Below are 114243 nucleotides of genomic sequence, written 5' to 3'. Positions count from 1 at the left end.
AAAGAAGAATATGTAAATTAGTAGCGATTAAATAAAATTGATTCAATAACGAGACGACCAACAACAAAAGCCACGAGAAAAAAAGAGGAAGAACTTTTCGATGATTGTTCCGACACGTCGGACATATATTGCCACTTTGAAGCGCGCAATGGTGCCCCCGATCGGAGAGCTTACATTATTATTATTATTATTATTATTATTATTAATAGTACCAGAGCACTGTAATTTAGTATTGGAGTTTCCTCCTCTATTACCATACGAGCAGCAAGCGAGCGACGGCAGTGCGGTGGAACGTGAAACGCGGTATGGCAATTTGTACGAGTGTGATTTGGTTGGCCTTCGTTCATCTTTTATTTTCCCGACGAACGCTCGCTTCGTGAGTGGACATTTTTTTCGCCACGTTTCTCCCTTTTTCTATTGCGGCGGCCGACTGTCGCCATATTGAATTTCAGAGGCAAAAAATTCACGATTTGAGTGCTCGGGGAAGTACGTAAACCGCACAACCGTTCATAAATTATGCGCTTAATCTGCTGTGATCGAAATATGCTCGCCTGCAAAAACCGAGGAATCCGATAACGTAAACTTTTCAGAAATTCACGAGGCGAGGCTAAAAAAGGGAGTTTTGCTAAGGCCGTCGGCATTCCGGAACCGGTTTGGAAAATATGTAGATATTAAATATAAACGCCAGTTTCACCAATTTGAGATCAAATCTGATTGAGATTAGTTATGTTAGGATGATTATTGATAATAGGTCATTACGGTTAGTAATTAAAACGCATGAATAACACTATCGGCTCAGGTTGAAAATTTTCAATGTTTCTTGCTAATTCTTACTTCGGTTTAAGTTGCATCACAGTATGCACTTGAACTCTGTTAATGCGTTTAAATTTTGCAAACGTTAAATATTTAACGTTTAATAATATTAAGTTTGTAATTAAAAACTAGCAAACGTTGAAAGTGAACAAGTAACCTTGTTTTATTTAGGTGAACAATTTGATCAGTAACTTCTCAGTTAAAGTTTCATACCAATGATAAACTATTTACAACATCACATAATCATCAGCTCAACTACGATGCTGAGAAACTTTAAACCTAAACCTTTAAACTTTAAACTTAAAGTTGAAACTTCGGAAAAAAATCTCTCGCTCAAAGGTACCGCGAGCCGAAAAATTTCCGAAAATTCCACAGTGCCGTCGGCAGTTGAGAGCGGCCTTCTACCAGGGGGACATACCAGCCGGGAGGTACAGCCAAATCCGGCTCGCACGGAGCGATAGCATCTTGCTCGGTACCATTTGTCGGATGGTAGACAAAGCGAAGCGATCGGAAGAGTGTGCGTGAGTGGGACGGGATGAAGACAGAAAGGGCAACCAACAGCAAGGGAGGTGTGGGCTATACCAGCAGGCGCTGCATTCGGTGTACCATTCAACGCACAATGAACGCAGCATTCGCCGCACGCGTATGGCAGCTCAAAAAGGTCAGTGTGCCATGATTCGATAACAGACAGATTGTCAACGTCAATTTCCCGGGAAGATTTCAAAGGATGCTCAGTTTTGCTACCATCGTGGGAGATGGTAATGGTAATCTCTGTTTTCTCTCTTTCTTTCGACAAATTGATGCAGAAAATAATCGGATGTGAGCGTAACTATGAACAACCGAACAGCTACAATAATAATAATAGAAATAATCTCGTTCCCGCAAGCGAATGCAAACAAAGCAATGAAGTTTCAAGAATACTTCTGTGAAGAGGTTAGACGATCTCAATACTATCGGAATAGAACGAATGGATGATTGAGAGAAAGATGCTACTACCCATTGGAAAGTATTAATAGATATGAACGGGAAAAGTATGGCAACCGGCGCAATGTGACTTCGCTTTGGCGCTAGTGTAGACGCGAAAAAGAAGTTTGGCAACAGGGTAAAAATCAGGTAAAGTCACAAGAGTGGCACAATGCTGGAAAAGATTTGTAAAAAAAAAAAAAAAAAAAAAACAATGAAACTTCGACGTAACGTAGAAAACTGAGTCACGTTATATTGAGGTATGACTGGTATTCGGTACATACATACCTAGTTATGTTTGTTTGGCATTTAGTTTATTTTATGGTTCATTGTGATGTTAACTTTTGTAAATGTAGATTTCTTTTCAGGAACGACATTTTGATTATACTTTTGGATAGTTTTGTACAATACAAATGCACAGTTTTGATCAATTTTTTGATTTGAGATTTAAACTATATTTCAAATAATGAACATGGTGAAACTATGTTCTATACCCAAGAGAAGTTTTTTTGACAGGAGTATGTATTTTGGCATACACTTTATATGAAGTTTTGTGGCTCAGAAACCTTTAGTTGTATAGACAAACATTTCAGCACCGAATTTATTTTCGTGGATCAAAATATCAATTAAAAAAAAAGTTTCGCGGAATATTCCCGCCATAGCTATAGTAACGCTGATGTGCGTTTTCCCTTTGAACTGAGTTAACAGTTATCTTGGCTCTGCGTACAACCCTTCTGTTATTTTTTTACGAAGGGAATTGCCGCTGCGCCTACCGCTAATGATGTTACCATCTCTACTGCAACTGCTAACGCTGCTGGTACTCGAAGATGTTAACTCTCCAAATAAGTATTTATTTTTCCTCAAAAGGACAATTTGTTGTTCAATTTTATATCGGATACAATGCTGATCGCATTTCCGTGTCGTAGTTGCTATCAAGAACTATTATAACTGTTTTCGGCAGAAACAGACTCTTTTATAGGCCGAATAGTACTTTTTCGGTTTTCTAGGTATATAATTCTGTCGGCCGTCCTTAGAAAAGCAAGCATTAAGCGACCAATCAGAGGTTGAATTATGCGTTTTAACAAACCTTAACAATTTTCAAACAATCTGATTACAATTATCTGCATTTGGGCGGATGCATAAAGGATTTTCCAATCGATTACTGAAGGAAATCCATCGGAAACTAACCGACTTATTAGCATTTGAAATTGGACGTATTTCTCACTTTTCTGTTTTAGGATTTTCATTTTACATCCCTATGTAATTGAACTTCCTGAGAGCCGTAATTCTACGCCAAAAAAATCAGCAAAAATATTCTCATTAATCAATTGATTGAATTTACGTTTGCATCTCTACAAAAAGATAAAATGAAATAGTGTAGGTGACGCATTATGTATTTAAGAGTCATTTGCTTTTAAAAATTCAGGATCTGTCATTTCATGCTCCTACACCGTGTTGCCAGTATCTAGATTTATCTAGATTATTCAGATTCCTCAACATGTATCCAGAGAGGCAGATTTAATGTCCAATTTTCCAGATTTTTCGTAAATAATTCCGATTTTTTAAAAATTAATGTTATAAAAAGGTCGTTACTTAAAATTCCGCACAAAACTTTGCAATTTTGTTTCTTTAATTATAGCATACCTCGAGAATTATTATCCAGAGAGAAATACTGGAATAAGTGCCGGGTGTTTTCTAGACATTTTATTTCCATTTTCCAGATTGGAAACTTATTATCAAACCTGTTTACACTTCAACTAATTTTAAAAAAGTTTAACAACTTCGGACTTCATTCCGATTCGGAACTCGACCTTCTATTTATTATACATAGACTTCGCAGCCAACTGTTGAATGTACAGGACAATTGTGGAGCTAGCGATACGATCCTACTGACACTAACAGTCTTCCCCGAGCCGAGACTCGAACCTATGACGACTGGCTTGTTAGGCCAACATTGTACCTCGAGACCAGCTGGATGGTCTATATATTTTCAAAAAAAAGTATGCAGAGTTGCTTGATTAAGGAAGTCTACGGCGTTCGGTTCTAGTCGAAACAGCCAACGAGAGGTTTTCCTGAATCACTTTGACCGATATTTTTGGAGATTTCTTCACATTCGTTGATCCGTCCAGCTATCGGTCTTCCGACGACGGCCTCTTCGGGATCTGTCAGCAAGCGAACCGTAAGTATTATGCTTCTGCAAAATTTTACAGACTGCTCCCCGGCTTATTCCAAACTTCTCTGGAATCTTCCGCTGCGAAATGATCGTGATCTACTAGATTTTGGACTTGCATGCTGATTTTTATCACACCCATTTTAATTTTGATGAAAACTCTTTGTGCAAACAACAAAAATCGACTTTTATGTGCCAATGTGAACAACACTTTGTTTATATCGCGTCAACTGGACCACTGAGTGATTGTAAATAATATCGCACAGCCCTAGCTGTCATAACATGTGAAAACGACGAGTTACTCAAAGGTTTCCAATGATTTCCATATAATTTTTTGGGAGTGGGCTTTTATTTTTGTCAACGCATTTTTGCACACATTCAAGAAGTCATGTAATGGAGTAAACAAAATCCAACAAAAATGACAAAACTCGTTAATAATCTGAAAAAGTGATAAATAACAAACAATCGTGTGGAATGACGGCCGCAGATTTTTATATAAAAGTCCAGAAATCGAGAAATGTTTCTACATACTCATGGTGGGCTTTTATTTATGCCTATCACTGTATGACCGTATACCGCTGCAATACGAATTAAAGCGTACTGCTGAAATGTACGAATTAAAGTGTTCCGCTGAAATCATAGACGGTACTGTACGGTACGGTACGGTGTTTCACCAGCGTGTTTTCTTTCAAGACATCAGTTTTTATTACGTTCTAACAGCAGGTAAAGAGATTGTTCAAGTAAAAGGGTTGTTTTCAACTTTTCGTATTATGCCATAGTTTCAATTTATGGATATTCGCTTCGGTGGATACAAAAATGTATTCAAGAAAAAGCATTGATTTTAAGTTACAGAATTATCTTCCACTTTCAAAGTTACCTAAATTTCACAGCTTCAGAAAAAGAATCGCCATTTTCTCCTCCAGGTACATTATATGAGATTGGTGCGCCTTTTGGCCTATCATTAGTAAACTTTTGAGAAAGGGTACATAAAAAGCTTTATTGTAGTAAGTTTTCAAAGCTGCATTGAGCGTCATTAGCACCTTGAGACTTTCTCGCCCATGAACGCCCTCTCATCAGTCAAAATTCTAGTTCCCACAAGATATAGGTACTTAGTTTCTCCTTTATTTGTTTTCAGTTCAAAAAAACGGTTCTAATTTTGGTCTGCCATTATCGGTTCAGGGTTAAGAAGAGCCAATTCATCACTCAGTGTGTCTGTTTTTACGACGATTGATAGATGTTTTACAATCAGTGCTATCTTTAGAGCTACGGGAAGACTTTCCGTTGGCCGGACTTAGACGTCGACAGTACTTAAGGAATGGGTTTCGAAACCCGATTTAAGCAAAACGTGCTTGAAAGCAGCAATTAGGCAGCTTACATATTATAAACGATCAGCTTTTCTTATTAAGGTTATCTGGAAATGAACAAAAACCATTAAAATGTATAAAATTTTTACTTTTTAAAACCTCACCCAAATCTTTGCAAGCAGCGACAGCAGGGAAATCAGAAGCTACACCTTTCAGCACTGAAATCAGCTTACCTTTAATTGCGCCATCATGAGAGCTGGGCAGTTGAATTTTATTAATTGTTGCATAGGTTTCATTCGACGGATATTCCAGGCAGGAGAGCGAATTACTCCCAGGCCGTTCAACAACTTTCATAAAAACATGGCCCTTGTCGTTGTCGTGAAAACGTATTTACAAACTGATTTGCTTAGTCACAACGAGATTTTCCTCGTCTTTTAAATCAGCCTCAACATAACAATAATTATTGAGATGTTTTAAAATCCCTATAATACAACTAGAAAATTCACATGAAAAACAATATATTAGAACGTTATTGGAATCAAAAATTTAAAGGCTCCACATATACATTTTATCAGGATATATACTTTTTCTCATGAACGAAATTATTGAACTTATTTCCTTTTAAATGAATTTTCAAGTGCCAACCATTGGTCATATGTGCAAAAGTAACCGCTAACCCTATGACCGATTCACCACCACAGGCTCACAGTCGGGCAAATCTCTCTTTCTTCTGCCCACCTTAATACCTTCTCAGCACGTCATCGCACGGTTCCACAATGTGTTTTCATTTTTGTTTACACACAATACCACTCACACCATCTAGCGTTCACTAGCCTACCACCAACACCGACCAAAGCTCTACACTGCTGATTGAGAATATTATTTAAAATCAAAATAAATAACACACATTAGAGTAGAACGGTAGAATAAACCAAAATGAAGATTCGACTAGCAAGCAAAATCAGTCGAACCGACGGATCTTCTCACACTAGCACTGAAACTTGATTCCCTGCTAGACGGTGGTACAGGATCTTCAAAGTTGTCCCCAGCCGCCACTAGACCGCCTAAGAGGGCATCTTGTGTTAGTGTGAATGACATAATTTTCTTCGTCGCGTTTAAGTTTGTGGTTCCAGTAAGTAGGTAGTAAATATTTGCCAATACTCTGTCAACCTAATCATGCATGCATGATTTTTTTCCTCTGGTCCTACAAACGGTCACCACTTCAAGTGCTAATGTAATCAGCTTTCTATCCGGTTTGTTATCGTCCATTGCATGGCTTAATTGTTGTTCTAGTAATACGGCGCATAAAATTTCCGTAATAACCGTTAGCGTAACGCCACCGTAGAGAGCAGTCTGTTTATTAAATTGCTACAGTTGCGAGCAGAGACAATTTTTATCTTTGCACGGTTGAAGTGAAGAAGCATTGGTCAGCTGTTTTTGTTAAAATACTGTTGAATTGCAATATAAGAATCTATTTTATGTAAGTACAATTGCTTGCTAAACCCCATAACTACAGCTTGGAATTTTAGTTATTAATTTAAAGTTTTCACATCACGTGAAAATCAATACAAATCGCCAAAGTTCACTCAAACCGTCCCTAAAGTGTGGGATTAAATTATCGATTTTTGCGTCTGGCAGCAGGCCCTCTCAGTTTGCCTGAAAATTAGGTTATGATCGATCAACGAGATAAACATCGTCCTCTGAACTCCAAGGACTTTTCCTGCCAACTGTGCTGTGGGCCATCCAGTCAGCCGGTGGAGGGAGGAAATTGCGTTTCCATGACCTTGAAGTGACGCTCGCTTGCAGACGCAAGAAGAGGCAGCAGCTCCCGTTTTGTACTATATGATCAAGCAAAAACAACCTTCCAGCTACTCGGGTCGGATGACTGCTGTCAGTGCCGAATTTGATGCCAGAGCTGCATGTTAGCATTGTTGCCAAAACCGAAAAGTCGCACAAGATTCGATTATTGTACGCAACAACTCAACCTTGATACTTGTCATCCACTTTTACTGCTAAGCCGTGAAAAAATGATGATAGCTAATGTATCACAAAATTGTTTTCCATTTTATCTATCCAGAGACACATGAATGATTGCAACCCATCTTGTGGTTAAACAGTTATTATAGTTTGGAATTGAATGTAACATCTATAGCAAAGAAAAGGCGTAGTTCTACGCCAGAAATTCATTTTTGATCAAATGTATGTATATCTGGCATCAATGCTTGCCAGACTACCTTGCAATTACTTGTGTAGTTGTTTTCTTTCGCTGAGGCTTGGTATTGGTGCCCCATCCGTTGATGGTATTAATGTTATGTGCGATTTTTGCTACTTCTTCAGTACTACACAGAAACGAATCGAGAGGAAGCGCATGCAGGAGGTGAAATTAAATTTCCATCGAGTACGGCTTCGACCTGTGTTTTCGTCATTTATGAACAACTGGTGAAGCCGTAACGACAGCAAACGTGCAGCAGCAGCAAAGAGCATGCGGAAAAATAATCAGAAATCAGAACATCGTGAACGTCATCATTTTCATTCATTCAGCCCAGGCTGGGATGGATGCCGGACGCAGACAGACAGAGTAGACCGGCCGGGAAAGTCTGGTAGTGTTTATGTGTGTGTGTGTTTGCATATGGGTACTACCTGACCGAAGATGTGTGAAGCGCAGGCCGACGATGTGCCTTGCATCGGTCAAATTACAAGTGAAGTTTCACTGCGAGTTTGTTGAACTTTTCTTCCCGTGTAATTCAGTCTACTTGCAAAAAACTTCTCTCCTGTGTGCTGCTTTTGCTTACAAGGCAAACCAAAGCAGAACATTAGCACTGTGTGCCATTTTAACAAGGGTTTGCTAGTATTGTTGAGTTTCTTTATTAAAATCGTACAATGTGAAAAACTCCTAATAATTATTAGTCATATACCACACACGTCTTATCACTAACAACGTGACAATTTATCCAAAAAAGAATATAAAACGCTGTATGAGAACAGATATGATTTAAAACTGAAACCAGAAATCATTCTGAATAAAAATTAGGAGAAGCAAAAAGGCCGACGGTATTTAGAATGGTTCAGAATATGAAAATTTTGCTAATGGAATATGAACACTTTCAAAATATGAAGAACATCAATAGCGCATTTCTGTCATTAATTAACAACAAATGGTTTCAGGTGCCTCTTGTTCCGTAAGAAAATTCTGACACAAACTAAACATGTTTTATACCACAGGAGTATTAATCTAACCTCGCACATTTTTCGCCGAAGGATTAGAACAAAAAGTGTTATTAATTAGTAAACTTGTTATTTTTGTAATAATTTACTTATGAATGTTTTATATTTAAATTGTTCAGCTAAAGTGCTTAACGAAAATACCCGCACCGATCATATTTTTGGCTCCGAGACTATATTTCTATATTTTAATTGAATTTACAAATTATCTCTAGTTTTCAACACATCATTCGAAAAATCAGTTGCGTTTATTTATTAGTCTATTTATAGTGGTCCCCGTTGTTCTGTGGTTAGCGATGTCGGCTAGCTCTCCCACACGGTTGTGATATCGGGTTCGATTCCCGATCGAGTCGAGGATCTTTTCGAGCTGGAAATTTTCTCGATTCAGCACTGGGGCACGGTGTATCGTTGTACTTATCCTACACATGCAAAATGTGCCAAAAACAATATCGATAACGAATTCTCTCAACTAATCTAGTTGATCTAGACCGCTATTAGCCCCAAGGCTAAGCGTGCGATATTGTTGTTGTTATTTATTATTATTTTCTTTTGTTACTTTACTTGTATAATGCAGTGGCGTAGCCAGAAATTATTTCAGTGAAAAAACTCAGAAACAAGCAATTAAAATTAGACTTTGATTGGTTTTACTTTACTCGGACATGTCTTAAACATTCAGGAAATGACAGAAAAGGTAACACCTTGCGTGTTACATCTGTCATTTGACGGATCAATCCCGGACGCGATGTGCCACCCCACGCGCAATTGTGCGACGGCATTTTTTTTTATTTTTGACAATCCAAGCATCATTCTGTGCAATCTCGTCTTGGTGCTACTCGTGCTTCCGTGAGTAGTTTTCGAACAGTTCAAATTTTAAAATGTGACAACCCCTGCTTTGGGCCCCCTCTCCCTGTTCCTAACTACGTTACGATCGTTTTCAAATAAATATATTAAAAATGAGTATGGATCTAATATAGTCATCCAAATTATCAGTAAACAACATCCAGTATCGATAAAAGTATCATATTATACATTATAGTGGTATTAAAATATTCAACATTTCAAAACTAAAAAAAAACACCCCGAATAATCGATAAGAATAGGATCTAAAGAATGTGAACTAATACGTGGAGGTAATATAGTAAAAGCACAGACGAACAGACATGCCACTCGATGACAATTTCATTGATCAGAAAAAATAACGATAATTTGAAATTTTGCTTGGTGGGCAATAATGCCGCTAGTGTTGCCATCAGTAATGCCGCTTGTGTTGATTTAAGCAAGCGTGCACACCCATTAGCAAAGACAAAAATTATTTTACGGAAACAAGTTAGTAGGCAATAAGCTCACATGGTGGCGCATGAGTGTAACGTTTCGAATAAGGACGAAGATTTTTCAGGATTTTTGTTGTTTTGCACATATGTTTGTCTGTGGTAAAAGTATTCCGAATTTAATTTCATCTATACGTTTATTTAGTGTTAGTTCTGAAAATTTATTCGCTTTTTAAATCACTGTTCTTTTTTTCAAATTGTGAAATAACTTTAAAATATTAAAATTGTAATTGGCGATGCAAGGCAAAAGAAACGAACTTCCTCTTGATAAAATAAATCATTCTTATAAAAAACCTGATCGGACGACCGTTATCAAGTCGCTCCAGAGAATTGTTATTGCTGATACTAGCAGAAGGAATTAAGCGCGATATAGAAGTACGAGTGACCATAAAAAGAAGCTTGAAAACACACACCCACAACAAGCACGGATAAAAAAGATATATACTCTCTTAATAGTGAAATTGTCGATAGGGTAATTTGGGGTAATTTTAACCCCCGCAGCTAAAACTCATCTGAACATATCACCCATTTTACCCCAAACAGGACGCTTTCTCAAAAACGAAATTTTTTCCACTATTTTCGATCAAACTTATACTTATCGTAATATTTCATCAAAATGTAGCCTCTTTCTAGACAAACACGGCTGCATAACTGAATAGACCGGAAACTTTGTAGAACTCCTTAAAAAACCTTAAATTCACGAGCAGCAACATCAACTTTTAATGTTTCCTTTGTTTACATTAGCACTGCGGTGCACCTATCACAGGAAACCATAAGGTTTTTTATGTTAATTGTTCATGTAGGGTGAAATAGTACATGGAACCCAAAAAAAGCATACTTTTTCTCTAGACAAAGCACCTGAACATTTCATCCCAGAGGTCCCAATCACCTCAAACTACCCTAATATAAAGTGTGAAATATAGCTAATATCAAAGCAGTATCACAATAATCACAATAGATCAACGGTTCTCAACCTTTTTTAGTTCGCGTACCCCTTGGTGGTATTTTTCAAATGATTTGTACTCCGGCTTTGTTTGTTATCGCACAGTGGGAGAGAGTATTAGTAAATCATGTTGTGGTAGTCTAGTTCAGGTTTCGAATTAAACTAAGATTTGTTTGATTGCTACAGTCATGTTTAACCCTTAAATGCGCAATGTTGTTTTAGAACAACACTACTAAAAACGTTTTAAAAAATACGTATTTTAGTATTTTTCAAAAATATAATTCATTAGAACGACACTCTAGACTCTAACGAAGAAAACTTAACAGCTGGAAGTACTGTGTTTGAATGTTTTGTTTTTATTTTTGCTGTCAAAATCTCGGAAACGAAAAAAAACATGGCGAGATTCCCGGCTGGTGGTGACTGTCTTTAAAAATAAATTTTAAAATAAGGTTAGTGGTTAGTGAAAATGTCTGAATTATCAGTAATTATACTAACAAAAGGTCAAGTTTAAAGTTACTGTTGAAAAAAGTAATTGTTTAGACTCTATTCTGCGAAAAAGTCACAGTGTTGTTTAAAAACAACATGGTAATATTTGCACATTAAAAAGTAAATCTTTCAATTTTTTTATGCATATTGGTTAGTTTTAAGGCAGTAAACCTGTTAAACATAGATTTTATGTTTTTAGATGATTTTTTAACGTCGTGCGCCTTTAAGGGTTAAGAGCAAGATTGAAAAAACCAAATGAGGTGTTATGAAGTAAAATTGCTTTGTTCGCCATTACTAATTTATTTTTCGCGTACCCCAGGTTGAGAAACGCTGCAGTAGATCAATGCTTCTGTCAGGTCTAAACAAAGAGCAGTAATCGATGACTTCAGATAAAAAACTATCTGACTGATATGGGCTGTATGAGTGGCGAAGGGGAATTGGTTTACCAAGCAGAAATCTATGCCATTTTGGAATGTACTTCGATCTGCTTAAAAAGAAAATAGGTATCGAAATACTTATACTAATATTTGAATACTTTAAAATCTGTTACTTTCACTTCCAAATCAGTTTGCGAATGAGTTAAAATGCTTCAGTAACAGCAACAAGGTAAGCCTTTACTTGGCTCCAGGACATTGTGGCATCGAAGAAAATAAAAAGGGGATGAATTAGCAAGAATTGATCAGCCATGAAACATATCGGTCCTGAACCATTTTGTTTCCTAAAGTGCATTTAAGATGGAGCTATTAAAATGGGGAAAAGGTCAGGTGCTGCTGAACTGGGATAACACAACAATAGTTTGTCATTCAAAACGATCAACCAAATAGGAAGGCTCGAAAATGACAATTGTTGCTTCTGGTGCATAGAGAGTGAAAGTGCTTATCATTTGTAGTGCGAATGCCCAGTAGTATTCACCTAACGGGCCAAATTTCTCAATAAGGGACCTTCGGAATCTTGGATAATATGGGCTAGTTCTCCGAACAACATTTTGAATTTGCATGATACCATTATTGAGACAATTTGAAGTCAACATTTCACCAGAAGCAAAAGATGAATTTTAACTCTCATTATTGTGCAGTGCTTCACAGCACTATCTATTATTTTCGGGCCTGTTCTTTTGGAAGGTAACATTCTCTAAGGGTGTCTAGCCCCTAAAAAAACCTCGAAAAGCTAGAATTATTAAGAACTCTTAATCTAGATTTTATCTGGAAAAATTTTGGTCCTTGTTCATTCGAACATTGAATATTTTTTTAAAATGATTATTCTTGAATTTTTTTTCTACAATTCTCAACACTGATAAACATATTTGTCTGGCAGTTCCCAGCTTTAGATTCGATAGTCATATATTACAATATTTGATTCGGTTATCCAAAATATGTATCATAAAGTTTTTCTTACGGTAAAATTTTTGGTATGAGTATAAAAATTCATTCAGGACATTACAATTAAATGGAAGAGCGAAAAACGAGTTTAATCAAGAAAAAACAATCCCTTAAAGGAAAAGTGAAAGTTAGTTGAAAACCTGGATACAGAATCCCAAATAATTTTACCAAGTATCGGAGCATAAAACATCAAGAATAATTGTATCGAAACGATGCCAACGTAGGGATTTGAAACCAAATAGAAGTGGAAAATTGGGTCTTTCAAAAAACTACAGTAATTGATTTAAAAAACTCTGTAGGAAAAAATCTGTTTGCCTCTTTAGTAGATGTTGTTATAAAATAGTACGGTATCGACAAATGAATTTTACCGCAAAAAACTGTCCAGAATCCCAACTACCATGCAATGGGGTGAATTGATAAGTGGGGTAAAGTTGATCACCTGCAAGTTTGTGGTAAAAAATACTGATCGAAAGACTCTGACAACACTAGATAGTGTTTACGTGTCCTAAAATACAACTTTTGCAATACTCACCTACTTATCGAAGCTAACTTTTGCATGCCCGGTGCAATTTACATATTTTACAAAAAATCCTTTGACTCAGTCAAAACTCGAAATGAAAAAAAAAATTAATTTACTTAAAGTAAACAAGGTTAAGGGCAAATTAAGTCAAGTTTGGAGAACTTTAAAAAAAAAGCTGAAAAAATATAATTTGCAACAATAATCATTCCATACAATTAATGTAATTATTGGAATTACAAAAAAAAATCAAAACAAGTTTTTGATTTTTTGCAACAAACCGGATCGAAATCGGTCCAAAGGCCCAGATACACACACGGTGTAATGACGCATTCTCCATACAAAAAAAAAGTGAAATATTGTGTTTTTTGTAAGACTATAATCCTTTGTAGAAAATGAGCTACAAAGGATTATAATCCTACCAAAAAAATAGATCTTTCAGGTTTTTTCATGCTTGCGAGGAACGTGCCTTGAAAAGAGGCGATAATATTCATATTTTCCAATTAACTAGCACCATGTACATTTTTCCCGAAATAGTATATATTTAAAACAAGTACTGGTATGTGCTCTAGAAAATCTTTATGGCTATTGATGAAATTTCTATCGTCTACTTCATGAAATAAATTCGAGAATTGGGTCCTAAAGCTATACCAGTTTTCATAAATCATTTGAAAAAGCCGCGTTTTCTGAGAAAAACGTGATTTTTTAAAAATGTTTATCGTTTTTCTTCGATTTTTTAATGAAAAGTAAAACACTGCTTGAAAGGTCTTAGATGACGTTTCGCCCCTGTACGGTATATAAGAGAACTGTCATTTAAGGCATTTCGAGCAGTTTTTCATTCTTGATTTGAAAATCGAAGGAAAACGATAAACATTATTTAAGAGTCAGGTTTTGCTCAGAAAATTGCACTCTTCAAGCTGATATACAAAAACCAGAAAACCGTTTAAAACTTTAGGACCCCATTCCATAAGGTACTATGAGATAAATCGGGGTGAAATTGATCATCCTTGAAATCCATACATTCCATTAAAATAGTGCTTTTTTCGATATGGTTATGATAAATGATGGTTTATGATTTGAAAAATATCAATTACAGCTAGTTTGGAACGTAACTAGCGATATTTCAAGTTAAAACTTATTCATTTTGGTTGACGAGCTGCAGTTTGTTACGTTTGCTCTTATATTATCATCGTAAGATCGATGTCAATTCGGTTTGTTGCAAAAGCCTCAGAACTAGCGCGAAAATTAAAATCTTTGTGGTTCCCTGCGAATTCATCAGTATTACTTTGATGGTATGGAAGGATCATCGTTAAAAATTATATTTTCTGAGCTTTTATCAAACTTCACTCCCTTCTCCAAATTTAACATAATTAACCCTCAGTTAAAATAACTTTAAGTAAATTCAATACTTTTTTTTATTTAGAAACTGGTTTGATCAGACTTGTACAATACTTGTACTTGTACTATGTACAATTGCACCGGGCATGAAAGGGTTAACTTTGACAGGTATGTGAATCTTTCCAAAGTTGCATTTTAGGACACGTTAACATTGCCTAGTGTTGTAAGATCAGTATCTTTTGATTAGTATTTTTAGCACGAATTTTCAGGTGATCAATTTCACCCCACTGATCAATTTCACCGAATTCCACGGTACTTGAAGCACTGCAAGGAACTAATCATTTGTGATTTCTCAGAGCATTATTCTTTTATTGTTTGAAGCAAGGCTCAGGGTTATCACTTGAATAATTCGAAAATCGTTCAGCTGATTGGATTATGTTACCAACATGGATTCAAAAAAGAAAATATTAGTTTCATTATGTACAATATTGGTGGTTCTTTCCCTTGATATAGTTATTCATTAGTTTATTTATAGATGATGAAACAACTACTCAAAAACGGAAACAAGTTATATGATTCCGACGTTTAATAGCATTTTTTTACTACTTCAAACAGTGAAGAAACTTGTGATGTTGCTGGTGGAACTCTCAAACAAATGGCAAGTCTTGCCCAAGAGAATAGAAACCCTATTCAAATTCGTTTTCAAGGCATAAAACGCTGTAGAATCTTTGGATACTTGATAAACATATGTGATTTTAGACTTTTCCATAAATTTCTAGAGTGTTTTATGCTTTAAAAATGTAAACAAAATAAATCATTTTTTAGAAAACCGTGAATTAGTGTAATAAAAGTACTGTAACATATGCTGATGCTCGCTGTACTCTAACATGAATGAAAACAAGTAAAATCTTTAACAAATTTGAGAAGTTGAACTAGGTTTCAAGAAAAATATTATTGTTGGTATTATTCAAATTTATTAATTAAAATTTATTAAAAATATTTTTTTAAAGTGTATATTTTTTCGGGAAGACAAAATTATTATCTACAACCTTCCGATCAAACAAACGTAAAATATTTCCTCATTACTTAAAAGCAATAACGCAAAATGCTCCCTTTGGCAACTAAGAAGAATAAAGTTCTTCTCCAGTCAAGTAACAACACCTACTGTCATATATTTTGCATATGTTACGAAAGTACACCTATCTAATAACGATCGTTACAACCACATGCGAATTTTGACGTGGGACTACGTCTTTGTTTACTATACAGGGATGCATTCTGTAAAATTGGAAATGAAACTGGCAAGTGTTGCGTCAGATTTCAAACGTTAATAACAGCATAACCACATGATGGATAACAATAACCAATATGTTGTTGGATAGATAATATGTAGAACAATTTTGTAGAACGCCAGTTATCACTCTAATTTCATTGCTAAGCGGTAAAAATTGATAAAAAGTTTCAATGACAAATTTACGCGAACAATGAACCAATTACATGCGAGCATTCCAGCACAGACGACGTGAATGGACACCATCCGTTTCCTGTGATATTCTCTATATCAATATCGAAATAAAAATTGACAGAGTCTCCCCTTCCCAATAGGTCAATTTATTTTCGTTTCCATAAGCTTAGACTTATACAATGTCTCGAAGGTAAAAGTTTTCCGAAAAGTTTGAAACAGTCTTCATTCTTAAACAGTTTCAAACCTGCTTTCAGAACCTAATAAAAACTGATGTCTTGAAAGAAAACTTCCCGGTAAAAGCAACAGTACCAGTGAAGTGAAGGACCGCAGGCAGCGATGCCAACCTTTTTTATAAAAAGCTGGAAGGATTCAAAATAAAAAACTGGAGAAAACTGGATATATAAATTTGAAGCTTTTACATAAACTTATTTGATATTCGGTTCAAAAATGCTGCACCGTATTATTGCATGTAACCAAAAAGGCTGAAGGAAAACTGTTTACACATGGAGATTATAGTCACTGGCGTACTTGAAATTGAGTAGATTTCGAATAAAATCTTACAACCGAGGCGCATGTATGCACAAAATACTGAAAAGACCATACATGTGATGGGAATGAGTTAAAAAAATGTGGAGATGAACAGAAAACTGGATAAAACTGGAACAATTTAAAAAAAACTGAAAATATTCAACCTTCAGCTGTTTCGCTGACGCTCTTCAAAAAAACTGGAGATATCCAGGAAAAACTGGAGGGTTGGCAACGCTGACCGCAGGTCTCTCGTCATCTATGATTGCAGCGGTACTCTATTCGTACATTTCAGCGGTACACTTCTATTCGTACTGCAGCGGTACTATTCGTACTGCAGTGGTACTATTCGTATTGCAGTGGTATACTTTTGTTCGTACATTTCTATTCATGTGCAATCGAGGAAAAACTGCAATGCTGCTACTGGTGGTTCGTCAACGTTCGTTTGCAACGGATATTTTTTATTTGTTTAATTTTATCTTCGATATTCACTAAATAATCGTGACCGGATAGTACCGAATATACACAGAATAGAAGAGTAAGATCCGGCAAATGCTTGTGAATTTTTTGGTTTATTTACTTAGATTTATTCAGAATCTCTTACATTTCAAATTTGTAAGATAATATATTATTATTCTAAGCTCTACCATAATAAAAGTATATTAGCTGTCTTCGTAATACAGCGAATGTAGTTGTAGCCAATGAGAAAAACTGTCAAGCAAAAAACAATAATGTAATCGTGGATTGCTACGATTTTTTGCTGGAACTTGTTAATAATTTTGTTTAAAATATCTTCTTAGGCTTGCCAATTAATGAACCATTGTAAGGGCTTCCATATAATTTTGAAAGTAAGATCCATATTATAAATTTGATATCATTAGAGTTAAATAAGACAAAACCATGCATTATGATAACGTAAGTATTATTGGATTTGGTTTTTGAGGATATAGAGTTAATTCTGACTTTGGCGCATTACGAGAAATTCTCGGTGCTTCTGCAACAAGCACGATATGCTTGTGTCTTGTCAAATACATGTTGTTTGCACAAAAAATACTACAGGCATAATATCGTCAGATATAAATGATATTCTTTCGAGTGTTGTTCAATATATTTCAAAAATTGATTTCCGAGAAGGCTGAAAATAAAAATACGTACAGTCGCTGAGCAAAAAACATTGATTCTGTCTTCAGACTCCGTATTTTTTGTAACAAAAAATCCCCTGATTATAGTGTTTAGTCCCACGTCACCATTTCATACAACCCTAGGGCTGTAAACCTTGTAGTATTTCGTTGTGCGCATACGGAGTAGAGAGCGAATATGACAAGAGCTGCCAAGCATCATTTTTTCCCCATTATACAGTATGCGAACGTTGAAGATTTCAAAGACTTCATTTGCGTCTTGAAATCACATCACAATCTGTAAACTGCATTAGAGAGACACACAAACATTTGCTTTCTTGCAAGCGGATGCAACAATGTTGGAAACATAAACTCATCCTTTCACGAAACTCATTCGGACCTGTTTGAAGACACAAAACTCGTGTCCATCTCGAATATACACTGGAAAACGTAACAGTGGTGTTTCTAATTAGACATTTCTGATCGTTTAATCAATACAAATGCAGCGACTGAAGTCTCTATAACACATGCATTGCGGTTCTTAGTTGTATATTCTCCTGCAAAAACACATACAAGATTTCAAAGACTTCATTTGCGTCTTGAAATCACATCACAAACTGTAAACTGCATTAGAGAGACACACAAACATTTGCTTTCTTGCAAGCGGATGCAACAATGTTAGCATAGCATAGCATAGCATAGCATATTTGATCGCCCGTGTGTTGCCCGCGATTGACCAGAATCAGCTGAAATTGCACAAAGAACCGTCAAAATGGTGCCTAGGAGTAGCGAGCCATTTCCAGTGTACAATTCCTGGTGATCATTCTTTTCACTGGTCAATAACGTAGCTGGCCACGCCCAATGCAGATCAATAGAGGAAGGGATATCGGGAGTGTTAGTTTAATACTTGTTGCTACTAGAGACCGAGGAATCCTCTGCATCATCCACAAGTATCAAAGGAAGGAATTAGTGTTAGTGGAAAGGAATTGATCTGGATCCATCGAGGTTGATGGTGCGATCTTTTCTACACGACTTCGCGCACGAAATGATTACTTCTCGGTCTCTGGGCAACCGGCCACTAGGAGACGATAAAAATCGAACCGCGCAACGATCGCTGTATCGGCATACAGGAGAATCGAAGTTTTTAGTTATCTTCGGCAACCTACCAGTCGTTAACAGTTTGTACCAAACCAAACTTCGCGTTTCATCCGGTGAACCTTTTAAATTTATCTAGAAACAAATGGATTTCGTAAAACGCAAAAATCGCACGCCGAACGCAAACTACTAGTACCAGTGGCAAATATCATACCGCGTTGTTTTGTGACATGATGGATAATGCGCTCGAATAACCGATAGAGCGAGTGAGGGAAAATGGTGATTGAACTTCGAAACTGCTGTATTAAGATAGTCACACTGAGGGCAGTTAAAATACCGCGCGCGAAACTGAACTGCCTTTTTCGAAAACAAACAAGAGCGTGCCGACCACTGGTATGACGAAAAAGCCAAAACACCCGCTTAATTGGAAAAAAACCCCTCCTCAAAAAAAAAAATAAATAAATAAATATATGAAAAGAGAAAATATAGTGCATATACACCCAATAAACCAAACCCAGAAGTTGATTTGCAAAATGCCGAATCGGTCGATCAAAACAGGAATAGATTTATCAAGCAAGCAAGGTTTCAACGTGAATGTTTGAAAGTTTACAACTATCGCTATAATTTGTACAAATTCCATGCCTCCAAAGCTCAAAAACCCAAAAAATGCATATATAACCAAGCTGAGTCCCGAGTCATTCACAAAAATCACCTAAAACTCAAGTCATTGGAACTCAAATCAAAAATATGCTCCAAAAATAATAAAAGAGATTTTAACCCGCTCATAGCTTTCGTGGATGTGGCAAAGGTAACTCTAAACGACAACTTTTCAATCCCGTTTCACTTTGAACTATTCATATACATAATTTCGAGTCGTACCAGTGCCGCATGAAACCTACAAAAAGGAAGGAATGCCAGAATATAGTCTTTGCCCCGCTACAGACCGAGAACACCTCTGCATCCCTACAAAGACCACGGAAGGGAGTCCTTGCTAGTGGGGTGAGCCCCCGATCAGGGCCTGAACAATGTAACAACATAGACATGACCATGTACACACAATGTGAGACCTATAAAAATGAATTATAAAACACAATAAGAAGCATTAGGGCGTGTAAAGAAGATCCCGGTTGGTTGCCTAGAAAAAATGCAAATATGCATATTTCAAAAATTACAAAATTTATTTACAAAAAACCAAACTAATCAAAATCCAAATACAAGAGACATGAACTCGTGTCATGTCCACTTACAAATTTCAATAGGTCAATTTAAAAAAATGCGAACATTTAGTAAACATTTGTCCAAAGGCTAGAGAAATCGTAAATTGGCAAAATGAAGGAAATAAATATATATTTCTCAATCCCACTCGCGACAAATAAATGTTTGACTACACAATTTAACTATTGACATATAAGCGAAGGGCATTACCACACTAACAGATTTTGGTTTATTTCCCATCAATTTTATAGAGAGCTTTATTGGCTAGTTTTTCTACCCGCCAGCGAACGGTGGCGGCGCTGCAATCGCGCCTAATTTTACTTTTCGTTAGGTGGTTTTTTGTGTCGGATCTATTTGATCACAAAACAACAAAAGACTTGCAAAATATAACGATACTTATCCTGCCCAGAGCGGTCTTGTGATTCACTTCTTCACTATCCTAGATGACAGGGCAACCTGAACTTTCCGATTTCACTAATTACACTATTTTATTTCGCGGGAAACAAGCTTTATCACTAGATCTTTTCATAGAGGTAGTACGCGCACTGTACTTAGTTGGCCTTGTTGCCAGCTCTCTCTCAAGCGGATGCAACAATGTTGGAAACATAAACTCATCCTTTCACGAAACTCATTCGGACCTGTTTGAAGACACAAAACTCGTGTCCATCTCGAATATACACTGGAAAACGTAACAGTGGTGTTTCTAATTAGACATTTCTGATCGTTTAATCAATACAAATGCAGCGACTGAAGTCTCTATAACACATGCATTGCGGTTCTTAGTTGTATATTCTCCTGCAAAAACACATACAAGCGGGTAGCCGTCATATATTTTGTTTGTTTTTGGTTATTACTTTTCGTGTCTAATGCGCGGTCATGAGACACAAAAAATAATAAAATGTTGCTCAAAACTAACAAAATCTTCCTCGTTTATGGTGATTGTACCTGCCCAAAATAGCATTTTTAAATAGCTTCTCAAAAATTAGTCGTGTTCCAAAAAATTAAACCATTAGCACAAAATGGCATCTTTTGCCCATAGAAACGACTAGGCAAAGTCTCAGCCTAATCAGAAATGGCAATTAACAAAAAATATTAGAACTGGCACATTTTTTTTTTGCTCAATAATGTTCAATAATGATCATCTATGTCAAGGGAACAATCGCGTCCAAATGAGTTCACCCGTCTCCGAGTAACGAACGTTTGTTTAGAGGTATCATTCAGCCCACACACGAGTTAACTTGAATGGTAAAAGATACAAATCGAAATCGAATCGATTATCCAATGTTTCGTTGATCCAATACTCGATTTTCTGTAGAAAACGGATCGATTATTCAAAAATCAAAACTTTTCTTATAATATAAAAATAATAAAATCTATCTAGAATCGCTCTTTTGTCACCTTCTAAAAACTCTTAAAACGAGTATTTTAATTTATACTATTTTTCTCGTTGCTGATGAATAAGCAACTCAACGGGAAACTAACGGATGAGAATCGGTAACAAGAGAAAAAATAAGATCGAGCCATAGGCACTAGAAGTACTTATGATTTCATTCCCTCTCCCATCTGTTCGTGCGTTTCTCGCACTGTAGTGCAGATAATAGCTTGCGACCTACCCTGATACAATAATTGGCATCCTTGAACGAATTTTATCCTAACCCATAAGTCATCCAAATAGTTGGACAAGGAAAGACGATTTTACGAGATTTGTTATGTTTGAACCACCACCTACCTTTTACATGCTGTTCAAATTGCTTTCTATCCTAGGAGGTTCGAGGCCATAAGAGCTATTTGTCAGCTCAAATTAGTTATACATTAAATAGATAAATGGATATAATTATATAGCACTGATATTTTTTTAAATTATTAAGTGTGATTATACTGTTTCTATGATTTTCCAAACGGAAACACACGTTTTTCAATAGAAATCTTTAGGATTGAAAAATATTTTTTATATAAATTCAATTAGTTCTAGAAGATGCGAATGATTTTTCTTTTCAATAGAATTTCACAGCGCACTGAAACAGACCGGTTAGGCAGAATCAAGTTGGTTTGCGGTCAGTTGTTGGCCCGTTTTCCTCGTCAATCGGTAGTAATTTCGAAAATTCACAAACATGTGCACTCCAACTGTATCGCAATAAAACCTCAATATCAAATTTGCAAACTCAGCTGACATGCCCGCGACACACGTTATGCCTACGGCACTCATTTGACCGTTTCCCAAGCTTGAACCCAACGCGGAAACAACACCAGTTGCGAAATTTAATACCGGCTTTTTTATTTTCCGCTCCATGCATAACCATGTGCGATAGTGAACAAATTCTCGAAAACTGCAACATTGATTCAGCGAGCTGTGGATAGTGGTCAGAGAAGCCAGCTTTAAATTTAATTACAATGTATTCAAGCTGCAACTTGATGTAGTGTATTTAGCTACAAGTTGGAGTTTGAAATATTCGTTAAAAATGCGATACAACACCCAACGCTGGAAGTGAAGAAGTAAACAAAAAATCCGATGGGAGAAAGGTAACATAACAAGGTAGACGGCTAGCCAACGTCAAGGTCGTTACCCGCGACAGACTTCTACTGGAACATGCATAAATACAAGTGGCTCGCAGTCGGGGGACGGGAGCAGTCATAATAGTCATCAGATTGTATATTTTTGCTCCCCTTATTCATAACGATACTTTTATAGGAGAATTAAGTTCGATGGAAGAAGCGGTTTGCATTATAGGTACTAGATGTATAGTTTGGTGGATGGTAAGACTAACAACTTTGCATCCTGACCCTTAGAAAATAAACTGAGAGAATGTTCAACAACGATGTGCTAAAAAAATAATTTTTCAAGCTTACTGACCCCGGGACTTTACATCCGCCACACTATAGATTAACAGATTGTGTACACAATCTTCGACTAGGTATTTTTTTACGATTTGCTTCTACTGTATCTCAAAATCCGCAACACATAGAGAGTTTCTGGTGATTTTTTTTTGTGATCAACAACATGACTGGCCGCGAGGGAGTTAGTGTTATTGAGAAGCTACCGACTGTTCTTTCAACGAGGTTGCTGGGGCGATCGGTAACTTCAGCTGTACGAATTTGCATTTGCACAAGTTTTAGATGGTTTAGAACCTCTGGCCATACGGCCAGAGATAGATAAGAAGTAGACTTTTGATGTTAGGGAGCAGGCATAAATGACGTAGCTTTTTTGTTTTTTTTATTCCCCCTTCCCTTCCCTCTCCACCATCATAGCAATTCGTCACAAAGTCAGACCCCACCTCTAGGTAATTACATAGCTTAATAACAAAAAATCAAACTTTATTATCATAAACATACATTGTATCATAACTGAACAAGAAAACAAATTTTTAATAATCTGCCCATAATTCAAAAATTGGCTAATATGCCATTTTCACCAAAATCGAGAAAACAGTTTCTCGTGACGGTAAACACCCTAAACAAGGTCCTACGAAAGCCGATTGTCAAAAAATGCATTTGGGAAGGCAGCAAATGTGAAACAATTTTGGCTAATATCCAAAATAATTGAGAAGTTGGCTAATATCCAATATCCAATATGAACCTGTGGCATGTTCACGAACCAGTGTATTATTACTGTACTTTGTTTCATCAAACTTTCGAAAGTGTGTTGTAACCTGGCGGTTACTGGCGACAGGGAAACGATCGTAAGGCCCTTGCATCAAATTTGACTTTTTTACGAACAATATATTTGATGCAACAAGAATTGATTTGCGGTGCTGCGAAACCCAATGATCAAAACGCGTGAGTGTTTCCTTCTGTCATAAATCTTTACATTCTTAAAAATACTATTTAGCTCTTTGATTAGAAGTAATATTGAAGAGAAGATTCAGATTTCATTTTAAATTTGATGAGGAACAATTGCAAAGTGGATTGTGAGATTATCATGAATAATAATATTTTCGTTGTATTGTTATAATGTAGCACGAAACAATTGTCTCGTCGTCCTTTCCGTCCTCACTTGTGCTTCCGTGTTTTCCTACTGAATTTAAAACCATTTTCATCACCAACGAGCACGATATAATTCACATCGTATGGATATTAGCCAAATTGCACACCGGTTTGTCGACTGACCTTTCGTTTATAATTGAAAAAACGGCTACTGCGCTAAAAATACGTGGTGGATGGAGTTTTCCTGCAGATTTCTCTGTTTCAATTCAACGGCAAGGTCCCAGCATATATGAAGGGTGATAAACTCAATAAAAAAGTTGTCATGGACAGTCAAAATATGTTGTACCGACAAAAAACTTTGAAATGCGTTTTTCTCGATTTGGTGCCTGTGGCATATTAGCCAATTTTTGAATTATGGGCAGTAATGATCTTAAACAGACTACACAGTGATAAAAAGGACAATTAGAGCAAGTCTAATTTTTTTTCTTAGTTTCATATTTGCTACGTAGCTTGGCTTGACCCCCCACCCTCCCCCACACGAGACTTCAACTCTCCCCTCCCCCCGAATGCTACGTCATTTATGGATGTTCCCTTAGCATACAGATTTTTTTTATAAAATAGTATTGTTTATTTTGGCGTCGTTCTTGTTATAAATTATTAAGTGACTAATTGATATTTAAATTGAATTCTAAGGCATTAACATCTATTGCTGTTGTTACAGTGTTGTTTATAACATCTCTTTTATAAACAACAAGTGATGAATGTTTTAAGAATCATGTATTTCTCTTCCCTTCCAATTCCGTTTAGCACCGGTCTGATGAGTTGATCGAAGGAAAAGTTCCGCCTTCTCCGATTAGGACTAGAGAGCAACAGAAGTTTATAGAAAAAATATAATTGTTAGGGAAATGAAGTTAAAAAAGTCCGAGTTGCCAAACCCCCCAAAAAGACCAAGTTATAGATATTTTTAGGGTCCCTGGCCATACGGCCACAGAGATAAGAAATGGACTTTCAATGTTAGCATACAGATTAAGACTGGAGAGCAACAGAAGTTTATGGAAAAAATATAGCTGTTGGGAAAACGAAGTTAAAAAAGTCAGAGTTGCCAATCTCCACGTAAAAGACCAAATAAATTTTCCCGATTTGCAGAAAATAATTCAAAATTCATAAGAACCCACTTGTGGCCACGATTGTTTTTAAATTGCTACAAGCTTGACTAAAAATTATTTTAATATTGAATTTGATGTTAACTTAAGTCCCAAGATCTCACTCCCAAATTTTTTTTTTAAATTCGAACAATTAGGATATGTTCAAATCACAACTGTTTGAGCAAGAATTTTTTGAATGAGTATGAAAAAACATTTTCAACACTTAATTGACATTAAACATGTAAACAGTAAATTTTTTTTAATGAAATACCGAAGGAAAAAACATGCATAAAATGTGCGATTTCAAAATGCAAAACTACTCTAAGATTACCCACCCTCCGATTGAATAATGAGATTTAAATCCTTGAATCTATCGGGAAATTTAATTTCATCTAGAAAAACCTGATGTCTAATTTTGTCGTCCTGGTCCCTTATAATATTTCTTAAATTATGGGTTCAAATTAAAATAACTTTAGTGCTTTTTTCTGTGCCAATCAAGGCCCAATATGTTCAGTTCAATGGTTGAACTTTAAAAACTAAAACAAATACGTTACTCTTCAGAGTTGTATTATTAGCCAATACTTCTTTTATTACAAGTCTATTAGAAACAGCTTTTGGGCAAAGAGTTTTAATCAACTCTTCACCTAAAAGCTGTGTCTATTAGACTTGTAATAGAAAAAGTTTCAGCTAAATAAATAATATAACTCTGAGGAGTTGGGAACGAATTTGTTTTAATTTTCAAATTTAAACCAAAGATGAAAATTAACACTGACGCTTTTCTTTTTCGGAAGCCGATGCCTCATTTAATAAGCACATTTTTGAGCAACTTTGTATAACAAACTAGAAGTCCTCAAATAGTACTACAACTTTGTCGAAGAGAGTATTTCTCGTACTCAAACTACTCGAAGCCGTGAGAGCACATTTAAGAAAATTATCGCGATAATTATCGCGATCGGGATAATTTGAACAAATGTGCTCTCTGGTATTTAGGTACGAGCGACAATGTTCTAGTTCTACTTGAGGACTTCAAGTTCGTCATGCAAAGTTGTTTAGAATTCAGCTTATTAAATGAGTTATCGGCTTGCGAAAAAAATGAGCGTGAGTGATAATTTCCATCCTTGATTTCAACCATTGAACTGAAAATAATGGGCCTTGATTGACTAAGTTTTGTGAAAATACCAATTGAGCTTTACTGCTTCAAATTAATCATAAATCGTTTGCAGTCATACGACCTCTCATATATTCGTAATAAAAACCTTCATTGCTTCTTAAAAATCGTAACATGCTTTAAACACAAGTTTCACATAAATCCAGTTCTAACTGTTGGAGCATCGCTACTCAGCCCAACATAGTGAATTCTAGTGTAAACCGCCAATCAAGGCAATTCCGGCAGTGATTCAACAACACGCATACAACCAGATGAAATATTTCCTAATTTCAGTGCGAAAATGTGCTTAAAAATTTATATCTGCCAAACTTTTGCCCTTTACGTTACTTCTGTATTCTCAGGCGAAATCAACGGCAGCAGCGGCTTTTGCCTTACGCGTTTGTTCGACTGTCAAGAACAGACCGATGCGTGTTGTGCTCCCGTTACTGAGGAACGCGAGATACATCAGACAGAGTGCGACCTTCCGGACCGGCGGCGGGCTGCGAAGTCGATGTCGTTCTCAAGGGAGATAGCAAAAACTTGACAGTACAGCACGTGAGGCACAGCCCTGCGGAAGCAGGCAGTAGGAGGGGAAAGCACTGCTGTACGAGAGACAGCAGCAGTGAGAGTTCGATGCTTAAAGGGGAACTGCTGATCTAGGAGACATGCTGTCTTCCGTGATATTGCGCGACTGGTGACAGTTGAGTTTTGCAACTTTGAAGTCAGTTCAAAACGGGTGTTATTAATTTGATTAAAACATAATTTATTTCACACATTTTGTAGTAAAAAAAATCTAGACTGTGAATAATTTTATGTACGATTTTTGAAGCACTTTTCACCATATTTTTAATTTTAAACGACTAAGGGCATCTTCAGCGGTGGTCCAAATCGTTGTTTTGTTCTATTTTTTTGGAACAAACTCTAATTCACTGCTGCACCGGTGGTGTAAATTTTGTTTTATACCAGATTTAAATTGAAAAAATTTGAAACTGGTATATGTTTTGGTCTATTTTTGTCAGTTTTTGGAACAAGAAATAGATCGTTCTAAAACCCTTTGTACGCTACCAATAGGTGGGTAAAATGACATATTTCAATTGAATACCTCATTTTTAGCTTTTTTCATATAAGGGTTTTGCGAGTGTTGGGGAATAAACAAAACAAAGATTTTTTATCACAATTCTCAATTCATTTTTGTGAATTTTCTGAAGAAGAAAATGAACAGATTTGTCGTTTTAGGCTTCGAGGAAACCGATCAGCAAAAGGGGGAATTCTGGAAGACCATAACCGTAGGTTCAACTACTTGGTTTGCAACCATCAGCCACCAGGATGACAAATATGTTGGGTATTTGTTAATCGCCTTAATTGTAGTGGGACTAGAGGAGACCTTAAGAAGCCAGAAAAATGTTCCTCGAAGACACTGAACTGAAAATGTTTGAAATGCAGGCTTGTTTCAATATCCTCAAAACCCAACCCAAGTTTGAAGAACTGCAAGATTTTGAAATATTGATGAGATGAAAACGGAAGACGAACATCTACGCGATCAAATATTTTTTTCGATCATACTAATCCATCGTGAGAAATGTCACTGACGCTCAGGTCAAACCGCCAAATCCATAAAGCCTTGTGGATATAAAGTGTCTTGCCAAAGTAATCGTTTAATGTGCGTAAAAATTATCGAATTTCCGTTTGTTAAATATTGAGTGCTTTTTATTATAACAAGTCTCATAAACTGATAGCATGGGGTATTGAATTGTTGATAGTGTAACAGATGTCAGCGGTTTAAAACAACAAGATATACAACACCGGTGCGGAGAACGAAAATTTGGTCTATATTATCTGGTTCTATTCTGGTTTCGCTGGTGTAAATCTAGTATAAAGTTGTTTCAAAAATAGACCACCGCTGAAGATGCCCTAATATTTTAGAGTGGAATGCTTTCGAGTTTATTATTACTTATCATCTCGGATTCGAGATAGGTAACGGACCGGGTAGATCCCAGAATACTCGGTCCAATCGAAACGGAGTCTTCAAATTCTGGAATTTATTTCGGTACATAACTGACACGGAGCGTTCCAGAACGGGTAATGGATTGGATGCTTCCAGGGTTACGCAAAATTTAATTGATTTTCACAGTAAAATTGATCATGACAAAACCCCGGAGAAAACTACACTCTACTTGCACTACAGTCATACCTCGATATAAGGCAACCTCGATATAACGTAACTCGATATAACGTAACTTTTTAAAATGTATGAAAACTGAAAACAAATGATGCAGCAACTTTTTTTGGGGTATAAATTGCTTTAAAAATGGTTTATAGTAAGTTTTAAAACCGATGAAACCAATGCGAAAATTGTCCTATATGGACATAAGAAAGGTTTAAAAATGCTAATAGGTGATGGGAAATAGGTTTTCACGCATCCTTCAGTAACAATTCACAGTCTTGTATCAGTTAAAAAAAATTTTTTGCTTGTTGAAATTTTCCCTAAATGGACATAAGGTTTAAAATTACTGATAGATAATGGGAAATAGGTTTTCGCGCATCTTCGAGTAACCATTAACATTCTTGCATAAATTAACATTCTAACATTCTTGCATAAATAAAAAAATAAGATAACGAATATACATAAAATTGCCCTATATCGAGGTACGATTGTATTACAGACAAATAGGCTTTTTTTCAGGGTAACAGGTTTGGGTTGAAGAATCCCAGAATTTTGCAAATATTTTTTATCATATTAAAAAAAAGACAAAGCTATAAGTTTGTGAATCATAAAATTCAGGAATTCAACTCTTTCTAACAGTCACTCTATGAAGCTCAGTACAGCTACAGAGGATAGTAAATGGGGCATTCCATGTCAAGTGTCCGAGGAAACGCATCGACCATCTCCGATTTCGACCAAAATTTGTGAGTCAATGTATTTTGAACCGGAACTTATAAGTACAAAGTGTTGTACCGATTGGTGGACCCCTCGGCCAATGGGACTGCCTTCACTTTTTGCGAATTTAACAAAACACCTTTTTTATTTTGTGAATATCTCGGGACCCTGAAGAGCTACAGGCAGTGCTGGGAATATTCACTGTCATGATATTCAAAAGCAGCGATTTTACGCCGTCTTTTTATTGATAATCATACTACCCATGCGACCGTTGATATTCATGATACCAAACAACCGATGAACACCGACAAGATAAGCTTCAACACTCGTGTTTATATTTTGATCGTCAAAAATGAAAATCATGTCAAAATAGTGAAAATCAAAATTAACCTTATTCGACCATTTATACTGTACTGGGCAGTGTACAGCGTCTGAACAGATTTGCACTACTTGGATTGATAATCACCGAAGCTTCTTTGCATATCATTACGAGGCCTTTGATATTCATTCCACTGTTCTGTCATTGAATATGAGAAACGATAATCATGCATCGTCGCAATGAACATAGGTTACTGAATTGCATCAGAGAATAAATGTACTGACACTGAGATTATTTAAATTCATCTACTCATGAATAAACATTGATATTCTAAGGCACTGGCTACAGGTGATATTGACATATCATTTTGAAGGGTTTTAGAAGTAGAATCGAACTACGTGATCAATTTTTTCTGCACTGTTGCCAACATTGCATTTTTTTCGATTTAAACTTAATTTACAATTTCCTCAAAATACCCCCCCCTTCGATTTTGATTTGACCACGCCAATGTGTTTACGATTTTACATAGGAATCACTTATCAGCAAAAAACAAAATGTAGCGTTCCAGAGATACAGCATTTTCAAAATTGCAAGATTTTGGATTTTGTCTACGCACGAAAGCGCTTATCCATAAACTGCTACTATCCTTATGGTATCCTCGCAGGCGTTTGTGTAATCGAAGAGTTGTTCTTTAGAGGAGCATCCGTTAATGATGTAACGCAAAAAATCTCGTTCTAGAATCATTTTCACGAAAAGTTACAGGAGAGTTTTGGTTACACTTTTCACATGAATCTTCATTTTATTGGTTTAACACTTTGTAGGAATTATCCTCTCTCAATTTAAAACCGTTTCCTAACAGGCGAATGGTAATGTTTTTTCCTGATTTAAGATTTGCTATGATTTCAAAATTGTAAACGAGCAGTCGGACAGTCATTTCATTCTTGAATATGATGTGTTTAATTGGATTGTATTTAAAACAAATTTGTGTCGCTGGAAAACGGTATTGGTTATCACAGCAGCTTACGTGATGAGGTTTACTAGCTACTAAGGGAGCATGCATAAATGACGTAGATTTATTTTGAATTTTTTTAACCCCTGCCCCCTCTTCCACCGTAGCATTTCGTCACAAAGTCAGACCTCTATAGATAATTTCGTAGAATTATAACAAACTCTTTACCACGCCCCCCACCCTCACCTCACTCCAATGACTTTTTGTTGCAATTTTTTTTACTAAAAACATACATTGAATCATAAATGAATAAGACATAACAAAGAATTAAAAATGACCATAAACAAACAAAGCCGGGAAAAAAACAATCAGAATAAATCCGAATTTTTCAATTTCATATTTGCTACGTAGGAATCAGTGGCTGCGAAGCCTGTGTCAAATAAACAGAACAGAAAAATCCACCTCTGCTCTAATCCTGGGAAAGAAGGAGAATAAGAAGAAGAACATAGGCGGATAAATGTTATGATAGAGTCACTTGCTCTATGACTTGCTATGATATGAGCAAATTAAGATATTCGGTTATGATAAAATATTTTGGATGCGTTCGGAGATTTGTTTGAACATGTGGTCTTGAATATATGCAAAATTATGAAATTAAGTTTTGAATCGAAAAAAATAAAACTCTTCAAAATGATATGTCAATATCCCCTGTAGCTCTTCAGGGTCCCGAGATATTCACAAAATAAAAAAGGTGTTTTGTTAAATTCACAAAAAGTGGAGGCAGTCCCATTGGCCGAGGGGTCCACCAATCAGTACAACACTTTGTACTTATAAGTTCCGGCTCGAAATACATCGACTCACAAATTTTGGTCGAAATCGGAGATGGTCGATGCATTTCCTCGGACACTTGACATGGAATGACCCAAATAAGATTACTACGAAAGTTATACACAGCAGGACGTGTCACCAGGCAGACATTAAAAATGTATTGTAAAAGAGGTTTTATATTATTTCGATGCCAAACGACTTTAAAATGCATAAAACGTCGAGATCTGGTGTTATCTCGAAAAAAAAAATTGCCCGGAAATCGACCCTCTGGGACTATTCCTACTAAACCACTCCAAATTGAAATTTAATTGTTTCTGAAACCATCCTAGTAAAAAATAAATCTATAACCTTAATGAAAATAAGATTTGAGATACCTGATGAACATTAAAATAATTTACATGTGGTTTGGAACGAGTTGAGCCGTTTTAAAAGCCAATTCCAGAATATTTCAGTTTAACCCTTCGGTTGCCCAAAAACGGCTGAATCCCAGACGGTCAATTTTCGGGCAAATAATTTTCCGATATAAACACCCGATCTCGACGTTTTATGCATTTTAAGTCATTTGGCACCCGAAAAAAAAATCGAGCTGAAATTTTACACAGATCATTTTAAAAAACTGGCCAAAATTATTTTAATTAGTTTTCAGAGAGCAAATGTGTCTTAAAGTGGTTTTATCTATAATATAATTACTTATTACTAACAAGATTTCATAATTCACGGTGCTTCCACAGACCGTTATTGTAAAATTTCAAAATCATCGTACGGTACATTTTTGGGTAACGCCCTTTTGAAGGTCGAAAAGTACAAAAAAGTGATATAGTTTTTCAACCACCATTTCATGAAATAACTTCCAAAATAGTTTCTACGCATTCCAATTATTATGTTTCAAGACATTAACAATTGGTGAAAAGTTTATTTGAAAATCCCACAGTGCACAGTGGTCTATACTCAAAAAATCGTGATCGTTTTAGATTTGACTGTGAAAAATTGATTTGTACGCAATGTCTTCAGCAAAAGTGTTCCATAGAACAAGGCCCTACTTTTGGCGTTTTTGGTTTTTTGATCAATCCACCTAACAGTAAGGTAAAATATATATTTTTTTAAATTTTCTATATACCTTCCTTCAGCAAAGTTGTGGAAAAATTCAGAAGAAAAACAATTGCCGAATGCTGCGATGTCCAATCTGGACGTCATAACGAATCTAATGGTGTACTCAGATTTTTTGGTGTTTTTTATAATAACGGTCTGTGGGAGCACCGTGAATTACTTATTATTAAAAAAATTTCATTAATTTAGATCACCTAGCAGTGGTGTGAGAACTTTCCTCTGCTAATTCCCTGTAGTTAGAGAAAAAAGCTTCAACAAATATAAAAGGAGCTTGTTCTGGTAAACACTTTTTCGCCAATAATAGATTCTGCACTTTTAAAGCGTCTTTTAAATCATTCGCTCTAAGAAGGATCGTCAGATATGCTTTTAATAATGTTGAGAACTGCAATGCTCCCAACAGATCTTTGAGTCATGTGTACTACGTAACTCATTCAATGGTACATTTACTCTTAGCATTTACGATTAGCGTCTCTTGCAATCTGCAAATCCTTTGCTCGGACGACCTTGATGCGACATTGTCGACCAAACCAATGGTAAAGCTCAACAAATTTTGTCGTTTTTCGAAGCTGTCAATTTTTTTAACTTGTTTTTGAAGCGTTGGCATCTTAGAGATCGAGTGTTTCTTAGAGGATATTCGAGGGCTTTTCAAATTTTTCCCCCAGAAACAGCAACTTTCTATCATCGAATGTTCAAAGCCTTGCTCAACCAACCCGGAAAGAGTATATCTGGAGAAAGCTTGGCAAGTCACCACACAATCTGGAAGAACAAATTAAATTTTCACAACTGTGTACAAAGGCATGATAAAAGCACTCATTTAATAAAAATAGTGGGAAGGTGGTTTCCAAAGCACGACCGCATGACATAGGATTACGGTATTTTTCATATTTCGATACTTTGGAGAAATCGTCTTCTGCCGATCCTTCGCACGCTTGTGGAAATTGCGCTTATACATCATATTCATATGACGAGACATTGCGAGGATTGAGATGTTCGTACAAATTCTCAATATATTCGTTTGTTCACTAAACGAAACTGCTTTGCAAACTGCTATCGCTGTAGAACTGTAATACAAAAACCTCCAATCCGTATGTCACCGGTACGGTCTTGGAATGAAAATGATGGTAAAATGTTCGAATGGTACCTTTTATATCAAGGTTTCGCCACTTACTTGAAAAAAGGGCGGAGCGCCGCAGATTAGGAAATGACAAAAACAAGTGAAACATTTTTGAAAACTGCATTGGCCGAGGTCAAAAAATTTACACTAAGAAAAAAGCATACATAATTTTGGGGCACCAAAAGCTATCAGTTGCCGATGATGCTTATTCTCTGGTTATTTCGTGCAAAAAATCCAGCCATTTTTGGTACTTTTGCAGCTACCAAGTTCTCCTTAACAGCCGCCAGATATACGGGTGAAATCAGACAAGAGATGACCAGTAGTATTTTGCCTTTACTTCCGTTTCACGATCAGCACCTAGCATCCTGACGTCAAAACAACAGCAACAAAAACAAATCGTTCCAAAGTCAAGCATGGAATTCAGTATTAGAGTGCAAAAAAGGTCAAGCACGAGGTACAATCAATTTTTCTTTCGTGTTTTGACCAGGTTTTTGATTGTAATACTCCTATGTGCAGTGGCTCGTAGCTAACTGAATTAGCATGTTAATTATTCACTACACACCGACAATTTTGCCAGAAGTTATGCTCAAATGTGATGCTAGAGTCGTTTCATCTCCCTTTTTAATATCTGCTGGAGCCACATTTTGAAAAATTTGTGATAGTAATTATCATGTCAAAAAATCCTCTATATTTTAGCTATCCCAAGATATATTGATCAAGGCATTCGGTACAGTTCAGTGGCTCAGGGCCTAGAGTTCTGCATTACTGTTTATTGGGATGCCAATGTATGGGAAATTTTGACCATTGATTTTCGTTTAGTGATAGGGTCAGAGGCGAACTTCTTGAAAACAGTTCCTATGCAAAATTTAAGCTCAATCGAACTCGAGATGTGTAGTGTCAAAGCGGTCATAGTTTCACAAAATGCATGAAAAGTTCATGAAGTTTTCGAAATCGATTTTTTTTTAATTTTGTGCAAAGTGCACAAAACTTTGAGATTTGGTGTTGTCCCAAAAAAAAAATTGAAGAACAAACCAACTTTTTAGAGCATTTTCCAGCTTGATAATCTGGCTTCCAGAAAATCAATTTGATATTTTATCCAGAAAAACATCAACGATTCATGCATTTCTAAAATATTAAGCACAAAAAAAATCCAATGCCTTCCTTTCATTGGTCAAATTAGGAGTGAAATTTTGGGCGCTTTGAAGCACGACTTTCGGAAGTCCTAATAGTTAATCTTTCAGAGCTTTTTCGTTGTCCTTTTCTAGTCTTTCAAATCTTAGCTTGATCCCTGCCCTTATCTTCCTTAACAAAGTCAAAACAACCTTCCGTCTTGTCAGTAGCTAACCATGTAACGAAACGCAAATGTTAAAGTTTCTCTAATTTATTCGAGACGAACATTTGCAATTTTAGTATTAATGTAAGCTTCGCACCCCACACAGGAACAAGTGTGTGTGTGTAAGTGTGTGTGTCCCAGAGTAGCAGGCAAATTCTCACCAAGCCACGTGGTCACTGCTGTTTGACGCTATGCAAAGATCAAAGCACAAAACCCGAGTGCTAAATGAAACGGACAACAAAAATAAACAAACAATGTCTCATTCTTGGGCGAGATATTCCTCGACAGTGCAATAAAAACGGCTACAGTAAGCATTTTGTTACTCAAGGTTCCGAAATGCATTGCCACGATGCACATAACTAGAAAAAAAAGCCGAAGGTGAAGAGATAAAAACGAGAAGCAGAGAAAGAGAGAACGAAAAGTCACAAGTGATTAATGATGGCATATTATTTTTATTTTGTCTTTATTACTATCTTTGCTGGCGTTTGCGTTGATGATAGGTACTTATCGATACGTATATAAATAAAAAGCACAACGCGATATGAAGTGCAACGTGGTATAAAATGTGCTCTACGAGCTTGGTGGCTTATACCACTCTGCCTCAGGGCACATTTTATGCTATTCCTCCATACATTTTATACCGCGCTCGAACGGCACTAACCAAAAGCTCACTGGAAGGCGAAACACTCCATCGGATCAGTCCATCGGGCGCAACTTGGTTTATTGCTGACGGCGACGTACAAAGCACACACCAAGCAAAAAAAACTATTATCACCACAGACGGAGATATGATGGGTAACCTGTCAAAGTCAGCTGCTACCGGTGTTTATGACGTAATAAAAATAAGGTTAGGTGAGCTCGGTGTGTGAGAAACTGTTAAAAAGAAGTTTGCCGTTTTGCATGCATTGTCATCTGCTTCTGGCAACAAGGACTTGGACCGAAAAAGAAGTGAAATTTTAGATTCCCAAAATAATGAGAAAAATGAGATCGAAAATCAAAAAAAATTTATTCAATTTGTGTTTTTTATTTTATTTCGGGCTATTAAAAAAAATTGAATGTTTTTAAATACAAAAGAAAATATGAATGAGAAATAGATACAGTTCATTATGAAGAAAAAAATTTTGTAGCCCTTGTAGCTTATGCAATCATGTTTCTAGTGTTTTGGTTTGAGTTCGTCAATTTCCGTCTTGAATTTTTAAATAAATTGTGAAATGTTAAATGAATTAAAATGTCTCCCAGAAATCATGATATTTTATGATTTTTTCGTCACGAAAGTGTTACATCACTATATTAAAGGGAATAATTAAAAACATTTACAAATTTTATTTAACAAAAATGTATAAATAAACTTTTCGTCCTGAACAATTTTGACAAATTAAACAAGCAATCATAAACACACTAAAACTCTAAATAAAAATAGGCAATTTTCTTATTATAACATATCAAATGTTACACATTTTGGTGCTGTATTTTGCGAATTTTAAAAAAATGCACACATAATTTTCGATTCAGTTTTCCTTAAGAAACTACCTGAATTGAATAAAAACTTAGAGATTTTCATAGTTTCCATTGTTATTTTTTTTTTTTGTTCTCGCTTATTTTCCGTCGGTCTAGTTCCGCCACTGTTGTGGCCAATCACCGACGCCCAGGGAGGCGACTCCACACCCAGGACCCTAACTCACGACCCGTTTAATAACGGACCGGCGCCAACGGCTTTACTTCCTCATGCGATGGAAGGCGTGATCCCAGAGATTTTTCGCCTCAGAAAATCTCCCGGTGTCGGCTAGGATTGAATCTAGACCAGTTGGGTTGGTTGTGAGTGGATCACGCCACCTCACAACCATCGACACCTATGTCGGCGGTGGGATTCGAACCCAGGCGTCGAGCGTGGTTGGCGTGGTTGTTTCCATTGTTATAATTATGATATTTTTATTCCAATTCAGAAAATTCATAAAAAAGGGGAGCAAATACAGTCCGGTTTTCAACACGAGTTGCTTTCTTCAATAAGTCAAAAACGGTACAAGATACTGTCCTCATTTCAATCACGGTTTTAAGAGTTTACTTTTTTCGGTTTGAGAAGAAAGGTTCCATACAAATTTGAAACGCATTCCCCGCGTAAAAAAAAAACAAACACTTGGCTATATTAAGGTTTTCTCCCATATGAAAAAAATAGAGGGCTGTATTGCAGATACGACCGCATGATTGACGTAGGACTACAATGTTGTTCTACACATTGTTGTCCTATCTTGATCTATTTCCATTTTTTTTGAATTGAAGGATTCATTTATATGTAGGTTGTTGGAAAAATATAATGAGATTCAAGTTCATCAGTTTTAATTGAATTAGTCCTACGTGTCGCCTGCAAGACATCAAATCCAGCTCATAGAAACAAACATTAGTTGCACGGTTGCCCTATTGTGACGAACAGGTTCTATCAAATTTTTCACTGACACAAACGTATGGGGTGTCACAGTAGGCTGTCTGCTTTGTCCGTCTATGACCGACATGCTCGCTCGTGTTCGGTTTGTACGCGGAAGCATGACCTTGAATTTCTATTCATTTACTCTGCAAAACAGTGTTATAATAATTATAACATACGTATTATAAAACTGTTTCACATTTTGTCCATCCCATGGCATGTAGACGATTGCAATCAGTTAAACAGTTATCACTGAACCCTCGAAATCCTCAAGAATGATCACACAAGATTTTATATTTAAATATTATTTAAAATTAAAAATATTATTTAAAATTAAATATTATTTAAAAAAAAGTGTCTATGGGTTAAGTAATAGTTGACTTGACAAAAACTTGATTCAAAACTAAAAAATTGATTACAACACTTTTCATCACTTTTCATCAAAAATTTCACTGAATTTTTTTTCCGTATAAAAATATGAAAATCAAAAAAGGCGAATAATGCTTAAATTGTGTCTATAATTTTATTAGAATATGTATTACTGAATAATTCATTTGTTGATTTTTAGATTTCAGCTTGGCTCAGTAGAACAGAAAATGTATCGTGCCGTGTCAAATAAACTATTTTAAACTATCTTTCAGCTTGCTTTCAATATTATGCCGATAGATTTTAATATTTTGACAATATATTGGACAATTTATAACATGTACTATAAGAAATTTATTTGTGTTAAACAATACATTTCTTAAAAAATCATAGAACGATGGTCTGCGTCAATTTGACTTCTTGATTTTGTTTTTTTCTTAAATAGTGTTCTCGTTTTTCTCAAAAATGTTGGTACCCGTTACTAATCAATGTATTAACTCTCTAGTGCCCAAGTTAATTTTTAGACAGAGTTTATAAAAATCACAATGAATTTTCATAAACATTAAGTATTTATTAAAACTTTTTAGAGGTTCAACTGACGGCCGTCTAAAGGCGGCACCGAGCACTAGACGGTTAATACCAAAATAATCACTCATTATTATTCAATAAACAAAAAGTTGCATTTTCAACTGCATATTTGAAGTCATACGTCAATTTCACATCAAAATATGATTTTCTTTCCAGAGTTAAGCTATTTTGTGGAAAATGCTCAAAGGCATGCAGCAAGTTTTATACAGAAATCATAAAACTTTAGAAAACCGATTTTAAACAATCAAAAGTTAATTAAAATTGAAGCCCTTTTGATCTCAAATTCAAAACACCGTTTTGGAAACTACAGTAAATATTACAATCGAATATAAATAATATTTTTGACATTTAAGGTTGTTTGCAAATTTCGTCTTTTGATTGGTGTTTCAAAAACTAATGTTGCATTAAATAATTAGTGGTATGTAGCCCTTTACCAAGTACGACAAAAAAGTTTTGCGTGTGACCATAAACAGGGTAGCAAAACTAAGTCTATCGGAATGTTTCTTCTGCCATTAGTGGCGCGGTGAAATAGTACAGAAACACGTCCCTAATAGCACATGAAAATTAATGACACACAGCATTTGTCGATGAATCAAAACAATATTTTTTTCGTCAACCTTCACAGCGCAAACTGTACGTGAATCTACAAACGAACACAACAATCATATCAATGAATATCTACGGTGTCTACATTGCGCGAATGTCAGTGCATCCGTGGGCCACATCGGTCTACGACACAAACACAAACCAACATTCTCGTAATTCTCGGTTGCACTCACACACCCGCATGTACCATCGCCATCGTCCCAGTTAATAATAAATTTCCAAGCAAAGTTTTACGCTTGTTAATGAACGGTTGTTTTACGATAAAAAGACACGGCATAATACGCACCGTCACTGTTATTGCCGGTATTCCATTTGCACCATCGTCACCACTATCACTCATCAAATCTTGTTACGCTGTGAAATTGCAAAACTGAAACTAAAGTTTCGAAAAATAACACATTTTTTTGCTTTTTTCACCTCACACCGACCGACACACAGTTTTGACGTTTATAGCACAACTACACGTCACACACAGAGCACTCTACACTGCGAAACCGTTTTTACCCTATTTCTCTTTCCTCTACTTCACGCTTCGTTCGATTTACGTTCGTTCAAAAGCGCACCGTACTGCTCGTGCTGTGCTTCTACTTGGCTAGCGTAACGACGGACGACGCATAGGGCCAAACACAACGGCAATCTGTGTACAACAGCGAACACTGTACGGAGGGTTTCCATAGACTGTAGGAAACGAAACGTTGCCGCATCTAGCGTGCGTACCGCCGTGAGGGTTTTCCTACAACTCCCACTCCTTTGCGCACCGGGTGTCAGCGAACCCCTCCCCAGCAGACCCGTAATAAGTGGTCGCTTCTTCTTACTTACGCAGTTAACTTCGTTTTCTGTCGTTAAATAAAGAGTTGGAAGGGATTTTTCTGTATGGCGCACAGGGCGTGGTCTCCGCAATCTGCTCATACTCTACCTTCTATATACTTTGCCAACTGTCAATGTAGTGAACCGAAACGACAAATAAATGAGAGAAGGGGAATCGTCGCTGTTGTTGAGTGCTCTTTCCTGTCGGTATTTTTTTCCTTTAAATTTATTGCTTATCTCGTTCTGGGTAGTGGAAACAAATTCGTTTGATATGCGCAAGGTGATGAATGGTTTCGCTCACCATGAATAAAGAAATGAAATGCGATTGCGCATTTTAAAATGAAGTCGGTTTCTGCTCGGGTCGGGTGGGAGATCGTCTATCAATAGTGCGGCGAGCTCGTACGAAGCGCAATGATGCCGCGAGTGCGACGTTGCCATATTTTTACTGTCTCTCGTGTTCGTTCTCTGTTCTACTCGCTTCTGTGACTAGTGTAGTGATGAGATATGGGTATAGGTAATGCTAAACGTAATAAATTTATTACCGAAGTTATCGATATCGACAACTTTTAATAAAACGAATTGCGAAAAGATGCAGCTTACCAATAAAACTATGTCGGTAAATCAATTTTAAACAGCACGATCGCATTTGAAACGTGCCATATAACTCAAAGCTTAGAAGGCATTTTAATTACAAACTATTGTTTGAATGCTACTCTATGATTGTTACATGATTGTATCTTTAACTAAATAACATAATCAGGCGTCGTAAACAAATTACGTAACGCTGAAAACCTTTGATTACTAAACTGTGGTACATTTTCGAAAGCGAGAACAAAATCACAATGCATTAGAATTAAAACGATCATAATTGTTTACCACGAAATCGAATTGCAACCATCTGTATGCCAATCAGGGCCGACTCGTGGCTTTGAAACCTACCTGTTTAATATCAAATTCAGAAAATTCACGAAATTACGCAATTTATTCTCCTTGTTGCTGTTGTAAAATAAAAGTTGAAACATCCAACTTTCAATAAGTCTTTCAAATATTTTGTACAATTTTGGTCTGACGCCTCCATGTGCAAAGCACAGGTTGCACCCATGGACGAGTCGGCCCTGATGCCAATGAATAGATGAAATGTAAATCAATTACACTAAGGTCGCTTTTTACGTGGATTCCAAAATTGAAGCGGTTTTTTTACGAGGATTCCGAAATTTCTTTACTCGGATTAAGAATGCACTGGTCTTTTTTACGCGATTTTTTACAATAACGCGGATTATTTTTACGCGGTTTTTTGAAATAATGCGGATTATTTTCACGTGATTTAAAAGACTATTTTTACGCGGTATAGTTTAGTATAAGTAAATCCAATGAAGTAAAAATCAACCGTATGGTTCATGACAATAAGATATTTTGTTTTATTAATCTAAATTATGCATATTTTTAATATATTATTATCAAAAAATAGGGAATTTCTGTTGATTCGGGAAGAAGGAACAAAACTACATTAATAATTGTATAACAATATGAGTCAGGGTCATTGCGATTAGCTTCCGATTAAGGAACGAAAGCTTAAACATGTGGCAAAATTATTATAAAAAGTTATTGTCATGTTCTTCAATGAATTTTCTTTTTAGAAGCACTATAAACACATTTTGTGTGTTTCGTTACCATTTTTATATCATTTTTCAAGTTTATATTTACTTACGTGCCATTATTTTTAATCGGATCTTATTATTGAATGGAGTTTTTTTCTACGCGATTTTTTAAAATTACGCGGTATTTTTATACGCGGATTTTTTCAACGCGGTACAACCAACCGCGTAAAAAAAGACCCCAGTGTAAACGCCAATATCCTATTACGCGGCACGTATTCTCCGCGTGAAAAGCGACTTTAGTGTATTTGATATGTTAGTTATCTGTATTTCTTCACTGCTAAACAATTAAAAGGAATGTAGAGTTTGAAAGCCATATGTCGATGTCAAGATGAGACACCAACCGCCTGTCACAGGACATATTCTATTTTTAAGTCAGTGAAAAATTGACAAAACTTCCGTGTCCCAGCAGGTTTACTTCGATGAGCCTAGACCAATTTGATATCCTGAAGGTATAACTTGCTTAAAACGTTTTTCAATAATTTTTTTTTAAGAAACATGATCTATCTTTGTAAAAAAATATTTTAGGTGCGTTTTTATTTAACAAAAATTTAATAAAGTTGAATGGCGCGAAACCATATCAATGTTGTGCGGAATTAGCACAACTGATGATTAAGATTAAAACCTGTACAACGAATGTGTGTTAGACATGACACCTTTGATGCTCTAGCGTAATTTAAATGTGTCACACTCAACCAAACCACTAAACTTATAAAATATCAACTGGATCAGCAGGCTGGTATCGTTGAAGCAGAGCAGCCAGCAAACTGATGAGTTGGATGCTGACTAAATGAATGAAAATTTTACCTGATCGATGCACTTTCATTAATCCGGTCATTTGAAAACATAGATGAATCATGAATAATCAAAAAGACATTAGATTTGTTCAGAACATTTTGCACCTCACTATGACTCTGGGCTTAATTTATACGCACTGGGTTGTACGCGTCAGTTAATGTGGCATAAAACTGAAAGTTAATGTGGCATAAAATTTGAACTTAAACCTGTAGAAAAACATAATTAGGTTAAATGTAGGTAAATGGTTCCGAAGAAGGAAGAGACTAGAAACGAAAAATAATCAAATGTTACTGGAAATTTTTATAAGTAAAAAGTGCTGCAATGTTGATCTCATATTAGTTCGTTCCGAAAAAATAACGAAATATAACCACACAACGAAATATAACCTCACATAATTCTTTCAATGATTGAAATCAATTACAAAATTTCAATACTCGAAACTGTATTGACAATTATAAAACGTTTTTTTTAACTTTTTATTCCGACATTTCTTTCGGCAAAAAGTAAAATTTTCGAAACTATTTTGAGGCATTATCAAATTTGCATATTCTTTTTTAAATTTTTTTTTTTTTTTGGGGAAAAAGCAGAGAATTCATATTTATCGGGAAATTTGTTAGTTAAAAACCATGATATTCTTCTTAATAACAGAGCTTCTACTTTTCTTGGAAAATGGTGAAATAGGAAATGGTATTTGTCGAGTAAATTGCATTTCATAACTTTTAATAGAATGTTTTGAGTTTTTTTCTGGTATTTTATTTTGAAGTTGAATAACGTCTTACTTTAGTAGGGTTGCTTTCCAAAAAAACAAGAATGGAGAGAAACGACAGAATGAAAGATTTCAAACGCTTACTACTTTGTTACCACTGAACGAATTTTAGTCATTGTGTCGTTAGATAGTAAACAAATTACTCTAGTTTATGAAATAATTTTTAATAACATTTATTCATAGCAAAGTTGTTGAAATTTATAGCAAACTTGATTATAATTCAACCAATCGCGTACCCGCAATATTGGAATCCAAGCACTTCCCCATCACAGCCGACACTAAAGCATACAAACGATTTATCTTTATATACAATCTGTAGTTGCTGTTGTTGCTTTGTTTGAGTGCACAACGATACGCCCACCGGAAGTATAACTGTCATTAGTCACATATAGAAGTAAGCATCCTACAATCTAGTCTTTATTGATCATCCGATCATTGTAATAAAAGGATGATTTACTGGAAACCGAATTGACCAGTAACAAGCAGACTTGCCTGTGCCACAGCGCAGCAGGCGATGATTTCATGTTTGTATGGTTTTTACTGCACCACACGCATCGACCGGCAAGGCAGCATGTTCTTTCTGGAGCAGCAGAAAGCGGGTAGTGGCAAATACTAGTCATTTATGGAAGCGCACGCCATCAAATTGAATTTCTCTCTCGTTTACCGACCGGAAAAATGGACGATTCTTTCTGAAGCAGCAGAGAGCGGGTGGTGGCATATATTAGTCACTTATTAAATTGAACTGAACTGAAATCCGCGTGAAGAATGAAATAAAATTTGAAAATCGCGAAAAAACCTTAACATGTAGAATGTTATGTGAGCTGAATAATTTTCAAAAAGATTAAAGGGTAGAATCACGATGAAAACCAGGAAAAAATCGTGAATATTCGGGGCTTTGAATTTGGAAAACCAACTTGAAACCCAAGCGAAAGGCGTTTCTAAAGAAAGGCGTGAACAAAAACGCTTACAACAACTGCAAAAAAACGCATAAAAACTGACTAAAATGTATAGCTCCATTTCACACAACCCATTCCGCCCCCATCATAATTCTTCCAACTGATGTCCCGCTATAAAGTTTCGACCGTCTGGGTAATTTATTTGAATACAAACAGAAGTACTTCTGCATTTGTAGTACTTTTTTAAGTACTCAACCATGCATTTGTAATGCTAAATGCACGTTATTCAACGTCAGTCACGCGGTTGTGCCTTGGTTACAACTTTCTGCTTTTTTTAAATACATTCTATTATCCCAAACCTTGTTTCTGTTCCTTATTTTGAACGCATTTTGTTTTTTTTTTCCTGAGATTTTCAATAATGCGTTACATAATGATATCAGAGCAGAATTTTGAGAATTTGATTTGGTAACCAGTGCTTTCAACAGGGTGGCCAGCGGTTTTTCAATTTCAAATTCTCGTTCCTCCCTAACTGAAATGCAAAAACAAATAAGCTCAACAACATTTATTTATTGATGTTTCAAAATGGAATTTGATTCTAATACATTCAAGTTCTTTTCTACGCGGTTTATTTTACGCGATACCAAAAACGTCAGTGTTTATTGAGTAAAAGACTTAACCAAAAACGAAACCTTTGTTCCCCGAAAGAACCGGAATGACTGTAAAAGAAGACAGTTTTAAATATTGGTCGTAGAACATCTTGGATTTTTTTTTCTAAATTCTTTCTTTATGCAGATTTTTTAAATAAAGTGGATTTTTTATTTAACGCGGTTTTTCTACGCAAACTTTCGTTTTTATTTATTTCAAAAAATCATGTTTTTTGATTTTTTCTTGATCAGACAGTCCTCAATGTTTAGGGAGTTTCTTTTATAGTTTTCATAAAAAAATTAAATTAAAAAAAAATGAGCTTTTTAATATGATTAGTTTTTAATTTTTCGTTCACATTTTTTCAAAAATTTGTACTTTTAGTGTATATTTTTATCAGAAAGACTACAATGTTATCTACAGCTTTGCCGAAAATGTCACACCGATCAAACAACGTGTTCTTGTGGATTTGCTCTATCGGTTTAATTAAACTATTTAACCCGTAAAGACCCGGGACGGAACTTGTTTTTTGAAAATGCTCGTTCTCAGCACTGGAACGGCCGATTTTGGAAAACTTGGAATTTTATTCGAGGGGAATAGTAGCTCTAAGTTTTGGTAAAGGTGCCACCCCTCTGGACCCCTCCCCGTTTTCATGAGATTGAGATTGAGCAAACACTGGGAATTTTTATACGTATCAATTGCTCCATGTATCAAATCATGTCAGGTAGATGAAATATGGTATGTAAGAGTGAATTTTGGAGTTTCTAAATTATTTCAGTACAAAATCACAAAACTACGTACTTTTATAAAAATTCAAACAACAAAACTGTTTTTCAACTTTTAAGCTCTACATTTTTGCGGTAAGGTCTACTGAATTCATATGCGATGAAATATTCATTTAAGCATGCAAACATTTTGAGAAAAACCAGTTTAAATTCACCAAAGTACGTATTTTCATGGAAACCTGATTTTCTCAGTCTCCCACGGTAGGTTTCAACTTAGCTCTTCAATTTTCCAAAGATGGCGAAAGATTTTTTCTAGCATACACAGATTTGGAGAAAATCAAGTTTTCATAAGAACTCGTACTTTAGTGAATTCAAACTCGTTTTTTTCTAAATCTGTGCATGCTAGAATAAATCTTTCAACATCTTTGGATTCAGAAGACGTTACTCTAGAAATATAGAGCTTGAAAATTGAAGAGCTAAGTTGAAAACTACTGTGGGAGACTGAGAAAATCAGGTTTCCATGAAAATACGTACTTTAGTGAATGTAAACTCGTTTTTCTCAAAACATTTGCATGCTAAAATAAATTGAATGCGTAATGATTCAGGAGACCTTACTTCAAAAACGTAGAGCTTAAAATTTGAAGAACGATTTTCTTATTTGAATTTTTATAAAAATACGTAGTATTGTGATTTTGAACTGAAATAATTTAGAAACTCCAAAATTCACTCTTACTCTGTTTGAAAAATTAAAAAAAAAAACACAGACATTATTGCGTCTCACGAAAACGGGGAGGGGTCCAGAGGGGTGGCATCTTTACCAAAACTTAGAGCTACTATTCCCCTTGAACAAAATTCCAAGCTTTCCCAAATCGGCCGTTTCAGTGCCGAGAACGAGTATTTTCAAAAAACAAGTTCCGTCCCGGGTCTTTACGGGTTAACGTACGTCTATAAGACGCATGGTAGTTCAGAAACAAAAAACGTGAAAAACAATTGAACATAAAAAGTGTAGCATCTCAAAATCAATTTTTCTCAATCAAAACAATCAAAAAGTTTTTTTTTTATTTTCGCTTATTTTCCGTCGGTCTAGTTCCGCCAATGTTGTTGTGCCAATCACCGACGCCCGGGAGGCGACTCCACCCAGGACCCTAACTCACGACCCGTTGATTAACGGACCGGCGCCAACGGCTTTACTTCCTCATGCGATGGAAGGCGTGATCCCAGAGATTTTTCGCCTCAGAAAATCTGTCGGCTAGGATTGAATCTAGACCAGTTGGGTTGGTTGTGAGTGGATCACGCCACCCCACAACCATCGACACCTATGTCGGCGTTGGGATTCGAACCCAGGCGTGGAGCGTGGTTGGCGGAGATGTTACCAACCACGCTAGGCCCCCGCCTAAATGCATCTGTTTTCATATTATTCCGAACTGTACTGCCCCTGTTTACATAGTTGACGTAACAACCAACACCATCATTGCGAGAAAAACGCGTTTTTGTTATTTTAACCCAAATCATTATATTGAGATACAATTTCAACAAAATAGTCTGTCAATTTTATGAAGATTGATGTTTGAAAAGAGGCCCCATGGATTATACGAGTCAGCCCGTGGTAATTGATCCAGAAAAACCGCTACGCCAGTTTATGCGAATGAACATGTATTTTTCTCGCAGATTGTTCGCATAGCTTGGCGTAAAAACTTGACTACTTTCTACTCTGCCTGGCAGTTGATTCAGTTTTATCAATCGTGTTTCGGTCAAACGTCAGCTATGGTCCATCGGCAGTTTCAATTACACAAACACGCACAAACACACGCACAAACACACGCACAAACACACGCACAAACACACGCACAAACACACATACAAACACACACACACAAACACATGCATAAAGACTTACATTTACGCTAAGGTGGGTAATAGTTACATGGAAAAATGCAAACTTGACGGCACAGAGCCAGGACAAAGTTTTTCTTTGGTTCAATTTAGGTCCCCAGATAAGGCTAAACCTGCCGGATATGGATTACTTGTGCCTCTGATTGGTGCATTACATATGCGTGTACATAAATCTGTATGAACATTAGTATAGGAAAACTTTTGCGCATGTTTCTTTCTAGAGAGCTATCGATTAATCCACTTCCGGTAGTGTCAGGATTGTTTGGGGCCCCAAATAGAACCTTAAAAACGTTCTGGCAAATCGATTAAGTTTACCCACCGTAATATACACACACGTTTTAATTATTTCATCTGATGCAAATATCCACTAGTAGGAGGAAAGTACACGGTGATTTTACACCTTCCTGAGGCTGAGTGTTTTGTGAAAATATTAATATACAATACAATTATTCAATCCCACTTTCCCCTTTACCCCTTTCCATGGAATATTTGTCGAATTAAACGACTTAACAGTATTTAGACAGTCGAATAAAACGACTTAATATAAACAATTGCACCTTGTATGGAGTGACGCCAGTTTTTGCAACCAATTGGCAGTTACGCCAAAACGTTTTTCCAATATTTTTCAAAAGTTTCAGAACAAAATGGTTTTCATTTTGTTTGTTGTGTATGTATCTTAGGGAAAAGAAGCTGAATCAACGAAAAAGTGCAATTTGGTCATTTTGGTTCTTACGTCAACTATGTAAACAGGGGCAGTGTAGTTTAGAAAATCCGGGAAAATTGAAACAAAAATGAGTTGAATTTTACTTTGATTTTTTTTTATTGAAACTCAACATTATTTGGAACTTTTGGTAAAAAAACAGGACGGAGCATTTTTGTTGGCTCACGCTAGAACAGCATTTTCGAAAATAGCTTCGAGTTGGGGCGAAATATGTCTATTTAGTATTAAAAATATTTGATTTTAAAGCTGCGGCAATGTTATACCTGAAAATAAAAAAAAAATAAACCAGCGACTGAAAATTTATTCTTACGAAATGTTTTTTTTTTTTATTTCAAAGGTTATGCGAAAGCAGCCACAGTTAAACTTAACCCTCTAGTGCCCAAGTTAATTTTCAGACAGACTTCGAAAAAATCATTATGAAACTTTATAAATATTTTTAAGTATTGATTGAAGCTTTTTAGAGGTTTTACTGAAGACCGTCTAAAGGCAGCACTGGGCACTAGAGGGTTAAAGTAAATGTTTTTGAATACACCATTTTCTACAACATTAATAAATGTAGGAAACTTTTTTCAGATTATTTTTTTTTCTCCAATTCGGAGAATATCAGTGGCCTCCATACCAACCGAAAATTATTGACTACATAAGTTCTTTTTCACACTTTTTATCAGTACCCAGAAAGACCAACCCGTCTGCAATCTCATCGCTAATAAGTATTCATATCATTTTTTTTGCCTTCCCAACAGGAGCACCAATCATATCGACCATCGGGCACAGTCTCCCCTTTTTCCGGGTGTTTTCTAATTGGCTCGATTCAAATCGGGGGGATCCGCAAAATCAAATAAGCGCGTGCTTTTGCCAGTACGAGTATCCGGCGAACATGACTGCATCGACCATCGCCATCGAATCGAAGCCGGCGTTGTACGGAGCATGCCGCTGACTGGTTGTTGTCTGTCTGCCTGCCTGCCGTTTGTTGATTGCGATGCGATATGCACAGCTGGGGCTGCTAGGCGCGTGTGTAAAATTCTGCTGCGATTGTGTTGGTTCACTCACTGATGATGTTACCAACGGCAGAACCAACAGAACAGTTTCACGCTAATTGACAGTGGATGGTTTTCGTTGGCCTCGCGTGTGGGTGTGACTGGTTGGCAAACAAAGGGGGAAGCTTGCCTCGGGTCAGGACGAGAGCGATTTTGTGGGATGATTGAACTGTGCGCATGAGTGCTTGTTCGTTTTCGTTGCTTTGATGTCTCTCTCCGGTTACCCCATTTTGCATATCCGGTTTACTATTGAAACAGAACAAAGAAAGTTTTTCCCCACTATTCCACCAATTAGCACCACCAAAGGTAGAGTAGCATCTTTGCGACACGGGCGCACACACCGGGTAGAGTGTGGGAAGTCTAGTCAGAAATCCTGACGGCACGAATTCTCAAAGGTTCGTTTTCATTTCGAAACGTAGCCGGGCACGATCACTGACCGAAAATGCTTTTGTAGTTCGGAAAAGTCCTTTTCAATTTTGATTGTGAAACTGACCTTGTGGAGAATTTGTATGAGAACGCAAGATAAAAATTTATATTGCCGAATCTTGTCCATCTAGCACAGCGGTTCTCAACCTGGGGTACGCGACCCCTGGGGGTACGCAAGAGCCCTCAGGGGGTACGCGAAAGAAAAATCAGTAATGGCGGACAAAGCAATTTTTTTACAATACTTTATTTGTTGTTCAAACTTGCTCTTAAAACATGACTGTAGCAATCAAACAAATCAGAGTTCAATTCGAAACCTAAACTAGACTACCCCAACATGATCTACCACTACTCTCTCCCACTCCGCGAGAACATGCCAAGCCAGGGGGTACAATTTATTTGAAAAATATCGCCAAGGGGTACGCGGACAAAAAAAGGTTGAGAACCGCTGATCTAGCATATTGGTATGATGGAAAGATTATCCATCATCACTGCAAATCATATCTTTATTCCGTTAAAGTTAATCAAAGCAGGCAGTGTAGGGTAAAAGTGGAGGAACTAAACACGAGTTACGCATGTATAGCAATGTTTTCGCTGAGAATAATGAGTCCAAGTGGTACGTTTCGCTATTTTCTATCAAGATGGGTTTTTCTTGATGATTTTGCACCATGAAATTGACTTTAAACTCACTTTGAGGGTCGAAATTAACAAAAATATGTTGCACGCTTTTGTTCCAATAGTTGCGGTGGTGTTCTTATAGTTGCGAATGGGTGTTCTTGCAGTTGCTGTATATAACACATTCGTGTTAGCTTTGTTAAATAAGGATATTTAACTCGCTTAAAGTGGTTTTTACTATTTCAGTAGTTATCTTTTTTCTAAGAAATTGACAAGTCGATGAACAAGTGAATTCAAAGATATAACTAATAAACGGACTTTGCACCGATGTTGGTAGCACCCTCTCAGAATTCAATGAGGGTTTGCTAATGTGCAGGCTTTATTGAACCAAACAATTTTGCATACTTTTCATTAAATATATCTAGACTAACATTTGAAAAGGGCTGTAACCATATTTTTTTATAAATCGATATATCTAAATAATGACAAGATATTGAGAAAAAATGTCAGGGGATGACTTTCAGAAAATTTAATATAGCCGACGAAAAAAGAGAAAACTGACGTTCGACCTCACTGACATTATTCTTAGTCAACGCAACAAAAAAACATTTGAATTTTAAAACTGGCAAAGTTCATGCATTCAAAGCTGAAAAATAGAGATGGATAAAATGCATCTAAACACGGGTTATAATATATTTTCTAAATCAATTGACAAAATGCTCAAACAATCTCATGGTCGATATTTGAAGTTTATCAAAAAACAACCGGTTTTTTTTTAAAGCTAAATAAATCATAGAAACAGTATGAAAAAGTCATCAGATTAGGTTTAAAATAAGAATTGTATTTTAGGTTTTGAATTCATGAATTTGAACTACAGCTAAAGGTAAATTGAAGCGTAATGAGAGAAAAAAATCAGGTGTTTCAGGCGTTTTTTATGCGGATTTTTATACGAGTTCTTTTTACGCGAATTTTTAACTATCGCGGTTTTTCACACGAATTTTCGCATCAACGCGGTTTTTACGCGTATTTTCGGATTTACGCGTTTTATTGCGCAGAATTTTGAATCAACGCGCATTTTAAAATTACGTAAATGGTTACTGAAATATTTAACACAAAATTCTGAGGAAATCTTTTTGCTTTAAAATAATAATGTTGCTTTTAGATCTTCCATTTTCCTATTATGATATTTGTAGCAATAGGATTAAATTTTTACTAAATGTTTGCAATGGTCTTTTAATTTGAAAATAAATATGACATTTTAAAATAATGTATATCAAAATGTTCAGTCGTTAGTAGAATAAATTTTATGTTATATTCGGAAATCACAATCCGATCACAACTATCTGCCGTAACTACTATTAAACTTTGGAATGTATATTTGTTACTTGTTTATCGTTCAAATTTGTTTCACTGAAACAACGGCCTCTCAAATGTTGCCAGTATATTATCCTGTAACAATAGTTTGACAAATCTTGTCATGAAGTATCTTATTCTGCCCATGCATTTTGTTATAATGTAACGAAGCGGTCGCATAGGGAAACCACGGGCAAGACGGTTTTTATCCAACGAATACATAAAATTCGACATTCACTAATACTTTTCATAAAATAATACCAATTAAACCATTCTAATAGCATTAAAAATTACAACTTTTGAATGCCCTAACGCTGGAAGAGCTTCAATTCGACACGGCGAAATTTACGTCAGTTTGCTGCGCTGCAGGCAGGCAGGTCACTGAACAAAAGTCGAAAAAAAAAACTAAAACTCCTTTTCAAGTGACTGGAAATTACATAGTTTCACCATTTTTTGGGGGGGAACTCATTTATGATGTCAGAGAATAGCAATTTACGCACCAAAAGTGCCGTAAGGCCTTTTCCATGATCAGATTTTTTTTGCTCCGAATATGCTTAAAATTCTAATTCAGCTATTCATTCATTCACTTTTATTCATTCCAACACCTATACTTATCTCATTGCTCCTATTTGTCCAATTTACTGTTAAATTTTCCTTTTTTTGAGGTAAAAGTAATTTCAATTTCAGCTCTCGATTCAGTTCAGTAAGTTAAGAGCGAAGAGAAGAGCGAAATAAGAGCGATAAGAAGGATAGGTGCTAAGATGAATATCGGAGTTCTTTTACTTGTTCTTAATCGAAAAACTTTAGACTCGTATTTTTTGGTTTGGTTCTTAGGGTACTCTTTCATGAATTAGAGTGGTTCAAAAATCGACATATTTGAATTTATTTTATTTTGAAAAATTTGTAGCTTTTAAGCCGTTTGATCAATTTAAGATCTTTCTACGACAAGTTAAAGGTCTTTTAAGGAATAATATGAGATCGTATGGTAATTTATTTTGAAGTTATTTGAAATATAAGAGATGATATATTTTTTCTCATCAGTTCAAATTTTCCTCTTTTCATACATCTAGTAGTTATAGAGCAATTCTCGCTGAAACTAGGCCACTAGGTGCACAAGGTCTTTCAAATTTGATATAAATGCACATAGCTATTCGAAATAGGGAAAAAATTATAATGCCATTTTTGTTTGATCGAATTTGTTGACCCCTTGGTCACTAAGGGGCGAAACAGTTTTCAGAAAAGTCGAAATTTTAGCAATTCTTGATGTATTATTTGAGCTATATCTCTAGAATTCGTAATGTAAAGTACTACAAGTAGCACTTATCTGTAAAGAGGAATGATAGGGCTTTCATTTGAAGTGATCAGAATTTAGGCCGCCATCTTGAATTTGGCCGCCATCTTGGATTATATCAGAAAAATGCAATTCTGACCGTGTTTGCAACTACCGATTTTCGATCTGAGACCAGCATTGGAGAGCTGAGAAAAAATGCTATAAGATGCAAGAAATTTGGTGAGCATCAGTGTTAACCCATCAATTGAAGCTATTTCCAAGTTGAGTTTCAAAATATTCATCATTCAACTTTATCGAAGACGTCATACCGATCAAACAAACCATTATGGCCCTAAAAATATTTGTAATCATAAATACCTTTTCAAAATAGCATTTTCAGTAGCTTCTCAAAAATGAGTCGTGCTCCAAAAAATTAAACCAAAAGCATAAAATGACATTTTTTGCCTAGAGAAACGTCTATGCAAAGTTTCAGCCAAATTAAAAATGACAATTTAAATGAAATATTAAAACTGGGACATTTTTTGTGGAACTGCTCAGTATTAAAAAAACCTATCGCTTTGTTAGTATCTCACATGCCAGTGTTGTACTCATTATTCTCACTAAACTCAAAAAAAAAACAGTAGTGGCGTAGGTACTTGTTGTAGCAGCAATCGATTATGATATATGGAGCTAGTAGGGTTATAACATGTGCATCCACTTGGTCTCAGTAGACAGGTTACTAAATGGATCGCGCGGTGTACGTTGAATATTTTAAAACTCAGCTTGAAAAATAGGTTCAATTGATGGGTTAACACTGATGCTCACCTTATTTTTTTCTAGCATCCTATAGCATTTTTTCTCAGCTCTCCAATGCTGGTCACAGATCGAAAATCGGTAGTTGCGAACACAGTCAAAATTTCATTTTTCTGATATAATCCAAAATGGCGGCCAAATTCAAGATGGCGGCCTAAATTCTGATCACTTCAAATGAAAGCCCTATCATTCCTCTTTACAGAAAAGTGCTACTTGTAGTACTTTACATTACGAATTCTAGAGATATAGCTCAAATAATACATCAAGAATCGCTAAAATTTCAACTTTTCTGAAAACTGTTTCGCCCCTTGGTGACCAAGGGGTCAACAAATTCGATCAAACAAAAATGGCATTATCGTTTTTTCTCTATTTCTAATAACTATGTGCATTTATATCAAATTTGAAAGACCTGGTGCACCTAGTGCAGGGTGGCCACTCATTTTACATTTTCGAGTTCCCGCATTTTTCCCGACTTTTTCCCACATGATTGCAAGAAATTCCCGACTGTCAGAAACGGTAACTAGGTTATGTTCTATCGACGGCTGAACGTAAATTTTTGGACCCTAAATCGGAAGTAATAGCTCAAATCATTTCTACCGAATTTGCTCGGGACATTCTACACAAACAGTTGATTAGTTACATAAAATGCAATCTTTGCCTTCCCATGGTAGACAGGTTAAATACAATTTTTGCGGTTTTCTCAAATTTGCAAATCTTCCATTAAGCAGTCAATAATCGTGTTAGCTATTTTGTTTATTATATCCATTATATTTGACTATTTGTCTCATAAAAATATGATATAAGCACCCTTTTTTCAACGCATAACAACCTATGAGGGGAACAACAACAAACCAAACAACACTTTTCGTACAAACTTTTTTTTTTCGTTGTTCAAATCATCGGGAAAAGTCGTGGGAAGTTAAGGGTGAACAAGAAACTACTTAACCTAAGAGTAATGAATATTTTGATTGAATTGATTATTTGATTATATATTGGAACAAAACTTGTGACATGGCATTTTTTTTCTCAAATTTAAGATAATTTTTTACTGCGAAAAAATACTGTGATTTAACTGTATTTCGTTTATCACGCATTACAAAGATTCTGAAAACTTCAGAAGTGCATTCACAACTTTTTCAGTATTTTGATTTGCTAGTTCATCAAAGTTGCATCTCGCTGGTTATCTGCCAACATCTTCAACTTGTTTGCATCCAGCGCTCAAAATAGCCTAGCTGATAAATGATATTAGGGGCCAACATTTCAAAATAAGTGATTTCGAAATTTAAAAAATAACCTGGAAATCAGAAAAATGATCTTAAATTATTATTTTTCAAATTAAAAGGCTGCACAAACTGTCTTGCAGAAACCGTTGAAAAGAGAACAAATTAGTTTTTAACTTCTTTTAAACTTTTCAGGAAAAAAAATGTTTCCCGAAATTTTCCCAAATCCTTATTAGTATTTTTTCAGAAGAATTTTCAATTTTTGTTTCTCCAAGATCATCAATAAAATATTTTTCGAAAATCAACTCTTTGAAATGTTCAATTTAAAATATTTTTAATACTCAACTACTGCCAACAACTTTGCCGAAAACATCGCATCAATCAAACAAATCGTTCTGGTTTCGAAAAAAAAAACTTTCACAAATTTTAACTTCTTCCGTGTTCAATCAACGTTGTAACATTTGACAACTTAGAACGCAAAGCTTTTTGAGATATTCTATAATTTTTTTCAATAGAACTACTATCTAATGCTTTGCCGGAAACATCACACCAATCAAGCTAATTATTTTGGCTTTTAAAACATTTAAAGTATTTTTGTTTATTGGCCACAGATTTAGCAGCGGTGCACAGGGCGATTGCAGGGCTAGCGCTACGATCCCGCAGACACTAACAGTCTCTCTCGAGCCGAGACACGAACCTACGACGACTGACTAATTAGGCCAGCATCGTACTCTAAGGCCAGTTGCAATACGAAAAGCATGTAAAAAGTCGTAGGAAGAAACAAATAAAATAAATAAAATGTATTCTTGAAAAATCTCGAAAACGATAATATTGTTTTCTAAGGGTATTTACATCAAAAATAGTTTTTTTACAATCAAATTATATAATTTACAGAAAAAATACGAGTTTGAAATATGTACAAAAATTAGTTTTACAAAACTGGAGAATCAGAACTGTGTGCCACTTATTTTTTCCTCAATTCGTTCATTCGAACAACTACTAATAACTGGTAATGTTAGTAAGACTGTACAGTGAAACTTATTTTGCATTGCTCTTAGAAATTGAAACAGTTTCTATTGTACGTATGAGAATTTATGATTAATTCTCTCACTAAAAACGTTTTCTCGACAAACTGGCAACTTTCATTCCCAGACTGCGGACCGATTTTCGACCCCGGTTTCAATTCGCTTTACCATCTTGAGAAGTCCCACAGAGTCCATTCAATTTTTTTGGATACCACCAGATTTCGACATTTAATGCTATTCTAAGACATTTGGTGTCAACATTTATTTCAGTTGAAAAGCAGGACTGCTTAAAGTAGTCAGCTGGTCAGCGGGTCAAAATAAGTAAGTTTAGTGACTTTTTGGTCAAAAAATTGATTGCTAAAAAAAAATGTGACTTTTAAGGGACCAACTTGCAGTCCTGCACTTCCAACTTCTTCATCATTTGTAATTGCATCATGCACAATACTTCGAAAAAATCTTGGTAACAAAATCCCGATCAAATAAAAAAATTCCCGACTTTTCCCGCATTTTTCCCGATGTAATTCAATCCCCGACTTTTTCCCGCATTTCCCGTTTTCCCGATTGAGTGGCCACCCTGCTAGCGGCCTAGTTTCAGCGAGAATTGCTCAGTACTGAAAGCGCTTACAAGTCTATATAAAAAATGCTTGTTACTACTGAAAAAAAAAACTTTATGTATACTTTCCAGTCAATCATTTTGTTTAAATATACGAAGCTGAATATTTCACAACTGACAACCATACGTCTCCATAGTCTTTATTTTTAGAAATATCTCCCTATGAGCAACGATGTGCAAAACGTGACCCGAAAATATGTAAAGAACGTTCCGAACCGTTTCACAAGATTGTACGGTACAAATGAAATTAGAAATACATGTTTTTTGGCTTCCTTGCAATATGTTTTACCAGGATTGAAAAATTGGTATGTTATGCAAGTCTTGGAAATCTACCAAAAATTTTATAAATTTCCCTTCAAAATAAAACTGGTTGCATCAAAATCGGAACAAGACTAACGGAGTTACAGGTTTTTGCAGTTAGGATAAAAACTGTGGTTTTCGAACATGAAAATCATTGAAGTTGCCTAATATAGCAACATTCAAAGTGCGACCAGAAACCAGTATCTCAACCGATTGTCATAAAAAAATGCAAAGCATCAAAAATATTGATATGAAAAATCGAGGTGTTTTTCCGGTCTCCGGCCACTGCACACTGTTTCCAAAGCTGCAAAAACGTGATCGAAATTATTTTGACCCGAAAAATTGATTTTAGAGCCATAGTGGCTTCAGTAAAGTTGTTCCATTAATTATTCTCCATGTTATAGAAGTTACAGTTTTGTGATTAATCCACTTAACAGTGTAAAGCGAATTTTACTTTTTTCATTTTTGCATGTAAAAATTCATTGTGTTCGACGAAGTTGTAGCACATTTCATAAGAAACAACTTTCTCAAAGACACCATACTTCTATCTGCCTATTTTAATGGACTTATGTGGAGTTTTCTACAGTTTACCACTAAAAATAAGTTTTTTCAACATTACTTTCAGTAGTAATCGGAATATATATAGTTTGCTTGTCTTTCAGTCACGCGCACGACAAACGAAAGTTACTCAAATTGTCTTTTTCCCAAGCAAACTCTGAACCAGAGGCACACTAAAGTTTGTTTTTTTTTTGTATGTAGCAACGCAAAAACTCCTGTTCTGGCTACAAGTTCCCTTTGCTTTTAACCCTCCACTCACCTCCTCTCGCCTGGTATGAAGCCAGTCGTAAGGAAATCAAAGCTAACTGCGTTTTAACTAATATTCGGCACACGTGTTAAATTAGCACATGGCTAAAGGTTCTGATACAGGTGTATCGGCAAAAACCGCCAAAAACGTAATAAAGGGCGGAAGGCAATTTTAAGATGTAAGAAAGACATAGTATCAATAATATCAAGCATGTAAATGAAATATAAAGTTAGCCAAACCACTGTAAGTTGATTATGAACGTTAAATTACAGTTACATGGCATTGCCATCAGAATCAGGTTGTCAAGTGATGGACTATAAGAAAGTCAAGAACATGCTGGGGATTATAAACCTTTTTGTTCGAGAAAATAAACAGTTTGGATTTTTTAAAGTGTGTAGCAATTTTTATATGCATTGAAATTGTAATTTTCCAATAGTACAGTTATTCGATAGCAAAAAGTTATTTGTTCATAAAAAATTCAATTACGACCGAAGACGTTAATTACGAACATTTATAAAAATTGAAGAAAACCGGCTGTAACTCGGCAAAGCCATTTTATGCAAAACACCATCTAGAGTTTCAAGTTTAGCTTATGGTGCCATGACGAGCCGCACTTGAAATTAATCCAACTTTTTCCCTATTACTCAAAGCTCTAATAAAATTTACAAAAATGTTCTCAAGAAGTTGTACTTAAAGATAGAGCAATATAATTATTTTCTATATTTTTAGAACTAGAAAAGACATTTAACCTGCACAAGACATGCTGCGCATATTGTATCCCAAATCAGTTCTTCAAGTATACTACGACGATCAAGATGTACGGGGAAAGCGATAATTATTTAGCTGATACGTGAAAATTTAGGCTGTTTCAAAAAAACTTCAGTATAATATAAAACCATTCCCGACGGGTAACATTCAAACTTTTATTCAAGTTCAACAATTATATTTGAAAATTTTCACGATGAAATTATTCAGTAAGGTTAGAGAACAGATTGATTTTTTATATGCAATACAGTTTGTGTCACTTGTGTATATAGTTGATGAGTAATAAACGTTTGAAGTTCATTTTTTGAGGTAAATACTGATTTGTCTCCGCCGGGATCGGGTTGGGTTATTGGTCATTATTTTTAAACATTATGTAAAATCTGATCAACTGTTTTGATTTAAGATATTTTAGAATATTAGAATTTTCAAAGTTTTATAAATTAAACATAGGTTTATCTAATATCCTGCAAATGCGCTACAGTAAGTCAACATTTTTTTATTTGTTATCAAAAATATTTGTTTGTTTATGTAGAAGAAGACGAAAACAAAGAAGTAGACAAAGGTGGTGGTGATGGGATAAGGATTGTTATGTTGTTACCCAACACTAAAAAAGGTTTCTGTGATGAAACGCAGATGACAGATGTTTCATGCGCGTCATTTATCATGTGTAAAGTTATACCAGAGTATTAGAGAGTAATTTGAACTACCCACCAATGAATAAAAGAAAACAGTACTTAGTTATTCCAAGCTTTGCTATTGTTAATAACAAATTGCAGGGACAAATTTTTGCATGTGTGAATACTTTTTTGAGCAATCCACTATTTTTCATGAGCAATGGTTTTTGTAAATTTTTGTTTATTTTGTAAGTTTAGTTCAAATATAACATATGGGCCATTCCATGTCAAGAGTCCGAGGAAATGCATCGACCATCTCCGATTTCGACCAAAATTTGTGAGTCGATGTATTTCAAGCCGGAACTTATAAGTACAAAGTGTTGTACAGTTTGGTGGACCCCTCGGCCAATGGAACTGCCTCCACTTTTTGCGAATTTAGCAAAACACCCTTTTTATTTTGTGAATATCTCGGGACCCTGAAGAGCTACAGGTGATATTGACCTATCATTTTGAAGGGTTTTAGATGTAGAATCGAACTACGTGATTAATTTTTTTCTGCAGTGTTGCCAACATTGCATTTTTTTCGATTCAAAACTTAATTTTCAATTTCCTCAAAATACCCCCCCTTCGATTTTGATTTTGACCACGCCAATGTGTTTAGTAGACGATTTTATATAGGAATCACTTATCAGCAAAAAACAAAATGTAGCGTTTCAGAGATACAGCATTTTCAAAATTGCAAGATTTTGGATTTTGTCTACGCACGAAAGTGCTTTTACATAAACAGCTACTATCCTTATGGTATCCTAGCAGGCGTTTGTGTAATCGAAGAGTTGTTCTTTAGAGGAGCATCCGTTAATGATGTAACGCAAAAAATCCCGTTCTAGAATCATTTTCACGAAAAGTTACAGGAGAGTTTTGGTTAAACTTTTCACATGAATCTTCATTTTATTGGTTTATCACATTGTAGAAATTATCCTTTCTCAATTTAAAACCGTTTTCTAACAGGCGAATGGTCATGTTTTTTCCTGATTTAAGGTTTGCTATGATTTCAAAATTGTAAACAATGTGTCTCACGGGTGCAGTCATTTCTTGAAGATGGTGTGTTTAATTGGATTGTATTTTAAACGAATTTTTGTCGCTGGAAAACGGTATTGGTTATCACAGCAGCTTACGCGATGAGGTTTACTAGCTACTAAGGGAGCATGCATAAATGACGTAGTTTTTTTTTACCCCCTTCCATTCCCTTCCAGCATTTCGTCACAAAGTCAGACCTCTATAGATAATTTCGTAGAATTATAACAAACTCCTCACCACGCCCCCCCACCCACACCTCACCCCAATGACTTTTTTGCAAACTTTATTGCTAAAAACATACATTGTATCATAAATGAATAAGACAAGACAAAAAATTAAAAATTACCAAAAACAAACAAAGCCGTAAAAAAAACAATTAGAATAAATCCAAATTTTTCAATTTCATATTTGCTACGTAGCTTGGCTTGACCCCCTAGCTTCCCCCTCGTCAAATTTCGTCACAAAACTGCTAGTCGTTGCATGTTCGAGTCCCGGCTCGAGAGAAGACTGTTATTATCAGTAGGAATCAGTAGCTGCGAAGCCTGTGTCAAATAAACAAAACAGAAAAATCCACCTCTGCTCTAATCCTGGGTAAGAAGAAGAAGAATAAGAAGAACATAGGCGGATAAATGTTATGATAGAGTTACTTGCTCTATGAAGTGCTATGATATGAGCAAATTAAGATATTCGGTTATGATAAAATATTTTGGATGCGTTCGGAGATTTGTTTGAACATGTGGTCTTGAATGTAAATATGCAAAATTATGAAATGAAATCTGAAATCAGCATTTTTTTCACGCTATTAACAATGTCACAAGTTGGTTTCAAGATTCGAATCATGGACAAAAGTCTACATTTAACAAAAAACAGTTTGAATTTAAATACGAAAAGTGTAGCCAAAACTCTCCTGTAACCTTTCGTGAAAATGATTCTAGAGCGGGATTTTTTGCATTACATCATTAAAGGATGCTCCTTTAAGGTACATCTCTTCGATTACTCAAACACCTGCTAGGATACCATTAAGATTGCAGCAATTTATGTAAAAGCGTTTTCGTGCGTAGACAAAATACAAAATCTTGCAATTTTGAAAATGCTGTATCTCTGGAACGCTACATTTTGTTTTTTGCGGATAAGTGATTCCTATGTAAAATCGTCTGCTAAACACATTGGCGTGGTCAAAATCAAAATCGAAGGGGGGGTATTTTGAGGAAATTGAAAATTAAGTTTTGAATCGAAAAAAATGCAATGTTGGCAACACTGCAGAAAAAAATTAATCACGTAGTTCGATTCTACATCTAAAACCCTTCAAAATGATATGTCCATATCACCTGTAGCTCTTCAGGGCCCCGAGATATTCACAAAATAAAAAAAGTGTTTTGCTAAATTCGCAGAAAATCGAGGCAGTCCCATTGGCCGAGGGGTCCACCAATCGGTACAGCACTTAGTACTTATGAGTTTCGGCTCGAAATACTCACAAATTTTGGTCGAAATCAGAGATGGTCGATGCATTTCCTCGGACACTTGACATGGAATGACCCATATGTAACATCAAACAATTGAGAAAATCAACTATTATTCAAGTTATGAAATAAAAAAAAAATGAATCGTTAGAAAACAATTTTTCGAAAATAATTCAATAATAGAGAAAAAGTCTTTAGATATTGGAGAGAACAGCTGTACAGTGGATCCGTATAAGAAGCGAGATGCAGAATCATTTTCGAGTAAGCAATCAATCCACGCGTTTTCATGATCTACTCAACGAAAGTTTTATCGCAGTTTAGATAATCAATTAAGTTTTAAACCAGCGCTGGCCATCTGTCGATAGTGTCATAGATTTTTTTTTCTGTATGGACTTCCTCACTGCGACCAGAATCGTAGATCTATTGTGAGATATGCCCGGGTGTCTGCTGTATCCCGCACTTCTGTTAATAGCAATACCGCTATTGAGCAGGGGCATGCTTATTATTATTGTTCATCAGTGCTTGTGTGTAATGTGATACTCTTCCTTATACGCTTACTGCTCTACTATACCGATACTCGTTCCTCTTGCCAAATATCACCAATTATAATTCGCTGGAGAAGTTTCGTCGTGCGTCCTTCTGGCCAGTTTTATTTATAAGAGGGACTTATTTTTTGTTAAGAGGACGTTACGCAAAGGTATTGTAGATTTTAGCGTAAAGGAAGGGTAACTGGTGGGAAGCCTGAGAATAAACCCATGCTTAAGTCCTTTTTGACATCGGATGGCCTGGTTCTACTAAGATTCGAACCCACGACCATCCGCTTGACAAAGCGGACTATGCAACCTTGCGGCTACGCAGCTCCCTAGTGTCATAGTTACATAGTGAACTTCAACTCAATATTTTAAAAAAATAATTCATCATTTTAGGTTGAATACCAACTTTTAATAGTCCAAAATGCATTTGAAAGTGGCTAGCCACTACGGGCTAATTAGTTTTCTACTCATTTTCAATGTTCTACAATGCTGTTTGCTATAACAAAACAAACAATTTCTTCGAAGGAAGTTTATTTTTATCTCACATATTTTTTATTATCATCATCACACTAATCACTTTTTCTCAAAAAAAAAAAAAAAGATTTTGGAGCCATAGTGTCTTCAGCAAAGTTGTTTTGTTGAATATTCATTATTTCATGAAAGTTATAATTTTGTGACCCAAAAAAAAAAACGAATTTAATTTTTCTCATTTTTGCGTATATAAAAACCACTTTGCTGAGTAAAGTTTTAGCATATTTTATAGGAAACAACTTTGTCGAAGACACCATATTTCTATCTGCCAATTTAAATGAGCTATTGTAAAGTTTTCTTTAGAATGCCTTTAAAAATCATTTTTTGATATAACTTTTTATAATGATTTTATAAAATTTTTAATGTTCTACAATGTGTTCTAGTATAATAAAACACACAAGTTTACCGAAGGAAGCTTATATTTATCTTCTATAATTATAATTATTTAGTTATTGAAGATTTCTATTAAAATAATGCACCGATTTACATACAGATATAAACACAGGAGACAGCGAGAGACAAATGCCTATATCTGGATTGAATGATGCCTTAGTTATACTTTAATATAGAAATGGTTTAGTCTGCAGATATTTGCAGATTTTGAAGATCTGTTAGTAGATTAATGCTTTGTTTTAATAAAAATCGTCAATAACCAGAGAAATATGTGAGATAAAAGTAAACTTTTTTGCAGACCATATCATCAGATCATACCAATATGAAAAATTGTAGAAAATCACTACTGAAAGTTATATTTAAAGAACTAATTTTAAGTGGTAATCTGTAGAAAACTCCACATGAATCCATTTAAATAGACTGATAGAAGTATGGTGTCTTTGACAAAGTTGTTTCTTATAAAATGTGCTACAACTTTGCCGAACACGATGAATTTTTATATGCAAAAATGAAAAAAGTAAAATTCGCTTTTCACTGTTAAGTGGATTAATCACAAAACTGTAACTTATATAACATGGAGAATAATTATTGGAACAACTTTACTTTACTTTACTTTACTAAAATCAAGTTTTTTGGGTCAAAATAATTTCGACCACGTTTTTGCAGCTTTGGAAACAGTATGCGCTGATACGGGTGGGTTCACTTCGATCATTTCTTGAATATGTAAACGCTCGAAATTATCATAAAATAACTGGTATTATTATTTTTGTTTAAATACCGATAGTTTTATATAGAAATGAGCAATGGTCTGTCTTGCCCTTTGTTTTCTGTGTAGTGTTTTCAGCAATAAGAGTTTGAAAACAAAGTAGAGATACCGTTTTATCTGCACAACACAAGTGCAAACACCGAAAACTTAATAAACCCTACCAATTATGACGGTGCGGTGATGCAGACAAGCTGGATGGTGAAAAAACTGTTTACTGGCCATCCTACAACATGATTTGTTTGGTAAAAATAACGAATCTGTTGTGGATAAGTAGAGCTGCCCGTGTTATTGCTCACCCGATCAGTCAAAAATATCAGGATTATAACAAATCTTGATATATTAGTACGCACTGTTTTGCATCAACTTGTGTTCTAAACTTGGTCTCGTTAATAGTTAAAATATCAAAATTTCTATCAAAATTACTTACTGATTATAACAAATTATAGCAAGTTTTGTAAGATTTTTGGCAGAAAAAGATCGGAATTAGCTTGAATGTACACTATTTTGTCAATTTAATAATAAATTCTGTTATAAATATGCTTTAGAAAAACACACTTTTGAACATTCAGGTGTATGATAACAGAATTTGATATAATTCTGTACTTTTTATCATTCTGGCATATCAAAAATATTGCAGGCTTTGTTATTTCTATCAAGTTCAGATATATTTGTGATACCCGTTTGTTATAATTGTTTGATCGGGCAGCTTAGCAAACGAACTTAAAATCTAATCTGCAATGTGACCTTTCAAAATATGAATATTGCATACAACTTGTGGACTAGTGAAGAACGATTGTTTGAAGTTACGGTGCGGTATCGAAGTTATACTACCCACTATGTAACATTTCTGTATCTTAATGAGGTGAAAAGTCAATTCACCACAGAAATGTGATATTTTATTCTTTCATATAACCTAGTATATTTCACAGTAACTGCAATGAGGTCACTGTGCGACTTTCCTTTGAATCCCTTTCATTCAAATAGATGTTACAAATGATGCTTGGGTTGTAAACTATTAGCTGCTGAATTTGATGCTCACAATTTTCTCGCAAAAATCGGACTTATGCGACCCAGAGCTACGCTGCAAACTGTCCTATCTCATCGATAATTCAATGATTTTAGTAAAATGTTCACCTTCGACGAATAATCAGTAGTGTATCGACACAGACTAATGTCAAGTAGTTTGTTGTAATTAATGTATATGTATATTGTAATGTTAAAGTTTTGTAAAATTTGTTCTTAGACTAAAAGATGGTGGGTTTTTTACACACATTTGAGGAAGATTCTCGTGACCGCCTCAAGTGAGCTTTGCCTGGTGCTGGTTTGTTTTGAAAATATCATCAATGAGAGTTATAATTTTTTAATGAAAAAAAAAATTTTGTAAATGTTTCATCATCATGAGGTTGTTTTCCCAGCTGTTATTTTCAATTTTGTTCTATCATGGATTCTTTTTTACAATTTTGTTTTGACTGCTAAGAATATTTCAAAGAAACCTTTCAAAATTTTGATGCTATGAATGAAATGTAAAACGATGCAGTATGTGTTACTCAAGCCGCGGAAATTGTTCTAGGCTTTTCCTTGAAAATTTACAATCAACTTTTGTCGCGAATTATTAATTAGATGAGTTATTCTTTATTCTTTAAGTCATCAACAATTATTATAAACTATATATTACGAAAAAAACGAAATTATTTGAAACTTAGGGTATTATAGCAAAAATTATCTGTAGTAGCTTGCAAATTGCCATTAAAATTGCACATGAAGAACAAAACCGTAAAATCGAACATCAAATCAAGTCTTGCCCTAAGAACTTCTTCAATTACGTAAAAACCAAACTAAAAAGTAACAACTTTCCACCACGAATGCATTTTGACAGTAATGTAGGACATACTAGTAATGAAAAATGTAATCTTTTTGCCACTTTTTTTTTCAAGAAATATACACCACATTTGAAGGAACAGATCGAGACCGCGAATGTTTCTCGTATTTTCCTGAATATTTGAATTCTTTATCTGTCAATCGATTATCTCAATTCGAAATTCAGAACGCACTTAAAAATTTAGACGCTACGAAAGGTCCTGGGTCCGACAGACTTTCACTTTGACTGTAATAGACAACAGCAACCACGTAGAAGCTCTTTATACTGACTTTAGCAAGGCATTTGACAGAATCGACATACCTTTATTGTTCTTCAAGCTCGAAAAATACGGAATTGAGACAAATTTTTTGGAATGGTCGCAGTCATACTTAACAAAACGAACAAAAATAGTCCGTTTTCAAAATTCTTTTTCAAACACAATAGAAGTAACTTCCGGGGTTCCTCAAGGCTCTCACCTGGGCCCTCTTCTTTTTATATTACATGTAAATGACATTTCCTTCTTAAACCAATACATGTGCTTGACGACATGAAGCTCTTTATAGGAATAATCAATGCACAAGACTTCGAAATATTCCAGAATGAAATTAATGTATTCTACACTTGGTGCAACAAAAATCTATTGCAACTCAACATAAATAAATGTAATTCAATAGCCTTCAGCAGAAAAACAGTAACATTACCAACAGACATTTTTTTAGGAAACCAACCAGTAGAGAAATGCAAAATCGTAAGGGACCTAGGCGTAGTCTTAGACTCCAAACTTACATTCATAGAACATTATAACACAATAATCAACAAACCAAATAGTATGCTGGGCTTTACAAAACGCATGATCGCATGATGCGTCACTATAATCAGCAATGCGAAAAAATCTAAATCACTATGGGCAGAAATCAAATCAATATAAGAAAACATTGTATTATTACAACTGTAGTCTACATTTGCTTGACGAAATAAATAAATAAATAAATAAATAAACAAAAACATATTGGGTGATTGAAATTTGAATACCAATTACTCAAAAAACAACTAAAATTTAAAATCAACAACGCTGAAATGTTCATCGATCTAGTGTTGTCATTGATTGCAGAACGATGCAGGACAAAATAAAGTACAAACGCGTTTATAATTTGTACTTTATTTTGTCCAGCATAAAAATCTCTTTAATTTTCAAATAAATTCTGAAGTAAACAAAAACACCTCCTTTGATTAAATTTACTCAAAAAACATCGAATTTTACACATGAAATCTCGTCTTGTAATCGCAGATTTTATGTTCATAATAACATATTATTATAGGAATTCTAATCATACTATATACTATTTACTATATGAATTTTCTATATTACTATTCTTTCGTCGCACTTTTGTGCTTTGAGCAATCCGAGAACACTCGAAAAGCCTAAAATAAATATATTTTTCATAATGTCATTAATTATAACACGTTTAATAACCTAACGAGTTATTCTTGCTTTTTCTTACTACTTTCTTTCTCGGTAACCTTTTTATAACGCGAGTCAATTTTCCCTTCTCCCCCGCAGACTCATTGGCAAAACACACCTTCGGCAAAATATGTATCTTCGTTCACTTTTCTCGACAACCGGCAAACAACTTTCCCATCGCACCGCCAGTCAAACTTCGTGGCTTCGACAGTTTGCTTCCGGTCATCGCGAAATCCCTGCCCTAACAAAGGAACGCTACCCATCGATAAAACGCGGCCAGTTTTCGGAAGTGTCCGACAGTGATGTAGCACAGTTCGAGTCGATTCTTGGTGGCAGTAATCGAGTGTTGACTCAACCCGAAGAAATACAGGGCTACAATATCGACTATTTGGGAAGTGTTCGTGGTTTCAGTAGAGTTGTTCTAAAGCCGAAAAGTACCGATGAGGTGTCCGAAATATTACGGTATTGTAACGAGCGGAAGTTGGCGGTGTGTCCACAAGGGGGGAACACCGGTTTAGTTGGAGGATCGGTCCCGGTGTTCGATGAGATCGTCATATCGCTCCAGTTGATGGATAAAATTGAACGAATTGATGAGTATTCCGGCATCCTGGTATGTCAATCTGGATGTGTTCTGGAAACTTTGGAACAGAAAGCTGCCGAGAAGGGACTGGTGATGCCGCTGGACCTCGGAGCGAAGGGATCCTGCCACATCGGAGGTAATGTGTCAACCAATGCCGGAGGTTTGAGGTTGGTTCGATACGGCAATCTTCATGGTTCGGTGTTGGGAGTCGAAGCGGTTAGAAAATGTTTGATTTCCCTAAATAAGATAATTTCAAATGATCTCTTGCAGGTCACGGCTGACGGACGCATAATGGATTTAATGTCCAACTTCAAAAAGGACAACACTGGCTATCATCTGAAGCACTTGTTCATAGGATCAGAAGGTACTCTAGGTGTAATCACTCGTCTGAGTATATTCTGTCCTACAGCTTCCAAATCGGTCAATGTAGCGTTTTTGGGATTAGAGAATTACGAATCAGTGAAGAACACTTTCCTTGCTGCCAAACAAGGACTTGGTGAAATTTTGTCCTCCTGTGAAATGATTGATGCTCTTTCGTTAGAGAGCAGTACCTATCATTTCAATCTGCAGTGAGTTTCAGTAAAATTTAGGATAATTAAGTTTATTTGTGATGGTTGCAATCATTTCTCAGGTCACCAATCGACAAGTACCCATTTTACATGTTGATCGAAACATCCGGAAGCAACATGAACCACGACGAGGAAAAGCTCACCAATTTCTTGACAAGTGCGATGGAAAAAGGGTTAGTTATTGACGGCACAGTTACCAACGAGCCTACCAAAATGAGAGTAGGTATTCTATCTTTATCACCATGTACTCCGATTAATGACTCCCTTCTACTTTTTAGAACATCTGGAAACTCCGGGAACTGATAGCAGACAGCCTAATCAATGATGGGTACTGCTTTAAATATGACATATCCTTGCCACTGGACAATTTCTACGACATTGTGCTAGCCGTACGGGAAAGAGTTGGCCCACTAGCAACCAAGGTTACTGGTTACGGTCACATCGGTGATTCTAACCTGCATCTCAATGTGTCCTGTTCGAAGTATGGTACCGAGATTCACAAACTACTGGAGCCATATGTGTACGAGTACACATCGAACGTGCGGGGCAGTGTGAGCGCGGAACACGGCATTGGGTTCCTGAAAACCAAGTACCTCAAATATTCCAAACGGCCGGAATCGTTAGCTTTGATGCATCAGTTGAAGCAATTGATGGATCCGAATGGAATCTTGAATCCCTACAAAGTACTACCTCAGGTGTGAATTTTGTTATAAGCAGAAATTTATATGGAAAAATAAAATTCTGCCTGTTGGGTATTTATTCGATTTTACTGGATTGAAAAATATTTTTTTTTTACTTTTGTGAAATTTTCAAGAAATTTTGATTTTGATTTGTTTTTGATTTTAATCTGTGAATTTTAATTGAAAACAACTTTGATGATAGGTCTAAAAGTAAGTTAACTGGCTTTAATCGTTCTACATCGAGGGTTTTGGATTTCAAATTGGAATGAAGAGCAAAGGTTTTCGACAAGCAGATCAAATGGCGGTTTTTTTCGTAGCTTGTTTACACCAGCTGTCAGTGGAGCGAATTTTCGCTTCTGAATAATCTGAACTAAAAATCAGAAATAGTTTATCAGTTCATCAGCATTGTTTTTCGTACGTCGTAGAATTATGCCTGTCACAAAAAAAAACTTATAAAAACAGACAATTTCTAGTCGAATTACTACACTTAGATTTGACCAATGAGTAAAGAGACAATCAATGGTATTTAACTGAAACTCGGTGAAGAATGCCGAGCTTTCGCAAATAATAGAAAAACATTTTCTTTTTCTATGGACCCCACTGCGACCTGTAGTTTTTTAATCATTTGTGGCATTGTTCGGATGTTTTTGCTGTTCACACATTTATGTAACCTGCTTAATGCTTTTTGTCTTTGTTTTTCAGAACTAGTAACCTACACACCAAAATCTGAAAAGAATTTTCAGCAAAATAAAATACTGAAAAAAATCAGTAAAAAATATTCTTGCTGATTATCAGCATTCAGAATTCTGTTTACCGGAAATCAGCAAATTGCTGGTAATTGCTGAATTTCTGGCAACTCCATCCGTCAAACTGTCAGAACAATCGCCATTTTGTGCGTAAAAAGTTAACAAAACTATAGAAAAATAAAAATGAGCTTATAAGCGTATGTAGCAAGGATGTGAAATTTAAAAAGGCATTGCATGCGCTAAAATAGAATAATTGTGATATAAAAAAAATGTTTGATAAGTTAATTTTCAGTCTTTTCTAGGAATTTGGGAATATCGGCAATATACTGTAATGCAATTTCTGTTACCAATTAGTGGAAGGTTGTGTCGATGGGCTACAAAGACATTTGAAAGTTCATACTGATAATTCAGATTCAAAATCAGATAACTTTAAAATAAATATTCGCAATGTAAAACATTTGTTTTAATAAAATAACAAAAAACAAAAGAACGTTCTGTGTGTTTTCTAACTTTTGCTGAGATACATCAGCAAAATCATGTCAAATGCTCAAATGCTGAACAGGCAGCAATTTATTCAAACAACTGATTTTCAGCAAAATGGTGTCAAAAATTTGACGTTTCGATTTGCTGATCGTTTCAGCGAGAAAAATATTATAGCTGATTTTTCAGCATGTAGAATATCAGCAAAATTTTGCTGGTTTCCAGCAATAAAAATTTAGTGTGTACTGCCTTCCTTATCGATTAAATCATATCCTGCTGCAAGCTATCATTCTAAAGCAGGTATTACACGAAGCAAATATTTGCTATTTTTGGTACGGATTTTATTTTGTGCAGGTATTAGGCTAAGCGAATATTTGCTATTTTTGGTACGAATTTTATTTGCACAAAATAAAATCCATACCAAAAATAGCAAATATTTGCTTCGTCTAATACCTGCTTAACAGCGTATAACGTGCTATAGTCAGGATATTATCGAAGCTTTAGACCAGTGGTCATAAAGTCTGGAGGGAAGTTTTGTATGGAAGAGCCTGATAGTTAACCCATACCTAAAGTCATTTTGCCAACGAATGACTTGGTTCTACTAAAATTCGAACCTATATCACCACTCGCTTGTCAATGCGGTAACCTTGGGGCTACGAAGCTCTACGACTAACTATTTTTTCCAGAAATCAAAATAAATATTGTTCTATCTCAAAGTACAACTTTTTAAGACCTGAATCAAATGCGAATTGTGAAAAAAATCGTCTAAAGATAATTAGAGAATGGTAAAACTTAAAAGAAATGCGTGGCCTATTTCGTAGCAACCTTCGACTATAAAAGAGTGTTTTTTGGTAAAATCAGCTACATTCATTAGTCGGAAGGTAAGCTGGCTGGACCGTCCACAACGTTGACAGCAGTAGCAGCAGATATTAGCACTCAGCAGTAACAGCGGATTGCAGCGGGTCGCGCCTGTGGCTGCCTTTAAATCAAACAAATCACTTGCCCTGTGGTTGGTCACCATGTCTCAGGAGCAGCGCGGTTCTTCTCACTTTTCAGCGTGTGTCAGCGTGTGACTGCCGTTATTGCCCCACTACTGAGGCAGCATAAAGGTTGCCATCAGCAAATCCAATTTTGAGCAGCAAAATGCCTTTCTCAAGACAAATAAACAAGTATTTGAAGGTTAATCATTTCTTGACAACTCTAGCGAGCAATCTGTGCTGGATGCTAGCAATTTAAATCTGTACCGGCCGTCTAATTTACTGAATGTAAAACAGCTTTTACAGCTCGTGTTTTCAGTGTCTTTATTCCCCCACCGTTGAGGCAGCACAAAGCAAGCATTTGGAGACTTTATGACTCATTAGTGAAACACTTACAACAATGCATTTGTTGATAGTGTGCGTAGTTCTACGTCAGTTATGCGGTCGTGTCTTGGATACAACCTCCTACTTTCTATCACTTTTTACCATTTTTGGTCGATTATGTTCAGCAGCTTTTTCCGATTCCTGATCACGAATGAAAAATTTATTTAAAAAGGGGTTCAAAACAAAGAATAAGTGTTCAATTGAATATTTATCCAGCTGCTAAGGAAATAGCATTGCAAACAAAACAGCGATTTGTAAATATTTTTCTCTCTTACAATTCAAAATGGTGTCCGAGGTCAATTTTCAGCTCCTTGCATCATTTTGCTCCGAAGATACAGGTCGGACTCGATTATATACAGTCTCCAAAAAATTTTCACTATAATCGAATCAGAAAAAATTTTTTTTTTGTTTATTTTGCATAAATATTTTGTTGTTTTTGAATAAATAAGTAGGATTTTTTTGACTAACCCCCTTAAAGTCACAAAAAAAACTTTCTTACAAAAATATATGTATATATAATCGAATCAGAAAAAATTTTTTTTTGTTTATTTTGCATAAATATTTTGTTTTTTTTAAATAAATAAGTAGAATTTTTTTGACTAACCCCCTTAAAGTCGCAAAAAACCTTTCTTACAAAAATATATGTATGTATAGATTTCGTAGTTATTCTTTATGTCATTGCAGTCAGCCATGGCAAGAACACTACACCGTGCTGCACGGGTGCCACTTTTGCAAAGAAACACTACACGGCGTGAATTGCAACTTGCACTGCGTGATGTGTAAGCAAATTCACCGGTGCGCGTGTGCAATGCTAATCCCCTACCCCGTGCATGAAGCTTCAGCCTACACACAAGCTGAGGGATTTAGCTTCGTAAAATCACCGGAGCCGCGGGATTTAACTTCATAAAAATAAGTATTTGAAAAGAGTCAATCTCTATCACCTCAACCTTAACATTGAAATAGTAATATAAGGGTCCATTCAAATTTAACGCGACATAAATATTGGACTTTCTGAAAACCCTCACCACTTTGTCTAGCATGTTTCCAATACTCAGCAAACCAGGCATAAAAAATTTCCTCAGCCCTGCTTGCGTTATGTAATATTTGAACGAACTTTTATGAATCAATAAGGAAGCGCTTAGTTATAACGTAACGCAAGAATAATTATTGTTGATCTCCTTTCCCCCTTTGCCATGCTTATTGTTTAAATTTTTCGTATGAGTTGCAACACTGCCAACCCAACACTCTTTCCTGTTTCCTGAGCGTTACATAATTTGTAAACGTTCCCCCGCGATATTTCTGTTTTAAATCAGCTTTACTTTACTTGAAACATTACGGCTCAAAAATCAACGTTTTTGGTCAAAAAATGTTGCGTCACGTCATATTGGACTGAAGGGAACGTCCATTAATTACGTACCATAAACAAAAACTATTTTCGACCCCCTTTTTCCTCTAGGTAACGCTCTTTGTATAGATCATCAAAATTTTCAGTATTGATTGTGACGTTTTGTCAGATCTCTACCTCCCCCTAAGAGTTACGGATTTTTGAACGATCCCTATACGACATTGCTGCTTTAGGTAAATTATATTTAAAATTGGAAAAAAAATTATTTTTTTATGATTCGATTATATACAATTTTATATATAATCGAATCATATATAATCGAGTCAATATATAATCGAGTCTGTATATAATCGAGTCCGACCTGTACTCATATTGGGAGGTATTTGATTACCTTAGGCTGTTTTTCAGAAACTGGAAGTCGCTATCTTGGATTTCAAAATGGCATTTGGAGACATTTGCTGGTCCCTGAGCGTCATTCTGGTTTAAGAAACACCTATATTGGGTGTTATTTGGTCATTTTCGGCGGAAGTCGCCATCTTAGAATTCAAAATAGTGTATGTGGTCGATTTTAGCTCCTGTGTATCACTCTGGTTCCGGATAGTATCATAAAAGCAAAGCAAAGCCTTGATGCTACATTCCGATTCGGAACTCGACCTTCTGTTAGTTATACACAGACTTCGAAGCCAACTGTTAAATGTACAGGGCAATTGCGGGGCTGCCGCTACGATCCTACTGACACTAACAGTCTCTCCCGAGCCGAGACTCGAACCTAAACAACTGACTTGGTAGGGCAACATCGTACCTCGAGACCAGCTGGATAGCCGGATAGCATCATATTGGGTGGAAATCGTCCATTTTTGCTGTTCTCCAAAAATCAGAAGTTGCCATTTTACAATTCGAAATGTTGTCTGAGGTCGATCTGTGGCTTCAGTGCATCATTACGATTTTTAGAAATACCCATATAGGGTGGTATTTGGTCACTTCCCACTGTTTTCAGAAACCGGAAGTCGCCATCTTGGATTTCAAAATGGCATTTGGAGACATTTTCTGGCCTCTGGGCGCCATCCTGGTTCCGGAAACACCAATATAAGAAACCGGAAGTTTCCATCTTAAATTTAACAATGGCGTCTGGAGTCGAGTTTTGGCTCCTGTGCATCGACCCGATCATTTTAGACTGTTTCCGGAATAGACCTTCCTCCCTTCAAGAGTACGAAGGAGTATTAAACCACCATAGCATTTTGTGTTTGATTTGTATAAGAGCCCCTCCCACCCAGGAGTGGGAGAGGTGTCGAACCATCACGAAACTATTTTTTGCTACCAAAAACGTCCACATACCAAATTTGGTTCCATTAACTTTATCTGTTCTTGAGTTGTGAAGAAATTTGAGTTTCATTTGTATGAGCCCTCTCTTCCAGAAGAGGGAGGGACACATACAAACTGACGTGCCACTTGATGACGATTTCATCAACCAGAAAAATAGCGATTATTTTGAAATTTTGCTTATTGGGCAATAACACCGCTTTCATTCATTATCAAAGAAAAAATTGTCAGTAATTTTACGAGAATATGGTAGTAGGCAATAAGCTCACATGGTGGCGCATGAATGTAACGTTTCGAATGAGAACGAAGATTTTTCAGGATTTTTCTTCGAAGAGGCACGTCTGTTTGTCTGTGGGGAGGTGTTAAACCACCATGAAAATTTTTCTTGCTCTCTAAAACCTCAACATATCAAATTTGGTACCATTTATTTGATTATCTCTCGAGATGAGGGGTGGGGGTCTCGAACTATCTTAGTATCCTTTTTTGGCCCCTAAAATCCCTATACACAAAATTTTACTCCGATCGGTGCAGTAGTTTCAGAGCCTTTATGAATTCAGACAGACAGACAGACTGGACTGCATTTTTATATGTTTAATCTATACCTATAAAAATGCAGTCCGGTCTGTCTGCCTGTCTGATCCATATAGGCTCGGAAACTACTGAACCGATCGACGTGAAAATTTGTATGAAGGGGTTTTAGGGGTCGAGAAAGGTTCCTATGATGGTTTGAGACCCCTCCCTCTTCTGGAAGGGAGGGCCCCCATACAAATGAAACACGAATTTCTGCATATCTCAAAAACTAACCGAGCGAATGGAACCAAATTTGGCATGAGATTGTTTTTAGGAGTAACAAATATGTTCATGTTGGTTCGACACCTCTCCCTCTTCTGGAAAGGAGGGGTCCCATTCAAATGAAACACGAATTTCGCACAGCTCGAGAACCAATCAACTAAATGCAACCAAATTTGGTATGTGTATGTTTTTAGAGGTAACAAATATGACCATAATGGTTCGACTCCCCTCCCTATTCTGTGAGGGAGGGGTTCCAAACAAATGACACACAAATTTTCGTTTATCTCGAGAACTAACCAACTGAATTGAACCAAATTTGGCAGGTGAATGTTTTTAGGGGTAACAAATATATCCATAATGGTTTGACACTCCTCCCTCTTCTATAAGGGAGGGGTCCCATACAAATGAAACTCAAGCAAAATCAAGCATATATAACTAATTTTGGCAAGTAAATGTTTTTAGGTGTAACAAACATGTCCATAATGTTTCGACACCCTTCCTTCTTCTGGCAAGTCGCCAAATACCATTTCGGAATTCAAGATGGCGACTTCCGGTTACAGAAAAACAGCGGCAAATGACCGAATACCACCCAATATGCGTATTTCCGGAATTGTTATGGTGCACTGAAGCCACAAATCGACCTCAGACAATGTTTCGAATTGTAAGATGGTGACTTCCGGTGTCTTGAAAACAGCCGAAAATGACCAAATAACACCCAATATGGGTGTTTCTCAAACCAGAATGACGCACGGGGGCCAGGAATTGTCTCCAAATGCCATTTTTAAATTCAAGATGGCGACTTCCGGTTTCCGAAAAACAGCGGCAAATGACCAAATACCACCCAATATGCGTATTTCCGGAATTGTTATGATGCACTGTAGCCACAAATCGACCTCAGACAACGTTTTGAATTGTAAGATGGCGACTTCCGGTGTCTGGAAAACAGCCGAAAAAGACCAAATACCACCCAATTTAAGTGTTTCTTTAACCAGAATGACGCTCAGAGGCCATAAATTGTCTCCAAATGCCATTTTAAAATCCAAATGGCGACTTCCGGTTTCTGGAAACCATCGGGAAGTGGCCAAATACCACCCAATATGGGTATTTCCAAGATCGTAATGATGCACTGGAGGCACAAATCGACCACAGACAACTTTTTGAATTGTAACATGGCAACCTCAGGTTTCTGGTAAACAGCCTGAAATGGCCGATTCCCATTTAATATGAAAGATGCACAGGAGCTAAAAATCTATCTCAGACACAATCTTGAACTTTAAGATGGTGACTTCCTATGTCTGGCAAACAGCCGGAAACAGCCAAATACCATTCAATATGAAAGTTTTCGGAACCAAAGTTACGCTCAAATGACAGAAATTGATTTCACAAGCAATTTAAAAGTCCGCAATGACGACTTTCGGATTCTGGAAAACAGCCTAAAGTGAGCAAATACCCAATGCCCAATATGAGTATCTCCGGAGCCAGAATGTTGCAAGAAGCTAAAAATTGACCTCCGACACCATTATGAATTGTAGGATGGCAACTTCTGGTTTCTGGAGAACAGCCAAAAATGGCCGATTCCCATCTAACATGAGTATCTTCAAAGCCAAAATGATACACAGCAGCTGAAATCGACCACAGATCCCATATTGAATTCTAGGCCAGCGACTTCCGGTGCCTGGGAAACAGCCAAAAATGATCGAATAACACCCAATATGGGTGTTTCTTCAACTAGAATGACGCTCAGAGGCCAGACATTATCTTCAATACCATTTTGAAATCCAATATGGTAACTTCCGGTTTATGAAAAACATCCTAGAATAACCAAATACCATCCAATATGAATATCTCTTGACCCAGAATGATGCAATGAGCTAACAATTGACCTCAGGCACCATTTCCACAATTGCTAAATGGTAACTTCTGGCAAACAGTCGAAAATTGATCGAATAATACTCAATATGAATATTTCCGTTATCGAGATGATGCATAGAAACCAAACATTGACCCTGGAACCATTTTGAATATAAAGACGACCACTTTCAGTTTTTGGAAAACAACTGAAATAATTGAATACCACCCAATATGGGTATATTTTTTTTGTCAGATTGATGCCAGAAGAGCTGCTGAAAATGACCGAATACCACCCAATATGAATATTTTCTAAATTTAGGCGATGTACAGAATCCAAAAGTCGTGCATGATGTCATTTCGATAAAACCAATCATTTCAAACAATTTGTCTTTTGATTTTGATCATATCCTATGTCCGATTCATCGTGCATTTGCAGACTATAAACACATCGCAAGGAATCAATGAATTTGGAATGTTTGGAATTATTCAATCAAACACAAAAATGGGCGAGACGAAGTTTGCCGGGTCAGGTATGAAACATATATTTCAACCAAACTCGACTATTATCCAGGCTACATCAAAAAGACGACGGCAGTGAAAGCATTACCTGAGAGTTGGTAGTGTGAAGTGCTGCTGAAACGGTGAAAATAAAAATTAAATCAAAATCAACAGAACACATGTTAAATGAAAAATAGTTTTGCGCGGAACTAATTTTTTTGCGTAACCTGATTGAAAATTAATCCTCCATTTGGAATTTCACTTTGCGCGTATCACGCAGCCACGTTGCCCCGGAGATGCGTAGTAGCAACGAACCACACGCATCGCAGCATGCATTGCAAATTTGAATTAAAATGAAAATTTTTCACAAGCGAGGGCAGAAAATTTAATAGTTGAATTGAAAAACTATACTATTCTGCCAATGAGACTAATTGTTTCTCACTTTAAACTTGAACTAGCTGATTAATTACTTCAAATAAATAAGTTCATCGTGTGAAACAGATTGTTAGCACAGCGAACAGGTTTAGAGCATCTCTATTCAAAAGTAAATTGCATCATCGCTGCAGGACAATGCCCTTCCTATTTACTAAGCCAGAGTAAAATGTCATTTTTCGAATAACAGAGCGCTCAGAACGACATTTCTTGAAGCTTCTGGAATATTCTCTTCAATGGAACACAACGCGAGAGTGCGCGCTGCTATAAGGGCTATTCCCACTGCTTCCGTTCCGGGACCGGGCCGGGACCGGGCCGTGGCTGTTCCGCGTGTCGTCCGGGCTCGTTTGAGATTTATTGCATGCGTTCTTATGAACGCATTCACACCGACGCGCCGTGCCCAGACCGGGGCAGCGTTGAGTTGCCGTCGTGCTGCTGCAGTGCGAGAGAAAAACTATCGTTGCCGACGATACTTTGTGTTGGCCGGAGAGTGCACGGAAGGCACTCGGGTGGATGCGTGTATGTTGTAGTGACATATTTCGCGCGGAGTGAGCTGCGGTATGAAAAAAAGAGAAAGACGTTCTTTCACATACACACATCAACATTTCTCAGCCAGAGCGCAGCGCAGGCACGGTTCAAGCACGGCGCAGTGTGAATGCATGAAAAGTCCCGGACGAGCCCGGTCCCGGCCCGGTCCCGGAACGGAAGCAGTGGGAGTATCCCTATACAGTCCCACTAAGACAAAGACCATTCAGCAGTGCATATAATCAATTTAGTTTATTCTACTGCATGGTGGAAGATGAGAGAAAAAACGTGAACTTTCTGGAACGCGTCTAAACGAATATAAATACGGCACGTTCGCGCAATTTTTTATGTCGAATTCGTTTTTACGGCAGGACTATCCCGTCCCGGACTACGCTTTGCAGCTTAAAAAAAAAACACTTTCCGAGCAGTTGCAATGGTGTGCGTATAATACCAGAGGTAGCTGTCACTTTTGTTTTGGTCATTATCGCCATTGTCTTTTATCGCGTTTGTACGAAAAATTTGCCAATTTACTTAAAAATTACAAACTAACAAAATAAAATGAATAAAATTCAACCTGATGTTAGACACGCGAAGAACGATAATCAAAGCAAACCGATTTTGACACATTTTTTTTTTATTTTGACACATACGTGTGAATGTGTTGGTGTCTTCAAAACTGCACTCTGTTTCTTGCGCGGACGGCGGCGATCCTGTTAGCGGTTTTAAGAGGCACCGCTCGCCTACTCGCCTCCACGTGTTTTCTGTGGAGAAAGTGTTCAGTAGTGAAATATTAAAGAGAATTCTGCTGTAAAGCACGTGACCGATTGTTGCTTACCGGCACCCGCAGGTGAGTGTGGACACGATTCGACCGTCAGTGGTCTGGCTAACACACTGTATGAGCAAATCAAATGTATCTCGAATTTTAAAGTGCAGAAAAAAAAATTCAAAAATATTTATCGGTGTGTGTTAAAAATGAAAAAGGAGTGAGTAGTAAGGCAACATTTAGTTTCTGTATGTGAATTTTTCGAAACCGTTTTAATAAATTGGCAGCGTTCGACTATCCAAATCTGGTTGTGGAGTGTCGTTGAATCAACCAACAAAGCTTGCCAAAAGTTTACCAGGTAAGTGAACATGTTTAATTTATCACGGCTATGGATCCGACATAAAATACTCGACTCCATGAAACATTTCCATAACTGATTCAAAACATGTAACTCTTCGAGTAAAAGAGACAGGATCATTTGGCTGAAGCTTTAGTCAAGAATAACTATCCATAACCATTATTAAAATGTACTGATCTTAAAGATAATTCAGGGCCGATCGGCCGTAGGCTTAAGGTCTGAGGCCTCTGCCATGGTGAAGGCCAACGCGAGCGATCTGGCGAGATTTTTGCCGTAGGTTAATGAACAGCTCTACTTACGGCTGTTCATTAACCTACGGCAAGAATCTCACGTGATCGCTCGCGTTGGTGTTCAGCATGTTTCAGGCCTAAGTGTTGTTACGGCGAGCCACTGTCTGACGCCGGACTGCGAGTGGGTCATTTCCCCCGCAGGAACAACGGCATGTATGGTTTATACGATTGCTTGAGATTGTACGGTTTACTCGGAATATTGTTTCATTTGTGGAATCTGTCAGATCGTCAAATGAGTCTGTCTCTACTGTTTACGCTTTCCATAGGTGCATTAAAAAAAATTTAAGTGCTGGATTGTTGATTGGTTTTAAAACGAAGATCGTTTATAAATTACAAATAATGGCAATCAGTTTTGTTTTGTACAGATTGTTTACAATGGTTTTCCAATTGAATAACTAATAATGTAATGTTTTGATAAATAACCGATAAAGCATGCCTCCTAAAAAGAGAATAGCGATGGGTAGATCTACACCCAAAGTCAAAAAATTGAAACTAGCACGAGCTTCAGAGACAAGTGAGCACAGAGATGTAAGATTGGCATCCGACAGAGAGCGCCACGCTGCGGCGCGCTCCGCTGAATCCAGTGAGATCCGAGAAAGAAGGCTTAGTGTTGACCGGCAGCAGCACGCTGAAACGCGTTCCTCTGAGTCCAGTGAACACCGAATAACTAGACACATTTGACCGGGAACGTCACTGCAACGCGTTCCACTGAATCCAGTGAGAACCGAGAAGCAAGGCTCAATGTTGATCGGCAGTATCACGCTGAAGTGCGCTCCTCTGAGTCCAATGAACAACGAACAACTAGACAACAATCGGACCGGAAGCATCACGCTGAAGCGAAATCCACCGAATCCATTGAGATCCGAGAAGCAAGGCTTGATGTTGATCGGCAGTATCACACTGAAGCGCGCTCCTCTGAGTCCAGTGAACAACGAACAACTAGACAACAAGCGGACCGGGAGTACCACGCTGAAGTGAGATCTACTGAACCAATTGAGATCCGAGAAGCAAGGCTTAATGTTGACCGGCAGCATCACGTTGAAGCGCGTTCCTCTGAGTCCAGTGAACAACGAACAACTAGGCAACATTCGGACCGAGAACGCCACGCTGAAGCGCGATCCGCTGAATCCAGTGAGAACCGGGTAGCAAGACTTTTTGCCGACCGGGAACATCACGCAGAAACGCGTTCCTCTGAGTCCTGTGAACACCGAATAGCAAGAAGGGGAGTTGAGCGAGAGCGCTATGCTAGAAGAATTCCGAACGCTGGCTTGAGACATGCGGCATTCCGTTACGATCCTGAAAGTGAATATCATCTTCATCCAAGTGTGGTTATTGGGAATATGAATAAAGTGTGTCTACACTGCAATGCCCTGAAATTTGCGAATGAGTCACCTGGAATGTGTTGCGCGGGGGGCAAAGTGAAACTACCGGAATTGTGTACACCTCCCGAACCACTATCATCGCTGGTAGCCGGCGTCACAAGAAAATCGAAAAAATTTTTACGCAACATTCGCAAGTACAATTCCTGTTTCCAAATGACGTCGTTCGGAGCAGACGAAATTGTGCGCGACAATTTCATGCCAACGTTCAAGATACAAGGCCAAATTTATCACCAGGCACGATCGCTATTGCCGATGCCAGATACAGAGCACACGTTTCTTCAAATTTATTTCATGGGGAACATTGAGGATCAAACAAATCAACGATGTCGTTATATTAGGACTACAGATAGAGCTGAACTAGAAATTTTCTTCCAAAGCCATAACGAATTGGTGAAGCTGTTTAAAACTGCTCTCGATCATATGCCAACGGATGACTATGTTGTTGTGATAAGAGCAGATAAAACACCAGTTGGACACATTAACGACAATACAACGCACCAACAATCGACCAAGTCGCGATCGTCGTAGTTGGGGAAGGATTCGAAAACCGCGATATCGTCTTGCATCGTAGAGGGGGAGACGTACAGTTCATCTCAGAGACTCATCGGTGTTACGACGCATTACAATATCCAATCCTGTTTTGGCAGGGAGAAGATGGTTATCATTTCAACATTAAAATGATACATCCTGCCACTGGCGAGGAAACAAACAAAAAAGTCAGCGCCATGAATTATTACGCGTATCGACTGATGATTCGCCAAAATACTGATAACCATCTTTTGAGATGTCGAGCATTGTTGCATCAGTACATTGTTGACATGTACGTAAAAATTGAATCTGAAAGGCTTCTCTACATCAGACTTAACCAAAGCAAGCTGCGTTCGGAGGAATATATTCATTTCCGTGATGCGATCAACAATGATGCTAATATCGATCCTAATCAGTTGGGAAAGGCGTTCATACTACCAGCAACTTTCACCGGAAGTCCACGACACATGCATGAGTACGCGCAAGATGCCATGACATATGTCCGTGCATATGGTCGACCTGATTTATTTATCACCTTCACCTGCAACCCAAGGTGGATCGAGATAAAAGAGCTCCTGATGACCGGTCAGTCAACAACAGATCGTCACGACATCACTGCGCGCGTATTTAGACAGCTCATGCTCATGAACTATATTGTTAAATATCACGTCTTCGGTGAAACAAGATGTTGGATGTATTCCGTTAAGTGGCAAAAAAGAGGTTTGCCACACGCACACATCTTGATCTGGCTTATGGTTAAAATTACACCAGATCAAATCGATCAAGTCATCTCAGCAGAAATTCCAGACAATGAGGTTGATCCGGAACTTTACGATGTTGTCATCAATAACATGGTTCATGTGGTACACTGAACGTGAATTCACCATGTATGGCAGAAGGAAAATGCACGAAAAGATTTTCGAAACTCTTCGTTGTAGAAACAATCACTGGCAATGACGGTTATCCATTGTATCGTCGGCGATCACCAGAAGATGGTGGCAGATCTGCCACAGTCAGCGGGCGCATTGACATTGATAATCGTTGGATCGTACCGTACTCACCGTTGCTCTTAAAAACGTTCAGAGCTCATATAAATGTTGAATTCTGCAATTCCGTGAAATCCATAAAATATATCACTAAATATGTAAACAAGGGGAGTGATATGGCTGTTTTTTAAGGTGCGAAATGCAAGTGGACCTTCCAACGAAATCGAGCAATATCAGCTGGGACGCTACATCAGCAGTAACGAAGCGGTATGGCGTATTTTATCTTTCCCGATCCATGAACGACATCCAACGGTCACCCACTTAGCAGTGCACTTGGAGAATGGGCAACGTGTGTATTTCACTGCAAATACTGCCCGTGAGCGAGCGTTATCACCACCTCCTACGACGTTGACTGCTTTCTTTCTGTTGTGCCAGGAAGATAGTTTCGCGAAAACATTGCTTTACTCCGAGGTGCCAACATTAGCAATGGGCAAAATCGATCCAATTTTTGCAAAATCGATCTTTTCGGGCTGATTTATCGATTTTTTGAATCGATTTCTCTGCGCGCGATTTTCTACTGAATCGATCCTTTGGATGGCAAGATCGTTTTTTTCGCCTGAAAAATAAATGTGTGCAAAACGAATTGAAGACAATAGTGATTGCATTCATTGTTGCTAACGTAATCTGCGGCCGAATTCCGAGAACACCTTTTTTCGAAGAGAAGAAAATTTCTTAATTGATAGTATACAAAATTTTTTTCTTCTCTCCGAAGAAGTGTGTGCTCGGAACTCGGACACTGATCTGAAAAATGTGTCAATTTTTACCGGGATGACCATAGTTGAAGAATGGGCTAAAGTTCAATAGACATGAAACCGAGGAAAACGCATTTCAAATGCTTATGTTGGTTCAAACAATTGTCTACGTCCATGACAACTTTTTTCATGAGTATGTCACCACCCCCACAAGGTTCCAGAATATCCAGCTTTCTACGAACGGTAATGGCGGATAGGGCACGCTGCCCATTTTGACGTTTTCTGTAGGTCAGGAAAGCTGGATAACCTTGTCGTCGAGCTGAAAAAGTACAATCCGCAGCCAAATTAAGTCCCTCCAGTATTTTTAACGCAGTAACCATTTTTTTGCCTTTGTAAACGCGACATCAATAGACAAACCCGTATGAAATTTGGCTAATACGCATGCGTTGTGAAATATATCAAGGATTAGGGGTTGGTGAAACGGCTCTTTTGCAAGAGCGGCTATGAACTGACTCATGGTTCACAATGATTCACGAGCGTTGACAGTTTGTGTAGTCTCGGTAAACTTCGGGTTCACGCGAACCAAACAGTTTTGCTGCGCCCAAAAAACCGTGGTTCTTTTCCGTGAGCTGTTCGTTCTTTCGCTTTTTCTAAGAACCGGTTCATATGAACGGCTCGTGAGCCGTTCACCCATTCCTAGCGAGGATGAAAAGAACGACGAGACAAGTTTGCACCTCGTACTGAATATAAATTACCGACCACAAGACCACCTCGAAAGTTTGACATATATTGTATACAATCATTACTAACTGATTGGTGTATATTGGGGTGGCAATGGACTTTGACAGTTTTATTTAGAAGTAGTGTTCAATGTTACGCCCTCACGAACAGTTAGCAAAATTTCGATTTTTTGGATAACACCCGACCTCGACGTTTTATACATTTCTAATAACCCGTTCACATGATGTAATATTGCTCATCTTGATTTCAAATCCCATACTCCAATTTTCCGTGAAAACTAGATGTATGTATGTTTCAAGATACGCGATATCACGTGATATCTGCTATAGTATGAACAAGGCATAAGACATTTGGCACAAAAAAAAAACTATTACAAACTGTGCTTTTCTTCAGAAGTCGAGAAAGTGAAATTTAGACCAAATACTCCTGAATTCCGATTGAGCTGAAATTTTGCATTACATTGGATATTGAATTTACCATTTTGGATAATAGCCAACATTATTTCATATTTGCTACCTCTGTAAGTGCACTTTTTGAAAATTGGCTTCCGTAGGGACGTTGTTTACTATCGTTGTGGGTGTTTACTATCAAGCACCAATTTTTTGATTTCCGTAGAAAAGGCATATGCGCTTATTTTTCAACTATGAGTAGCGGGTTACTCGTTAACTCAAATATTGCAAAAGTTGAATTAAATGTTCGTGTATATGCCGTGCTGCATTCTGTTCTGCATGGTGTCGCGCTCGCCATTTTTGTTTATTTGAGTTTGTGCTGCGGATGTTCCGATTTTTTTATGAATTGGGTTGTTCAGCCATATCAGTTTTTTCTATCATCTGAAAGATCTGAATTTTCTAAGTAAAACGTGATTTAAAAAAAATTATATCATTATCCTTCGCTTTCTAAATCACAATTTGAAACTGCTTGAAATTCACTCGAAACCGCTACAATGACAGATCGCCCAACTACCAACTGCCATTGTAGCGATTTAGAGCGAATATTTGTTTTTTTCTTAAAAACCGAAGATAAATGATACAAATTTTTAAAAAATCACGTTTTACTTAGAAAGTTACACTCTTTTGGATGATATATAAAAATCGGAAATCCGTGAATAGCTAAACAACCCAATTATACAGGTTTGGATTGCTCTTAGTGCATCCGAAACAATAGACCATTTCACGAACTGACAGGTGTCACGGATCCTGCTGATTTTGATGATGCTTTCACGTGCATTATGTCAGCGGTTCCAAACTTTCTGTCAAAATTTCGTTCATGAATCAAGTTCACAAACGTCTCGTGAAACGGTCTATGGGATGAGCGACAACGAAAACTCTTAGTAGAAAAAAAAACCGCCAAAAGAGTACACGTGGTAAAAGAAGATGGCAATAAACTAAAAAAGCCGTATCGTTAGTAGATGTTGTGAACGAAAACTCGTTGAACATGATTGATGAACCAGAAAACGCAAACAAAACAAAATCTCCATAAATATAGCCAAAAAAGTCGTAAAAAGCTTATACCGAACAAAAATCGATTTTTTGTTGAATCGATTTTCCCAACTCGATTTTCTCATGAATCGATTTTATTGATTTTGATTAATCGATGCAGGAGAATCGATTTTTTTTCAAAGATCGCCCATTGCTAGCCAACATACTATACGTGGAATGCGTCAATGAAAAAGTTTCAGCGACGCAAGAAAGGAAAAGCAGTAGCCGGGCATTCAAATTTATATGCAACCGATGCATTAGGTCGTGTGTATACTGTGCATCCCACTAATTCGGAATGTTTTTATCTGCGGTTGTTATTAATAAACGTCCGAGGACCGACAAACTTCAACGATTTGAAAACAGTAAACGGCCAAATATGTGCCACTTTCCGCGAAGCATGTCAAAAGTTGAATCTGCTAGAAAATGATGCTCATTGGGACATTGCACTCACTAACGCCGCAGATACAGCTCGACCGCAGCAAGTTCGTACATTGTTCGCGATCATATTGACGACCTGCTCTCCGTCCAATCCTCAAGAGCTCTGGGAAAAACACAAAGACGCCATGAGTGATGACATCTTGCATCCTGTAAGATCAACAAATCAAAATCCAGAGATTCCATTTGATCAAAATATCTACAACGAGGCATTGGTAGCGATTGAGAATGAATGTTTGATTATCGCTAACAAATTATTGCCCCAGGTGGGTATGCCAGCCCCGAATCGAGATTCGAATAACATTCTCGATCGTGATCTGAGGCAGGAGACGGTTTATGACACGGAGGAGCTGGCATCATTTGTTGAGACAAATATTGAAAACATGAACGCAGAGCAGCGAGCTGCGTATGACACTATAATGAGGGCGATATCGGAGCGGAGAGGAGGCTTCTTTTTCCTCGATGCGCCCGGAGGTACCGGCAAGACTTTTTTGATTTCACTAATCCTGGCAACATTGCGAGCAAAACACCAAATTGCGCTAGCGATCGCCTCGACGGGCATTGCGGCAACTCTACTCGCTGGAGGCAGAACTGCACACTCTGCGTTAAAACTACCGCTTAATCTACAAATCAGCGAAGCACCAACCTGCAATATAAGTAAAAGCTCGGGTATGGGAAACATTCTAAGTACATGTGAGATCATCATATGGGACGAATGTAACACAAAAAAGCTCTGGAAGCGCTGAACAGGATTCTTAAAGACTTCCGAGGAAATAACGAGCTTTGCGGTGGTGCTCTTATTTTGCTGTCTGGCGATTTCCGTCAAACTTTGCCAGTGATCCCACGGTCGACGCCAGCGGATGAGTTGTACGCTTGCTTGAAGTCTTCAGTACTTTGGCCGTATGTTCAGAAACTTACGTTGAAGACCAATATGCGAGTAGAGTTGATGAATATTGCTTCCGCTGGACGATTTGCTAAACAACTTTTAGACATCGGAAATTGAAAATGCCCATCGATGAAATAACCAGATGCATAACATTTCCAACGGATTTCTGTGAAATCATAGCCACCAAAGACCAACTCATATCAAAGGTGTTTCCCGATATCGCACATAACCACAAGAATCACCAGTGGTTGAGCGTACGAGCAATTCTTGCACCGAAAAACCAAGACGTTAATGCAATCAATTGCAGTATTTTGGATGTTATAGAAGGAAATGAAAAAACCTATAAATCCATAGATACAGTAACAAACACTGATGAAGTGGTGAACTATCCTACAGAATTTCTCAACTCACTCGAGTTGCCCGGTTTGCCGCCGCATGTCCTGAAGTTGAAAGTTGGCGTTCCCATCATTCTCTTGCGGAATATGAATCCCCCGCGGCTTTGCAACGGCACTCGGCTTGCTGTAAAGAGTATGATGGAGAACATCATTGAGGCAACTATTTTAATAGGCAGTTACAGGGGAGAGGATGTTTTGCTACCACGTATCCCAATGATCCCAACGGATCTTCCATTTGATTTTAAGCGGCTGCAGTTCCCGGTACGACTAGCATTTGGCATGACAATAAACAAGGCTCAGGGTCAATCCCTTGAAGATTGCGGATTAGATTTGGACCGGCCATGTTTTCCCATGGACAACTTTATGTCGCTTGCTCTCGCGTTGGAAACCCCAAAAACCTATTTATTTATGCGCTAGGCGGAAAAACGAGAAACATAACATATGAGCCGTTGAGAACAAAAGTGGTACATGTGCCATTAAGTAAATTTTTCAGGAGACGCGATAAACGAAAACACTCAAATAGTAAATTATTTTCAGCAATTTTTTCCAACATAACTGCACTGAATCATTGCTGGAAAGGTGTCAAAAGACGGTACATGAAAGGATAACGAGTTCTGGTTGAGAAACTTACACAAACTTCAATGGAAAAACATATACCACTTTTGTTCTATGGGAAAAATAATGACAACCAGAAAACGTTGAGAGCAAAAGTGGTACATATCCAGTCTAAGCATGAAGGATGCATTTGCTCGCTAATCTTAAAACATAGAACATTCATGTCTTCAGCAGAGTTGTTCGAGTGATTGAGTACTATAGAATGATGATCTGTTTGTTAAGGAATTCTGTCACTTTGTAGCGCTAGTGTATAAGTAACAGAAGACATTTTAAATAATCTAGATCGACTGGGGCCAATTCAAAGGAAAATACCCTGGAATCTCTAGAATTGCTATTTGGTCGATAATAACTACACGATGGACCCAGGTTCAACTTTCGGTAGACTACCGGTTGCCCTCCGGATCCAGAAATACCATAGAAGAGAAAAACTGAAAATTATTTCGGCTATAACTCCGGTATAAGTTATCAGATCTCGGCTTTTCTTTAATACTATGGTATATTCTTGCATGTGATAGTTTCGAAAAAAAAACACGGAAAATACTAGGACCTGTTCATTAAAGCAGACAGTGTATGTAGTTATAGGAGCGATAAATGAGTCAACTGAAAATATGATACAGTCTTGGAAAAATATACACCGTATCCAGATGGGACTAGGACCTGTTTTTCAAAATTAATCTCGTTTACGGTAATTCCGGATCTTTCGGAGGGCTATCTGATGGTAAATTTGAGTAACATTCTGTCATGAGATCATTTATTTTCGTCTGGGAGTGGTTTAGAAAAAAAGTGGGACTGTTCTTAAAAATTAATCTCTTTTATGGTAGTACCGGTGGTTCACGTGGTGGCCATCTTGGAGCATATTTTGTTAAAGATCATTTTCCTCCTAGAATTGGCCTCGAAAAAAAAACAGGAAGCTTTAGGAACACTGTTGAAAATTGACATTTTACGCTAGTTCCGGATCTTTCGGTAAGGCCATTTCGTTTCTAGTCAATCCCGCAAAAGCAGTTTTGAAAAAATTACGAAGCTCTAGAATCACTTTAGAAAATTGACCTCAATTACGGTATTTCTGTAACTTCCGGGAAGCTATCGGCGGCCTGCCTAAAGCCAAACCTGGGTCCAGTGTGTAAATATATATCTATATCACAGACCTCAGAGAGTTATCTTCTGAATTGGCCACAGCATAGGAGTTGATACTGAAATAGATAAAACTCTTTCTGTTACAAAATAGTCACGGGTACACTAGCGCCACGTAGTGAGAAAATTCCAAAACAGATAGATCTTCATCTGAAAGTACTCAATCACTTGACCAACTTTGCTGAAGACATGATTGTTCTATATCCTAAGATCTTCGACTTACAATTCATCTCATATGCACAGACTGGACATGTGCCACTTTTGCTCTCAACGAAATGGTTATTATGTTAATTACCAAAAATTGTTCTGGCTATAACTTTGGTTTAGGTTATCAGATCTCGGTTTTTCTTGGATATTCTAGTACGTTATTGCGTTCTGCATCAATTTATGCATAAAACCCAAAAAGTGTAAAAATGGCACATGTACCACTTTTGCTCTCAACGGCTCATATCCCAAAGCACTACAATGAAAAAGGTATTAGAAGAAAAAGTATGAGGAAAGCAAATATAACTTTTTTTTCCATCCAGTGTCCACCGAGCAGACGCGAAACCGACCGATTCAGGGGAGCGCCTTTCACTGAGAACAAAGAGAGAAACACATTCCGCGTCGAACACTCGACAGAAACGGACGTGCAAAGTGGTCGTTCTATTACAATCCGGTCCGTGTGTACGAATAGCCAAACAAAAGAGTGTATTATTCAAGGCCATCAGTTGACAGTCGAGTCCGTGTCGCTGTGCTGAGTGATCTCACACCCGGCTCACTGCTGGTGGCTGTATTGGTGCTGCTGTACTGGTGCTGCTGGCTGCTTTGGGTGCAGCTTCGAACGATCGGACAACCACTGCTGGAAGGAAGAAGTAAAGAGGTACGTGTTCTTGTCGGCGCTAGTTCGCTAGTGCGCTACATTTAGCGCGATGGATATAGATCCCTCGCCTCCCGTGCCACCATCCCCGAACCTCCCTGACCCTGACCCTTCTGTTACCCCCTCCCCTGTTCATTCTCCAGTCCCCCCTCGCCCCAGGCTTTACCCGGACGGATCTCAACAGGGCAGCTATACTGTTTATTTTCGTCCAAAGGCAGGAGTGAATTCAAAGCGATTAAACATACTGCAAATTTCAAAAGACCTGACGAAGGGGTACAAGGCCGTGACCGAAATTTCCAAGGTCCGACCTAACAAGCTCCGTGTCGTGGTCAGTGATCTGGCACAGGCCAATGCTATCGCTTGCTCTGAGCTCTTCACACGCGAGTATCGCGTTTACATACCCGCACGAGACGTGGAGATCGACGGTGTCATAACCGATTCGAGTCTGTCTGTCGAGTGTATCCTAAAAAAGCGCAACCGGTTGCTTCAAAAATACCGAAACACAGGCGAAGATTTTGGATTGTAAGCAATTGCGGTCCATGTCTCTCGTCGGCGGTAAAAAAGTTTACACTCCGTCAGACTCGTTTCGCGTTACGTTTGCCGGATCTGCACTCCCTAGCCACGTCTCGATCGACCGGGTTCGTCTGCCTGTGCGATTGTATGTACCCCGTGTTATGAATTGCACCAATTGCAAGCAGTTAGGCCACACAGCCGCCTACTGCTGCAATAAGGCACGATGTAGCAAGTGTGGGGAGACTCATGCGGAAGATTCTTGCAGTGTTAATGCTGAAAAATGTATTCACTGTGGGGAAAACCAGCATGAGCTCTCCACATGCCCGGTGTACATGCAGCGCAGAGATAAAATCAAGCGGTCACTTAAGGAGCGTTCGAAGCGTTCTTACGCTGAGATGCTGAAGAAGACCGTGACAACTTCTACCATAACATCGAACCCCTTTGATCTGTTGCCCTCCGATGAAACCGATTCTGACGATTCATCAGCGGGAACATCTTATGCCAATCCTGGGGAGTCTAGGAAGAGGAAAAATGTTTCTTCTCCTAAACTTCCCCGTAAAGGTCCTAAGATTTCCCAAAGTGTAATGAAAAGTACGAACAAACCAAACAGTGCTGCGGAAAAACCGAAGCAAACTCCTCCTGGGCTTGCAAATTTAAAGTCCCAGAAGGAGTTCCCAGCACTGCCAGGAACATCTAAAACCCCAGTTGTTCCTTTTGCACATCCAGTTGATGAAACAAACTCTGGATTAGTGAAATTTTCTGACATTGTGGACTGGATTTTTGAAAATTTCAATGTACCCGATCCAATTAAAATTTTTCTTACAGCATTCCTCCCAAAAGTTAGATCATTTTTGAAGCAGTTGACTGCCCAATGGCCCCTCCTTGCAGCGATTGTATCCTTCGATGCCTAATTCAACTGCGTATATGAAGGATTCTATCTCTGTCTTACAGTGGAATTGTAGAAGTATTTTACCAAAAATTGATTCGTTTAAAGTTTTGATAAATAAAAACAAATGCGATGCATTTTCCCTTTGTGAAACTTGGCTTACTTCAAATATTGATCTCAACTTCCATGATTTTAATATTATTCGCCTTGATCGAGAGACCCCATATGGAGGAGTACTTTTAGGGATTAAAAAGTGCTATTCTTTCTATCGTATTAACCTCCCCTCGGTTCCAGGCATCGAAGTTGTCGCATGTCAAATGACAATACAAGGTAAAGAGCTTTGTATTGCCTCAATATATATTCCTCCCAGAGCACAGGTTGGGCAACGGCTGCTCTTTGATTTAATAGAACTTCTTTCCTCGCCACGTTTGATTTTGGGAGACTTCAACTCTCATGGCGTGGCTTGGGGTTCCCCATACAATGATAACCGCTCCTCTTCAATCTAAAACCTTTGCGATGACTTCGACATGACTATTTTAAACAACGGTGAAATGACACGTATCCCGAAACCTCCAGCGCGCCCAAGCGCTTTGGATCTATCCTTATGTTCGACGTCGCTACGGTTGGATTGCACATGGAAGGTAATCCTTGATCCTCACGGTAGCGACCATTTCCCTATTATTATTTCAATTAATAACGGGTCGACTCGCATGCGACCAATCGACATTCCGTATGACCTCACACGGAATGTCGATTGGAAGTTATACGAGGAAATGATTTTAAAAGCGGTCGAGTCGATTCAACATCATCCACCACTAGAAGAATACAACCTCCTCGCGGGCTTGATTCTCGACGCCGCGTTGCAAGCCCAAACGAAGAAATATCCCGGCGTAACGATCAAAGAACGGCCTCCCACTCCGTGGTGGGACCAAGAGTGCTCCGATGTCTACACGCAAAGATCCGACGCGTTTAAGGCCTACCAGAAGGGAGGTATACCTGGCGACTATTTACGGTACTCGGAGCTTAATACCAAGCTTAAAAGTTTGGCTAAAGCAAAGAAACGCGGATATTGGCGTCGGTTCGTGAACGAGACGTCGAGGGAGACATCGATGAGCACTCTTTGGAACACAGCCCGAAGAATGCGGAATCGCGTAACGGTCAACGAAAGCGAGGAGTGTTCAAGTCGGTGGATATTTGATTTTGCCAGGAAAGTATGTCCGGACTCTGTTCCTGAGCAAAACATTGTTCGCGATGCGCCTCAGGGCCACGACGCGATAGAATCACCTTTTACGGTGGCAGAATTTTCAGTTGCCCTCCTGTCCTGTAACAATAACGCGCCTGGGTTAGATAGAATCAAATTCAACTTGATGAAGAATCTACCCGGCAATGCCAAGAGGCGCTTGTTGAACTTGTTCAATAAGTTCCTGGAGCAAAACATTGTACCGCAGGATTGGAGGCAAGTGAAGGTGATCGCCATCCAAAAACCAGGGAAACCAGCTTCTGATCACAACTCTTATAGGCCGATTGCAATGCTATCCTGTATCCGGAAATTGATGGAAAAAATGATACTCCGTCGTTTAGACCATTGGGTCGAATCAAATGGTCTACTATCAGATACTCAATTTGGCTTCCGCCGCGCCAAAGGGACGAATGATTGTCTTGCGTTGCTTTCAACAGATATTCAGCTGGCGTATGCTCGCAAAGAACAAATGGCGTCTGCTTTCTTGGACATTAAGGGCGCTTTTGATTCCGTTTCTATTGACATTCTTTCGGGTAAACTTCACCGACAAGGATTTTCTCCAATTTTGAACAATTTTTTGCACAATTTGTTGTCCGAAAAGCACATGCATTTTACGCACGGCGATTTGGCAACTTTTCGCATTAGCTACATGGGTCTTCCCCAGGGCTCATGTTTAAGCCCCCTTCTTTACAACTTTTATGTAAATGACATCGACGAATGTCTGGCAAATTCATGCACGATAAGACAACTTGCAGACGACAGCGTGGTTTCTGTTACAGGAGCCAAAGCTGCCGATTTGCAAGGACCATTGCAAGATACCTTGGACAATTTGTCTGCTTGGGCTTTACAGCTAGGTATCGAATTCTCTCCGGAGAAGACTGAGATAGTAGTTTTTTCTAGGAAGTATGAACCTGCTCAGCTTCAAACACAATTAATGGGTAAAACGATTTCTCAGGTTTTGGTACACAAATATCTTGGTGTCTGGTTCGACTCTAAAAGCACCTGGGGTTGTCACGTGAGGTATCTGATGAAAAAGTGTCAACAAAGAGTGAATTTTCTTCGTACAATAACCGGACAATGGTGGGGAGCCCACCCAGGAGACCTTATAAGGCTTTACCAAACAACGATATTGTCTGTCATTGAGTACGGGTGTTTCTGCTTCCGCTCCGCAGCAAACACACATTTGATCAAACTGGAGCGAATACAATATCGTTGTTTGCGTATCGCCTTGGGTTGCATGCAATCGACCCATACGATGAGTTTGGAGATCTTAGCTGGAGTACTACCATTGAAAACCCGCTTCTGGAGCCTGTCTTCTCGTATTCTAATCAAATGTGAGGTCTTGAACCGTCCCGTGATTGAAAATTTTGAAAGGTTAATCGAACTTAATTCTCAAACCCGTTTTATGACATTATATTTCAATCACATGTCCCAAAATATTAACCCTTCTTCGAATATTCCAAATCGTGTCGACTTATCAAATACTTCTGATTCTACTGTGTTTTTCGATACATCCATGATAGAAGAAACTCGTGGAATCCCGGATCATTTACGCGTGCAGCAGATCCCTAAAATTTTTTCCAATAAATATCGAAACATCAACTGCGACAATATGTACTACACTGACGGATCACTTCTTGATGGGTCCACTGGCTTCGGTATCTTCAATAACAATTTAACCGTCTCCCATAAGCTCGATAATCCTGCTTCTGTTTACGTCGCAGAATTAGCTGCAATTCAGTACACCCTAGGGATTATCGAAAAAATGCCCACGGACCATTATTTCATCTTTACGGACAGTCTCAGTTCCATTGAGGCTCTCCGATCGATGAAAGATGTTAAGCACTCTCCGTATTTCCTGGGGAAAATACGGGAACATCTGAGTGCTTTATCCGAAAAATCTACTCAGATTACCTTAGCGTGGGTCCCTTCTCACTGCTCGATACCGGGTAATGAGAAAGCGGACTCTTTGGCTAAGGTGGGCGCAACAAACGGTGATATTTATGTAAGACCAATTGCCTTTAATGAATTTTTCGCATTTGTACGTCAGAATACGATCATCAGTTGGCGAAATTCTTGGACCAAGGGGAACTGGGAAGGTGGTTACATTCCATAATCCCCAAGGTATCGACGAACCCGTGGTTCAACGGGTTGGATGTAGGTCGGGATTTCATTTGCGTGATGTCCCGGCTTATGTCCAATCACTATAGATTTGACGCGCATCTCCGTCGTGTTGGGCTCGGGGACAGTGGTATCTGTGCCTGTGGTGAAGGTTATCACGACATAGAGCACGTTGTTTGGTCATGCCCTGTACACCGTGACGCCAGGTCTAGATTAATAGCTTACCTGCAGGCCGAAGGTAGGCAGCCGGCTGTTCCTGTTCGTGATGTCTTGGCGAGCCGTGACCTATCCTACATGTCCCTTATATACGTTTTCCTGAAATCCACCCACGCCCCAGTTTAGTCCTATCCCCTTCCGCCTACATCCAACCAAACGACAAGAACACGTTAAGACCCCGGATCCGGAAACAGCAATCAGACCCGCACGATACTCTCAAGGCCCGATGGAAACAACCCAATATGCCAGCCCGTAATATCTTGGCCCAGCAGCGGAACAAATTTAATATGCTGCTTACCTATTGCAATGAAAACCATCAAACAGCAAACCTGTGCTTTTAATGCAAAATATTCTAGCTTTAAGTTAGATTTAGTTTCAGCTCATAGTCGGCAGCGAGGATAAAAAATTTGCTTTTAGTTATTAAGATACTTTAGAGAGTAAGCTACCAGATATAATTGGCGCCGTTAAACATTGAATTGTATTTGTGCCGTGTCAAATAAACTATAGATGAAGAAAAAAAAAAAAGAGAGAAACACGCAGAGATATGTTGCTCTGAGTCTATGTAATACCGAGGGGCAAGACTGAGTATCAACCGTAAACAACATATCCTAAAGCAATCCAAGTATTTGAAGAAATGAGAAAAAATATGATAGAACATTTTTTTAAGAATATTTTTATAGAATAACTTATGTAATGAAATTACGTAAAAAATACTTATAACAAAAAACAAAATAAAGACATTGAAACTCTAAAATCATAGTCACACATTAGCAAACGAATTTCTACAGAATTCATTCCGAAAAACAACCATTAATCCCATGAATCTTATGACGAGGAGGTTCTCAATTAAAAAAAAAAAAAACAATCATTTCAAACGATTTGTCTTTTGAGTTTGAACGTATCCAATATCTGATTCGTTATGCATTTTCAGGCTATAAACAAACCGCAATGTTTGCCCTTGGAAGTATGTGCAATCAAAATAGAAGGTTAATTGAATTCTGTGCAATGAATATAGAAGGTCAATTATACGAAAATGATTAAATATATACAAAAAAATTGGCGAGACGAAGTTTGCCGGGTCAGCTAGTAAATATAATAAAAATAAGATGCAATGCGCCAAGCGAAGACAAAACCAATCAACTTTAGATAAATTCAGGATTGTTTGAGGATTCAAATAGAACAATAAAAACTTGGTTCTGGGTTTGCGCTATTAACCCATTCCCCGCGGATGATGCCATATGGCATCACCTGACATATAAACTTTGATAACAGTTTAACAATTATACATGAAATTTCTAACAATGAAAATAAGCAGTTAGAAAACAGATTGATCTTCAACATAGTTTGTGCCAACCATGCATGCGGTTGCTGAGTAATAAGATTTTGAATGTCATTTTTCGATGTAAAAACTGATTTCTCTTAGCGGGGATAATTGGTAAAAAATCTTGGACATTAATCTATTAGTAAGTTGTTCATATAATACGAGTTGTATTATCCACATGTGATTTCTATGTACATATATTTTGACTACATGCAAAACCAAGCGTCTCCATAAAAAATTTACAGTAACCTTTTTCAATGGAGGTGCTTGGTTACTGCATTGCTGAATGGAGACGCATCTGATTTACTGAAGATTTAAAAAAATCTATCTGAAATTTCTAGATTGTATGTAATGAGCTGAGGAATCCAGAAAATGTAAAGCGATATGAGCGGAACAACAAAAGTTAAAAACCTCAGATCACAATCTAATAACAATTAACAATACTGACAGAAGTTGACCAAAGCTAAAATTCTCTGAATTCAAGCACATGAATGAAAAATGTGATGGGGGCAATTAAAATACAATTATATTACATGATAGATAATATGGCTAAAACATACAAAACAGTGGAACCTATCGGCTAAACTGGTCACACTGGGAAACTATTTTCAATCATCGTGTCTCATTTCGCTTGACTAATTCGTACGCTACTTCGAGCGCTATAAACAGAGTTCTTTCATTTTCGCTAGTATCTTTCTCATTGACATCGATGTCTAAACGTTAGTTGTGCGGATGTGGTATGATTATGGTTGTTTCCTTAAACATCCTGTCGTTGTTCGGAATCCTTCTGTGTGTATTAGAAAACGCGGCTAAATTGTACAATGATTTCCACTAAATTTTATTCAAAACAGATTCAAGTTACTTTTCGTTGTTTTAGATTATCAGCTGAACTCAAGCGGCGATAGGATGATGAACACGACAAAGATATTCGCTAGCATGAGATTGCTGCACAGGATTTCCAAATTGTCCGAAAGAAAAATACATGAAATTCCTCTGACAAAGGTATATATGTTCATATTGTTTATTTATGTTATAAGAATTCTCTGTGCTTTTGTTCGTGTCAATGTATACATAAAAAGTGCTGTGAAATGTTTCCTTACCTGTTGTTTCAATAAGAATAATGATCCTTCTGGTTCGAGTGAATATTTGATATCGCTAAGCGTATTTCATTGCTCAGGATCATTACGGCATCAAGCGGGGTCCGTATGCCAGCGTCACAGATCAAGACATCAATCAGTTCGAAAGGATTCTTTCAACTAACAATCAGATTCTATTGAGACCTGAAGATACCGCCGAATATAATCGGGACTACTTTCGGTATGTTCGTGGGCTAGGGACAGTAGTGCTGAAGCCTAGAAGCACGGAGGAAGTTTCCGCCATTCTGCGCTATTGCAACATCCGTCGGTTAGCGGTTTCCATATTCGGTGGTAACACGGGAGTCTGCGGTGGTTCTGTACCAGTATTTGACGAAATCATCCTCTCGATGGAGTTGATGAATCGAATCGTATCTATCGATGAATATTCCGGGTTGCTTGTGTGCGAGGCTGGTTGCGTATTGGCGAAGCTTGAGGATGAACTTTCGAAAAAAGGAATGATTATGCCACTAGACTTGGGATCGAAGCAATCTTGCCAAATTGGAGGAAACCTGGCCACAAACGCTGGAGGTATTCGTTTGATGCGTTACGGCAACCTGCACGGATCAGTTCTTGGTTTGGAAACTGTTCTGGCCAACGGAGAGGTTATTGATCTGATGTCCAACTTTAAAAAGGATAACACCGGTTACCATCTCAAACACTTGTTCATTGGATCTGAAGGAACCCTGGGTGTGATAACACGTGTAGCGATGTCTTGTCCTGTGGCTCCAACAACCCAGAATGTCATACTTCTTGGTTTGAAGACTTATAATGCAGTGTTACAGACATTCCTTCAAGCGAAAAAACAGCTCGGAGAAATACTAACTTCTTGCGAATTGATTGATCAAGCATCTTTGGAGTACACCGTTGAACATTTAAAAACGTCCTCTCCCATTGATGCTTTCCCCTTTTACATTCTACTCGAAACTACCGGATCACATAAGGAAGATGATGAAGAGAAGGTGCGCCAATTTTTAGAATTTTCGCTAGAAGAAGGCATGGTAACTGATGGAATAATAACTAGCGAGCCTTCCAAAATTAAGGTAAATAAACGTACTTTAACATTGCTAAACCTATCTCTTTGAAACTGATCAACTATTGCATCATTTCTAATTTATTGGTTCCAGAAACTGTGGCAACTGCGGGAACGAATACCAGCTGCAACCTACAGTAATAATTTTTGTTTAACCTATGATTTATCACTACCGCTAGAGCAATTTTATTCCATTGTTCCGGCAATTCGAAAACGCGTTGGTCATCTCGTGAACATTGTTTGTGGTTTTGGACATATTGGTGAGAAATATAATTTCAAACACAATCAGATATATTCTACGTGAATTTTTATCAGGCGATTGCAATCTTCATCTCAACATAGCCGGTAACATACTGAGTGAAGAGATTCGAAAACTAGTTGAACCATATGTGTACGAATTTACCGCTAGCCTGAAAGGAAGTGTTAGCGCCGAACATGGAATTGGACTCCTAAAACCAGGATATATGAAGTATTCAAAATCAACTGCAGCAATCGCGCTCATGAAGCAGCTGAAGTCAATTATGGACCCTAACGGAATACTAAACCCGTATAAAGTTTTGCCTTATAATTAAGGAAGTTAAACTAATAGAGCTCTAAGTTTAATAAATACAACAATATTTCGAGTACCTATTCAGTTTATTTAACATACAACTATTTTGTATACGAAAGCTTTCAAACACTTCTCATTTATAAACCTGTTCCCTCAGTCCGGTTTTTAAAGTCAACATAACTAACCTGCAAGCTTGCCTACAGCAGAGTGCATAGTGCAGCAAATTAAGTGGATCACGATTTCATCCATTCATACGAATGCTCTATTTTTCAATCACCAATTTATCCGTTTGGAACAATTGACCGACAAGTACCTGAGTTAAGTTAAAATTAACAGTTATTAAAAAATCCAGTAAATCACTGTTATTAAATAAAGCAAAGCAGAAAGATATGATCGGATTGGCCCTTCAAGAAACGCGAATTAGACTGAAGGAAGGATCAGTGACCACTTACCTGTCGTTTAATGATATCTAAATTTCGTTGTCCATACTCCAGCTCTGATTGTATTTTAGCTGAATCACTTAGGCTCTTATTATCTCTGAAAGCATCCCTGATTCGTCGAAGGGCATACATTCTACAAAACATGGAACGAGATAAGTGGATTCCAGAAGTAGTTACACAATAGCTTACCGATAGTTGTAGGAACTGAATTTTTGCGACTCACGAATCATCTGCTTATAGAGTGAAAGGACCTTCATTTTCTGAGCAACGTTGGACATTCAAAAAGACGATAGTAGCTTTGTTACACGGTAATACTTTGCGAATTACGACAATCAAAACAACATCTACGCGGAGGTTATGGTGATAAGAGAATAACAAAAACAATGATACGAAAACGATGAAATTGACGTTTGCTGAGTGAGATCACTTTTGCCCGTGATGCCAGGTCATTATTTCAAACGAATTCGGGAAGCTGATGCGACTTTTATTGGCAAACAAATTTACTGTTCGAATAACAGATGGCGCTGCAGTAAAATTGATGATGATATGCGAGCAGCATTTTACCCATTGAAATTTTTTTTTTGTATAGTGAGTTATCACGAATTTACGAAGTAAAGAAATTTAAATATTGTCATTTTTTCATTCGACAAACAGTTTAAGGTAACCCATTATGGCATTGCGTTGGTACCCAACGCCAGTGTCCATCTTCACGCGAAACTCTGTTTGTCCGCCTTAGGGGCCGTTTAATAATTACGTAAGCATATTTTTCCACTTTTTCAACCACCCCCCCCCCCCCTACCTTGTAAGACATCGGAAGATTTTTTGATACCCCGCTTCCTCCTAATTTTTATTTTAGTTTTATCATTATGAAGCAAGCACAGTACTTCGTTTCATCTTCTGTCCTCTATTCTAGTAATTCTATAATTTCCTTTTCATGAATTTTACCATCTACGCTTTCATTAACATGGTTATTTGAACAGCTTGTTTTTACTGTATGCCTGAAGGGCACTGGGTACTGAACTGCCCCTGCGACAGTCTTGCTGATTGTCTTTTGTGGCTGGCCCCGATTGCTGTGCGCAGGTTACGGATTGCTCGTACTCATTGATGGAGTAGAACTGTTTTGTTGTAAACTTGTACCCCAATTAGGTACAACATAGTTGATGAAACTAATGACTTGCTTGGGATTAGAGCTCCATACTTGGTATGGAGTTAAAAGGTAACTTCCTAAGAAGTTGTACCTAGAGGAAGCAAGAGCTCCGCAAAAGCAAAGCAAATGCTCTGAACTCCCTGGTTCAGATTTGCAGAATCGGCAGGTGTCGTTCAACACTACGCCGATTTTCTTTAGATGATAAAAAGCGGGACAGTGTCCGGTAAGGAGTCCCGTGATTGTCCGTAGTACATTACGACTTAGACTAAGTAACTTTCTGGCGGTTCCGAGGTTCGGATAGATTACCTTTTCAACTTGTCTACAACCTGTTGCCATCGGGATGCTATTTCTAGCCTTTCCCAAGTTAGTAGTTCGCTTTTGATAGCGGAATTGGACGTACCCAGAAACGGCTCGGGGCCTATAAACCGCTGAGCTGATCCCTGTCTCGCTAGGTAGTCAGCTTGTTCATTACCCTCGACTCCGCAATGTCCCGGCACCCAAAACAGAAAAACTGAGTTCTGCCGGGAGAGTTCCCGTAGAGTTTCAATGCATTCTCAAACAAGTTTGAAAGCGCATTTGACGGACTTAAGTGCTAGTAGTGCTGCTTGACTGTCCGAGAATATACCGATTTTCGTATGTCTGTAGTTGCGTTTCAGACATATTTTTGCGCAGATATATATGGCATATACCTCTGCTTGAAAAACGGTGGGCCATTTTCCCAGGGAAAACGTTTCCCTGATACCGGGTCCTTATATGCCAGATCCCGTTAGGGATCCCATTTCCGAGCCACCCGTATAAAAACTGACGATGCCAGGTGGAAGATTAGGCCCTCCATTGTTCCACATAGAGCGGTTTGTTTTCATCACTCTATACGGAATATCCATGTTGGTCCTTACGTCCATCCAGTCGGAGAATGTAGTTAATAGCGGAGTTAGTTTGAACTCCCTGAGTATGCGAAGGTGGCCGATTTGGTTCCATTCGAATATAGTTTTCCTCCTTAGCAACCTTAGAGCGTCAATCTCTGCTTCCTTTTTCACATGAAGATGTAGAAGCAGTAGGCAGAGCATTGCTTCCATGGCTGCAGTTGATGTTGTTAGCATAGCGCTGGTAACCGAAAGAAATGCAAGTTTTTGAACTTTTTTGAGTTTGGCTTGCGCTGTAACTTTGTTCACCTTAGGTCTCCGCACAAGGGCAGCATAGGTGATTCTTGGTCGGGCAATGGTCGTGTAAGACAAGAGTGCCAAGTCTAGTTTCAGTCCCCAGGTCTAATTGAACAGAGTCCTGCAGGCCCAGATCGCCGAGGTCGCTTTCTTAGCGGCATGATCGAGTTGTACAGATCAGTTCAGTTTCTTGTCCAGAATAGTTACGAGGTATTTGACTTAATTGCTGAAGCCCAGTCTAACTTCATTCAGTGTTGGAGGAGTGATGTAGATCTTCCTTCGTCTACTGAATGGAATTAGGACTGTTTTTAAGGGGTTTATGTTTAGACCCTCCTGTAGACACCATAACCGCGTGCATTCGGCTGACGATGCCAGATGGAAGATTAGGCCCTCCATTGTTCCACATAGAGCGGTTTGTTTTCATCACTCTATACGGAATATCCATGTTGGTCCTTACGTCCATCCAGTCGGAGACTGTAGTTAATAGCGGAGTTAGTTTGAACTCTGTTTGAACGGTCCCTTACTAGCCGCGATAAAAGTTTCCGTCGTTTCGCTAATGACAACAAATATAAAACTCCCTGGATGACTTAATGGTTTTTGCACGCCTATGGCATCGCGCCGTGTTTCAAGGTCTAACATCCCAAAATATGTGTAAATGAGATAGCATATCACCGCCTCTTTTCATACATTTTATCTTACTGCTAACAGCGGCCACAATTTATTTTGAGCCCAGGACATAAGTTCATTGTCATTTACTGTAAATCGGTATAGGGATGCCAATGGCTCGGGTTTTCGAGTAGCTAAGGTCCTCAATTAGGTTTTGAAAATAGTTTTATTAATTTTTAACTAGGAAAATTTTGCAAATTATGATAGTGCGAGTCAAGTAGAAAATTTGCATATAAATTCTTGTTTTACTTTCCTAAATAAAAAATAGAATTGGGTTATTTAGCTATATCAGTTTCTTGTATCATCTGAAAGAGCTGCGTTCTCTTAGCAAAACGTGATTGTCAAAAAATTTCTTTCATTGTCCTTCAAATTTTAAATCACGCATTGAAACTGCTCGAAATCGCTCCAATGACAGTTTGCCCATGTACCAACTGTCATTGTAGCGGTTTTGAGTGATATTTTATATTTCATTTAAAAATCGGAGAACAATGATATAATTTGTTAAAAAATCACGTTTTGCTCAGAAAACTACACTCTTTTAGATGATAAATAAAAATCAGAAATCCGTGAATAGCTAATCAACCCAATTACAATCCTTTTCCGGATTGGGGCCAGTTCTTGATACGTATTTTTGCTGTAGCGAAATTATTCCTAAAATGAATAAAGATGATTCACAGACTAACAGACGTAACACTGGAACCTAGCTCCATCGCCACAAAAAACGTTCATTTCAAATTTTCAATCGAATAACAGTCATCGCGCGAAAACGTCGTCTGGGCGCTGTTATGCAATCTCATACATATTTTGTAGTTCACCATTTGACACATGCAGTAACGCTGGCGCTGATGTCGAAATACATGACGCAGCGCGATCACGACAGCAGATGGTGCTAGTGTTACTAACGTAAAGTACTGGAATCATCCAAACGATGATTTTATTGAATAATTGTTCGACGTGTTATGTCTGTTAGTCTGTGGATGATTGTTAACTAGATGTGGCCAATCAAATGGAAGAAAAAAAATTACATAAGGATAGCGACAGAGCATGCGTGAGTTAATCGTGTAACTCTTAACAAATCATGTAATTATTTTAGTTATTCTTTGTTCACCATTTTGACTACATCTTGTTGAGGGAAGTCTCAAACTTTAAAAGCAATTTGGAAGAGGTTTTTGAATATTATTATATACTGAAACCAAATATTTTATACCAAATACGCAAAATCGATTTTTGAGGTTTCTACGTATACATCTTAATAGCTTCCATTCAGGCCGAAGGTAGGCAGCCGGCTGTTCCTGTTCGTAATGTCTTGGCGAGGTTCTACCTTCCCTACATGTCCCGTATATATGTTTTCCTGAAATTCATTCAAGCCCCAGTCTATTCCCACTCCCTTCCGCAATCATACAATTTAACGGCAAGAACCCGTTTTATGCAGCATCTAATAGGATGATTACTGCCAAGAAAATGTGTATGGAATATAAAATATATGAGATCCGGTTTTTGTTTATAACTTTAGTAACACTGCACACTGGGCTAGAAATGGAATCTAGCAGAACGAAATTATTAGCGCTCTCAGGGTTTGACCAATCGGTTTCCGATCTTCTACAAAGTGTCTTGGTATAGTGAGGGCTTCATTTTGAATGTTTGAATAAGTTCGGAATATAGCCACGAAGGTGGCGCCAACTTCTTTCCCTTACACGCTAGAGCTTTGCAGTTTCGACAAAGTTGGAGATCTCTAAATTTTTTGAAACTTTACAGAATACACAAAATTTCTAATGATTCAAGTTTTAGAGATCTACGAGTTTTTATAAAATTTGTCTGAATTTCACGTTGTATTGTGATAATTTTTTGAGTTCACTCGAATTAATTTCTTACAATTTTTTCTCGTTAGAAATTGAATAATTACGTCGTTTGTTTCCGAGTACAGAAGTTTTTGATGAACTTAGGTGAAAATATTACACAAAATTTGAAAAAAATACATAAATTTGTGAATTAGATATCTCCTAGGTTAGCAAGTCTCAGTATACCATGTTTTTTTTTGTGTTTTTTCAGTTTGAATATAATCATATCAGACAGACGTCCAAGCAAGAATAAAACTGATCGAAAATTCCGTGTAAATTTTCAAAGAGAATTGCGTTATAAATCACATGTGTACTAGCGCCGCCTGGTGAATCTATCGCTACAATACATTTTTTTTCGCTGGTGTATGAGGCTGGCGTCACTGGTAGCGCTATCTGGTTACGAATTGCTACTACAAAAATTTTTACACAAGTTTTGAACTCAGCTTGGACGTCTGTCTGCGCCATAGGTTTCATGTAAAAATACAATTTCTATGTATTTATTGCATGGAATACACGGTTCAGTACTCTGATACTCTATCCAACCTATTTGCAGTTTTTTTTTTTAAGGGGGGATTTGTTAGTAGCTTAAGTATTTATGATAAATATTAGTAAATAATGAGTATGTGTGTCCAATCACAAATGGTGACTTCTCAACACTGTTAGAAATTTGTAATTTTAATTGTTAGGATTTGTTTGCTTTCGCAATTAGGACTTATCATTCGTAGGGATTTAAACCTACTTGTCAGAAAAGGGGAAGTAAACTTACAACTAACTTAATTGCTAACTTATTGGCTATAAAGAGAGCTTATCGTAGCAATTGAGGATTGCAACGATTTTTGTCGAAAATTGTTAATAATTTTATTTGACATAGCTTCTAATGGTTCAACACCAGTAAGTCTATGTAATTCGAGTGTACCAAACCAAGGAGGACGCTTCAAAATCATTTTCAGAATTTTATTCTGAATCCTTTGGAGCGTTTTCTTCCTTGTTGAACAGCAACTTGACCAGATCGGTACAGCATAAAGCATTGCTGGTCTAAAAATTTGTTTGTAAATCAAAAGTTTGTTCTTTAAACAAAGTTTTGAATTCCTGTTAATGAGAGGATATAAACATCTCGTATATTTGATGCACTTGGCTTGTATACTCTCAATGTGCTCTTTGAAAATAAGTTTTTTATCATAAATTAGTCCCAAGTACTTAACCTTGTCGGACCAACTTAAAATAACCCCATTCATCTTGACAACGTGATTATTGTTTGGCTTGAGGAAAGAAGCCCTAGGCTTATGCGGAAAAATTATCATTTGAGTTTTAGAAGCATTGGGAGAGATTTTCCACTTTTGCAAGTAGGAAGAAAAAATATCTAAACTTTTCTGCAATCGACTGCATATGACACGAAGACTTTTTCCTTCTACGGAAATGCTTGTGTCATCGCAGAACAATGACTTTGTGCATCCTGGAGGCAAATCAGGAAGATCTGAAGTGAATATGTTGTACAGGACTGGACCCAAGACTGAACCTTGAGGCACACCTGCTCTGACAGGAAATCTATCAGATTTTGAATTCTGATAGACAACCTGCAGAGTTCGATCAGTAAGATAATTTTTTAAAATTTTGATTAGGAAAATTGGAAAATTAAAAGTTTGCAATTTCGCAATCAAACCTTTATGCCAAACACTGTCGAATGCTTTTTCTATGTCTAAAAGAGCAGCTCCAGTGGAATAACCTTCAGATTTGTTAGCTCGTATCATATTAGTAACTCTGAGCAATTGATGAGTTGTGGAATGCCCATGGCGAAATCCAAACTGTTCATTTGCAAAAATTGAATTTTCGTTGATGTGTGACATCATTCTGTTAAGAATAACTCTCCAAACAGTTTACTTATTGAAGAAAGCAAACTGATTGGTCGATAACTTGAAACTTCAGCTGGGTTCTTATCCGGTTTTAAAATGGGAGTAATTTTTGCATTTTTCCATAATTTGGGAAAATATGCAATTTTGAAGCAGCAATTGAAAATTTTCACTAAAAAATCCATTGTGCTCTCAGGGAGATGTTTGATTAGTATATTAAAGATTCCATCGTCACCAGGTGCTTTCATATTTTTGAAATTTTTAATAATTGATTTAATCTCATTCAAGTTAGTTTCAATTATTTCTGCAGGTGAAAAATTCTGGGAAGAAATTAAATCAAATTGACGTGTGACTTCATTTTCAATTGGACTCACAAAATTCAAATTTGAGTTATGAACACTCTCAAACTGCTGAGCAAGTCTTTGAGCCTTTTGTTCATTGGATACAAGAAAACGTTCACCATCTTTTAAAACTGGAATAGGCTTTGAAGGTTTCTTAAGAATCTTCGACAGCTTCCAAAATGGTTTTGAATATGGTTTCAATTTTTCAACTTTAGTCTCAAAATTTTGATTTCTCAGAAGAGTAAATCTATGTTTAATCTCTTTCTGTAAATCTTTATAAATAGTTTTAAAAACAGCGTCACGAGAACGTTGATATTGACGTCTGCGGACATTTTTCAAACGAATTAGAAGTTGAAGATTTTCGTCAATTATTGGTGAATCAAATTTCACTTGAGCCTTTGGAACAGAATAATTCCTGGCATCAACAATTGCACATTTTAATGCTTCCAAAGCGGAATCAATATTCACTTCGTTTTGTAAATCAAGCTCATTATTGAAATTTCTCTCAATATAATTTTTGTATCTTTCCCAATTAGCTTTGTTATAATTAAAACAGAGCTCATAGGGTTTAAAACTGATTCATGTGATAAAGAAAAAGTTATTGGAAGATGGTCAGAATCAAAGTCAGCATGTGTGATCAAATCACTACATACATGACTTTGATCTGTCAGCACCAAATCAATTGTTGAAGGGTTTCTTACAGAAGAAAAGCGTGTAGGACTATTCGGAGACAAAATAGAATAGTATCCTGAAGAACAATCATTGAATAAAATTTTGCCATTGGAATTACTTTGAGAATTATTCCATGAACGATGTTTAGCGTTAAAATCGCCGATTATGAAAAATTTCGAACGATTTCTGGTGAGTTTTTGTAAATCACCTTTAAAATAATTTTTGAGCTCGCGTGTGCATTGAAATGGTAAATATGCTGCGGCAATAAATAAAATCCCAAGTTCAGTTTGAACTTCAATTCCCAAAGTTTCAATAACTTTCGTCTCAAGATGGGGAAGAGCACGATGTTTGATTCGGCGATGAATAACAATTGCAACTCCACCGCCGGAACCCTGAATCCTATCATATCTATGAACCACGTAATTGGGATCATATTTTAATTTTATGTTAGGTTTCAAAAATGTTTCAGTAATAATTGCAATATGCACATTTTTTACTGTTAAAAAATTAAAAAGCTCATTCTCATTGGCCTTCAATGAGCGAGCATTCCAATTTAATATTTTAATTGTTTTATTTAAAATCATTGCTAAATTTTAAATTAGAAACAATTTTAATAGTAAAATTTGTGCCTATTTGAATGGATTTAAACATTGATTTTGCCTGCAACATGGCGTTCATAAGATCGAACATTGCCTGTTGCAAAAAAGAAAGTTTACCTGCCGTAATAGGCCCCAGGCAGTTGACATTAGAAAAAATATTTTCGGCAGCAATATTAGCTGGAGTAATAGGTGTACAATTATTTTCTAGCGTGTTTTGCTTACCCATATTAACGGTCATTTTCGAACTACCAACACTAGGCGGTATAATGTTCGAACTACCTGTAACCTGTGCATAAGTTAAACGGGTATGCAAAGGAGTAGGTAAACTATGCGTCACTGGTACGCTTGGAGAATTTTGTTTTGAAGTTGGTTTTAATTGAGAAATTGAATTTTGTTTACCTTGCCTTGCCTTAACAATTGCTAAACGGACTGGGCATTGATAAAAATTTGACATATGGTTGCCGTTACAATTCGCACAGCGAAAATTTTTACTCTCTTTCACAGGACATGTGTCCTTTTTGTGAGAAGAGTCTCCACAATTAAGACATTTTTGGTCCATGTTACAGAATTTGGAACCATGGCCATAACGTTGGCAAGTACGGCATTGGGTGATATGCTTTTCACCTCCGCCATACTTCCTATAGGTTTCCCACTTTACACGCACATTATACAAAGCATGTGCTTTTTCAAAAAATTTTAAGTTGTTAACCTCATTGCGGTTAAAATAAATTAAATAATTAACAAGGGAAATTCCAGTTCTCTGACTGTTTTCGCCTCGTGATTTTTGTTTCATTAGAATTACTTGGGTAGGGGCTATGCCAAGTAATTCTGTTAAAGTAAGTTTGATCTCATCAACGGTTTGATCGTTGGTGAGACCTTTCAAGACAACCTTGAACGGCTTGGCGTTCTTGGTGTCATATGTAAAAAATTTGTACATCTTGTCAGTTAAATACTGAACAAGACGATCACGACCCTTTACTGAGTCGGCTAATAAGCGGCATTCACCTCTACGGCCAATCTGATAGGTAACTTTAACGTCAGAAACAAACGTTGAAAGTTCCTTTTTGAATATATTAAATTCAGAAGAAATAGTTACCACAATAGGTGGAACTTTCTCCTTTTTTAAAGATTTTATATTTTGTATAGTTTCATTATTGGTAACTTCCATTTCACCAGCTTCTTGCTCAGGCAAATATCAAAAGGATTGTCACTACAGACACTCGATGTGTCAGAACGAGATGCCTCTCTTTTCCTCCCCGCAGCGATGCGAGGTTTCTTTTTCCGTCCAGCCATTTCAGGTGATACGAAAAAAGTTAAAACAAATGTTAAATTCAAAAGTAGGTAGTCTTGATAAAGACTGATGGGAAATAACTTTCAGGTAGTCTTTAAAAGACACACACACAAAACACAAACTTTGAAGCTATAGGCAGTCAAAGACCAGTCCACAAGCAACCGAAAAAACGTCTGATCTGTAGGACAGTTCAAGACGCACTCAACCTATTTGCAGTAATAATAACTTCAACTTGACGTTCAGTTTAGTTCGCGGTTTGGCCGCAGAGATGGCACTACGACACCAACTTTTTTCTTACACGCTACGACACAGTTTTAGATCAGAAAATTTTACGTAACTTCGTAGAAGAAACAAAATTTCTGTTTCTTAATTTTCTTTTGGAAATTTACGAGCTTTCGATGAATTTGTTTGAGTTTCACGTTTTTTGTAATAGTTTTGTGATTCGAAACATTAAAATCACCAAATAATATGTAATTTCCTGAATCGACGAAAGTCTAACTGATTTGTATACTGGTAATATGATGGTAGCGGCATGGTGGCGAAAGATGAAGAATTTTTTTCCATACCCTTGCATGGATCTTGCCATCTGATTTACAATATCGTTGCTCGTGCGGAAGCCTCCCCAGCTGGTCTCGAGGTACGATGGTGGCCTAACAAGCCAGTTGTCGTAGGTTCGAGTCTCGGCTCGGGAGAGACTGTTAGTGTCAGTAGGATCGTAGCAATATTAATGGAGCAGAGGTTAGGCAGATACCTACCGCCGTATTGGTGAAAATGTTGCATGCTTCCTATATGTACACGCCCGACATAAAATCCGATCAAAGCGCTCGGGGATATTACGTCACAAAGTTTGTTTTGAAAATTGATGTGCATTCAATTCATTTGTTGACGGAGTGTGTAAGTCTTGTAATGCCGTTTTTCTCCGTAGAATTATGTGAAATTTCATCATGAAAGACAAACTACTAGTCAACATAGTTTTCCGCGGCATGAACCATGAACTGAAAAAAGTTGGCTCAATTTTGTGGGCGTCCGTTGTCGGTTGATGCAAAGTTTGTGTGTTCCCAGCACTTCAAACCAGAGAACTTCTAATGCCGGTGTCTAATCGGGCATCGACCGTGTCTCGTTAAAAATGGTTAGACAATAATCTTTTGAAATATTTTCTCAGATTTTACTGTGAAAAAAGTTTCAGCCGTTCCAACTATTTATACGATACCTGCAAGAGATCCGTCTGATAGAAGTTAACAAAAGCATTCAGAACTTGTGAGTTGATGAGAACTACATCATGACTAGACTGTTTCGAAGAAGAAACGATATTGCGCAAATGCGATACAAATAGTTCGTTTCAAAATTTAAATTAAAATTTCCCGAAGTGCGTGCAAAAGTGATCAAAAATATGTTACCACATCAGAGTAAAACCACTGAAAAAATATTCTAGACGGAAAGATTCATAAGGATGATATTAGGATTAAACAACAAAATAATTTTCGAAATCGTTGTTCTATAACAGGAAAAAATAATAAAGTATTTTGATAGAATGAAAATTGAATGATTGATTGATAGAATTGATTGATAGAATGAAAATTGAATTGAATTTCCAAGGGAGCACTCGAGTGCTCTTCGAAGTAATAAAATCCCACAGGTTCGACGTCGTAGGTATGCTGGAATGGCTCAATGGTACGTACGTTCCGGGATGGTCATGTCATCTACTAGAGCTGCGGCAACACGCATGGGCTGGGGACAGCTTTTATAGTGATTGGCAAAATGCGGAAACGGGTGATTGGGTGCTAGCCAATCAGCCCTCGAATGTGCAGGTTGAGAATCAAGGGCCGTTTCTTTAACATCAGCATCATAAACGTGCACAGCTCTAACCTCGGAAGTACCGAAGACGATAAGGATGAATCCTACGCGCAGTTGGAGCGTGAGTACGACCGCTGCCCAAAACATGATATCAAGATCGTCATCGGGGATTTCAACGCTCAGGTCGGCCAGGAGGAGGAATACAAACCGTTGATTGTTGGAACACCATCAGAACAGCCATCAACAGCGTAGCGGAGAACGTCATCGGACATGGGGGACGTACCCAACGAAAAGAGTTGTTCGACGACGAATGTAAGAGGGTGATGGATGAGGAGAACGCTGCGTGGGCGGCTAACATGCGCAGTGCCACTCGTCAGAACGTGGAAAGACATAGACAGAAGAAGATGCAGCGAGCCCAAATCTTCCGGGAGAAAAAGCGTCGCCTGGAGGAGTAGGAGTTTGCAGAGCTGGAACAGCTGCATCATTCTCAGGAAACGTGATAGTTTTATCAGAAGCTCAACGCATCCCGCAGAGGCTTTGTGCCGCGAGTCGAAATGTGGTGACGGAGAAAGCAATCCCACCGGTACGACAAATGTAGAAGACGTGCCAACCCCAACGATAGGCGAAGTTAAGGATGTCATCAAGCAGCTAATGAACAATAAATCGGCCGGCAAAGATGGCCTCGGAGCGAAGCTTATAAAGATGGGCCCGGAAAAGTTGGCCATTTGTTTGCACCGCCTGATTGCAAGAATTTGGGATACAGAACAGCTATCGGAGGAGTGAAAGGATAGGGTTATCTGTTCCATCTATGAGAAAGGCGACAAATTGGACTGTGGGAACTATCTTGTGATCACCGTCCTGAATGCCGCCTACCAAGTGCTTTCCCAAATCAATTTCCGCCGCCTCTCACCCCTAGCCAACAGATTTGTGGGAAGTTATCAGACCGGCTTCGTTAGGCTGACCAGATTTTCTCGGGATAAAAACGGGACAAATGGGTTCAAAAAACGGGACACATGATAAAATTAATTTTTGGAATTTTTTACCAACCAAAGCATACAAACAATTATTCATTGCTTTGATGATTTTGCCTGATCCTGGAGAGTGTGATTTTTTGCAATGGATTCCTAAAATTTGTCACATGATGATCGAGATTTTGACTAACAATTATCATGGTATCAACTTTCAATCGCAAATTTTCACTAATTCAGGATAGGGGAAGTACTGAGGTACGGTACTGTACTGGCACAAAACGTACTCAGTAATATTAGAAAATCCTGGCTGCTTGGAATCTTATTTTCCATTTAGGAAAATTTCAATCCAAAGCTCTATTTAGGATCTTTTCAAGAAGTACCTATCCCAAAACGGTACAATATGGCAAAAAGACGGGACGGTTAAAAACAGTTGGAAAAACGGTACTGTCCCGTTCAAAACAGTGCGTCTGGTCAGCCTAGGCTTCGTGGAAGGATGGTCAACGACGGACAAAATCTTCACCATACGGCAAATCCTCCAAAAATACCGTGAATACAGAACTCCCACGCACCACCTATTCATCGACTTCAAAGCCGCGTAGGACACTATCGACCGAAAAGAGCTATGGAAGATCATGAACGAAAACGGCTTTCCGGGGGAGCTGATTAGACTGATGAAGGCTACGGTGGATGGGACGCAGTGTTGTGTGCGGATTTCGGGTGGATTGTCGGGTCCATTTGAATCCCGCAGGGGGCTTCGACAGGGTGATGGTCCCTCCTGCCTACTATTCAATATTGCGCTAAAGGGTGTAATGAATCGAGCGGACATCAACACGCGGGGTACGATTTTCAACGAATCCAGTCAATTCGTTTGCTTCGTTGATGACATGGCCATTGTCGGCAGAACAACTGCGACGGTGGCAGAACAGTACACCAGACTAAAACGCGAAGCTGCGAGAGTTGGGTTGCAGATAAATACGTCTAAAATGAAGTATATGCTTCATTTTAGACGTATTTATCTGGCGGAACCGAAGCCGACCGACATCGCTTAGGTAGTAGCATTACGATTGACGGCAATGAGTTCGAGGTAGTCGAAGAGTTTGTCTATCTTGGCTCACTGGTAACCGAGAACAATGAGAACCGGAGGCGTATTATCAGCGAAAGTCGTACCTACTATGGGCTCCACAAGAAATTGCGATCGAACAGACTAAGCCCCCGTACGAAGTGTAACCTGTACAAAACGCTCATAAGACCGGTTTTTCTCTACGGGCATGAAACGCGGACAATGCTCGAGGAGGACCTGCGATGCGATTGCTCGGAGTTTTCGAATGACGGGTACTAAGGACGATCTTTGGCGGCGAGTGAAACTCTTGAAGTTTTTTAAAATTTTTTTGAAAAAATTAGGCATCGCGATTTTTAGTGATCCGTTTCACGAATTCTAACCCTAATTTTCAAGTTTTAGGTATTAAAATAGTAGGAGGGTGGTATCCAAGACACGACCGCATAGTTGACGTAGGACTACAATAGTTTTGAATTTGCTTTTGAAGCTCTGTTTGATTTGAGTTCGTTTTTCTTTTGGCACGGTTCGATTTTGGCACACATGCGCCAAAAATAAGCGGTTACGTTTAATCACATTCTGTAGTTTTCATGATTTATTTTATTCAATTCAAGCTCAACATCCTCCAAAAGAAAAGTGTTTTGGTGCCGAAGCGGATAACCGGAATGGGTAAAACGGTTCCACAGAACTGGAATATGTTCCGGCAATATAGTGTATAGGCAATATAGGCAAAGCAGTACTATGTTTCTAATTACTCGGGTGATAATATCAAGTATCTAGGACGTCAGCCGTAATTCATCAAGCGACACTTCAAACGACTTGGAACTAAAACTAGTTCATGGGGTCTGTATTTTGATTATTTATTTGCAGCACTCTCTTTTAGAAGAAAAATCATTCTTTTTAACATTGAGGAATATCTTTCATTCTAATACAGTCAATTTTCTCTAATACGCAAAAAGACAACCTTCTATAGAATAATAAATTGAGTACGATTTAGTAGAAATTAAACTTCCTTCTATATCTATTTTATTACATTGTGAAAGATGGCTCACTCACCGATCACAAAGCGGCAAAGATGTCACAATATTTTTTTTCCTGCAAGTTACAAGCTCATGGAAAAAATATCGATAACGAGACAATTAAAAATTGACATAGAATTTTATGAGCATGTTAACATTCAATTCAGGTTAATTTAAACATTTTGTCAGTATACAGAATCAATCAGAAAAAATTTAATCAGTTCCAAGATACCAAAGAACAACGAAGATACCAATATAATCATCAGTACAGCTCGTTTGACTACCTATTCAAAGATCTATACGGAAAATTTTGGTTTTCTACTGTCTTTTATATTCCCTATTATTAGTTTTTTAATAAATCTGAGAAAAACAGAGTGTAGAGTTCAAAAATAAACAACGCATTTTATCTGTACAATGCACCAATTTTAAATACCCAGCTATCTGGCTCTACTGACACGTACAGAATTTTGTTCTCCCCGGCGGCGCAATGTATTTTTGCGCACCCGAATAATCATAATAAATTCTGATATTTGCTACTATACGAAACAACAAGAAGAAGACGACAATGCAAATGGCAATTCGATTATGTTCCAGATCGTAAAACGATACCTACGCATTAACCCAACACGCCTCACTGTGCGTCGACAGCGGCAATGTAGTCTTTACTTGGCTTCGCTGCACACAAATGAATATCGAGTTCTTCTGCACTGATAGACGACGAGTGACCAGAGCCCCTTGCTCGGTGCAGTACTGTTGCCTGTGCCAGCATGTTTCCCTTCAAGACATTAGTTTCAATAACATTTTTACAGCAGAACGTAAAGCTGTCTGATAGTGGAGGTGGTTACGAACTTTCCGAAAAAGTTTCATCTTCAAGACATCAAAATAGTCTAGGCTCATGGAAGCAAACATTAGTTGACCTATTGGGACGGGGGGATTCTGTCAATTTTTTTTCCCACTGCTATACAGGATATCACAGCATTGTTCGTGAAAATTCGACCTTGAAACTTTTATGAAATTTTCACTGTTTAACAATGAGAGATAGTGATAACTGAAAAATCACAAAATTGTCCATCATTTTATCCACCTACGACATATTGATTATTGTGATCCACCATGTGGTTACAACAGTATTATCGTTTGAAATCTTTCATTCCGACGTTACACCTTGGTTTTAGT

The 114243-nt window shown here is 37.4% G+C and overlaps 5 protein-coding genes across 9 annotated transcripts; 4 read left to right on the top strand and 1 right to left on the bottom strand.

Annotated features, from left to right (window-relative positions):
• The first annotated feature begins 6181 nt into the window (after positions 1–6181).
• On the top strand, positions 6182–68368 carry LOC129727066 (D-2-hydroxyglutarate dehydrogenase, mitochondrial). 5 transcript variants are annotated; one of them, XM_055684469.1, is made up of 6 exons: positions 6183–6484; positions 6544–6730; positions 66537–67233; positions 67288–67586; positions 67649–67805; positions 67865–68368. In XM_055684469.1, the coding sequence occupies exons 3-6, from the start codon at positions 66568–66570 to the stop codon at positions 68285–68287; spliced, it is 1545 nt and encodes a 514-aa protein (XP_055540444.1). In that variant the 5' UTR covers positions 6183–6484; positions 6544–6730; positions 66537–66567; the 3' UTR covers positions 68288–68368. The 5 variants fall into 5 exon arrangements, with proteins under 5 accessions (XP_055540445.1, XP_055540444.1, XP_055540443.1 ...); XM_055684470.1 differs by lacking the exon at positions 6544–6730 and having other exon boundaries at positions 6182–6386; XM_055684468.1 differs by lacking the exon at positions 6544–6730 and having other exon boundaries at positions 6183–6382.
• A 12718-nt stretch (positions 68369–81086) lies between these two features.
• LOC129728985 (uncharacterized) lies at positions 81087–81809 on the top strand. Its single transcript, XM_055687458.1, has one exon. The coding sequence runs from the start codon at positions 81087–81089 to the stop codon at positions 81807–81809; it is 723 nt and encodes a 240-aa protein (XP_055543433.1).
• Positions 81810–86334: 4525 nt separating this feature from the next.
• On the top strand, positions 86335–87027 carry LOC129728984 (uncharacterized). The gene has a single exon (XM_055687457.1). The coding sequence runs from the start codon at positions 86335–86337 to the stop codon at positions 87025–87027; it is 693 nt and encodes a 230-aa protein (XP_055543432.1).
• A 9096-nt stretch (positions 87028–96123) lies between these two features.
• LOC129727867 (D-2-hydroxyglutarate dehydrogenase, mitochondrial-like) lies at positions 96124–98304 on the top strand. Its single transcript, XM_055686111.1, has 5 exons — positions 96124–96328; positions 96390–96514; positions 96690–97688; positions 97773–97938; positions 97994–98304. Exons 2-5 carry the CDS (start codon positions 96419–96421, stop codon positions 98248–98250), a joined length of 1518 nt encoding a protein of 505 aa, XP_055542086.1. The 5' UTR covers positions 96124–96328; positions 96390–96418; the 3' UTR covers positions 98251–98304.
• LOC129727868 (LYR motif-containing protein 4) lies at positions 98296–99067 on the bottom strand. Its single transcript, XM_055686112.1, has 3 exons — positions 98858–99067; positions 98681–98801; positions 98296–98541 (listed from the first exon to the last, which is right to left on the bottom strand). The coding sequence occupies exons 1-3, from the start codon at positions 98944–98946 to the stop codon at positions 98491–98493; spliced, it is 261 nt and encodes an 86-aa protein (XP_055542087.1). The 5' UTR covers positions 98947–99067; the 3' UTR covers positions 98296–98490.
• Positions 99068–114243: the final 15176 nt, after the last annotated feature.

This window comes from Wyeomyia smithii, chromosome 3 (genome assembly GCF_029784165.1).
Source record: "Wyeomyia smithii strain HCP4-BCI-WySm-NY-G18 chromosome 3, ASM2978416v1, whole genome shotgun sequence".
Taxonomy (NCBI): Eukaryota; Metazoa; Arthropoda; class Insecta; order Diptera; family Culicidae; genus Wyeomyia; species Wyeomyia smithii.
The sequence above is the reverse complement of the archived record's forward strand: the minus strand, read 5'-3'. Positions and strand labels throughout refer to the sequence as shown.

Coding starts and splice junctions, on each gene's coding strand:
- LOC129728985 (XM_055687458.1), top strand. CDS start 81,087: ATGATACATCCTGCCACTGGCGAGGAAACAAACAAAAAAGTCAGCGCC.
- LOC129728984 (XM_055687457.1), top strand. CDS start 86,335: ATGCCCATCGATGAAATAACCAGATGCATAACATTTCCAACGGATTTC.
- LOC129727868 (XM_055686112.1), bottom strand. CDS start 98,946: ATGTCCAACGTTGCTCAGAAAATGAAGGTCCTTTCACTCTATAAGCAG. Junction 98,802..98,857: donor TTCAGTTCCTACAACTATCG/GTAAGCTATTGT, acceptor CATGTTTTGTAG/AATGTATGCCCTTCGACGAA. Junction 98,542..98,680: donor TAGATATCATTAAACGACAG/GTAAGTGGTCAC, acceptor AACTTAACTCAG/GTACTTGTCGGTCAATTGTT.
- LOC129727867 (XM_055686111.1), top strand. CDS start 96,419: ATGATGAACACGACAAAGATATTCGCTAGCATGAGATTGCTGCACAGG. Junction 97,689..97,772: donor GCGAGCCTTCCAAAATTAAG/GTAAATAAACGT, acceptor TATTGGTTCCAG/AAACTGTGGCAACTGCGGGA. Junction 97,939..97,993: donor TTGTGGTTTTGGACATATTG/GTGAGAAATATA, acceptor AATTTTTATCAG/GCGATTGCAATCTTCATCTC.
- LOC129727066 (XM_055684470.1), top strand. CDS start 66,568: ATGTATCTTCGTTCACTTTTCTCGACAACCGGCAAACAACTTTCCCAT. Junction 67,234..67,287: donor CGGTGTTGGGAGTCGAAGCG/GTTAGAAAATGT, acceptor GATCTCTTGCAG/GTCACGGCTGACGGACGCAT. Junction 67,587..67,648: donor ACCTATCATTTCAATCTGCA/GTGAGTTTCAGT, acceptor ATCATTTCTCAG/GTCACCAATCGACAAGTACC.